The 134225-nt window shown below is 51.1% G+C and overlaps 2 protein-coding genes across 6 annotated transcripts; both read right to left on the minus strand.

Moving 5' to 3' along the window:
* Positions 1–1544: 1544 nt before the first annotated feature.
* On the minus strand, positions 1545–38689 carry CSGALNACT2 (chondroitin sulfate N-acetylgalactosaminyltransferase 2; the record flags this gene model as incomplete). Of its 5 annotated transcripts, none has more annotated exons than XM_079793448.1 (8): positions 38586–38689; positions 21154–22089; positions 18133–18349; positions 16718–16819; positions 13117–13295; positions 11417–11511; positions 7847–7928; positions 1545–2725 (listed from the first exon to the last, which is right to left on the minus strand). In XM_079793448.1, exons 2-8 carry the CDS (start codon positions 21812–21814, stop codon positions 2433–2435), a joined length of 1629 nt encoding a protein of 542 aa, XP_079649574.1. In that variant the 5' UTR covers positions 21815–22089; positions 38586–38689. The 5 variants fall into 5 exon arrangements, 4 of the variants coding, with proteins under 4 accessions (XP_079649574.1, XP_079649575.1, XP_079649576.1 ...); XM_079793449.1 differs by lacking the exon at positions 38586–38689 and adding an exon at positions 34121–34258; XM_079793450.1 differs by lacking the exon at positions 38586–38689 and having other exon boundaries at positions 21154–28518.
* Positions 38690–59320: 20631 nt separating this feature from the next.
* On the minus strand, positions 59321–112458 carry RET (ret proto-oncogene). The gene is given in 21 exon segments (XM_079794319.1): positions 59321–61211; positions 61214–61327; positions 62616–62763; positions 64471–64570; positions 65694–65831; positions 67033–67103; positions 70870–70992; positions 71072–71286; positions 72266–72373; positions 74476–74623; positions 77097–77353; positions 78148–78267; positions 78821–78931; positions 79808–79933; positions 80632–80890; positions 82308–82507; positions 83933–84128; positions 85261–85502; positions 87462–87749; positions 89316–89579; positions 112200–112458. Coding segments are annotated over 21 exon segments (3333 nt in total). The 5' UTR covers positions 112270–112458; the 3' UTR covers positions 59321–61176.
* Between the last annotated feature and the right edge of the window lie 21767 nt (positions 112459–134225).

Consider the following 134225-nt stretch of genomic DNA (forward strand, 5'->3'; position numbering starts at 1 on the left):
CTAAGAAGAAAAACAAGTGGCCCTGGCCGGTGTGCTCAGTGGTTAGAGCATTAGCCCACACACCCAAGGGGTCACGTGTTCAATTCCTTATCAAAGGCACGTACCTGGGTTGTAGGTTCAATCCCTGGCCCTCTGGCCCAGGTTGGGGAGGCAACCAACTTATGTGTCTCTCTCACATCGATGTTTCTCTCTTGTCTCTCCCCTCCCTTCCACTCTCTAAAAATCAATTGAAAAAATATCGTTTGGTGAAGATTAACAAAAAAAAAAAAAAAGAAGAAGAAGAAAAATTACCACAAAAATCAGGAAGTGATTAGAAGGGGCACACAGAAGACCTTTCACTGGTAATGTTCTATATCCTTTAAGTACATAATTACATGCTTTACACATTTCTATACTTACGATATTTCACAACAAAAAAAAAATTTATCACATTTTCATTTAATTTTTGATAAAAAATACTTTATTGGTACCGTTTAATGTCAAAAACATAGTACTGTTTTCATTGTTTAGCTTCCATCTTTAAATTAAAAGCTAGTTTAAAAAAAACAGAAGATAAAATCATTTGCTTATGTCAAAAAACAAGCTGAAACTTACCTTTGCAAACAATTAGGTTCCCTCACTTTTCACTGGTCTTCATAATAAATACTTGTATAAAAAGGAGACAACAGCCTGAATAATTTTGCACAGGACATTTCACATATCTTCAAAAATAAAACAGCCTAAGTGCTACCCCAACTTAAAACTTATAAGAATAATTAGTAAGTTATTGTAAAATTGAATTCATGTAGCACCAAGAAATTTAGAATTTATAATATTTCAGATGGTATGATTTACTGAGCCAAAAGAGAAATGATTTTTCTTCTGTGATTTTCAGAGGTTTATATACAAATGGAAAGAATACAGCATAGGTCCCTTTTTAAAAACCAAAAATTCAAAAATCTATGCACGCCTTTCACCATATCTCCAATTTCTGGATCTAGCAATTGACCCTATGGTAAAAGATCCATGTGTGATAAATAACATAGTATAGTCCTATCTGAATATAATTTCTTATTCATCTTGTCTCATTAATATAATTTATACCTCAAAACATCATTCTATCTGCAAGTAATACATATCTCTTAAAAAATTCTGTAATTCAGATTTCATACTGTTTCCGCTTTTCTCAAATCAGTGTGATCTTATGGTATACCTCATTGTTTTTTTCTCTCTTCAGTGAAACTCTCAAAGTATTATAATAATGCAAATGCATATGCAGCATATATTAACTTGTTAGGACAAAAGGACAGTAAATACATATGAACCCATGCTAAATGAGACAAGACAAAAACACACAGCACCATGCTATGCTCATCTATTTTGAACCACCCACCACTAACGGCCCTGATAGTGCCCAGGCTCATGTATACGATGCTCCCAGACACCACTAGTGTCCTGTACTCCAACACAGTAAGTGTCTGTCAAGACGTTTCCATGTTGATTTCAGTTTGTTCAAAACAGTCTACAGCAACTTGATTTCTAATCCCAAAAATGATGACAAAGTATTAACACTTTATATTTTAATCAAGTCATGGATTCTCATCTAAGTATTTCCCACTATTACCCATTTGTTTAAAAACAGACATTGAGGGGACTGAGCAAGATGAAGTTAAGGGGTTTTTATTTCTGTCTCCTCCTGATTGGGGATTTCAGATGTGTCATGTAATTGTCTTCTGCTTCACTGAAAAAGGATTCTTCCAGCAACTGACCAAAGATCTTCTTTTAAAAACCACAGCCCTGGCTGGGTGGCCCAGTTGGTTGGAACAATGTCCCCTATACCAACCAAAGGTTGTGGGTTTGATTCCTGGTTGGGGCACATACCTAGGTTGCAGGTTCAATCCCCAGTCAGGGCGCATATGGGAGACAACCGATTGATGTATGTTTCTCTCTCTCTCTCTCTCTCTCTCTCTCTCTCTCTCTCTCTCTCTCTCTCTCGTCAATAAAAAAGTAAAAATAAAAACCAAGCAAGTTGCCTCAGTGGTCAGTGAAGAGCCCTTGTCCAGACACTCCATCTATAACTCTCCACCTCTGCGGGAACAGGATCTCCTTACTGACCATCATCAACAACACATTCCATCACTTAGCCCAGATGCAACCAGGAAACATCAGAACATGGATGCAGAGTACAAACTAACTCAAAACTACCTTGGGACCAAACAGCAAATTTTGATTTATCAATGATTCCATAGTGCAATATTCTCACAAAACAGGCTTTGCATTGAAACAGTTGCTTTTTCTTCTCATATGAAGTTATACTGCTAAGGTAAAGTAATGTCAGAAAGAGCACAGAAGATAAGCATTATTCTTTGAAAGAGGCACTGCATCTGGCACTGGAATTAAGGCTAAATAAATAGTGCTGGTTTGTGGTTCGGACTAATGTGTCGATGGTTACGTTAACCAACAGCTTCGCTATTTGTCCTGTATGCCTGCTTGCGAAGATGTGTCTCTATCTCTTCCCTGAAGACCAGCATTCCCATGTGCGAGTGAGAGGCTTCATTCATGGCTTTGGACTGAATGCACATACGGTACTGCTCGGGGGTCAACTCATCAGCACAGCGTTTCTCATGCCACAGGTGGAAGAGACCCGGAACCGGGGTCCGAATCACAATCAGGTCACCATGTAAGTATTTTCGATAAAGATGAACATCTTCTCCACCCCAACCTTTAACTTCCATGTCAAATCCACCTGTAGGATCAAAATTAACACTCTAAGTAACTGCCTGGCAGCCAGAACAGTTCAACTGAGGAAGTCTAGTTACCAGATGACATCTAGGCGCTCAAGGACTGTTGTTGAGAGTGTCGAAATTAAATTAAATACATATTTGAGATTGCTTTGTAAACTTCAAAGATCTATAGAAAATCTTTAGAAAGTCAAGTAAAGGAGAAGGAAATATAAATCACCCATAACGTCACCAACATTAATATTTTATCACATTTTCTGTCTATCCTTTGAAATGCAAGTTTTTCTGGGTCACATAAAACTTACCAGAGGGGAAAATAAAAGAAATGGCTAAGCTGGAGATAGAAGTCTGAGAATGAGTACACAAATGATTTAAAGCCACAAGGAATGGATGAAATGACTGATTGGTTTACAAGGAAAGCAGAGCCCAGGTCTAAATAGAATTGCCAACATCTAGAGGAGGCGTCCTCAAACTACGGCCCGCGGGCCACATGCGGATATTTTTGCCGTTTTGTTTTTTTACTTCAAAATAAGATATGTGCACTGTGCATAGGAATTTGTTCATAGTTTTTTTTAAAACTATAGTCTGGCCCTCCAACAGTCTGAGGGACAGTGAACTGGCCCCCCATTTAAAAAGTTTGAGGACCCCTGATCTAGAGGTTAAACAGGCAGAGAAAGATAAGAGACTAAGAAATGGCCCCAGAGGAGGGAGAAAATATCACAGTGGAGAGTGAAGAGTGTCTTGAGGAAGAAATGGTCAAGTATATGCAGCTGCTCAGTTAAGAACATAAAATGAACCATAAATATCACTTATAACCTCACGCAGAACAATTCTGATGGAGTAATGGGGCAGAGGGCTAACTAGAGGGGGCACAGGAAATGGGAGTTAAAGGTGAGACTAGTTTGAGTTAAACAAAAAACTTTTTAAAGAAGCACGAAGAATATTTCTTCAAATAGATTCTCAATGCCTCTGGCTCCTCTCCTTCTGGTACCTCTATGATGTTACACTTCATGTTGTTCCAAAGGTCCCTTAAACTATCCTAATTTAAAAATTTTTTTTCTTTTTGCTACTATGATTGGGTGTTTTCTGTTACCTTGTCTTCCATATCATTAATTCAATTCTCTGCTTCATTTAACCTATTGTTTATTCCTTCTAGTGTATTCTTTTTAAAAAAATACTTTTTTATTTATTTTTATTGATTTCAGAGAGGAAGGGAGAGGGAGAGAAAGAAAGAAACATCAACGATGAGAGAGGATCATTGAATGGCTGCCTCCTGCATGCCCCTCATTGGGGATTGAGCCCACAACCCGGGCATGTGCCCCTGACCGGAATCACACCCGGGACCTTTCAGTCCACAGGCTGACGCTCTATCCACTGGACCAAACCAGCTAGGGCTCTAGTGTATTCTTCATTTCAGATATTGTATTCTACTTTCTGACTGGTTCTTTTTATGGTTCTTTCATTTGGGGCATGCTATTTGTCTCCTCATCTTGCTGCCTCTTTGCATTTGTTTCTGTGCGGTGCCGACCACACACAGCAGCATTTGATTCAGTAGGTTCTGGAGCCTGTTGAGTTCTCCCTTTGGATGTGCCACTTCTGAAGCTAGCTGGATCCTGCTCTGATGTTGGGTGAAGCTCTCAACTGGGTGTGCTGGTTCTGGGGACTCCTGGGAGGGAGTCCGGTGCAGATCAATATCAGACGCTGATTGTGACTGGCCCTGGGCAACCTGTTTGAAGTTACAAAGTGATCTACTTTGTGGCTGCCTCTGCATGAGAACCAAACTATACACCAAGGCTAGCTTCCACCAGCACGAAGCCTGAGGGCAGGTCAGCACAAGGCCCAGTGCATCTGCCTCTGCCTGCTTCCCCTATTGGCTGCCTGTTAGGCTAGTTTCTGAAAGAGCCTCTGGTGGTACTTGATTGTGTGGGCTAGGTTTTCAGTGAGTCACCAGGCAGGGGCGAGTGGTGTCCACCAGCTCAATACAGGTTCAACCTCCATGTCAGTGCTGAGTCTGTGGCCACTCAGCAAAAGTCCCAGAGTACAACGAGGCTACCTGCCACTTGCCAGGCCGGCAGAGCTTTGTGGTAGGGTGGGGTGTAGGGAGTCATAGGATGAGGCCAGCAGAGTTTATCATGCCCAAACAGACCAAGATTTGGCTGTGTGAAGGGAGGGCTCTGCAATGGTCAGATGTGTGAGGGAAAAATGGCCCTGGCCTAGAGTCACACAACTCAGCCTGTTCCACATTCTGCCTGGACTTCCCAGAGAGTTCAAGATCGGCAGTGCAGGATCACCAAAAATCCGAAGGGTGGTGCTGGTGGATCTCCCCTTAGTGGGAGGTGCTAGTCAGGCTACCAGGATGGTGGGAAAATGGCCTTTGCCCACACAACTCAGTCACTGACAGGCCCCGAGTCTGCCCAGACCTATACACCTAGGACCAGGCAGCCGATTCCTCTGCAGGGTGTGAGCTGGTGGGACTACTGCATTCCCGCAGGCTGATGCCATATAGAAAGGTGAGCTCCACGTAAGAAAGATGGCATCTGCAGTGTGTAAAAGTAACTAAGCACAGGGACCCTGGCAGCTGTCCCTGCAGCTCTCCCCCTGGAGCCACAAAACCCAGTCTATCCTCACAGGATTCTCATCAGCTCTGCCTTCCTTCTGCCAGAGCCCAGGGTGAGTGGCTGCGAATGAGATCTTGTGTGCTGACCTTTTAAGAGGGTGCCTGGGTCTCCAGCAGACTTCCGTCTTGCCCCGGTGGTCAGAATCCCTGCTGATTTTCACAGCCAGAGGTTATGTGGGTGCTTCTTCCACATAACACGTGGTGGTCTGGACTGGGGAACCAGTGTGGGGTTGAGACCCAAACTCCTAAGGGGGAACCTTTGCAGCTGAGCTATCCCTCAGGAATCTCGGCCACCACCAGTGGAAGTGGCGCCAGCCCTTTTTGTGCCCCTGCCCCTCCTGCCAGTCTCTACGTGGCTTCTTCTGTAAACCTGTGAGCATAAGCATTCTGTTCAGCCAGCCTTCAGTTGGTTATTCAGGTTAACTGTTCCATATTTTTATTGTAATTCCAGTTTGGTACTGGGAGGAGATAAGTGTAACTTCCACTTAGGCCGCTGACTTGTTCTTTTTTTATGATTTCTGTCCCTTTGTGTAAGGTCTTACTTGTTCATCTATTCTTCCCCTAAGTTCATTGAGCATCCTTATAGTGTTTTCACCTCCATATCTGGTAGGTTACATTTTAGGTAGATCTGCTACATCTCCAAGTCTTGGCAGGTTGGCCCTATGTAGTAGGTTTCTTGTGGGGCCCAGTGGCACTGTCTCCCTAGTCACCTGAGCCAGGTGCTCCAGGGCTGTCCTTTGTGTGGGCTGTGTGTTCTCATCCATTGCAGTTGAGTCTTGACTGCTGTTGGCACTTCAGTAGGTAGAACTGACTCTCTAGCTGACTGGCTGTGACTACAGAGTATGAGCTGTTGAGTGGCAGTTGACCCCTCAAAATGGGATTTGCTATAGTGGGACTCTGGTTTCTTTGGAGCCCACCCTTTTGGTGTGTCTTTTTGGAGCTAATTGGTTGGTGCTTTAGTGTGGTCTCCACACAAGAAAGATGGCATTTGGCTCTGTTGGTCCTGGGGCCTCTTGGGAGGGGCTCCAGTGCAGGCCCAGGTCAGCCTCTGCCTATACCCTACCTGAGGCCACTTGGTAGGAGGTACAAAGTGGTCAGTTCTTGGTAGCTGCCTGTTCTGGGCTTGGAGGCACCTGGGTGTGGTTATGCCGTGAATCAAGGCAGGCTGCTGTTAGTGCCAGGCTGAGGGTCACTTAGCAAGAAGTACAGGGCATGCTGCAGCCAACTGATGCTTGTTTGGGGTATGTGGACTTTTCAGAGATTTAAGGGAATTCACAGCATGGGTTGCAGCCCATTGCTTGTGAGGAACAGCTGCTGAAAGATGTTCAGGCCGGTGCCCAGGTTGGGTGGGGCAGGGTCTCAGGGCATCAGCAGGGTGGTGGGAATTGTGTTATCTAATTTCACGTAGACTCAGATTTGTCACCTGCCTGCACCCGCAGGCTGGGTGGGGGAAGGGCTCAACAAAGGAAAATGGTGCCTGCCAGCACTTGTCTTGGACAGACCTGCCCCTTCAGTGCTCACCCCAAAGCCTGACAATTCAGTTCCTCCCTGTTTGTTGTTGGTGTTTCTTAAGCTGCTGCCCCTAGCATTGGTGGTCTGGGCTGCAGAGCCTGGTATGGGGCTGGGATCAGGGGAGACCTCTATGGACAAAATATCCCTCCTAATTCACATGTGAGTGTGAACTAGCCTGTTATACAACTCTGTCCAGTTAACAGTCCCGACATAGCTTCTCTTTATATCCTTATATATAGGAGTTCTGTTTACCTAGTCTTCAGGTGGTTCTCAAGGGTGGTTGTTCTGTAATTTAGTTGTAGTTTTGATGTAATTGTGGGAGCAGGCAAACAGTGTTCACCTACTTTGCCATCATGACGGGAAGGCTCACCCTGCTTTCTGAAACTATCGCTGACACTGTTTTCTGCTGGGTAAGAATGGAGTCGGGGTGGGGCAGGAAGCTTCAATCAAATTCGTCATGGTCATTTCTGGCTTAGGGAACTAAGCTAGTAACTCCTGGTCCCCCATTCCAACTTCAACCAGAGTCAGAGAGAGCAGCTGTTTTTTCATTTGTTTTAGGTACTAGAATTTTGCATAACAGTTCAATAGACAATTAAAGGGGGTTTCATTTCTCAATAAAAAATATAAAAGCCCTTGGACTAGATAACTCAACATTACTTTCTGCTGTAACATTCCATGATTACAACAGATCTTTTGTTAAGAGAACTCAAATCAACTGCAAATATGGTAACAAGTCACACAGATATCAAAACTAGTGTTTTAAAGAAACAATAATATATTACACTTTTATTTTATCTTTATAACCTCATTTTTGCTATTTAAAGACAATAATTATAAACTCATGTTGCCTTTCATATATCCAGACTCCTCTTTTCAGCTATTCTCAGACATTTATAATTTAATAAAAAAATACTCAAATCTGAAACTTTTTAGAAATTGCCATAAGGTAGTACTGTAAATTCATAAAGTCCTATCCTTAAATGTCAGGTATACTTACCAATGGTCAGGAAATCTGATCGATACTGACAAGTCATTCCAAAGCCAAAATCTCGCCAAAAGCCAGAATCCTTTTTGTGAACCTTATGTTAGAGAAAGATAAATAGATAAAATTAGTCCCTTAAGGACTAGGAAAAGTTTTAATCAACAATTAAAAATTAATGCTTTCCAAATAATTTTCCAGTCATTTATATGACTGATAATGAAAACATGTATTTATATTATTAAATCCTTATAAAACCAAAAAATATACAGTGGGGGAAAAGTAGTTTTACAGTTGTTTATATGGAAAATAATATAATTAATAACTAATAATACAATAAACTCTGTGTTTTGCATACTCACAACTATAAACCTACTCTTTCCCCACACCTTGTATAAGTAATCCCCATAAGCAAGGATCTGGCCACTTTCAACATTTGAATTCAAGCCCTGTACAAGGTGTAAGCTGAGGTTACTAATCAAACTGTGGTGCCTGACCTCAAGGGCCTTCATTCAATCCAGGAGCACAACAGATGCACATACTGTAATACATTGTGATCAGTTCTACAGAGTGGGCCTTATTTGGTGCCTACCCAGCATCCATTCCCCTATTCCCTTCCTGATTATGTAGAGTTTTGGCCCCATGCAACCATAAGTTTCAACTAAACTCCTTCCACCTGTACCTTCAGACTGGGCAATGAGGGCTCTATACCAATATGACAGTCTCACCCCGCTTACTGTAGGAATTGGTTCATAAATAGACATTAGAAAAAAAGGGGAGGGTTGTTGAGAACGTTAGAAAACAAAGCCTCCTTGTCCTTTTGAGAAAGCTACTAGAAAAGACACTTGCTCTTTTTTGGATGGTGTAGGGAAGTCAGCAAATTTCAGCCTCCGGGCTACATCTGGCCTGCCACCGGGTTTTGTAAATGCTTTATTGGAATACAGTCATACTCATTTGTTTACAAATTTCCTATGGCTGCTTTCATGGTACAATGATAGAGTTGAATAATTGCATGGCCTGTAAAGCCCCAAATATTTTCTATGTGGATCTATACAGAGTAAGTTTGCCAATCCCAGGTGTAGGGTATAGCAACATTTGGAACTGCTACAGTCCTTTTCCAGCATGAGGGAAACCAGCTTTGAAATAAAGCTGTCACTTCTGAAGCCCAAGCAAAGAAAGAAACTCAGGGCTTTGATGATACTGAGTCCCCAGAATCAAATAAAAGTTGAAGCCTGATAAACCTCTTTTATTTTACTCATCCTCCACTGCACATGCAATGTGTTTAATCTGTGGACACAGTTCTGGGAGCTGGGACACAGCAGTGAATAAAAGGTGACAAAGTCCCTGCCTCTTTCATGTTACTGGTTTTCCCCAAGTATCTGGCTGGTCTTAGTTAAGTGCTACTCACTTTTGTTACAAAAATCATTGTTCAAAACCCAGGGCTGTTAGCTATGATTACAGGGACCACTCTCCAATAACAGTGGAGGAGGGGGGACTGAACATGGTCTAGGGTACAACGTATCAACAGCAGCTCATCTTTGCATTCTGAGGCTCCCTACAACTCAATATTCTCAGTACCCTGCCCCAACTTTCTGGCTTCAAGGACTATACATACTGCCTCAGACTGCAGGCCAATCTCTGAGATGACTGACTGCTGCTTAGCAACCCCCTGGAGAAGCAAGCATGCATATTCCAGCATGTCCTCCTGAACATGTCCTAGACTGTTCTCTCCTCCATGAATCCTGTATCTACTGCCATTTTACAGAAATGTCTCAAACTTTAGACTATTAATGGTAATTCTCTAATTTTCCAATGCGAATATGCTTTTTTCTTCTTAATTCATTTTTACAAAGGACTTAGGATGCTAGCTAAGGCAGATATGGGTGCGTGATTTTCCATTTTGACCCCATTTGTATCAATATTCCTAAGTAATAAGATATAGGTGTGTGTGTGTGTGTGTGTGTGTGTGTGTGTGTGTGTGTACATGCTTTGCCAGGTATTGGTATGAAGATATACTGGTCTCATAAAATATGTTAAGTTGATCATTTGGCATTAATATTACCTGTTCTTTGAAAATTTAAAAAAACTCACTAATAAAACATTAGTGAGCTTTTCCAAATACTAACATCAGCTTTTATAAAATACTAACAAACTTAGCTCATATTAATGGTTTATAAATTCTCAAATATTTCCTTTTATTTAGAATTTTTAAAATGTATCATATAAAATTTATTTTTCTCAATGTTTTCTTATAAATTTCAAGGTTGCATTTTCCTTTTTATCTTGAATTTACCTACTTTATGATTAAAATTTTTTTTGCACATAATAAATAACCTCCTGTATTTGTCAAACTATTATTTTTGATTCATGAATTTCTGCCTTTATCTTTTTTCCCTCTGAGTTATTCTATTTTTTAACATCTTAAATTGATTTCTTAGTTCATTTGTTTCCAGTTTTTCTTAATGTTAACAATAAAAAATTAGGCTAAATGCAATATAGTATCCTGGACTGGATCCTGGAACAGGAAAGGGATTAGTAGAAAAACTGGTGAAATCCTAATAAATTCTATAGTGTAGTTACCAGTAACTTAGCAGTATTAATTTCTCAATTTTGACAAATGCACCATGGTTACATAAAATGTTAAAATTAGGGGAAACTGGGTGAAATCTAGGAACACTTTATACTATCTTCCTACTTTTTCTGTAAATCTAAATTATTCTAACATAGTAAGTTACTTAAAATTAAAAATAACTTATCCTATATAATAAAAGCCCAGCGACCAAAAGGCGGAACGACCAGAATGACCAGTCGACCAGTTGCTATGATGTGCACTGACCACCAGGGGTCAGATGCTCAATGCAGGAGCTGCCCCCTGGTGATCAGTGCGCTCCCACAGTGGGAGTGCCACTCGGCTGACCAGGATGAGTGGCGCTCCCACAGTGGGCCTATCCCCGCAGGCCACTCCCCCCAGCAGTGCACAAATCCCATGCACCGGGCCTCTAGTGTAACTATAACTGTTACGCTGATGTAAGTACCACAATAAGTTTTGACATGTGACATTCCCATGCCATGACTTTCTAAGTAATTTCCTATAGTTTGTTATTCCTTCTTAGTTATCCAAATTTCTAGTTAAAAAGGTTTTTAAAATTAAAATTTATTTTTAGTATTACTATAAATACGTTGGCAAAAATAACTGTACAATTTTCACATTCTGAAATATGAAGTTTTCTCTGTGGCCCAAACTTTTCTTTTTTCCTCTGGAATGACACAATTCTAAAACAATAAATATGAAAGCATTTTATGGGGGTTAGGGGGAAGTAAAGAGAGACTATGAAAATGTGTTTATAATAACTACAGCTTTTTAAAAATATATATATTTTATTGATTTGTATGTGCCCGCAACCAAGGTACATGCCCTCGACCGGAATCGAACCTGGGACCCTTCAGTCTGCAGGCCAACGCTCTATCTACTGAGCCAAACCGGTTAGGGCGGGGTTTTATTGAAATTTTGTTTTCTAGTTGTGAAACAAATATAAAGGAACCTAGAAAGGATCTTTGGGGCCTTTCATAATACAGCTATAGTCTTACCAGCTGCTGCTCCACAGGAGGGGGCACATTCTGATTGGCATAAACAATGGCAGGGTTGTAAAGACTGAACACCACAGGGTAAAACACCTTCTTACCTATAAATTAAAATGTACATTTATATCACACAAAGAAGTCATAAAATGAAGGACTGAACTATATTATAATACCTACTAACATTTTGTTAAAGTCTTTCTTTGATCCCATATGACAATTTTATTATATCAATATTGTATTTTATTAATATTCAGGCTACTGAACATCCTACTGATTTGATAAACATGATGATGACTTTATAACATATCAGTAGTTCCAAGGCTATGGAACTATAACCTTGAAAAACAACAGAGGAAAAAACACACACTAAAGGGTGCTCCACACATTTATTCCCTTGACTTTGGAGAGAGAGACAAAGGTATTCTCTCAGCTATTCATTAGGTGAGCCATTTATTACTCATTATTTCATCTAATTAGCAGGAATATACAGGTTCACTTTGGCAGTCACCAAGAAACTTACGTTAAATTCACCCTTCAAAATTAACCATAGAAACAGTTAGTAAATCCAAAGAATACTGTACAGAGAATAGATATATAGAGAATAATGAAAACATAGAACTACAGATATATTTGAACAAGATTTGGAAAAGTTGGAAAGGTTAATAATAAAAAATACCTGATGTAATAGCCCCTGCAGAAACTCTTGTCATTATCATTCAGCTTGAGAGCACTGAAGGAACCTTAAAAGCTAACTATCCTATCTCCCCTTAACAGGGACCCCCTTGCTAAGACTGGCCTCAATCAGATAATATAAAGTGCTCAGTAGTTGTCAAGGACCCTGTATGTAAGGTAGTAGCCTTCTTATTACAAGAATCCTAGCAGATACTAATCTCACTTTCCTTAAAACCCACTTAGGGATGAGGAGCTCAGTCTCTCAGAGGCAAATCTATTTCTGGATATAAAAACATTTCTTTCACATTGAGCAAGTATCTCCTTCAATTTACACATTTTGAACTTCATGCTGTCTGGTGTTAACAAAAGTAAACCTAACCCTTGCTTACTCAATAGGCTCTAAGAGAGTTCCTGACATCCCACCAAACTAATTAATAAGGTGGAAATAATCTGCACGATATAAATAGTTCTACATTGAAAAAACCCACTATGAGATTCTTAAAATACAGAAAACCTTTTCATTTCAAGATTTAAATTACATTCAAAAGATTTAAAAAGCATTTATAGATTTGACTTATAAAAATGCCATTTGCTCATACATTTAAAAAATATCTATAACATAAAGCAAAATATAGTAAATCATGCCAAATGCATAGTCTGGAGACCAAGCATGTGTGAATGCCCGTGTGTGTACTGGTGCCATCACCTGACATGGAGTGCTTTTGACTCTCCCAGATCTCCACACAGTTGGCTTGGCTCTTTTTCTGATGGGTGCTGCTTCCTCCTTGCCAATTTCAAGACTTTTTATTTCTTTGCATTTGTTTATTTGCATTCAAATGTAGACATTAGAATTTGGCCATAAGAGAACAAGGGGTATGAACTTCAGAGGGACAAATTTTCACTTTTTGACTTAATATTGTTAAATTATACCTAATATAACTTTAATAAAACATAATTAACTTAATTCAAAATATGCGACATGCTGACCTTGTTCTAAATTCTACACTCAGCTCATCTACTATCATTTTACGCACCTGGCTCAGCATTTAACCGGCAGCTGTTAAGGAATTCGGCTGAGAAATATATATCAACATCACAGAAAAACATCAAGACCTCTCCCTTGTCCCAAGCTCGGGCACCCACATTTAGTCCTCGTCCACGATTAAATTCTTCATTCAATGAGACCAAGGTGTAATTGTGAAAATTAGACTCACTATGAGGAAAGCACATATAACAAATTATAAGTCCCACTTAAAGTTTAACAACTCTCTTCCTTCATTACAACTTACAATTTCATTTCAGATAATATTATTATGTTGGTTCTACATTCATATAGGGAAAGGAAATCACCTTCATGTGTATAATCATCATCAGGGATATATATTCACTAAATGCCCACATGTGAGGCAACATGATGGTGGTGTGAGGCTTATAAATGTTGAGGGGCCACTGCCCTTCAGAATCTTAAAAGCCTATTGGAGAAGATAAGAAATGTACACATGGGAAAACAGCCATAATGTTTGGTAATAAATAATACATTCCACATGAATGATACACACAAAGAATGCTCTTCTATTGAGTTCTTCAGATCTTTGCTCAAATGTCTTCTTAGAGAGCTACCCCTCATACCATATGTGAAGTAGCTCCAACCTCCTTCTCTTTCATCTCTATCCCCTTGCCCAGCTTTGCTTTTCTTAGTCCCACCAGACATATCTGAGTGTCTCCCCAATGGAATGTAAACTCCATGAGAGCAGGGATTCTGTTTTGCTTATTACTATGGACACAGTGTCCCTCATAGAGCAGGAGTTCAGTAAATGTTTGCTGAATAAATGAATAAACAGCAGTTCTGAGAAACAAAGTTTGCTTCTACCTGGAGTAGAGATGATGTTAGAATTGGAATTTAAGTTATGCCTTGGTTAAAATCCTGAATTCAGTGGGGAGTGTAAAGGTTGTTCCAATTAATTATTCTCAAAGGCAATGAGGTAAGAAAGTATAAAACATTTTAAAGAACAGGGATCAGACAAATCAAATTGGCAAAGAGGGGCCCTAGAATGGGAACAATGAGAGAAAATCAGAAAAGGGTCAGACTGAGGAGTACCTTCCATGAGAAGGTAAAGATCTTGGTCAGTGTCCTAAAGGCAAGGAAGAGTCAGGGTTTTGCCATCAGGGCAGTGGTTCTCACTGTGAAGTCCCTGCACGCGGAGCATCAGCTTCCCTGCACACGTGTTAGAAATGCAAATTCTCGGGTCCCACCCCAGACTCCTGGATCAGATGCTGGTGGGGGAGCTGAGCATCTGTGTCTTAACCTTTTGCACTCGGATGTCGAGTGTGACTCGACATGGTTAGCATTAGAATAAAGGAATCGAGAAAAAAGCAAGCGAGTGCAAAGGGTTAATAAGCCTTCCAGGTGACTCTGATGTTAAAACTGGAGAACTGCTGCACTAGTGTATGGTCGGATCAAAAAGGAACCTTTCAGAAAGAACATTCTTACAATAATATAGACTGGGAAATGGAGAGATGGAAGTAAAGGCTCAAATAGTGTATGGAGTGGACTCCAATCGCTCTGAGTGGCCATGCTCCCCTTCTTAGCGGATATAAATCTCTCCCTACTTTTGGGAAACTGCTGATCAACACCTCACACTCCCAGCAGCAAGTAGAGAAAGTAATCATAGAGCACCCCCACCTGGCCATAATGATTGGCTCAAGAGTGGGCAAGGTTCCTCACTGGGATTTTCTCAACTGGATGTGGGAGAAAGCTCTTTCCTCTCTGATGGCAAAGCTGAGAAGAAGTGAGCCCTGAGCTGCCAACAGCCATACACCTCACGTGTGGAAGAAGACAACCTCCAAGAGGAGAATGAAGTCAATATGCAAAGAAAAACAGACAAGAGAATTTTGGTAATTTTCAAGTCTCTGGTTCCAGTACCTAAAGATATCAAAGCCGATTTGGTTTTCTTCTCCAAATTTGGTTGTGATGACCTCTTTAGTTCTGCGAATTATTCAAGAGTCTTCAATAACACTCATTTTCCTTAAGCAAGCTCAAGACAGGTTTCCATCATTTACCACAGAGGAGTTTTGATTAATGCAGCTGAAGGAATACCAGTGTGAGTGCTTGGCACTTAGTAGGTGATCTGAAAATGGTGAGGAGGGAAGAGAAGAAGGGAAGAAATGAAGGGGGGGAGGGAAGCTGGGTGGTGACAGCAGCAAGGAAAGGACCTAGAAGAGGAACTGACTAATCAGAGGCAGAGAATGAGTGAAAGATGTGGGCTCTCAGACATCAACATCTCAGGGGATCATGAGAACGGTCTTAGTCTGAACTGAAAGAGAGCCATCAGGAGGAGAAGGCAATGTTTGTTTTCACACATCAATGCTATGAGAGAGCCCTTAGAAATAGGGACTACAATTTCCTCTTCCATGCCCAGTCCTATTTCTACTACCCCAGTTAGGCTCCTAAGCAAGGTACCTTGAACATAGCTGGTGGGACTCAGTGAAAGTTAGTTGAATAGCCAACTAAATCTGGATTCCTAGGGAAAGTCCACAACTAGCAGAAAGGCAAAGAAGCAAGTAAAGGATACAGAATTGGTGCGGTCAGAAAAGAAAATCAACTTAATATCTTACATTATAAAATATTTACATTTACAAAATATTTACATTTTACAAAGAGCAGAGGAACTTTTCAAGAAGAAAGTACTCATCGGGTGTCAAATGTAAAAAAGTGATAAAAGAGGATGACAGAGCCCTGACCGATTTGGCTCAGTGGATAGAGCGTCGGCCTGCGGACTGAAAGGTCTCAGGTTCGATTCCGGTCAAGGGCATGTACCTTGGTTGCAGGCACATCCCCGGTAGGAGGTGTGCAAAAGGCAGCTGATCGATGTTTCTCTCTCATCGATGTTTCTAACTCTCTTTCCCTCTCCCTTCCTCTCTGTAAAAAAAATCAATAAAATATATTAAAAAAAAAAAAAAAGAGGATGACAGAGAAAAAGCTTAATTTGGCAAGTAGGTCCTTAGAGATGAAAAGGCTGAGGAGCTACGGAATTAATAATAGAGTATTAAGGAATTACTAATTCATTCATTCTAACCTCTGAGCACCTACTATGTGCCAGGTACTATATGAGTTGTTTGGTTAGAGAACTACTGTCCTGTGAGGTTTAGCTGTGAAAGGACAGGAACCTAACAATAGCTACTGGATACTGTAGAGTCCAGTGGAAGTGTCGTTAAGGATAAGGGAGAGCTTACAGGGTGAGAAGAAGGAACTTGGGGAAATGGAAAGACAGGTAACAAGAGACAAGCTCAAGAGAAGATATCAAAGCGAAGGGATTAGATTTAGAAAAAGGGAAAGAGTTCAACAGGAGGAAATAAAGAAGTAATAAATGGAGGCAAACATACAGAAAGTGAGTGGGCTGCAGAGTGAGAGCTCCCTGATCACGCCAGGCTGTCTGCTAGGAAGTTAAGTGAAGATGGGTCATTTAGAGTTGCATGAGTGAACCTAGAGGTGAAATGAGGAACTTATCAGCACCATTCACATGCTCAGCCAACTTTTAAACAGCAACTATTTCAAATTAACTCATTAAATATCTGACATTCTCACTCTTCTAATGTTATATATCAAGGACTTCTAAGTGGACATAGCTCACCCACCTTGTGACAGACTCTAGGATGGATTTGACTTTAGACAGTCCTTCTTTACCAAAATACACCACTGTGAGATGAATCCTCTTGTCCTGATGAATACATACATCCCTAACAGAATTGAAAAATAAAGTTCATTCAAGAAAATATATGAGGCTCTGCTCATTCAGAAAGCAATCACATGAAGCTTTAACAAGAAAATGAATGAGGCATTACTAATTTAAAAGAAAATCACATGAAGTTGTAAGTAAATATAAAAGTGGCAATATTGTTGAATTATTAAAGGCATCATAGCAAATGAATAGCAATGTATATGTCTTAAATGAGTGCAATCCTGGAAAAGCCAGGGAAGCAGTCCAACAACATTGCCAATTTTCAAAATAGTTTGGGAACTTCTGCTTTGGTATTGCCTTCAGAAGCAAAATACAAGCTACTCAAAGAAGTAAGTCCAATCAGTTCAGAGACAAATAAATAAATATTCATGTTTTAATTTGAGAATTATTTTGTCTTCAGACTGGCTAGTACCAGAAGTTACATCTATCATCAAGGAATATTTGCCATGAATGAGATTTACTGTAAAGAATAATGTAGCTTCTGAAGTCAATTCCAAGAAAGGCGATAAAAAAAGATTTAGGAAATCAGATCTCAAGTGAGCTATTTCAAACATGCAAGACTCATTTGGAAGCATGACTTCTAGATATTCTGCTACACAAGAGAGTTAACTTTTAAATCCATCAATTTCAATGAGTATAAAGACTGGGTAGACAAAGCATCAAAACTAGCATATTACAGTATTTAAAACATGACAATTGTTAGAATAAAAAAGCAAAACTCTCCAGATAGTTATTCTAATATGTAGTTATCTTTGAACACTTTAGCATTTTAAAATATCCAAATTAAGTGGCAAAAAATTCTTTTAAAAATTGTTAGCCTCTGCTTCCCAACATAGAATAACTTTCTCCCATTTTTAGTTAAATGTTTGTATTTTTAAATTTTATTTTAATTTTAAAATTCAAATTGTCCTTAAGGGAATTTTCTGAGGAGATAGCATGTTCTATATTTTGATTGGGAAGGTAGTATACATTTGTCAAAAGTCATGAAACCCATATACCTAAAATATGTGAATTTTATTGTATGGAAATTATGCCTCGATAGTTATTTTAAAAAATTCAACTTGTCCTAACATGAATTCACACACATTTATAAGGGTCATCAAATTTAGTTTCTCATAGTTGTCACCCTCAATTTACTTCACAGTTCAAATTGTCAAAAACACAATAAGCTATACATGCTTTTAAAAAAAAGAGAATATAAAAAAGTAAAGTTGCCTAAAGCCTATAAAATTATCCTGTAATTCCAAGTAATCATACTCAGTGAAGATAAATAAGTGAAGTGTAGCCAAATCATTAAGCCCTGAGAGTTACCTGAAGTTCTGCATAAACTGCACAAATGCTTCAGTTCTTTCAGCAAGTGGCACAATTATGTTAATAACTGATCTAGTAATGTCAATCATTTCGCTCTTCACTTTCATGAGAGGTCCAAAAGGGCGGAAGAGGGTCACATGTCTATATTCCATAAGGTCTGCTTTCTTAAAAAAGAGTTCATACTGTGTGCCCTTATCTCTCTCGGTGCGGTAATAACCTAAAGGAAAGAGTGAGGGACAAAGATGTCTCCATGTCAAAGTTTATACATTCAATGTGAATACTGATTTTACTCAAAGATCAAAAGTATGAAACCAGATCTGTAGGGTTTTTATCTGTTTGTGAAAATATTTATCCCACTATTTATCCCCACAACTATCTATCCTATATAATAAAAGGGTAATATGTAAATTACCATCACTCCGCTACACCCACGATTGGGCCAGCGGGAGGCACAGGGGGCGGGACTTGGGGTGGCCGGGGTGGCTGATTGGGTCGGCGGGACGCTGAGCTCGCATCGCCAGCGGCAGCACAAGCTCAGCGTCTGTGCCATGGCTGCGCGCCGGAGGCTTTTGAAAGGCCTGGTGCACCAGCGAACAGACAGCCAGCTCCCCCGCAATCGAAAGCGGGGAGCTGTGTGTTCACTCCAGCACCAGCGGACCCCCTGCCATCAAAAGCGGGGAGCAGGCTGCTAGCAGTGTCCGCAGAGCGTGCTAGGCTTTGTGGGGCAGTGGATATGGCCTGGATGGCAGGTTAGGCCTAGGGGACCCTACACGTGCATGATTTAATCATGCACTGGGCCTCTAGTATATATATAAGCCTAATATGCAAAGTGTCCCCTCGGGAGTTCGACTGAACGGGAGTTCAATTGCTCGCTATGATGTGCGCTGACCACCAACCAGGGGGTGGTGCGGAACCCCTGGCTGCCAGCAGCTGGCAGCCACTAGGGACCCTACCCGTGCACAAATTTTGTGCACTGGGCCTCTAGTTTATTTATAAAAGGAGAGGTTAGATCTATAACATATGCTTAACCTGACAATTATTCCTTTTTACATATGAATTTTTAAATAGTTAAGCCTATTGACCATCTGATGAAAAGAAAGAAATTACTTCTAGCAATATTAAATTCTAGACCTGAGAGTTCAAATTTCTATTGCTTGGTTCAACTCAACAAAAATAAATTGAATGCCTTTGTGTCAATCACTGGTGGTATAAAGAGGGCTACATGGTCCCAGTTTTGAGTAAGGGTCAGTTTAGTGACGGAGACAGAAAAATAAAGAAATAATAATATAGTGATACACTCATGTGCGCGCGCGCGCGCACACACACACACACACACACACACACACACACACCGAATACAGTAAAGTCAGACAAAGAAAACATTAGTATAGATTTAAACATGGTGACTTGGATGCCTTTGGGAGAAAAACATGGAAGTCTACTGGGCTGATTTTTAACCTTTTGTACTCGGATGTCGAGTGTGACTTGACATGGTTAGCATTAGAATAAAGGAATCGAGAAAAAAGCAAGCGAGTGCAAAGGGTTAAGTGTGACACTGAGGAGAAAGGTTAGACCTACAGATGTGTGAGTCACTGTCAGTGTCTGGGAACAAAACGGAGATAGACCGTTCCCACTCTTCCTGAGGCTTACAGTCAAGCAGGAACCACAAATCAGGAAATGAGCAATACCCTAAGACAAGAACTATGAGAGGGGACACAAGCAGAGGTTACAAGCGCACACAGGAAGCACTGCTATCTTAGACTTGCAGGTTGGAGATGACTTCCCAGAAGTGTCTTCTAAGCTGAAGTCTGGAAAGAGGACTAGGAATTGCTCAGTTGTCAGTAATTATTTTTTGGTGAGGGGAGTATCACAGTGGAGGAAAAATGAGGGACAAAATATACTCCACACACAGAAAAATCTTGTAAGTGACAGAATCCAAGGAAAGTTATAAGCAGAATATAAAACTGGCACTGGTTCCTTTCTTTTCAGGCAAATGTGAAGACATTTTACACGTTACGTAGTTATCTTTCTCAGCAGCTTTCAATTCTGCTATAAACTACAAACATAGAGTGAAAAGACAAATAGCTAAGCTTGTAGAAAAACTGGAAGAATTTTGAGAGAAGCAACTCACTGAAAATGGCAGGAAGTGACAGCAGAAAAAAGAGGTGGCAACAGGGAGAAGACAGTTGAAATGCCAGAAAAGTATAATGCTCTCTCTGATGGCCTCCAAAGGTCTCAAGGTATTACATTACAGTATAGCAAGTGACATCCATGCTGATTCAGGGTCAAAATCACTACACTGTTTTAGAGTCAAGCAAAGAGTAAGATTTATATCTAAAATGGTTTTAAGCCTGTAATTAAATATCCAGCACAGAATATTAAGATGGAGATAAGCGGGGATCTGTAATTATTCCTGTTTATATCAATCAACAAATATCTCAAATTCACAGCAGTGTTCCTCAACTTTTGAGTCATGTCCCATCTTGATATATAAAAACCCCATGCCCTTTCTGCAGTTTGTATTAGGAAAATACTTTTCCAAATGCCAAACATGCATATTAAATCCATGTATGCCTCCTTTATGTTCTCACATATCTTCTCTCCTCCCTCCAAAATAGAGAATAACCCACTAATCTACAAAATTAGTTTTTTTCATTACTTTATCAAATGGTTTTTAAATCTTGAGCCTTAGTTCATACATTGTTAAAAAAATATAAGGAAGGAACAAAACCAGATAAGAGAGGAGTGCAAATACATACACACATTAATACAGAAACAGTCCTAAGAGTTTTCAGCTTGGGTACTAGTCTTCTGTATAAGCTTAGATTTATTCTATTTCCCTAGTTCTTATTCTCTACTTTATTACAATCATATGATAACTTTTTTCAAAAAGCCACTTCAAACTCTTGGTGGAATGCTGTGGGTAAACACTTAAATGTTTTAATACTGTGGAAAATGACTGATTGACCAGCATACAATAATAGCATTTTGTCATACTAACATAACTATTTTTCACATTACCTTCTATGAAGTCATTCTCATTAAATATCAGTTTCTCTCCAAGGGGACCATCCTCATCTTCCTGTTCATCATCTTCATCAGGATTATTAATGACCTCCAAGCCAGCTTCAATAACTTCCACCAATTCATCTCTCTTGTCTTTTCTAACTGGCTTTTCCTCAGGATGGCGAGTGAGACCCATTTCCAACTGGAATACTTTCATTAAGGTAAAACTTTCAAAGGGAATGACCCCATACTCACTAGGTAGTTTGGCTCCTATGCTAACTTCAGCTTTGTCAATCTGGGAATGAAGAAACTCTAAAAGATCACTAGGTGCTTGTTCTTTGTGGCCTTGATAGCCTATGCCATTAGCCCCTACATTCTTTCTTTCTTGTAATGATCTCATCTTCTCACTCATTTCTTGTAATTCTTGTTTTAGTTGGGCAATTTGGCGTTTCAGACTGGTTGCCCTGGTTTGATAATGTTCTTCTTGCTCCTGTAGTAGGGCTTGATAATACTCTTTACCATAATTTTCTCCAATGACCCCGGGAAGAGATGCATTTCCATCAGTCTGTGGGGCACATTCCAGAAGATACAAAAATAGTACCAAACTGCAGAGTAAAGCAAGACCCAACAGCAACCAGTGGGTCCGGGTCTGAAGAATCAATCCTCTTCTAGGCATTCTTATTAATGTGGACTTGCCCAATGAGATAAGTTCTTTGAGTGTTCATACCTTTAGTAAAAGGTTATCAAAAAATTCAAAACAAAATCAGGATTCCATAAAAGGTACCAAAATGAATTCTTCTGTAGCTTAAAAAATTTCTTCCTTCAGCACTCAAGCCTACTTGTAGAAATGAGAAGTTATGCATACTTCCTATATTGTTACCGCGATATCCAGAATGAAGAAATCTGATCTACAGAATCAGATAAAATTCCATTATATGGGTGGTGACCTTTCTGAAAGAAACAGATCAGAATCAATCAGAATTTTGTTTCCTTAAGTATATCAATTGTTGGCAGCCTCAGTAAATTTATGTGACAACTATATGTTGAACACCATGAGAGGTATTAATACAATTTAGAATATTAGTAAATTGTGGAAGAAATTATTAGGAAAAGTATTTTATAAAACACAAAAATATGACATGTAATACTCCTAACCAGAGTAATGAATTAAAGAAACATTAAAATTATGTTTAGCATAGTTTGTGTTAATAGATTCTACTGTTCTCTATTTGGACACTAGAGGCCTGGTGCACGAAATTCGTGCGTGGGTGGTGGTGGTGGGGGGGGGTCCCTTAGCCTGGCCTGCACCCTCTCGCAATCTGGGACCCCTCAGAGGATGTCCAACTGTTGGTTTAGGTGCAATCCGGGATCACTGGCTCCTAACCTCTCCCCTGCCTGCCTGCCTGATCATCCCTAACCACTCTGCCTGCCTGCCTGATGCTTCTAACTGCTCGTCTGCCTGCCTGATCGCCCCTAACCACTCATCTGCCTGCCTGATCACCCCTAACCTCTCTGCCTGTCTGCCTGATCGCCCCTAACCGCTTGCCTGCCTGCCTTATCGCCCCTAACCACCTCTGCCTGCCTGCCTGATCACCCCTAACTGACTCTGCCTCAGCCCCAGCCACTGCAGCTTCTTCCGGGAGGACGTCGGAAGGTCGTTTAGCTGTCCAGTCTAATTAGCATATAACACTTTTATTATTATAGGTTAAATTGCATGTAGCTCTATATTAACATAGTATTTTAATCAACACACCATTCCCCACCTATTACATATCACAATTTGGGTACTGAGTTTCCAGAAATGGTTTTTTTGTTATATTAATAATGGCTTGCTAGGAAGACTTAGGTTCTTTTGGTTTATTGAATTCAAGAATTTTACTTCATTAATTTCTATGATTCAAATCAATGTAAGAGCCTTAAAATTAAGTGGAAGGAAAAACAATTTCAAAAGGTCACAGACATCTGAAAAACATATTAAAAAACATTTTTACATCCAAAATCCTCCAGTAGATTATTTGAGCATTAGATCACATAATTCTTTCAGAGCAACAGATTTCCTACACTTCTAGAAAGGCTTAGAGTCTATATAAAGAAAAAACATGAACATTTTAATGTGTTGCTTTTTTTTTTTTTTTGCGGAAAAAAAACACACCTTTTATAAATTTACAAAATTACATGGTACCATCCATACCACAACCAGTTGTGTGAACTCTCCCGTGTTTCTCTCTGAACAAAGAATTCTTAACTCTAGAAGTAGATATGGTTAAACTTAGCAGTCAGGAGACAGGGGAGGCCTCTGCCCCAGAGAGAACTTCCATTCTAATGAAGCGTTTGTCAAGAAGGATATGTAACAGTATACAGTAGGCTTTTAACAGATGTTCTCTACCAGTGCAGCAGGACTTATGGAAGATCACCAGGAACATGAGTCCTAGTCACTTTCTTACTGATTAGGAAAGCCTGGATGCTTTCTGTGAAAGATGCTGCATTGTGTGCTTTTTGTGGAACATCCTATCTAATAAAAAGGGAATATGCTAATTGACTGTCACACCCTTACAAAGATGGCAGCGCCCACGGCCAATAAGGAGGGAATATGCTAATTGAATGCCACGCCCTCAAAGATGGCAGTGCCCACAGCCACAAGATGGCAGTGCCCAGTCCCCTCAGCAGGCCCGGCCGTGCCGCGTGCCTGCCTCCGGAGTCCCCCAGTCCCCTCAGTCCCCCAGCTGCCCAAGGCCGGCCCGAGGCACAGGCAAGCCTTGGATGGTGGCTGCCCAGCCGACGCCTGAGGCTCAGGCAAGTCTCGGATGGCGACTGCCCAGCTGCCCAGGGCTGGCCTGAGGCACAGGCAAGTCTCGGATGGTGGCTGCACAGCTGCTCAGGGCTGGCCCAAGACGCAGGCAAGCCTTGGATGGCAGCTGCCCAGCCGCCCAGGGCCGCCCGAGGCTTGCGCTGCCGGCAGTGGCAGCAGCAGAGGTGTGATGGGGGCATCGCCTTCCCCTGATCGCCGGGTCACCTCCTGCCCCTGAGGGCTCCCAGACTGTGAGAGGGGGCAGGCCGGGCTGAGAAACCCCCCTCCAGTGCATGAATTTTTATGCACCGGGCCTCTAGTCCTATATAATAAAAGGCTAATATGCAAATTGACTGAACGGCAGAAAGACCGGTCGCTATGATGTGCACTGACCCCCAGGGGGCAGACGCTCAAAGCTGAAGCTGACCCCTGGTGGTCAGTGTGCTCCCACAGGGGGAGCACCGCTCAGCCAGAAGCTGGGCTCATGGCTGGCGAGCACAGCAGCAGTGGCAGGAGCCGCTCCCGCCTCTGCAGCAGTGCTAAGGATGTCCGACTGACCGAGGGCTCCCGGACTGCAAGAGGGTGCAGGCTGGGCTGAGGGACACCCCCCCAAGTGCACGAATTTCGTGCACCGGGCCTCTAGTATATGTATAAAATGTAGGATAGATTCAAACTTCTTATGGTTAATAGACCACAAACAATGGGTACCCTTAGCCATTTATTGTTTTAGTTAACCAAATGATAATGAAGTAGCTTGAAAAATTTAATTCACCACTGAAATAGCAGTATATGTCACATATAGTTTTGTGTTACAATTATATATACATATATTTAGATTTCCACATAAAATGTATTTATAAGTGGGCTGAGCTTTACTATGACAGCATCTACTTTATAGATTATAAATTTTGTTTAATTGTAAATGATGTAGAAAACAGATAGAAAAAAATTTTGGTATTAAGAAATTATCTAGGGAGCGTATGAGATCTTACTCCCTGGCATATGCCGTCAGTTTGGCTCAAATAAACTCTTATAAAAATTCTCTACAGGTTTGGACATTTCTTACATTGGCATTTACTTGGCATAGTGTGACAGGATTCTGAAGAAGCCCACCCAGGACCATCCTGTGGCCCTGGACCGGTACTAGGTAAAGCAAGGGCTCATTGTACCCCACAGACTCTACACTTTGTATCAAGTGAACTTGGGTGAATCCTGGGCCTCCTTGCTTTAAGTAGCAGGCTATGGCTTTATTTGAACTGTTTTTAGAAAATCCTTGAGGTGGATAATGGTTGAGATAACTTGGGGAGAGGGGAAAAAATTGGGTTGCTGCTTTTACTAGTAATTTCAGCTTTTTGATTGGATTGCTTACTGGCAGTCTGAACAAAATCTCTGCTAATTAAATGAGAGACTGAGCTCTCTTTAGCTCTGAGAGAGAAAGGACACTTGCTCCCCAACCCAATAACAGCTGCTTCAGACCACCAAATCCAGAGAGGCAGAGAAGGTGCCAGTGAGGCAGTGCAGCCAATCCCAGAGAAGCATGCGGGAGCCCTGGGAGGACAGAGAGCCTTGAAATGGGTTCACCCTGAAAGAGTGGGACCTGAGAGAGGGGCCCTGTCTTGGAAAGCATCGCTATTCTTGCTGCATTTGATAAGCTCTTTCTGGCCCTTGTTTGAGTATTCTTAGGTGACAAAGAATCTTTGTGGGGTTTCCAGAGAAAAAAATTTCTCTAGGGTATAAAGCAGTCCTATAAAGATATCCACTGCAATTAGCTCTTCTGGAGACGTGCATGTAAGGGTTGGTTTTCCCTAGAACTTTGTTCACACTCTACAGATCTCAAAATTAACTTGGGAAATCATGCCACCCAGGTCAACAAGGTCCACCATGTCAGCCTTGTTTAGTTTATAACTAAGATGGCCAAAATGAGGATCCTCTGATACTTCTAAATGATTTTTTGCATGCACAGTTAGGAATAGCTGGCTATAAAATTAGGCAGAATGAATAAAAATCATATTTAATTGGTCTCTTGAATCTTCAAAAAGAGGATATAAATAAATAGATCACCTATGATGTCGTTTAGGTGTCAACACAATTTTTTGTGGTATTAAAAAAATGGCTTACAGCCGATCAATGATCCTCTCTCGTCATTGCTGTTTCAATCTCTCTTTCCCTCTCCCCTTCTTCTCTGAAATCAATAAAAATGTATTTTACTAAATCAATCAATCAATGGCTGTCCTTATTTTAAAAGGGAGAAGGTCATTTGGAACTTGACTTGCCAAGGACAGAGATGAATTGTAAATGCCTCCTAAACAGAATTTAGATCCAACTGTTCTCTCTTTGTGTCTATCTGTATGTGTCTACATATATGTATGTTATAAATGTGAGATAATTTTCTACCTCTGGATGGTATTGTTAAAATTAATTTAAAGCCAACCACTTCCGAGAATTGGGTATTCTAAAATTCTCAGAAATATAGAAACTAACTCAAATGCTTTTCAAGTATACATGATCTAAGGTTAATCCTTAGTAAAGAAAAACTTGCTTAAGTTTACTGCTTCAAATAAAACATAATGTCTTTATTTTGCCTGGGTTTTACAAAAATAAGTCATTGTTAATAACTGACTTTTATGTCTATGAAAAATGTTTTCAGAGGTTATAAAATGTCCAGTTAAAGAATGCTTTCCATTAGAAATTGATGTTTTAATTAGAAATTGAGGTTTTAAGGGTTAAAAGTCTCAATATAGACAGAAATAACTTGCAGTGTTCCAGAAGGGCCTATGAAATATGTCAAAAGACTTGTCTTTTATGTTAAATTGCAAGGGAAAATCAGAGGGAAAACTATGAAGAGTTAGGGCTATGGAAAACTCAACACAGCTGCTTGGCTTTTCCCTGCTCTCTGGCTTCCCATTTTCCAGTTTTTGCATTCCTTCACGCATCACCATACATTTAAGCTGAACTTAGATGAGGAAACTTATGGGCTGACATTACTGAAAGGAGATATCTTATACTATCGCCAAGGTTTGATAGAGTCACTTCAAGACAATGCCAAATTGGTAACTGCGTCCTTTCACAGTGAACTCCCAGGAGACAAAGACTTTAAAATTTTGATTATTGAAAAGGACATCAAATAAAAGATACTCTTCAACCCCATTAGAAGGGGCCTTATCAGGCACCTAACCACAAATGGACATCCACCCCATCTCTGATACTCATTTCCACTTATCACGGTCATCAAAGCCCTCTAGGGTGAGAAACTGCTGATATCAGAAGTAGACAGCTATCCCAAGACATCGACAAACCTGATACTGAACTCAGAATCCATTTTGTTTGACTGTCATAATAAGTTATTTGTTCTTTGGTTTTTCTACATAGTCCAACTGTTTATGATTACTGAACATGTATAAGATAACTGTTAACATTCTTTTCATGATTTATGTAATTGTTATATTAGATGTCAAATACAGAAAAATGAGACAGAAGGCAAAACTTGGATCATGATAGTCATAAGACAGAAATGATCCAGAGTGTTTTTTTCCTAATGAAGACCATAAGACCTGTCTTCCATTTATCTGCCCTTTTCTTTTTTGGGGAAAATTTGGCCTCAGCTCAGATCATATGGTTCCAGTATTGCCCCATCCCCAGTGGTTCACAAGATGAAGTCAATACTGAGACTTCCTAGGAGTGAGCCTTCCTAGCACTGTGAGAACACATTATCTGACCAAAAAGTCAGTCATCAATGCATGTTGATTTATTACCAAAAGGGGAAACTGTGAATGAAAAAAAGGGTGGGTTCTATAGAAAGTAACCTTACACAGTGACCTGATCATAAATTTTTACCTGGGCAGGTTATAGTGGGTTTAGTCATGCCCCAGGCTTGGAACTTCTTTAGTGAAAAGTTTTAAACTAGCCCTGTCCATTGCTCTTGTGCATCTAGGTTAACACATCTTTGAAATACCAGAAGAAGTAATACCCTTTGAAAGGTGTATTAATCCTCAAGAGAGCACAGAATCTTATTAACTAACCTATAATCCAATCCCCACCTTGCTCTCTCCAATCTTTGGTTAAGTCCTCTCTTTAATTTCTCAAGTGCATAAAAGAAACTGCAGCCCTAGCTGGTTTGGCTGAGTGGATAGAGCATCGGCCCATGGACTGAAGGGTCCCAGGTTTGATTCCTTGGTTGCAGGCTCCATCCCAGGCCCTGATCCGGAGCATACAGGAGGCAACTAATGGATCTGTCTCTCTCACTTCAATATTTCTCTCTTGCTGTCTCTCCCCATCCCTTCCACTACTTATAAACAAACAAATAAATAAACAAACAAAAAATAAAGATGCAAAGCTATTATTAGTTCTACTAGAGGCCCGGTGGGGGGGCGGGGGTGTGGAGGAGTGTGTCCCTCAGCCCAGCCTACACCCTCTCCAATCTGGGATCCCTCTCACAATCCAGGACTGCTGGCTCCCAAATGCTCACCTGCCTGCCTTCCTGATTGCCGCTAACCACTTCTGCCTGCCAGCCTGATCACCCCCTAACCACTCCCCTGCCAGCCTGACTGATGTCTAACTGCTCCCCTGCCAGCCTGTTTGCCCCCAACTTCCCTCCTCTGCCGGCCTGGTCATCCCTAACTGCCCTCCCCTGCAGGCTTGATTGCCCCCAACTGCCCTCCCCTGCAGGCCTGGTCCCTCCCAACTGCCCTCCCCTGCTGGCCTTCTTGTGGTGGCCATCTTGTGTCCACATGGGGGCAGGATCTTTGACCACACGGGGGCAGCTATCTTGTGTGTTGGAGTGATGGTCAATCTGCATATTACTCTTTTATTAGATAGGGTAGAGGCCTGGTGCATGGGTGGGGGCTAGCTGGTTTGCCCTGAAGGGTGTCCCGGATCAGGGTGGGGGTTCCCTTGGGGTGTGGGGCGGCCTGGGCGAGGGACCTGTGGTGGTTTGCAGGCCGGCCATGCCCCCCGGCGACCCAAGCGGAGGCCCTGGTATCTAGGATATATTTATCTTCTACAATTGAAACTTTGTAGCCTGGAGCGGAGCCAAGCCTTCTGCTTGCTCCGTGGCTGGCAGCCATTTCTGTTGGGGTTAATTCACCTTCTACAATTGAAACTTTGTAGCCTGGAGTGGAGGCCTAGGCCGGCCAGGGTGTGCGGAAAGCTTAGCTTCCTCCGTCACCGGGGGCAACCCTAGCCTGCTCTCTCCAGCTCCGTGGCTGCTGCCATTTTTGTTAGGATTTATCTTCTATAATTGAAACTTTGTAGCCTTAAGCGGAGGCCTGGGCCGGCCAGGGTGTGCGGAAAGCTTGGCTTCCTCTATCACCGGGGAAACCCAAGCCTCCCTCCTGCTTGCTCAGTGGCTGCAGCCATCTTGGTTGGGTCAATTTGCATAATCGTGCCTGATTGGCTGGTGGGCGTGGCTGGTGGGTATAGCGGAGTGATGGTTAATTTGCATATTACTCTTTTATTAGACAGGATGACTTGACCATGCCTTAAAACTCTAATTCCTAGCATAAGACACCACTCAAATTTCATTAATTAAAAAATAAAATTCTGTGGTATCTTTTTAATATTTATAAGTTATTACTAGCCCATTTATTATGGAAAAGACTAAAACTAAAAATATGGAAACAATCTTATATAAATTAATAAAGTTATACATATTTAAGTATATTATACTCAAACTGTTTTGAAGTGAAACTTGATAACAGAACTAATGTAAACTAAGTACATCTACCTTTTTTCAATATGATACCTCCTAGTTATTTTTCTTTATATAGACAATGTATTTTAAACTGTGAGATATAACCCATTAATGGGTCATACCAAAGGTTTATTTTTCATTGAAACAGAATAGGAAATATCAGTATATATTACAGCAAGTTTTGTGTTGCAATTATACATATATATGATCTCTACAGAACTGTATTTATACATTTTGCTGTTATATCTTGATTGCCATCATTCTATGCAATGTGTTGCTATCATAAATAAGGTTCACTCATAGCACAGATTTAATCCCAAGCAAACTTCTAAGCATAAACTGCAGATAGTTAAGTGTTCTGAGAAGAGAATGGGATATACTGTGGAGATAAAAAAAAATAAGCTGTTCAAGATATGGAATACAAAATCTAAGATCTCAGAGTTGCAAAAAACCTAAGAAGCCATCAATTCTTACTCTCTAAAACAGACTAAAGAGACTTTCTCTTATAGCCCAGATGGAGTAACAGGGACCAGATTTACTCTCACACTTGAAATAACCTAAAACAAACAAACAAACAAACAAACAAACCTCCAAATATGAAACAGTGGTTTCAAGATACTGAATACTGGTAATAAAAGAGAGTGATCCCTTGGAGAAACAAGAAACAGTTGCCCAACTTACTGCCTTAGTCTCCAGGCCATAGCACAGGTAGCAAAACCTAAACAGAGCCCAACAGACTCCTTAAGTTGATGAGATGGAGCTGACAGTCTGGGCAGACCAAGGCAATTAGGTTCAAAGGATATAATTTGAGAGGTGAGATCTGCAGAGAGAGAGAACTCCAGAGATCTGAAGAGGACAGTATTTGGGAATTCAGCAGAGCACTGATAAGTGCAGTCATGTGAAGAAACTGATGCTAAGGAAAGAACCACACAAAAAATTAGAGGACATAGAACTCAGCACTCATATAGGGCCAGGAATAGTGCACGGACCCACCAGACAGACTGGAAAACCTCCCAAATTCATAGGGAAATGGGTAGAGTATTCAAAAAGGTCTTAGCTCTAGACTAAACATGGCTCTGGTCCTGCCTAACAAATCTTTTAAAAAAATCATTTTTAATTTTCAATTACAATTGATTCATATTATTGTATTAGTTTTAGGTGTACACCCCAGTGATTAAAAATAACTTACTAAATGGTCATCCTGATAAATCTCACACGATACAGTTATTAGAATATTACCGACTGTATTCCCTAAGCTGTACTTTACATCCCCATGACTATTCCATAACAACCAATTTGTACTTCTTAATCCCTTCACCTTTTTTAGCCATCTCCCAACCCCCCTCCTATCTGGCATCCATCAAAAAATTCTCTGTATCTATGAGTTTGTTTCTGTTCTGCTTGCTATTTATTTTGGTTTTTAGATTCAATTGTTGATAGATATGTATTTATTGCTGTTTTATTGTTCATATTTTTTCTTTTTCTCTTTTTCTTTGTAAAGAAGAACCTTTAACATTTCATATAATACTGGTTTGATGGTGATGAACTCATTTAGCTTTTTCTTGTCTGGGAAGCTCTTTATCTGTTCTTTCATTTTAATTGATGGCTTTGCATTATAGGTCTTTGCTTTTCATCACTTTGAATATTTGTCACTCCCTTTTTTTTTTTAAATTAAAAAAATATATATATTTTATTCACTTTTTACAGAGAGGAAGGGAGAGGGATAGAGAGTTAGAAACATCCATGAGAGAGAAACATCGATCAGCTGCCTCCTGCACACCTCCTACTGGGGATGTGCCCGAAAGCAAGGTACAAGAAACATCGATCAGCTGCCTCCTGCACACCTCCTACTGGGGATGTGCCCGAAAGCAAGGTACAAGTCCTTGACCGGAATCGAACCTGGGACCCTTCAGTCCGCAGGCCGACGCTCTATCCACTGGGCCAAACCGGCCAGGGCTTGTCACTCCCTTTTGGCTTGCAAAGTTTCTGTTGATAAATCAGCTGACTGTCTTATGGGAGCTAGCTTGTAGGTAATTTACTGCTTTTCTCTTGCTGCTTTTAAGGTTCTCTTCTTTGTGTTTAACCTTTGCCATTTTAATTATGATGTGTCTTAATGTGGGCTTCTTTGGGTTCATCTTGTTTGGGACTCTGAGCTTCCTGAACTTGTATGTCTATTTCCTTCACCAAGTTAGGGAAGTTTTCTGTCATTTTTTCAAATATATTTTAATTTCTTGCTCTCTCTTCCCCTTCTGGCACCTCCACGATGCAAATATTGGTTGAAGTCATCCCAGAGACTCCTTACACTATCTTTATTTATTTGGATTCTTTTTTCTTTTTGCTGTTCTGATTGGGTGTATTTTGCTTCCTTATATTCCCAATCGCTGATTTGATTCTCAGCTTTATCTACTCTACTGTTTTGTTTTTTGGATTCCACAAATAAGTGAAATCATATGGTATTTGTCTTTCTCTGTTTGACATATTTCACTTAGCATAATACCCTTTAGGTCTATCCATATTGTCACAAATGGTAAGGTTTCATTCATTTTATGGCCGAGTAATATTCCGTTCTATATATGTACCGCTTTTTCTTTATCTGATCATCTACTGATGAACACTTAAGTTTGGGGGCTGGGTGAAAAAGGTGAAAGGATTAAGAAGTACAAAATGGCAGTTGTAAAATAATCATGAGGATATAAAGTATAGCATAAAGAATATAGTCAATAATATTGTAATAGCTATGTAGGGTGCCAGGTGGGAACTTATCAGGGGGAACACTTCATAAGTTATATAAATGTCTAATCACTATGCTATACCCCTGAAACTAATATAATCCTGAATGTCAAGTGTAATTTTTTTTATAAAGTATGAAAAGACAAGTCACAGACCTGTAGAAAATATGTGCAAAGCATTTATTTCATAAAGGACTTTTATTCCAAATATATTGTAAAACCTATTAAAATACAATGATAACAAAACAAACACAACTCAATTTAAAATTGACAAAAGATGTGAACAAAAACTTCAAATAAGTACAGACAAAAAATGCTCAACATTATTAGTCATTAGGAAAATGCAAATTTAAACCACAATGAGATACCACTACTCAAAATGGCTAATTTTAGAATGGTTAAAATTAAAGACTGATGTGTTGGTGACAATGTGGAGGAACTAGAAGTTTTTCATAAACTGCTGGCAGGAATGTAAGATGTTTTCACAGTTTCTTAACAAGTTAAACATAAACCTCCCATATAACCAAGCCACTCCATTCCTAGATATTTATGCAAGATAAATGAAAGCATATGTCCACATAAAGAGTCGTACACAAATGTTCAGAGCAAGTTTATCAACTGTTCAGCAATAAAAAGGAATAAACTACTGATACATGCTTCGACATAGGTAAAACTCAATAATTACTCTGAGTGATAGAAGCTAGACAACAAACAAGTACATACTGTATAAACCTAATTATATAAAATTCTAAAAAATGTAAGGTAACTTCTAGTGAGAGAAAGGAGATTGAGTCAATGGTTGCCCGGAATGGGGGGAGAGTCAGGGAGTAGGGATGTGGTAAGGCTTAAGAGGTGGTACCAAGAAGGAATTACAAAAGGGCACAAAGAAACTTTTGGTATTGATTGATAATGTCCATCATTTTTGATTTGGTGATGATTTCACAGATGCACACATATATTCAAATTATCCAATTGCATGCTTTAAATATGTGTAGTGCCCTGGCCGGTTTGACTGGGTGGTCAGAGGACTGAAGGGTCTTGGGCTTGATTTTCTGGTCAAGGGCTTGATCCCGGCCTGGCCCCAGGTTGGGGCATGTGTGGGAGGCAACCAATTGATGTGTCTCTCTCTGATTCCATAATTTTATGGTCCTACTAATACTTATTTCACACATAATTTCCAGGATAACATATACTGCAGTGTACCAAACTAACTTCTGATATAAGAGTAACCAACGGCCTTCTGCAAAATATAAATAATCCATTTGAATATACTTTATTTTTAAAATTCTATTCTGTATAATCTTCCTAAACTTTCTGTATAGAATAATTATTATTAAAGTTTTAAAAAACTAAATTTATAGTTTTGAGTTTACTTTTTACACAACAAAAACAAAGTCACAAAATTATTTGGAAAAGATGAACACTGTCAGAAAACAAAAACAAAACAAACTAAAACATTATGAGGCATAAATATTTGTGAAGGAGGGAATTACATTTTATTTCTTGAGTAATTTATGAATATTAAAAATGACACATAGGTTATTTAACATGTCCATGAATCAATTGTAAGTATTTAGAAATAAAAGTATGATTATCATAAGACAGCACCTCATTCAACAAATATTTTGAATATCTATTGTGTGTCAAGCACTAAATGGACATGTTACTTATCATAAGCAAAATTCCTGTATATACAGAGGTCCAGTTCCTGTCCTCTAACCAGGGGTTAGCAAACATTTTAGGTAGAGTCAGACAGTAAACATCATATTCACTTACCTCCATCTTGTAGCACAAAAGCAGCCATAGATGATGTGTAAATGAATGAGCATAGTTATGGTCCAATGGACACTGAAACTTGTACTTCATATAATTTTCATGTCACAAAGTATTCTTCCTCTTTTTTTTTTTCAAGCACTTAAAATGTAAAAACCACTCTTAGGTCACAAGTCATAATAAAATAAGTGGCCAGCTAGGTTTGGCAACCCGTGCTCTAAAGTCTTACATTTTTTTACACTTCCCCCAATTTTTTATAGTTCCCCATGTGATTAAAAGGTTACACATGATATAAGGCATACAATGAAACCTCTCCCTTCTATCCCAGAGGCACAGTTCTCCTCTTTCCAGTTTTTGTGTATCCTTCCAAATCTATTGCCATGATTACGCATTTCAGTATAAATAGCCTTATATATACATGACTCTCCACACATATTATTCCATCTATAGGATGAATCCCTGGAGATGGAAATGCTGAGTTATATTTCCTTAAAGAGTTTATTCTAACATGTAATTAGTCAGTATCTATAGCTTCTCCCTTGCTCAGGATAAGCCTTCCAAAATGCCTTTACCTATTTCCCACCTTCCCAACCAACTTTAAAAAAATCAGGCTCAAAGGACTTATATGCATGCATATAAGCACAACAAATGGACACAAGACAACTGGGGGGTGGGATGAGGGCATGCGACAGGGGGTAGAGGAGGTTGGGGGAGGGTCAATGGGGGAAAAAATGAGATATATGTACTATTACATGTAATACTTTAAACAATAAAAAAATATTTTAAAAAATCAGGTTGAATGTTTGTTCCGAATTATAGACTTATTATACCTACTCTGTTTTATGAATCCTTCCTTATGGTTGTCAATATCTTAGAGTTGAGAAATACGTTTTAATGTTTTCTTTGATCACTATTTCTTGAACTCCACCTCTGTTTTTCTTAGATTATTTTTTATTTGATGTAAACATCCTGGGGCATTCCTGAGGCCTGGATGAAAATGACTTATTTTGCTTCCACTCTGAATGATAGTTTAGTTAGGGATAAGATTCAGAGTTCAAAATATGTCCCATGAGCACATTTTACTTAGATAACTGCACCACTGTCATCTAACATTCCATGTCCAGATTAAAAGTCTAACTGCAAGTCTGACTTTCATCCCTTTATAGGAAACCATATGCTTCTCTTTGGAAGCTTATGAGATTGTATATTTATCCATGAAGTTCATAAATTTCATCAGAATGTATCAGTCTTTTCTATTCATAAATACTTCTACTCAGAGAAATTTTCTTGTTTTCTTCCTTTGTTCCTTTTGACAATATTTTGGTTCCATCTATATATATAAAAGCCTAAGCGACCATCGCAACTGAACGGACAACCACACAGGCTGCGTGGGGCGACCAGGCCGGCAGGGGGGGGGGGGGGTCAGTGAGGGGCGACCAAACGACCGAGCAGCAGGCTGCGTGGGGCGACCAGGCCAGCAGGAGGGTCAGTGAGGGGCGACCAAATGACCGAGCAGCAGGCTGCATGGGGCGACCAGGCCGGCAGAGGGGGGGTCAGTGAGGGGTGACCAAACGACCGAGCAGCAGGCTGTGTGGGGCGACAAGGCTGGCAGAGGGGGCAGTTGGGGGCGACCAGCCTGGCGGGGGGGGGGGGGGGCAGGGAGGGGCGACCAGGCCGGTAGAGGGGGGCAGTGAGTGGTGACCAGGCTTGCGGGGGGGGGGGGGCAGAGTTGGGGGCAACCAGGCCAGCATGGGGGGCAGTAAGGGGCAAGCAGGGTGGCGGGTGGGGGGAAGTTAGGGGCGACCAGGCTGGCAGGGTGGGGCAGTTGGGGGTGACCAGGCTGGCAGGGGGCGCAGTAAGGGGCGACCAGGCAGGTGAGCAGTTAGGAGCCAGTGGTCCTGGATTGTGAGAGGGATGTCCGACTGCTGGTATAGGCCCGATCCTGGGGGCCTAAACTGGCAGTCAGACATCCCCTGAGGGATCCCGGATTGGAGAGGGTGCAGGCTGGGCTGAGACCCCCCCTCCCCCGCCCCGTGCACCGGCCTCTAGTTCTATTATAAAGTAGGAATGGGAAATCTGGCATTTATTGTGAGTTGCAAGGGGATGAAGTTGGGGGAAAGAAGCTGTCAGAAACCCTCAATTTGTGCCACATCTTTCCAAAAGCTTTCTGAAAAGGTATACTTCCCCCACTGCACAGATGAAGAAATGGAGACTAGAGAGGGAAGGGTTGATTTATATTTGCCAGTACTTTGTCTCCTAAGTGATAGTGTCTTTCTGTTTGGCTTCGGCTGTCCAAGACTCTGCCTGGATACTCCTACTCTCATGATCTCTATTTTCTTTGTGGTTATTTCTCCTCTTCACATTTCTTTTACCTCCTGGAACTCTTATGAGATGTAAAATGGCTCTTCTAGATCTCTTTTCGATGTTATGGCTATTTTTTCCTATTTTCTGTTTTAATATTCAAGAACTGATTGCTTACTTTCAGGGCAGCTTGTATGTGTTCAAATGGCAAGATATCCTTCTAAATCTAGCACATGAATATTTCTTTTAAAGTTTCTTCTGTTTCTTACATTGACTCCATTGTTTCAGGACTAGTTCTTGTATTTGTTCAGTCTGGGGCATCTCTTCCATGTTACCGATTTCCCACAAATGCTTAATGATTTTTGTTGTTGGTTCCCATGATAAACGTATCAATGTATCTTAGGACCCTAGAAATCACTGTACTCTTGTAGTAAATTCACATTTGTAACTAATCCTATAATTCAATTCTATATATTCTACCCCTACTTGTGTAGGATGACAATAACAGTGTAATAAGTTCTTTGATGTGCAATCCCATGATTCTTCAATCCATTTTTAGTCATATCTTTCTGGTGTTTCATTTCCCCTAACAACCACCGACTTGAGTAACATAGTTCTTACCTAAGTGTTATACAACAAGCTTCAGGGACAGATCATCACCAGCTCTAACAGACTTCTCCAACAGACAGTTAAAGAAGTAGTAACAGTCTGGGAGAAGATCATCATAGATATGCAACCCAAGGATTAAATAAAATAATAATATGATGAGTCACTTAAGTTTTGAAATCATAATAGTTATGCCTTTTACCAATCTTTATTATGGAAGTTAAAATAAGAAATTCTACCTTTTTAAGAAGGCTTCATGTTAAAGGTAATTTTCTGCCTATCTTATGATTCAGACATTTCACAGCTGACAGAAACACATACAGATGTTCACCAAGACATTTACAAGAATGTCCACAGTAGTCTTCAAAACACATAATATACAAATATTGGAAACACAAATTTAACATCAACAGAAGAGTAATCATATAATCACACAAACAAGTACTGCACAGCAAAAAAGAAAAAAAAATGGACCAATGTTACACGAAACATCAGGAGTGAATCTCACAGTAATATACTGTACAATTCCATTAATATGAAGCCCAAAGTAGACAAAACTAATACATGAAGACAGAAATCCAAATGCTGATTAGGGGGCAAGGGCATTATTGACTTGGAAGAAGCAGAGGGAAATTCCTGGGGTGATAGAAATGTTCTATATAAATGTAGGTATCACTTCATCAAGCTGGTCGTTATACAAGTTCATAAACATACAAAAATTCATCGAGCTGTACTATTAAGATTTATGCGCTTGATGACTTCATTTGTGTTTTACACCTCAATAAAAAAAAAAAAAGGTAAGAAAAAATGTAATTTCCAAACTGGTTGGAACTAAAACTGTGCTTACGGGTGTCCAAATTCTCTGAGCCATAAATGCTGGAAATGCAACATCAAAGGGATGACACAAAATGAGCATTACCTCCTCAGTCACAAAATCCTGGGTTTCCCACTCCGTGTTCGAAAGCACTGTCACTACAACACGCAAAGGCAACACGAACTGCCCAGAAGTTAAGACCCAACCCGGACCCCCGCGGCGGTGACTGTCAGACGTCGCACCCAAGCCTCCGGACCAGGCTGAAGGACAAAAGCTTGCTTTATAGTCAAATTTTCATTCTGCCAAGAACATCACCACCAATAGCAGCAACACGGTGGCGTTTACAAACGATTCCTCAGTAAGTTGCTCCAGAATAGTGCGATTTTCAAGATGAACTGACGCCGGAGGTCCCCTCCCGAGCAGCCTCGGCCCCGCGTTCCCACCCGAGCGTGTGCACCCACCCCCAGAGGCGCCGCTGCCGGCAGGCGGCCGGCCGGGAGGGCGCCCGGGCGAAAGGAGGGATAAAAATAAACCCGCAAGTCAGCGCTGGCAGCAGCGTTCTCAAAAGAAAACCAACTGCTCGAGAATCCGCGGCTCTTCCCGACGCCAGGGAAGACTTCGGAGGGCTCGTCCGCGGGGCGGCCCCGGGTGACCCGACCCGGACAGACTCGCAGCCCCGAACCGCGCCCGGCGGAGCCGCAGGCGGGCCAGGCCGGGGGGCGGGGGGTAGGGGGACCGGGTACTCACCGCGCTCACCAGCCCCGCACCGAGCCGCCGCTTCCTCCTCCTCCTCTTCCTCCTCCTCCTCGCAGCAGCCTGGCGGTGTTCTGCCCGCCGGGGGCCGCGCCGCGGCGCCCGCACCGCCACTTCCGGCAGCGCGAGGAAACCCGCCCCCGCGCGGCGCGCGCCCTCCCGCCCGCCACGCCCACGCCCGGAAGCCACGCCCACGCCCGCGGTGACTCCGCCCCCCGTCGTTGCCCAGTGCCTGCAAACAAAGCTCGATAACTGGCGTACAGTATAGATTAATCGATTATCTGTTAAAAATGTGTGTGTTGTGTGTGTGCCTGTGTAAACCCAACAGTGATTTGTGGAGGCGAAGAGAGTGCCCGAAGCAGGAAACTGCTCTCGCCCCAGCAACCGTCGGCAGGGAAAGGAGTGCCAGTTCAGTGCCAACTGCTGGCTTTGCAGGAGGGAGGGACTCGCCCGGAGCGGAGCGCCGTCCTGCCGGGAGTCCTGCTGGGGAGCCCGAGTGGGCGGTGAGTGCCTGCCTGGTGGGCACTGAGCTAAGGACTGACAAGTCGCCAAAGGTGTCTGAATGTTCTGGGGAGCTGCCAGTGACCTTTAGGCTCCGCCCTCCACTTCTTTGAACCCGGGTTTCCTTACAGGTAAAAGGAGGGAAACCTTCTGGGAAATGGCTTCTTGGTCTTACATTGTATGAGTTTAGTGAAGGAAAAAGAAAGGCCCTCCATTCCACTGCTTGTTCCAGGGACATTCCCATGGCACGTTTCCTGCCCAGAGCAGGCGGGGGGGGGGGGGGGGGGGGGATGCCGGGCATCAACACCCTGCCTGTGTCTGGGTGGACAGGCTGTGCTGAGAATGGCTCTGGGGTCTGCCTCCCACCACTCTGCTTTTCTTTTTTTCAATAATTTTTTTCTTTATTGATTAAGGTATTACATATGTGTCCTTATTGCCCCATTGGCCCCCCACCTCCCACTCCCCCACTCATGCCCTCACCCCTTGGTGTCTGTCCATTGGTTAGGCTTATATGCATGCATACAAGTCCTTTGGTTCATCTCTCCCCTTACCCCCACCATCCCCTACCTTCCCTCTGAGGTTTGATGGTCTGATCGATGCTTCTCTGTCTCAGCTTCTGTTTTTGTTCATCAGTTTATGTTGTTCATTATATTCCATAAATGAGTGAGATCATGTGATATTTATATTTCTCTGCCTGGCTTATTTCGCTTAGCATAATGCTCTCCAGGTCCATCCATGCTGTTGCAAATGGTAAGAATTCCTTCTTTTTTACTGCAGCGTAGTATTCCATTGTGTAGATGTACCACAGTTTTTTAATCCACTCATCTGCTGATGGGCACTTAGGCTGTTTCCAAATCTTAGCTATTGTAAATTGTGCTGCTATGAACATAGGGGTGCATATATCCTTTCTGATTGGTATTTACGCTCTGCTTTTCTCACCAGGTTATCTTGGTAGGCTCTCTGGGCTTAGGCTCTCTAAGCCTGTTTCCTCAGCAGTCTCGTGGGGACAAAACTATAGCATGTGCTTCCTAAGGTTGTTGTGAGGATGAAACACAGTTTTGTATTTGAAGTGTTCGGTGCTGTGCCTAGCAGGCTGCAGGCTGTGGGAGCTCACTGTCATCATTAAGTGCCTTAAGTTAGAGCAGGAGCTAAGGTGACTGTGGGGTGCATCCAGTAGGAGTGGCATTCCAGGAAAGGATTTGTTCCTAACAACCCTTCCCAACAGCCTGGCCCAAGAGTAAAGAATTCCTCTAGTCATGGATCCCCTGGGTCTGTGAGCTCCTGAAGAGAAGGGCCATGTCTTTTTCATCTCCTAGTACTTTCTTTGCACATAGTATGTGTCTGCTACATATGAATTGAATTGATTACAATAAGAACATGCAAGAATCCCTCCCTTGTCTAGAATCTTTGCCACTTGGCCAGCTACTCAAGCAGACAGCATGCCTGATTAAATTGACCACCTGTCATAATTAAGCTGTCTCTCTGGTTTCTGGTTATTTTTCAGTACCGAGATCAGCCTTGTGTGTGTCTCCGGGCATCTCAGCGGAGTAGGGTATGGTCCTCAGTTTACAGTGGAGAGAACAGGAACTCGGAGAGGGAGCTTCAGAGGCCCTCCCAGCACAGAGCCTGGCATGAAATTGAAACAGCAGGGTTCGTGCTGGTTGTCATTCCTTTCAAACTGTTATTTGAATCCTCCATTAAAGTTGTTTTCAAAATAATTGAGGTTCCATCAATGGATTTAAATTGTTAGCTTATTGTTATTTTGACTGCCAAATCAAATACAATGTATGTAATTTGAATTTGGAGAGAAGATAATGCATAATTCAAATTTCATGGCAGATAATGAATGATATACTGGGGCTTATAAATTAGTAGTTCCCTTGGGGAAAATACTAAAGTACTATTATGGTATTAATATCAGAAGAATGTAGTTTTTCTAAACACACACACACACACAAACACACTAACATTTCCTCTAATCTGAGGCTTAACAAAATAACTAGAAAGCTTTCCCACTCCCCTGGCCTGCCTTTGTGTCTCTGCCAAAGCAAGTGATGGGGGCTGACTCCATTGCTACAGCAAACCCGCTTTCATTTCAGTGATCTTCCTTCCTTTTCATAGTTTTCCTGGTGACTCCACCAAGACAGGGTCTGCACTACTTGTTGCCTCCAACCGAACCTCCCGTCAGGTGCAGTATACACACAGACCTCAAGGCCATGGTAAGTCGGCATTGAGTCTGACCTCACTCTCTTTGCATTGAATTCCTTGGCTATTTATTCTCAGCTTGGTTCTCACGTTTTGTTACCGATTCCCATTTGCTTGGCATCTTTGATGGAACCAGGCCATTCATTTCATTTTGCCGTCTTTTTTGTTACTGTTTCGTGTGCTGTCTAAAAGTGTTGTTTGTTATAAGGAGAATCATAGGGTACACCACAGGCATGGGCGTCAGAACACTGTTACAGAAGCTGGCCTCACAGACCTGTGAGTTTGGGATTCTCACCAGACCAGCATCCACTAGGACAAACTTTGCTGTGGAGTCACTGGTGAAACCGGATGAGGTTCTTTCATCTGGATTTTGTGTCCAGAGGTGAATAAGCACTCTATTCCTACTCAGTTGCCAGTTCTCATGGTATTGTCTAAATCTATATCCTCACCTCCTCCAGAAAAAACTCCTGCTTCTTATATGTACTCTCTTTACAATTCCAATTTTTGCGCCTATTTCTCTAAATGGCATAACTTCACCAAGCATTTTTGGGCCTTCAGTAGCCACTCTAAGGAACATTTAATTTGAACAGGTTGTTCATTTGAGAGATACATTATAAAAGAAAGGAAATAAGATTTCCCAGACCCAATGGCATTTTTTATTGATATTTGAAGGACTCCAAACAATATTCTGATTCAAAAATTGTATCACTAAAAGATTCTTTGGCCAGCTAATGAGCAATCTGACATACTTAAGCAACAAGAAACTCATGCTCCTAGGAAAACGCCCTTGGCTCATCCTCCTGCCTTTCTATATATCCAGCTCTCCCTCTCCCCCTCATCCTTCTGATCTCTTTCCTACCACACCTCTATCCACTCCTCCCTCCTCTTTCCTTGTCTACACCCCTTACCTTTCCCCAACAACTGTCTAAGATTGCAAATTCCATTTGTCTCTGAATGTCCATTCCTCTTATGAACTAGGTAAGTAGGCAACTGTAGAATTTAAACCTTGGATCCAAACGGAATTAAGAGCTATAATTAAGGATTTCCTCAAACCCAGACAAGAACAGCAATTATTCATAGAATTATATAGAACATTGTGGAATGTTATGTGACCCAGTGTTATCTGACCTATATCCACTTGTACATAAATTGATTAAAACCTCAGGTGCTAAATGGAAAAGTTGGCTGGACTCACCTGGAAAGGGATCTACAGAATCCTTTCCTCAATAAAGCAGTTACACAAAAAGGTTCTCCTAAAAGCCATCCCTAAAACATCTCCAATAAAAGCAGATGAACCACAATGCAAACAGAGAAAAGAGGAATCTACAGGAGACTTTGGGATAGACTAGAAACTGCATTGTGTTCTCGCAGCCAATTCAATACCAACAATAATCCCCAATTTGGGGTGCAGTGAGGAAGGAAACTTTATTCAGTGCAAAACATCTCAATTGTTATATAGCAAGCACTGCTGTGAAAACAGCACAGCTGTGAGGCAGCCCTGGGGCCAAGGCAGTCTTGGGATCAGGCTCTGATAAGACATCTTTGGTGTTTCAGCTCAACCAGGGAAATACAGTTGTCAGTCTTCCCTGGAGAGGGAAAGTGTATCCCCAGAGCCAGATCTGGCTTATATAGACAGAAGTCCCCAGGCCTTGCTCCCTGATTGGTCTGTCCTCATGCAGATTGGTCTGTCCTCAGTTTGATTAGTCCAAAAGACACTTCCCTAATTGGTCAGAATAGAGCTTCTCTGATTGGTCTGTAAAGATGTTGATGGGGTGGGGGTGGGGCGGGAGAGATATAGCTGTGCAGCTCTGATTGGATGGGGAAAACCTCAGTCCTATTGGTTGAAATAGGATTCCAGGAACTCCTTTATAAGGGTTGGCTCAGCTGGCAGAAGCGCAGTGCAGGCAGGCTGTTCAGTGCAGGCCTCTCTGTGAAGTGCAACTTGCGTGAAAGGCCTCTATATAGAAGTGGCTTCTAAGCTCTCTTGGTTAAAATTTGAGACCAGTTAGCCACCAGGAGCCCTTCTTAGTAGGTATCTTCTTTTTCAGGGTCCACAATTGCAACAATATTTGGGAGTTTAAAAAGTTGCCCTTTCACCACATTTTGTTAATGAAGTTACACCTGAAACTGCAGACCACATTCAAAAACAGAACTTAGAATGGGAAATAGTGCCTTGACTAGAACTACAATACCTGGCAGACATTTTTAAAAAGGGTTTTAACAAACACAAGACAGGACACAAAATAAACTGTGGCCCTGCAGGTCAGCAGTGAGGTGGCTTACTCCCCAACAACCCACCTACTGACAAGGACACTTGAAAAAAGAACACTGAAAAAAAGATGGTATCATCTTATGAGACAAAGAAAAACTCCTTAATTCAGATTTATGAGGGTGCTCCAAGGAAGAAAAAGTACCTGCTATCCGGCCATACCCTTAAATACTCAAGGTGAATTAACTAGAAATGTAGATAGTGTGTTAGCTTCCTAGGGCTGCTGGAACAAATTACCACCAACTGGGTGGCATAAGACTACAGAAATGTGTTTTCTCACAGTTCTTGAGGCTTGAAGTCCAACATCAAGGAGTCAGCAGGGCCACCCTCTCTCCAAAGGCCCTGGGGGATCCTTCCTCACCTCTTCTAGCTTCTGGTGGTTACCAGCAATCCTTGGTGTTCTCGGCTTGTAGATGCATCACTCCCATCTCGACCCCCATCTTCACATGGTATTCTCCCCTGTGTTTTCTGTGTGTCCAGATTTCCCTCTTCTGCTGAGGATACCACTCTAATCCCATATGACCTTATCTTAACTTGATTGCATCTACAAAGGCCCTATTTCCAAATAAGGTCAAACTCACAGGTTTTGAGGGCGAGGACTGGAACATCTTTTGTGGGGACACAGTTCTACCCACTATATATGGCAACCTCATGCATTTCTGGTAGATACAAGTACTCCTCTTTCTGCATTAAACCCTGCCATCTTTGCTCAGCCTCCTTTTTGGAGTAAACACAAAACAGACACAGGTGGCAAGCATTTCAGCTAACCCACAGATATTCTCTGTTTTCCTGCCCTTAACTATAAGCCTGGAGCCCTTGATTGCAAAACATTCCTTTTTGCTCTGTGACAGCCTCCTGCAAATTTAATAAGGAGAAACTTACTTTGCAATTTTAAATGAACACCAGAGTATTTGGGACTATTTGTGAGATTCCAAAGGATTCTTCTATTCACAAGCAAGTTGATTCTGCTCTGAATCTATCTTTGTTTACTCCATTATATTCTATGCATATCCTGGTCAACTATTTGACACTGTACCCGACACTGATATGGGAGAAATAATTGGAGCAGAACCTGTTGAAATTCAGAAGGAGCCTACCTACCATTACCCAAACTCCCCAATATCCCTTGAAGCCAGAAGTAAAGGAAGGGGTCACACCCATTGTATAAGCCTCAGATCCAAAAGTCTTGTCACATACAGCCCTAACCTTGTAATACACCCATCCTGGCAGTAAAGAAACCAAGTGGGCAGGGACATCCATTTGTTTAACACTGAAGGACCACCAACAAAACTGTTATTCCTCATTTCCTCAAACTCAGATACCATCCTGAAAGCCACTACTGAAGGCACTTGCTGTAGTGAATCTTTGTTCAACTTTTTCAAGTGTGCTTATAGAACAAGGCAGTGTGTGTGTGTGTGTGTGTGTGTGTGTGTGTGTGTGTGGCGAAATATACATAACATAACATTGATCACTTTAACCATTTTTAAGTTTCCAGTTCAGTGGCATTAAATACATTCACACTGTTGTGAAACAAAAACCAATATCCATCTTCAGAAAACTGCCATCATCCCAACAGCAACTTGGTACCCGTTAAAAACTAACTTCCCACTTTCCCTTCCCCCAGGCCCTGGCAACCACCACTCAACTTTTGTCTCTATGAATTTACTCTTTTATGTACTTACATAAGTGAACTCATATAGTATTTGACCTTGTGTGTCTGGCTTATTTCAGTCAGTATGTTTTCAAGGTTCTTCCATGTTGTAGCATATGTCAGAATGTCACTCTTTTTTAAGGCTGAATGACTGTCAATAGCTTTTGGTTTTCATCATGGAGGACAGAAGTCCTCCTGGACAGTCAGGCCCTTGGGGTTGATTGAAAGTCCCTGATAGTTTCCCCAGGTCTTTAGTCAAGACTTAAATAATCACAATTTTCCTTATGATCCAGTTCTGACACAATTTGTAGATCTGCTTTGCTGAGAGAAAAAGGATTCCATTTATTCTCACCCTTAGCAGAATCTGGGCATAAAGTTTCAAAAGATCAATTACAATTTTGCCATAACACAGTCCTTTTTTTTTTTTTTAGGGCATGACTCTTGTAAAGGGGAAAAACACTCTCTTCTGATAGACTAAAAACTATCCAAATCTATTGTAGGCCCCTCACAAAGCTACATTGGAGAGGAATTTGAGGTTTAACTAGATATTGCAGAAAATGGGTGCCAATTTTTTTCTGTGATTGTGCCACCTCTTTATTAATTGTATAATTTTTTTCAATTTTTTTAATACAGTTGACATTCAATATTATTTCATATTAGTTTTAAGTGTACAGCTTAGTGGTTAGACATTATAATTTACTAAGTGAACCCTCTGTTAATTCTAGTACCCATCTGGCACTATATATAGTTATTACAATATTATTGACTGTACTCCCTATGCTGTACTTCACACTCCCTTGACTATCTTGTAACTACAAATTGGTACTTCTTAATCCCTTTACCTTTTTGACCCAGTCCCCCAATCCTCCTCCCATCTGGTAACCATCAGTCTGTTCTCTGTATATATGTCTGTTTCTGTTCTGCTTGTTCCTTTATTTTGTTCTTTAGGTTCCACTTAAGTGAAATTACATGGCATTTGTCTTTCTCTGTCTGACATTTCATTTAGCATAATACCCTTTAGGGTCTATCCATGTTGTCACAAATGGTAAAATTTCATTCTTTTTTCTTTTGTTTTGTTAATCCTTACCCGGGATATTTTTTCCACTGATTTTTTTAGAGTGGAAGGGAGGGAGGGGGAAAGACACACACACACACACACACACACACACACACACAGAGAGAGAGAGAGAGAGAGAGAGAGAGAGAGAGAGAGACTTCTAGAGAGAGAGAGAGACCTTTAGAGAGAGAAACATAGACGTGAGAGAGACACAATGATTTGTTGCCTTCCGAAAGCACCCAATGGGGGCTGGGAATCAAACCTGCAACCCAGGTCAGAGGAATTGAAACTCTGACTCTTCAGTGCAAGGGCCCATGCTCTAATCACTGAATAATACCAGCCAAAGCTCATTCCTTTTTTATGGCCAAGTTTATCCAGTCATCTATTGTTGGGCACATAGGTGGCTTCCATATTTTGGCTACTGTAAATAATGCTTCAATGAACATAGGGGTGCATATATCTTTTCACAGCAGATTAGGGAAAGCTGAGGATCAGATTAGTAAATTAGAAGACAGGGTAGAAAAAAATCACTCAGAGAACCAAAAAGAAAAAACAATTAAAAAACAGGAGGACAGCATAAGGGAGTTATGGGACAACATGAAACGTAACAATATTTGTATAGTAGGTGTGTCAGAAGAGGCAGAAAGGGAGAAAGGGATAGAGAACATGTTTGAAGAAATAATGGCAGAAAACTTCCCTAACCTGATGAAGGAAAAAGTCACACAAGTTCAGGAGGCACAGAGGAACCCAAGCAAGAAGAACCCAAACAGGCCCACATCCAGACACATCATAATTAAAAGGCCAAAAATTAAAGACAAAGAGAAAATCTTAAAGGCAGCAAGAGAAAAGCAAATGTGTCCTTATCCCCCTATTGTTACCTACAAAGGAGCTCCCATAAGGCTATCATCTGACTTCTCACCAGAAACTCTACAGGCAAGAAGGTAATGGCATGAAGTACTCAAGATAATGGAAAGCAAGAATCTGAAATCAAAATTACCATATCCAGCAAGGCTATCATTCAAAATAGATGGTGAAATAAAGAGCTTCCCAAACAAAAAAAGGCTAAATAAGTTCATTACCACCAAGCCAGCATTACAAGAAATGCTAAAGGGACTGCTATAATGAGAAGAAGAAGTAGAGAGAGAAACCTAGGCATACAGAATTTAAATGGCAATAAGTAAGTACTGATCAATAACAACCTTAAATGTAAATGGATTAAATGCTCCAATCAAAAGATGAAGGGTAGCCGAATGGATACAAAAATATGACCCAACTATATGCTGTCTAAAAGAGACCCACCTAAGAGCAAGACTCACACTGGATGAAAGTAAATGGATGGAAAAATTGTTTCCATGCAAATAGAAAAGAAAAGAAAAAAAAGCTGGAGTAGCAATACTCGTATCTGACAAAATAGACTTCAAAATAAAGGATATCACAAGAGACAACAAAGATCAGTGGATTGATCCAACAAGAGGCTATAACCCTGGTAAACATATATGCACCTAATATGGGAGTACCTAAATATATAAAGAACCTTCTACAGCAACAGGGGGTGAGGGTGAGGGCAGGATTGGGGGGATTGGTGGGGCAATAGGGGGATAAGGACACATGTGTAACACCTTATAATCAATAAAGGGGAAAAAAACACACACCTTCTACAAGACTTTAATGCAGTGATTGACAGCATTACAGCCAGAATAGGGGATTTTAACACCCAACTGATTTCACTGGCTAGAACTTCCAGACAAAAAATTAACAAAGAAACAGTGACTCTAAAGGAAACACTGGATCAGATGGATTTAATTGACATTTATAGAACATTTCACCCCAAAGCTGCAGAATACACATTCTTTTCAAGTTCACAAAGATAGACCTCATATTAGGACACAACACAAGTTTCTACAAGTTCAAGAATATTAAAATTATATCAAGCATCTTCTCAGATCACAGTGGAATGAAATTAGAAATCAACTACAGTAAAAACACCCCAAAACATTCAAACATATGGAGGCTAAATAGCATGTTATTAAACAATGAATGGGTTACCAATGAGATCAAGAAAGAAATAAAAAACTTACTGGAAACTAATGAAAATGAACACACAGCAACCAAAAATCTCTGGGACACAGCAAATGCAGTCCTGAGAGGAAGTTCATAGCACTACAGGTGTACCATAAAAAAATAAAAATAAAAATAATAAACTATTTACCCTACAACTTAAAGAATTAGAAATAAACCACCACCAACAAAAACCCAGAGTAAGTAGAAGGAAGGAAACAATAAAGATTAGAGCAGAAATAAGTGACATAGAGACAAAAAAACGGGCAGTGAAACCAAGAGCTGGTTCTTTGAAAGGATAAACAAGGTTGATGAACCGGACTCATGAAGAAACAAAGAGAGAGAACCCAAATAAATAAAATCAGAAATGAAAGCAGAGAAATAACCACTGACATCACAGAAACACCAAGGATTGTAAACTGGACAATATGGATGAAATGGAAAAATTCCTAGAAAAATAAAATCTCCTAAATCTGAATTAGGAAAAATCAGAAAATCTGAATAGGCCAATAACAACTGATGAAATAGAAGCAGTAATCAAAAAACTCCCAGCCAACAAAGGCCCGGATCTGGTTGGCTTCACAGGGGAGTTTGATTAAACATTCAAAGAACTAACACCTATATGCCTCAAACTGTTCCAAAAAATCCAAGAGGAAGTAGCACTTCCAAGCTCTTTTTCTGAGACCAGCTTATCCTAATTCCAAAACCAGATAAAGATGCTACAAAAAAAGAGAATTACAGGCCAATATCTCTGATGAACATAGATGCTAAAATCATCAACAAAATACCAGCAAATTGGATCCAACAAAATATTGAAAAGATCATACACTATGATAAAGTGGGATTTATTCCAGGGATGCAAGGCTGGTACAATATTCACAAATCAATAAATGTGATACATCACATAAATTGAAAGACAAAAATCACATGATCATATCAATAGATGCAAAAAGAACATTTGACAAAATCCAACACCCATTTTTTATAAAAACTCTCAGCAAATTGTGAATAGAGGGAGCATATCTCAACATGATAATGGCCATATATGACAAACCTACAGCCAACATCATACTCAGTGGACAAAAACTAAAACTATTTCCCCTAAGAAGAGGAACAACACAGGGATGTCTGCTTTTACCACTCTTATTCAACACTAGTGGCCTGGTGCATGAAATTTGTGCACTGTGGGGGGGGGGCCCTCAGTCTGGCCTGTGGCCTCGCAGTCTGGGACCCCTTGGTGGATGTCCACCTTGGGGGATGTCCCCTTGGGGATCGGGCCTAAGCTGGTACTCAGACATCCCTCTCGCAGTCCGGGGCTCTCGCAGTCCAGGACCCCTCACTCCTTACCGCCCACCTGCCACAGAGGCGGGAGAGGCTCCCGCCACTGTCGATGCACTCACCAGCCGTGAGCCTGGCTTCTGACTGAGCGGGGGTGGGGTGGGGTGGGGGGGTGCAGGGGGGTGCGCCACTCAACTAGAAGCCGGCTCGCTGCTCCTTAGCACTGGCCCCGCCCACTGGTGGGGGGGTGCAGATTGGGGAGCGGGCCGGCCGGGGGAGGGGCTGTGGGAGGTTGAGGTGCCACAGTCGCACCCCATCTGCCTCTGTGGAGGTGCTGGAACTGCACCCACCCCCTCTCCCACTGCCTCTGCGGAAGGGGGGGTGCCGGGACACCATGGCTAGCCTGGCGGCTCAGGCTCACTGGCCCCGCCCCCTGCCCACTGGTTGTTTCAGAAGGTCGTTCCGCCGTCAGGTCTAATGAGCATATTAGCTCTTTATTATATAGGATAGTACTGGAAGTCCTAGCCACATTGATCAGATAAGAAGAAATAAAAGGCATCCAAATTGGAAAGGATAAAGTAAAAGTCTCATTATTCGCAGATGACATGATATTATACATAGAAAACCCTAAAGACTCCATAAAAAAAACTAGTAGATTTAAAACATGAATTTGGCAATGTAGCAGAATACAAAATCAACACCCCAAAATCGATGGCGTTTTTATACACCAAAATGAATTCTCAGAAAGAGAAATTAAATAAACAATCCCATTTACTATTGCAACCAAAAATTTAAGATACTTAGGAATAAACTTAACCAAGGAGGTAAAAGACTTGTACTCTGAAAACTACAGGACATTGAAAAGAGAGATAGAGGAAGATATAAACAAGTGGAAGAATATACCGTGTTCTTGGATTGGTAGAATTAAAGCCATTAAAATGTCCATACTATCCAATGCAAACTACAGATCAATGCAATCCCTATTAAAATACCAACAGCATATTTAACAGATCTAGAACAAATACTCTAAAATTTATATGTAACCAAAAAAGATCCCAAATAACTGTAGCAGTCTTGAGAAAGAACAAAGTTGGAGGAATCACAATACCAGATATCAAGTTATACTATAAAGCCACCATAATCAAAACAGCCTGGTATTGGCATAAGAAAAAAAAATATATCTCAATGGAACAGAACAGAGACCCCAGTAATGGACCCAAGCCATTGCACTCAATATTTAACAAGAGGCAAGAACATACAGTGGAGTCATGACAATCTCTTTAATAAATGGTGTTGGAAAGATTGGACAGATACATGAAAAAAAAAAAAAAGAAAAAAAAAAACAAAAAAAAAAACAAAAAAAAACTTGACCACCAACTTACACCATAAACAAGAATAAACTCAAAATGGATAAAAGACTTAAATGTAAGTCGTGAAACCATAAAAATCCTAGAAGAAACCATAGGCAGCAAAATCTCAGACATTTCTCGTAGCAATATGTTTACAGATACATCTCCTAGGGCAGTGGTCAGCAAACCTCGGCTCGCAAGCCACATGCCTCAATCAGATTGAGGACATTTTTAGCAAAGGCCAGCTTAGGAGTACCCTAATTAAGTTAATAACAATTACCTACCTATATAAGTTTAAAAAATTTGGCTCTCAAAAGAAATTTCAATCGTTGTGCTGTTGATATTTAGCTCTGTTGACCAATGAGTTTGCCGACCACTGTCCTAGAGCAAAGGAAACAAAGGAGAAAATAAAAAAAATGGGACTACATAAAAATAAAAAGCTTCTGCACAGCAAAAGAAACCATCAACAAAACGGAAAGGGAGCCCACTGTATGGGAGAACATATTTGGCAATGATACATCTGGTAAAGGGTTACCGTAATTTCCAAAATATATAAGGAACTCATATGGCTTAACAAAAGGAAGACAAACAATGCAATCTAAAAATGGGCAAAGGACCTATACAGACATTTCTGCAAAGTTGACATACAGATGGCCAAAAGTCATATGAAAAAATGCTCAAAGACACTGATCATCAGAGAGATGCAAATTAAAACGACAATGAGGTATTACCTCACACCTGTCGAGTGGGTACCATCAACAAATGACCAGTGCTGGCGAGGATGTGGAGAAAAGGGAACCCTAGCACGCTGCTGGTGGGAATGAAGACTGGTGGAGTCTAAAAAACAGTATGGAGTTTCCTCAAAAAAATTAAATATGGAACTCCCATTTGACCCAGTGATTCCACTTCTAGGAATATAGCCTAGAAGAAACCCAAAACAGCAATCAGAAGGAATGTATGCACCCCATGTTCATAGCACAATTTACAATAGCTGAGATCTGGAAATAGCCCAAGTGCCCATCAGTTAGAGAAGTGGATAAAAAAGCTGTGATACATTTATACCATGGAATACTATGCAACAGTAAAAATTAAGCATATCTTTCCCCTTGAGATAGCATGGAGGGTCCTGGAGAGTATCATGCTAAGTGAAATAAGTCAGTCAGAGAAAGACAGGTATCACATGATCTCACTCATATGTGGAATCTAATAATCAACAAAATAAACTGATGAACGGAGTGAATCCAGAGGCATGGAAGCATGGAATAGAGAGTGGAATCTCGGAGGGAAGACGGGGGGAGGGTGGTGGGTGGGAGGTAATCAACCAAAGAATTTGTATTCATATCTGCATAACCCAAGGACACAGACAATAGGGTGGTGAAGGCCTGGGGTGGGAGGGTGGGCGGGCTGGAGAGGGTCCATAGGGGACAAAAGGGGACATATTAATACTTTTAACAATAAAGATTGAAAAATAACTAACAAAATATTTTTATTATTTTGTATAAATAAAATTTCACTGACTTTGACTTCTCATACTTTACTTTTAAACCTGAGATTTTTTTCACTTATTAAAAAAAAAAAGAAAATAATGTACATTCTGCAGCTTTGGGGTGAAATGCTCTAAAAATATCAATTAAATTCATTTGGTATAATTTGTCACTTAAGGCCACCATTTCCTTGTTGATTTTATGACTGAAAGATCTATCCATTGATATCAATGGGGGTGTTAAAGGCCCTTACTATGACTCTATTACTGTTGATCTCTCCCTTATGTCCTTCAGTATTTGCTTTATATGTTTAGGTGCTCTGATACCTTGTTATGAATGGACTAGGTTCTCAGAAATTGGTTCTCTCCTCTGAGAGCCCAACCTGATCAGGACTTCTGGAACCTGAAGACAGCTCCTCAATAGGCCCTTTCCCTACTCATTCATAACAACTAAAGCCATTTTGTCTATTTGTGTATGACCAATCTCAAGCTGCCCTTGGAGTTAAGGGGGAACCATCCAAAAACCTATGGCTTACTATAGCCTTCCTTTGACCATGTGCAAAGACTTATCCTCTTTGTGATCTGCTGCAAAATTGCTTAATGCTTCTGCTGAGCTATTTTTAGGCTCACTACTTGACCTCATGGTTCTGCCTGCAGGACAGACATTACTACCGACTGAGAACTCAACACTTATTAGCCAGTTGATTAACCTCTTACAAAATTCTATTACTCTCCTTCTCCTATTATTATTCACTTCCACAATACCCTGCATCCTGCTAGTGGAAGGAGGGGAGCCTTGTGATGATCTAACCTCAGATAATTAGGGAACTCTCTGTACCTCACTCAGATTTATTAGTCTCCCATTGAGAACCCTTACCTAATATTGTTTGTTGATGCCTCAAAACTGAAGCTGGAAGTTATCCAACAGCATACTCTTTCACTAACTTAAGGTCTCTTTTAGAATCTAGTCCTCTTATCTGAAGTAAAATCAGCCCAGATGGCAGGACCTATTTAATTTTTTAGCACTTGTCAACTAAACAAAGAATAGACAGTAAACATATATACAGATAGCCAAAGATGCTTTTGTAGTAGTACATGATTTGGGGATTTTAGAACCCTGACCAAAATGGATAGGAAGTTAAGCAACTTTTAGATGCACTCTATTTCCTAGAGAGTTGGCTGCAAAAAGAGATAATGTTGAAGCTAAAAGGAAATATTCTAGCAGATGATCCTGACAAACAAGGTCTTAACCAAGGTCATGACCAAATCCAAACCCTCCAAGGATAACTCTCTGCAGGGACTGAAAGAGGCCATTATAAAACACCACTGTTTAGTCCCTGATTCTGAAAAGGAAGAGTGGGAGGAATCTGACTGTGCTCTTCATTTACATAATCTGTGGTGCTCCCAAGATAGTTGCTTGGTAGCATCAGAGGAGTTCAAATAGATATTTAGCTAAATTTCTCCCCCAAACTATTCATAGAGCATAAATTGATTACTAACTTAAATCAACACTGGAAGAGAAGCTTTAAAGAGACCAGAGGTTATTTTTGGGTCATGTGTAACCAGTCAACAACATAATCCAGGAAGAACTATAAAAGTGGCACACGGTCAGAAACCAGAGTCTCAAGGGCCTTTGAACACCTTCAGGTGGATATTATCTAGTTTCCACCCTCCATGGGATTTGAATATGTTTTAGATTTGAATGTGTCACAAAAACGAAACTATGGCATCTATCCCTGGATTCGTGTTTACAACTAAAGAAGAAATCTGGAATTCCGCACAATTGGAAGGCTACTCCAATAGGCAACTTCAAACTGAGGATTCTCAGAGATCTTCTAAAAGCAACCAATCTTCAGAGGCAGACAGCTAACTCAAGACTTGTAGAATGAACACATGACCTAGGTTTGTGGACAACTTCTACCCAAGATCCCTGTCTAATTTCTGTTCTGTTTTTTTTACGTTTGCATGTAACCATTCTTCTTATTTCCTATAGACCCCAGGTTGTCATTTACCAATAATTGGCCTTTTCCTCTCATTTCTCCTCTTTATGTAATTGTTAGGTCAGAATATATTAACTCTAATCCTAATGGCATTGTTAGATTATCCCAAACAGTATGCACTGCCTTAATCTTACCAGTCACCAAACCTCCACAATGAAAACCTCTGGGAAATTCCAATCTCATTGAAGATCCATTTGCAGTATCATGAACAAATTACTTTAAATAAGTTCATCTGTGACTTTGTTAGTATCCTGCTTTCCCAGAAAAAGAACCAATTGTTAGAGTCTACCAATCACACACTAAATTTAAATTCAACCTTCAGAGGTTGATAAGCCAAATACTTGCTTCCTATAAGATACCACTATAGGGTCCAAACATGTAACCAGCTGATGTAAGGCCTGGCTCTGGCCTTCTGTCATGAACAGATTTCCCCCCTAGATCTCCATGTGTTCCTGCCAGATATATCTTTTGTGGTTAGGATGCCTGGTTCTGTTTGCTTCAGACTAACATCTCATGCATGTAGGAATAGTATTTCACAACTTGTCTGTACATAGAAGTCCTAATTCTATAAATCATCAAGGCTGAAAATTCTGATTCAGACATGAGCTCCAAAAGGAAGTCACCCTTAATTATTCAGTGCTCTTCCTGGGGGAATTACTTGCTCATTGTTTAGCAGATTTCCATTGGTGGGAGTTATACATATCCTATATAATAAAAGACTAATATGCAAATTGACCTAATAGTGGAATGACCAGTCTCTATGACGCACACAGACCACCAGGGGGCAGACGCTCAATGCAGGAGCTGCCCCCTGGTGGTCAGTGCACTCTCACAGGGGGAGCGCCACTCAGCCAGAAGCCGGGCTCACAGCTGGTGAGCGCAGTGGCAGTGGTGGGAGCCTCTCCCACTTCTGAGGCAGCACTAAGGAGCAACGAGCCAGAAGCCAGGCTCATGGCTGGCGAGTGCAGCGGTGATGGCGGGAGCCTTTCCCGCCTCCGCTGCAGCACTAAGGACCGCTTGGGGGATGTCTGCCTGCTGGTTTAGGCCCGCTCCCCAGGCCTAAGCCGGCAGGCAGACATCACCCGGGGGGTCCTGGACTGTGAGAAGGCGCAGGCCAGGCTGAGGGGACCCCTTTCCCTAAGTGCATGAATGTCGTGCACCGGGCCTCTAGTAGAATTATAAGAAACTTATCACTAACTCTGACAAAGGTCATTAGCGGTACCATCTCTTCCCTAGATGGAACACAGATCAATCCCAACTGTTTGGCATGACAATGATGGACATTGCTCTAGATTTCTTGTGGGTTAGTCATTGTCTGTGCCATTCCTAATACAATACTTGGATCCTCGAAACCAGGAAGATGGACCAGGAGATATAACGCCTTAAGGCAAAAGCTCTCTAAAGTGGCTCTCTAAAGTGGATCTTCTTGGCCTATATAGGACTTGTTCTTGGCTTGGAGTTCTTGGTTCAAAGCACCTTACAGGGATTATTAATTGTTCTTGTTGTTGTCATAGTGATCATGATGGTTTATGGCATTCTATCCAGGGTCTGAAATGCTTCTGCACAGTTACTTTCTTGTCAGATGATCACCATGATGATATAACAGAAAGATCAAGAAGACTTCATGATGTTGTTGACCATGGAGATGACTGAATGATCAATCTTAAAGAGGTAAAGATCTGGATTTTTCACTTCCTTTAATTTTTCTTTTTTAAGTTTATTGTTGAAAGTATTCCAGATGTCATTGTTTTCTCCCCATTGGACTTCCTTGAAATTTTCAACCTCCAAGCAAAAATACCCCAAAAAACCAAATTTGGGAACTGAGAGACAGAATACGCAAACAGACAATGGCTAGACCACATATAACCAAAGAACTCTAACCCACAACCTTTGCAGTAATCAGCCCAGAATAATCAAGACTTGGTCAATGACTGCTAGCTTCTCTACTTTGTGCTCCCATTTCCAACTCAAAACCAGCCTAAGAAAGCCAAGTATGTTCCGGGTGAGGCACACAACATGCCCTACTTCTAGCGAAAGCCTCCCCCTTTGCCATGCCAACCACCTCTGATGACACCTGAGGCCTCCCCGCCTCCTTTTGTTCCCACTATGGAGTCTCGGACTCCTCTGCCTGCCTTGAGTGTCTGCCAAAATCAGAGTGGAGTCCCCTGCTATAGCAAGTTCAGAATAAGTAGCTTCTGCTTGTTCTCCTTGGGTGGTCTTTATTTCTACAAATGATTATAGATCATTTGGCCTCTCTTTAAAAATACAATTTTCTCCCACAATACTTCTTTTAATGACTGTGTTGAGAGAGACCCGAATCTTCCCCTCCACTGTATTATTCCTGGTCTTAAAAATCATTTCCTATAATCGTCCCCCCACCCCCGACATTCATGAAGTCTCCCAAACCCTTTGGGTGTTCCTGGCCTCTCAGGCCCTGTGGCCAGAGCCTTCAGGAAAAATTTCAAAGCCTTTAAAACTCTCAGAAGAAAGGCACAATGTGGAGCCAGTCATATGACCTTGGTGAGAAGAGCCCCCAGGCCAGGGGCTGCGAGCCAGGCAGGCACCGTATGGGCTCCCTGCAGCTTCTGGACAAAGTCCCTTGCCTCAGGTAGCTCTTCCTTCTCCTGGGCTAGACCCCTCTCAACCCACAGGACTGACTTTCCTCAGTGGGGATATGACAAGTGCAGAAAGGGACTGTGGGGGGGGGGGGGGGTGAGGGCAGGTGAGAAACAAGAGCAGCCAGAAAAATATGGTTTACTTTGGTGCTATGTACAAATTAACAAAGATCAACAAAAACATGGACATTTAAAATGGACTATGCACTTTTATTCAAGAACTTGACAGTGTGGTGCCTGGTAAATACTGTCTGTATTAAAGCATCAAAATGACCTCCTTCTCAAAAAAAAACTTTTCTTTTTATATGTTCAGTTTTAGAATGCACTTTCCTTACCTTGCCTGCCCACATTTTGAACTTGAATTGTTCAGTGTCATCAGAAGGGATGCAGGATTATGGTCTTCCCTGGTGTGGGACAGAAGTCTTGAAGTCACAGTGGTGGGGGTAGTCTCAGGTCATTGCTCCCTCCACGCTGCCTGGCCCAGCTCCCCGTGATTGACGTCCCTGCAGCCTGCAGCCAGATGGCTCCCTGTCGTGCTGTCTTCTCTGGGCTCCCGCTGAGAGATCCTGGTTGGCCAGGTCCTGTGTTAACATGTCAGAAACATCTGCAAAGGTACCTTGTCACTTGACATGGCAATCGAAACCTGAGTCGCAGAGACTAACGGTGCTTTCTTGTGGGTGTTCAGTGTGTGCCCCATGAACTTGAGGAGTGAAGCTTCTTCTCCCAGCTGTTAAGACAACCACCCACCCAGCCTCAGCCGCAGGACAGGGTGGCGTGCCTCAAATCGCAAACTTCTCTACCTACGCGTTCTGGTTTCGTATCATCTTAGGTAAGATAATCCTTCGTGGGAGTCCTAGCTTCCTAAAGAGGTGGGGCACTCCACACAGTTCTAACAGGCCATCAAGGCTGCTGCATTGGAGAAGGGATGAGGACAGGGCAGGCCGGATCAGTGGAGGGGCATTTTTCTGTGCGTAATGCCCCATGAGCAGAGGGTAAACACATGCCTTTATGCTGAGATGCACCCCATGCTGCACCTTCAGATCCACTCTCACTACATCTCCCAGGGCCATAGAATTTCACAGGATTTCTTAGGCATTTCCCAGAACCACCCTAAACACCACCAACTAAATATCCTTTGTGTGAATGTGTTGGAGGAAGGAGAGAAAGCCATTTACTGTGTGTGTATGTGTGTGTGTGGGGGGGTGGGTGGGGGGGGGAGGTTGTACTGCAAGAAATTGTGCTTTTCCTTCAAATTTTCTTTTATATGTAAACTATTTGTCCAAGTCCTTTTCTTAGACATTGCACCCAAAAAGCTGGCCTTGTGGTGGGAAGGGATTGTTGTGGAGGCTGGCGGAGAATGTGCTTTTTAAGAAAAATAAACCAGAGACAAATGGAGAAACCAGACACAAACTCCTATGGTCATGTAAAGGGGCGTGTAGTATGTTAGTATTCACTTTCCTCGTCATGGGTTTCTAAACATTCAGAGGTAAAGGCTGTAGCAAATAACTTGAGCCTAGAAACTAGGTTTATTTCCAGTCCCTGTAGTCGATTGAAGGAGGAAACAGCAGGCTCAGGCACTGGGGCCAGCAGCTGCAGTGCACGTGTGCGTACGCCTGACCGAGGAAATGACACAGGCCCTCGGCAACCCCACTCAGATTTATGGTGGCAACAACTCGTGTTTGCCGACGGACCCACCTGCTCCTTGCCAGGAACTTTGAGGAGGAGCTCATAGGATTTCTGCCCAGTCCAACGGGGGGATGGAAACCGAAGCACTCGGTATCTTACACTTCATAGTGCTTCATCGTTTTCCCTCCAACGCCCAGTGGACTCTCAGTCATGACTCTGCATTTTACATCCTCTCCCCACAACTGTCCGACTCCAGCTGCAAGAAACAAGCGGCAAGCACACTGCCAGGGAACCATAAACACCTGAACTTGGCCTTGGCTGCTGCTCTATTCTTGGGAAGGAAACCTGAAGGCAGGGATTCTTTGAATAGCGGGACTGGCTGAATTTTCAAGTCACTGTCAATGTGCCTGTTCACCTACAGATTGTGCAAGACAAGTCCGTACGACCACCGAGAGCCTCCTGACCTCCCACCACGGTTAGTTCCCCAGGGGCTTCCCCAACACATCCCCTTGTGACATTTTAATCCTTGCACCGAAACTTCAAAACAAAAAACCTGATGTTCCCAGTTAGGAAGTTAAATAGAGGAAAGAAGTTTACACGTTTTATGATATATGATTTTATTTACATAACTAAAATTATTTTCTTAGTCACCTTGATTTACAAAAACAAATGAACATGGTATGGTTTTAATAACCTTTCATAAATAGATTTTACAAATTTTCATAACTGACAGATTGCTACTTAATACTCAGCAACACTTAAATACTTAGTCACTTCTGCATATATGCATGAAAATTGAGAGGACTAGTAGGCATGAGTACTTTTATAACTCAGGACTAGACAGTTAGGTTAACAGTCAAGGGTTAATTCCCCATCACTGGGCCAGCCACTCGGAGTCCTCACCCTGCTAACAAACCTGCTAAAGCAACTCACTGAGTAGGCATTTTTAATAATTTGAAAGTTTACCCTTATTTAATAAAACTAGCGTTAAGCACGTCTGAAACCAAAAGCTTCCAACGAGATATTGGTAAAAGAACTAATAGGGTATCTGAAAAACGGCTCCAGCTCCAGCCGCCTTGCGTCTCCAGTAAGTGTTTTTCCAGCTCTTTCTCCGGGGTGTACCGAGTGCGCACACACCACGAGGCTCCAGCCCATCCTCAGCCGAGCCTTCTTGGCCACAAAAACGCCGTTAACGTTACTGCTTTTATGTAATGCCTCTAAAACACAGTCTTGTAATAAACCTACAGGTAAGTCCTTCCCCGGTGCGTTCCCTCCGAAGGCCAGGCGGTGTTTGGTAACCGATCCTCCCCTGGGAAGTTACGGTGCTGAGACAAACAGAAGAGCCACCAGGACTTTCCAAAAGCTCCCCCTCCCCCCAAGCTGGGAGGAGCGCAGTGTCTGTGACCACAAACAGGCAGAGAAGAATGACAAGCTTATGAGTCACGGTCAGAATCTAAGAAACAAAAATGTCTTGCTATAGCAGCGTCAAGTCCACACACGGGAAGCGTGGATACACGTACTTTACCACACAAGCTCTATGAGAGCCAGAACACTGTCTTTTCCACATCAGAGCTGAAATCAGAGGGGAGGAGGGCCTTGGTCATTGTCAATGCTACTTCTAACATAACTAGCTGAACAGTCCCTTGTGCGCTGAGCACCAGCTCCGCCCTCTCCTGAGGTGTGAGATGAGCCACCGCTTTCTGGTGCTGGGCATGCAGTGGACGGAAGGCTGGGGTGGGCTCCCAGCTGCCACCTCTCTGCCTGGACTGGAGGCCACGCCACAAGCACCCCCTTCCTTCGTCCTGTTCTAGACCAGGAAGTGACCACTCCGTGATGGGGGAAATGTGTCTGTGAGCTCTCTCCCGACACCGCCTGTCTACACAGCAAGTATGGCATCAAATCTCTCCATTGTGCTAATCTAAGAATCATTTTAATCATGATAAAAAAAATCAAATGTCTTCCTAAGAAAAGGTTTTCTTTTAATTAAAAAAAAAAAAATCTCAGGATCCCAAATCCTGAGCCCAGGGCTGTGCCAAGACCCCTTCTCCCACGCCAGCCCCGGCAGGTTTTGACACCAACACTCGGCCTTGCCAGGCTCCCGTTCTCCACACCGTCAGGTCCTTTGGGCCAGTTTTGTCCTTGCTGCCTTTGTGGGGGGCTCGGGGGGGGGGGGGCGTGTGCTTCATGTTTACATCTCGTTGCCTTGTTGGGTGGCAACCAGGAGAATCAAAGAGATCAGGTAGTGAGTGAGGGGCCCGAACATGTGAGCACAGAGCACGGTGATCCCTGATGAACACGGACCGGCACCGGCGCTGCCGAGGGCTGCGAGGAGGAGGGACCTACACCCGGGACCGGACTCCCATCCGGTGCACGGCGTCTGCTGGGAGGGAAAAACCGCCAGCCAGCGGAAAGGGCACGGCGAGGGCCGGTGGACACCTCGGCAGGTGTCCTCTCCTTGTGAGTCCATTACCTTTCACAAAGAAATGTTAGCTATCAAACGAGTCCGTTAATTGTGCCGCTGAGGGTGAAACCATCCAGTTAGCATATACACTATCATTGGCATAGCGTGGACACCCAGTGCTAGTGCCATCGGCTCTCGTGAGTGGTACAGGACTCTCCTCAGGCCAGTTCGGGTCTGACATGCCTAAAAATGAAAACAGATCATTTGCTCTGCACTGAAGAACCCACACTTCACGTGCAGACAGTAAGGGCTTGGCAAAACTCCCTTTGAGGTTCCAATCTAACTCTGGTTTCTGTGCCCATTGCACGAATGGGCTCCTGCTCCAGGTTTGCGAAGCATGTGCTCAGGGGAACTGTCACGAGCTCTCTTGGTAACTGACCAGAAAGGACCAGCTTTGACTTTTTAAGTTTCAGACACTCAGATCTGATATATATTTGTGAGCCTCTTTAACTCGTTTTCTAAGGCAGCACGGAGCATCAGCTCGTCGCTGTACCCAGTGGCTTACTGCAGCGGGCAGCTTCCATAAAAAGTTCTCGGGCGTAAAGAAGCCTGTCTTCCCCCCAAGTCTACCCTGGAGGAGAGGGTCTTCCAGATCAAGAGTGCGCACAGGGGAGCCCACAGCGGCGCCAGGACAGAGGCACGAGCACTAGACCCAAAGCCAGCGAGGAATCGAGTGACCCAGGAGGCATGCAGAGGGAACACGCTCAGCTGAAAAATGCTCGAAACACCAAGATTTCAAAAAAATAAAAATAAAAATCAATGATGAGGTTAGAAAACAGAAAAATTTCAAGTATTTAATTGAAGACAAAAGAAGGAGTTTTGGCAAGAACCATATTTACTGTCCATTGTGAGACCACAGCACCACAGACTACGTTCTTCAAGAAGCACCTGCTCTAGCTTTCAGCACTGACTTCATAAGTGACAACCGTCATGACAGTGTGTAACGCAAAGGATGTGAAAACAGCTGCCTGCGTGTGACCTCCCCGGTGCTGGCCTGTGGCTGGGCACCCGCCCACCCAGACAGGGTCTGGGGCCACTGGCTGCGCTCAGTGCAGGCGCGTGCTGCTGGCTCCTCCTTTTTAAATCCCCCCCCCCCCCCCCCCCCAGTTTGGGTAAGTGTGTTCCAGTAGTTAAATTACAAGTACTATGACTTGATACCCACCCCAGAAATGACTTATTCATCATAGTCTCAACGTCCCCTGAGTGTTCTGCCCTGCTCTCTTTCTTTATCGTCTTAAATTGCTGGGCAGTATAGTAATTACACTTATTTTCACATCCTTTAAAAAAACATAGTTGCAAAAATGCCTGAATGTAAACGGATGCAAAATCAGACATTACAAAGAAAAAGGTTCAGAGTGGACTTTGGTTTCATTTAGACCAGAAAGACTCTTAAAAAAGCATTCCAGAGAGTAAGGATAGTGCAGAGAGGAACAAAGTCGCTAGAATCTAGTAAATGCATGTGAAATTCTACCATAGAGTTTGTTTTCAATCCACGTGGAGGGGAGGGTTCGAGGGAGGGGAGCATTATTACAGTCCACCAGGGGCATCTCCTCTTCCGAGAGGCCGTCATCGTAAAGCAGGGAGTCGGATGGGGTGGACGCGGCCAGATCCAAGTAGTCCTGGAAGAGAGAGATGGCTGGTCACCACTCCCCCCAACATGGCCACGAAGGACATGCCCCTGGGCAGAAGCCCTGGCCTTGTCCCATCCGATGCCAGTCTACTGGCTTCTCCAAGAGACCCGAGCTCCGCACCAGATTGCCAGCTCTGAGGTCGCCCAGCACCTGCACCACCCGGCCCTGTTCCATAGTCCTCACTGCTCCCCCCCAGAAAGTCACCTCCTTGGGGGCAGAAATGTCCTCTGTTATTGTTCTGGTCCTATCTAGGCCGCATGCAGCACCGCCCTGGTGAAATGTGTGGAGAACAGCCCCAGCATTTTCCTGCCTGCCTCAGCACTGTCCCAGGAAGGCCATCCCCGGCATCAGCTGTCACTTGTTTAGGGGGATCCTGAGTCAACAGGATTGGAGGCTTTGCTCAAGTGATACGCTGATGTTAGGTTTCACTACAAATGGCCTTAGAGTCTAGGCCCTAGACACGTGGTCGGCAAACTGCGGCTCGTGAGCCACATGCAGTTCTTTGGCCCCTTGAGTGTGGCTCTTCCACAAAATACCACGGCCTAGGCGAGTCTATTTTGAAGAAGTGGCGTTAGAAGAAGTTTAAGTTTAAAAAATTTGGCTCTCAAAAGAAATTTCAATCGTCGTACTGTTGATATTTGGCTCTGTTGACTAATGAGTTTGCCGACCACGGGCCTAGACCATGCATCTTGCTTTTCCTGTTTGAAGAAATTACAACCGTTGGGAAATGTGTACATGTGAGGATGAAACGCCGACGTAAACACCACGAGGGCAGGGTCTGTGCGTGTTTACGTGCGTTTCCATGATCTAAGACAGAACAGAGTGCACAGCAACTGCTCCATAAATATTAGCTGAAACTTTGTTGACTCTCATTTTCCTACAGAGTTTAAACTGAAGGCACACGGCTGAATGTGGCCTCAGATCTGTTTTGTTTGGCCTACACTGAGCTTTTGAAAATGTAAATGAGCTGCTAACATTAAAAACAGGGAAACGGAGCATAAATATCCCTTAAAACTCAGAGGACCTGACACATGGAACTCGTTTTCCTACAGGTCACATGCGGCTGCACCAAGGGGTCCTTTAGAGGGGCTGGTGTGCCACTCCCTAGGACAGTGATGGGCAACCTTTTGAGCTTGGTGTGTCAAACTTCGCCAAAAAACTGAGCATAACTCGGGTAGTGTGTCACTTTGAGGAAAAAACATTATTTCGCAAATGTTTCATCCTCAGGAGCAGCAAATGTTTCATCCTCGGCATGCGGCCGCCTCAGCGGCCACGTGTCATCAGAAATGGCTACACGTGTCAGTGCTGACACGCGTGTCATAGGTTCGCCATCACTGCCCTAGTCTGTCCCTCAGCCGGGCCCCTCAGCACATCTGCACTGAGGACACTCATGCCGACTTTTTCCTGTGGTTTTGTTTGGCTTGGAATGATTCTCTCATACACCTGTCTTTTGAGAGCTCTTCCAGGTGTCATGCTAAGAGTCTTGGTGTCTTCATGATTTGAAAAGAAGCCCAAGGGGCCTGGTGCCCTCCGTGGTCAGCATGGCCATCTCCCCTGCATAGCCTCACTCTGCCCCTGCACAGGGACCTCCGGGGACCTGGGTTGGGCTGGAACCCCTCCCCCAATCCCTCCCCCTCCCACTGCCACGTCCAGCCCGTTGGTGGCCCACACTGGGGATCTGCTCTAGGTACTCACTCTTCTCTTAACCATCATCTTCTCCAGGTCTTTGCTGATGTCGGCAAACACTGGCCTCTTGTCTGGCTCCTGCTTCCAGCACTGCAGCATCAGGCTGTACCTGGTGGGAAGAGCAGACGGGTGGCTATGTCCCAGCAAGGACCCCCTTGTCACAGCCACCACACCGGCACAGTGCCAGGGGTCTGGGGGGGGGGGGCGGAGCTCTGTTCCTGAGCCCCAAAACAGTTTCTGCATTATTGACATCCTTCTCTGAGCTGGGCCAGGGTGAGGGGTCATCGGGGCTCAGGGTGCCCAGCACTGTAAGCTTCCTGTCCCTTGAGGGAGATTTGTTTTCAAGTCCCTTTCAAAGACACTGGTAGCTAGCCAACCGTGCCCACTATGGTGGCTGAGTGGGCAATGCCAGGCCTTCAAACTCTTCTGAAGGTTGAACTAGGTGTGGAGACACACAGAAAGTTCCGCCAATCAGCCACTCACACCTCTGTCTTCTTATACCTTTACCACCTCCTCCCTTCTGCGGCGCCCCGCAGGGCTGCAAGGCCTCCAGGGCTGCCGTGTGTGGAGTGCTGGGCCAGCTGGCTGCCAGCCCGGGCTGGAGGGAGGTGGCGCCACTCACTCTTTTAGCCCCGGGCTGGGCACGTGGCAAGTGCACGCGCACTTTGTGGAGTAAACATACCAGCCTGTGTCTGCATGCGGACAAATCCTTTCTCATGTGCTCTCCACCCGCGCTGTGAGAGGCACCTGAGGACCTCCGTGCATGAAGGCTGGCCCCTGGGCTGATGTCTGGGCGCTGCTGGCCTACCCCTTTCTTACCTTTGCACCTCCCCTGGGCTCTCCCCAATATGTGCCCCACGGGCCAGTCTGAGCTACCTGCCCCTCTCCAAGTGACCTGCAGGCACAGGTGTCTGGCCTTGGGCTCAGCTGCTCTTAGTCTGATCTCATCCTTCCCACACCCCTCTCTGGGCTCCGCTCCCCCTCATCCTTGTAGGTCCCCCCAGGAAGCCCACCCAGCCCCCAGTGGAGTTGGAGCCTCAGCATCTGCTGCCGTGCCTGAGGTGGGTTCTGTGACTTCTGCCCTGTCATGCTCTGCTCGTCACTACCCACCCCCAGCTCACCGCAGACTGGCGCCCAGGGCTGCTAGGAGAGGAGGGAAGAGTGCACGTGCCCTGCCCCTCCCACACCCCATGTCTGTATGAGGGAAGCGGGGCCGAAGCAAAGCTGCTCACATCTCCTCGCTGCAGTTGTCAGGCCGCTCCATCCGGTAGCCTGTCTTCAGAAGGTTGAAGAGCCGCTCAGGAGGAATCCCAGGGTACGGGTTGCCCCCCAGGGTCACAATCTCCCACAGCAGGACACCAAAGGACCACCTACGGGGGGCAAGACAACCAGTGAGTGGCTGCGCCACGCCTGCCCTGCCCTCTGGGGAGCTCAGACATCTGTCGCCCCAGCAGCTGCTGGCCCACCAGCCCAGAGCCTCCACTGCCACCTGCAGAGAGCAGGTCTCAGCCTGGGCCCCAGCGCCAACGCACCCAGGATGGAGTGGGGAGAGCCTGCCCTGCCCCCGCTGCTGCGAGGCTTCCAAGTTCAGCCCCCACACCTACGGGGGCACCGGGCAGGCCCAGACAATGGGTCACTGAGGCATCAGAGATGGCCCAGCGCCGCCCAGCAGGTGCAGCAAAATGCAGGCTCGACCCAGGCCACGGGCCCAGGCTCCCGGCACACTTCCTCCACCTTATCTGTGTGCTTGGAATTTTAATAAAGTCTTAGGAAGGAAAAAGCACTGCTGTAAGAAATACTGAACTGTGAGGGAGGGTTTACCGTAAAGTGGGGACAGAACCGGATCACCGAACAGCATTATCACACGAGCCCACTCAGGGATGGGAAGCAAACACGGGCACTCCTCAGAGACCGCGAGGCGGACACGCCTGTGAGCCAGTGGTCACTCGCCCGGCGGGGTCCTCGTGACTCAGTCTCTTCATCATGCTTTACTTTGAATTTCCCAACTGCCTTAGGGCCAGCTTCCCAAATCAGAAAGCAGTTGTTTGAAACCGTAAGAACAGCCCTTTCACAGCCCGCGCTGTTCAAGATGCGCACGTCTTAGTGGCAGAGCACTTAGACAAAATGTCTGCTGTGTCTTTGAAAAAACTCACATCTGCAATTTGACTGGAAGACTGAGTTTGGTTCCTGCCTTTGAGCAGTTTGGGGCGCACTGAACTCACTCGAGGCCATTCCCCCCTGTGGCGGGAACCAGTCCTGCTCGGGCCCACAGGAGGGGACTGCTGGGCTGGGCCTGTGTGTCACTGACTCCCACAGGAGGGAGGGGAGAGGGGGAGGCCAGGGGGATTTGCAGCCACTGCTCACTGCTCGCATGGACGTTACTGCGGCTTTCAAAACTACTGCCTGGGCCCTGGCTAACTGAAGACACGAAGCTCCCTCAGGCTGGGGGGTCACTGCTGATGCTCAGCACAAGCTGACAGGCATTCAGGGTCAGCACTGTTCCCAGCTAGCTGCCCAGACAGGCGGCATAGTCCCCTGACATGTGACCCAGGAAGGCACACCCACACTTACACATCACTCTGGGTGGTATAGATATGATCAAATAGGGACTCAATTGCCATCCACTTGACTGGAATCCGGCCCTAAAGAGGGAGTGAAAGAAGAGCATTAATGTTGCTAGGAATTGGAGGAGGGGCGTGTGCAGGAGGGCGTGGCCCTGTCTCAGGCACCTCCAGCTCTGGGGGATGCTGAGTGATGACACCAGAATGCTCCCAGGACAGAACTGGCACACAGCCTCAGAGGGCCTGGGATCCAGCCTGGCCCTCCTGGGCACAGCTGAGATGCCAGAGGGAGTCAGCTGGCTTGCCCACCGATACACAGGCTTGCTTGTCAAGCACCACATTCCTGCTGAGAAGAAACCCAAGGAATTGATACCAAGCCCAAGCTAGGTCCCCCACAGCCACATCTGGGGAGCTCTGGGGTGCCCCGGGTGGTGCTGCCCAACTGGTGGGCCAAGACCACCATCCAGCAAGATCTGCCCTGACTTCTGAGGATGAACGACTTTGGGAAACCAGCACTTCTATCTTGGGAGTTCTGATGCAAACCAACACACTAACTGCTCTTCTGGGCAGCTCCGAGGAAGAAATCTGTTTATGGGCCTCGAGGCTGGTTGTTGCCTGTTTTATGCCGGGCTCTTTCAGCATCCTCTGGAAGAGCACCCCTCACTGCAGAGGTGCTGGGGTCGGTCAGACCTAACAAATCCCTTGAACTATCCTCATTTTGGGGGATTCTTTCTTTCTTTCTTATTTTTTTGGTGCTCTGATTGGTTCTTTCTGATACCTTGTCTTCCAAATGACTGACTCGATCCTCTGCTTCAGCTAATCCGCTGTTGATTCAATCTAGTGCATTAATTTCAGTTATTGCATTCTCCATTTCTGACCAGTTCCTTTTATGATTTCTATCTCCTTTTTTATGTTTCCTATCTTTGTTGAAGTTCTGTGATCACCTATTCTTCCCCCAAGGTCACTGAGCACTCCTATGACCCGTGTTTTGGACTCTGCCTCTGGTACGGCGCGAGTTTTGGTTCTGGAGTTTTGTTCTTTCATTGGGGACGTGTTGCTTTGTCTCCCCATTTTGGCTGTCTCCTGTGCTTGTTTCCATGTATTAGGTGGGTCTGCTATGTCTCCCGGTCTTGGCAGAGTGGTCTTATGTAGCAGGTGTCCTGTGAGGCCCAGTGGCATAGTCCCCCGGTTTACCTGAGCCGGATGCTCTCAGGGAGTCCCTTCTGTGGGTTGTGTGCCCTCCTGTTATAGTTGAGTCTTGACTGCTTCCGGCATGTCAGTGCTGGGACTGACCCTCATGCTGGCTGGCTGTGAAGACTGGCCATGACTATAGTGGACAAGCGGTTGTGTGAGGGCGGACCCCAGGAGTGAGTTTGCTGCAGTGGGGTTCAGACACCAGCCAAGTCCACCTTTTGGGTGTGATGTTTGTAGTGCTAATTGGGGGGTGTTCTGGAGTGGTCTGAAGCCAGCCACCAGGTGTGTTGGTTTTGGAGTCTCTTGGGAGGGGCTCCAGTGCAGGCCAAGGTCAGCTGCTGTCTGTATCTGGCCTGGACCACCTGGGAGGAGCTACGAAGTGACTTTTGGTTGGTAGCTGCCTGTTCTGGGCTTGGAAGCACCTGGGTTATGCTGCGAACCTAGGCTGGTTACCACCACTGGCAGGCTTGGGGCTGCTTAACCAACAGCACACCAAGGCCAGACGCTTCTTGTTTGGGGTTTGTGGGCCTTCAAGAGATTTTAGAAAATTCCAGAGTGAGCCCAGGCTAACAGCTTGTGGATTAGCCTCTGAAAGAGGTTCGGCCTGGCAGGGCGTACGAGAATCATCAGGTGGAGTGGTTAATGGAGACTCAGACTTTGTGCCCGGCTGCACTTGCAGGCTGGATTGGAGGAGGGCTCAGCTAGGCAACAATGGCGCCTGCAGGCCCTTTGCTCCAGGGGAGAGCTGCCCCTCCAGCCTTTGCCCGAAGCCAGATAATCCAGTTCCTCCCTGATTGTCCCTGGCATTTTTCGAGCTGCTGTCCCTTTGCTGGAGCTCAGGGAGAGTGTTTGTGAGCAAGTGAGTCTGTGCTCAGGCCCTTTAAGAGGACACCTGGGTCTACAGCAGCCCTCCCTCTCACCTGGACAGAATCCCCGCTGATTTTCACAGCCAGCAGTTGTGGGGACTGCTCTTCCCGGCACTAATGATCCGGGCTGGGGAGCCTGGTGCAGGGCTGGGACCCTCACTCCTCGGAGGGCCCCTCTGCAGCCGAGATATCCCTCGCAATTCTTAACTGCCACACAGGGGTGTGGGACCAGCCCCTTTCGTGTCTCCACCCCTCCTACCACTCGCAACATGGCTACTTCTTTACACCCGTGGTTATAGTTCTGTTCATCAGCGAGTCTTCCGGTGGTTCTGAAGGGTGGCTGTTCTGTAACTTCGTTGTAGTGTAGATGTGGTAGTGGGAGGAGGCGAGCAGAATGTACCTGCTTTGCCATTTGACCAGAAGTGACCTCAATGCCACTTGATGAAGAGCTTTCCAGTAGGTAAGTCTTGAGGCAGAAATCCATTTTAAAATGTGCGCAGTGGGTTTTAATGCAGCATTTACGGTACCTCCTTTTTCTGTAAAGCATCCTTTAGGAAGCGGGACTGTTTCTGGGGCACATGCTTGTAACAACGCTGCCTGCCGCCTGTGCTCTCGGGGCCCGTGTTTGAACCCCCCGTGCTTCTCTGCTCGGTGGCACAGGGCCTCCTTGGAGGATCAGGGCAACAACAGGAAGGCTCTGTCCACATCCCTCCACAGGGCGGGGATGCCCCTCTCCACTTCCCCTTCGCAGCGCTGAGATGTGCTGTCACCACGGAAACCCCAGCAAAAACGAAACTCCGTCCTCACAGCCTGTGACCACAGGGCCCCCACCCTCATAGGGTGACGCCACGTGCGGCCGCTCTGAGTGTTACTGTTTTCTGAGCGGCGTCTGTTCTGCACGTCGGGTAAGCGGTGACTCCTGAATGGCCTGTGAGCTGAGCCCGGCTGGTCGGCTGGAGGGAGGCCGCAGGAGAGGGCTAAGCGGGCCACACAACGAAGAGGCCCAAGACCAATGCCACGGAAGCCACACCACGCCAGACACCAGATTCCCCCAGAGGGGCCCCCGACCACGGACTTCAGAAATTTGGAGGATGCGCAGTGGATTTCAACGCAGCGTTTACTGTGACCCCTTTTTCTCTAAAGCGTTCTTTAGGATTCGTGTCCCCGATGAAGTCTTGTTTCCAGGGCCCGTGTTTGTAACAACGCGGCCTGCAGCCCGTGCTCTCAGGGGCCTAAGTTTGACTTTTTGGCTGTTTCGAGGATGACCCTAAGTCTCTGGACCCTCTCTAGGGCCCTCCTTGCGCCTCCCAACTCACCCGGGCTCTCAGGCTCCCATCCCAGGACCTCCACCTGTGACATGCTTCATGCCTTTCTACAACGAATGGCCACACCACTCTCCTCTGCCAAAGAGCTGAGTTACACAGGACGGAACCAGGACCTTCATTCGCAGAAGGGAGGGGGACCCTGCAGAGGATGGCTATTTCCACAGCATCAGGAGGCCTTCGAAAGGGACAGGGATGGAGAGCAAGAGAAGCTTCGGCACCCGGCTCTCGGCAGCCAGCCCCGAAGGGCAGGTGCGGGTGTGGCCCTCCGCAAGAGAGGAACAGACTCCGGGATCAGTCCTGCACTGGGTCTCTGGAGACCCAAGATCAGGGAAGGATTTGGGGACGAGGACTTGAAGTTTATACTCTAAAAACCCGATTTATCCTCTCCACCCTGTGGGCACCCTGACTGCTGCCCCCACCACGCCCGGGGTCTCAGGCCAGCACACGCCCAAGACCTGGTACCTTGCTCCTCTTCACATAGGAATCCTCTTCATATACATCCCGGGACAGACCAAAATCCGAAATCTTCATCTTCCGCCCCTCGGCTACAAGGACGTTTCTGGCTGCTAAGTCCCGATGGACGAGCTGCAAGGAAGACATAGCAGGGACCCCTAAAACCCAGGCCCACCAAGGCAGTGGGGGTGCGGGCTGGGGCAGCACTCACCTTCATCTCGGCCAGGTATCGCATCCCCCGTGAGATCTGCCAGGCGAAGGAGACGAGGTCGCCCATGGTGAGGGCCCGCTCGTCCGGGTTGTCCAGGTAGCTGGAGCTGCGGCTGCCTCTGCTGCCAACGTAGCCGGGCCCCACCTTGCGGCTCTCTCGCAGGAAGCCCCGCAGGGAGCCGTACTTGGCATATTCCACGATGAGGAGCAGCGGGCCTGGGGGCAGAGGGGGCTGTGGGCTGGCTGCCTACCAGGCCCTGGGCAGACAACAGTCAAGCTAGCCCTGGGCGCCCCACACAGCACAGGAAGGAGGACACGCAGGCCCCCTCAGGGGAGCTCTGCCCCCTCCCAGCAAGTAGGCAGAGGGACACAGCCCTGCTCTGGGTGGGAAGTGCCTGGGTTCGAGGCGGCTCCAGGACTTAAGTCCCAGCTCATTCTCACATCACTCGCTCTCCCTGTGAGGCCCACGCTGAAGCCGCCGCCTGGGTGGTTGAGCATGATCTCATCCCAGGGTGCCCAAGTCGGCGGCTCCTGCACTCAGTGCTTCCTGGGGTGCACACCCTCGATGCTAGGGTGTCAGCCTTTCCGCATCCCTGGCCCTGGCACAGCATGGTCTGGGAGTGATGGACGGAGGCAGGGTCTGATCACACATGGCCCACCTGCTTTCTGCTCCTGCCTGCTCTCAGCAGCTCCCAGGCCTGAATTCTGCTGGCACCGACCAGCATCCCTGCTGCCCTCTCCCTGTTGGCTCCCTGTCTCCTCACACCCCCAACACACACATGCACACACGTGTGCGCACAAGCAGTGAGAGGCCCCTGGCGGCTGGTCTCCGGTGTCTTTAGGTGACAATGCCTTTGTCATGCAGGGCTGGGGTCACCTGAGATCACAGCATGCCCAGTCCCCAGTAGGTGCCTAGGAGGCACCATCCACTTCGGGAGTTCCTCGCCCGGGGGCTCTGCCTGGAGCAGGGTGCCAACAACCAGAATGCTACCAGGGACCTCTGGGCAGCCCAGCAGGCCTAGGGCTCTGGCCTCATGCGAGCGCTCCTGGGGCAGCCCCTCCCAGCCCTCTCACTGACACCGGGGGCTCTAGGACAGAGAGCAGGGGCCAGAGGAGAGGGGGAGGGGAGGAAGAAGAGCGCCCGGCCCAGGGCTGGGCCTGGGCCCTGCAGCTGCTGTCCTGTGGCTGGCCTCACCGTCCTGGCTGCAGGCCCCATACAGCTTGATGACGTTGGGGTGGTTGACCTGCTTCAGGAGGTTGAATTCTGACAGGAGGTCCCGCAGCTCATTTGGGGAGGCGTTCTCTGAAACACATGTAAACGGAGAGGGCTGCAAACCCATCCCTCTGGAAGCCCCGTCTGTGACCAGGCAGGGTCACATGGGCCCACAGCAGGCGTCTGCAGAGACCCGCCACCTCCTCAGATCCCCTCCCAATACTTCCACAGCTTGGAGCTACTCTCCGCCCGCCCGCCCACAGGATGGTCCACAGTGGCCTCCTCTGCCTCCAGGGAGTAAGAACCCCAGGAGGCAACGTTCCAACCCACAGTAGGATCTCTCCACGGACAGCCTCCCAGCCTCTAGGCTGGGTGTTAAGTGGAGTTAACTTCCTTGCAATCACCATCTTTCAAAGACAGCTGTGCACAGAGACCCCCTCATTAATCCCCTGGGAAGGAAAGGGGACCCCCTGATGTCCCCAAACACCTGATGACCAAGCACTTGACATGGGGCAAAGCCCTGGAGGAAGGTAAAGGTCACAGATTTTACAGAAGTCTCCTGCCAGGAGGAGGGCATGCATCCTGAGAGTGGGCAGGGCTGGGTTTGGGGTCCCATCGGGAGTGGGAGCCCCATGAGGAGGTATTTTGAGTCAGAAGCTGTGCTAAACTGTCCTCCTGGGTCAACGCCCCATGGCCCACTGCCCAACTGAGCCATGCCACTGCCGTGGCTGCAGACTTGTCTGGAAGCGAGAGGAGATGGGGCATCAAGAATCAGGAACCCCTGTACTACACATGGCAGGCCCTGGGCAGGCCTCACTGTGCCCACTTGGGGTGGGGGATCTCTCAGGTAAAGGGGACATAGCCTAAGGGCCTGGGGAAGCATCCAGAAGCACTGCATGTGCGCCCGACTGTGCACCAGCCAGGTCTCGCCCACCACACTGCCGCTGGGACTTGTCAGTCCACTTGGGCCAGAGGGTCCTCTGCCCAGTCTCTGGAGAAACATGAGTTTGTGTGGTTGGGTGTGTGCCCGCTCAGAGCCAAGTCTGTGGCACAACTGGTCACTCGTGGCCGGACTGGGGTGTCCAGTCCTCTCAGGTGGCCTTTCCACCAGGGCCCCAGCAGACACTTAGCTGAGAGCAATGAATGGGGCAGAGTGAGGCGGGAAGAGCTAGCAGTTCAACCAAGGGCTTTAAAATTGTTTTAAAACTCAGGTCTTTACCCAACGTTGGTATAGAATTGTGGTTCCAACCTTTCTTTGGCCACACTCCACCTAAGCATCTCTAAAATCCCGATGCCCCCCGGTGACATAGAATTCTTATTACTCAAAAAGTGAACTCCTATTCACGTGGAGGAAGCCTAAAAGGCCATTAACTTGGGCTAAACAAGCTTCCAAAGAACATGGCATCCATGACAGAGAAAAATAAAAGAACGAAAGGACAGTTGAAGTACTGAGGAAGAAGTCACTAAGAAATTGTTAAAAATAATAATAATATGAATTGATATGAAAAAATAGCAAATAAAGTTTCAAAACATAACAGAGAACTGAAATGCATAAATGTCACAATATATATTTATATACTATATATGAGGCCCCTAGAACCGTAAGAAATGCAAAAAATTCACTGTTAGTAACTCATTCTTGAATTTCCCCCCTTAAAAATCAAATTACCCCCCTGTGGGGTATGTGCCTCACGCTGGGAACTACTGGTATAGAAGCTACACCACTCTAGAACCTTCCAAGGAAGGAAAGTCCTCGCCTTGCTTCTCCAGGAACCACCGACCCAGGTCATCTATGATGGGTGGGGTCCCCAGACTGCAGCCACTCAAGAACAGCCCTGGCCCTAGCCGGTTTGGCTCAGGGGATAGAGTGTCGGTCTGTGGACTGAAGGGTTCCAGGTTCGATTTCGGTCAAGGGCACATGCCTGAGTTTTGGGCTCCATTCCCAATAGGAGGTGTGCAGGAGGCAGCCGATCAATGATTCTCTCTCATCACTGATGTTTCTATCTTTCTCTCCCTTCCTCTTCCTCTCTGAAATCAATAAAAATATATATATATTTTAAAAAGAACAACCCTGTAGGCTCCTGAGGAGGTGCCAGCACAGCGCCAGCTGGCTGTCGGGTGGTTTCATCTACCCCTGGGGCTCCCACAGGTGTGCATGGCAGAGCCACCTGTGCGTGCTGTAGGACAGGTACCTTTCAGCATCTTCACGGCCACAGTCGTGTACCCAGCTTTGCCTTTCAGCCGGAAGGCTGTTGCCTCAACCACTTTTCCAAATTCGCCTTCTCCCAGAGTTTTTCCAAGAACTAAATTCTTCCGCGGGAATTCCCACTTGGGGTCCTCCTGCATTGGGGTGGAAGGAGTGGGGAGAAGAGGTGAGGGGAGGAAGATGGTGAGGGTAAGAGAAGAAGAATAAGGCAAGAGCCATGAACAAGTACCGGTGGATGAGCTCCGGTGTGCAGGGAACTGACTGTGATCTGGACCAGCAGGGGACAGACACCCACGTCCCTAAGGGCAGGACCCCACAGCTGGGCCCAGAGGTGCCACTCCCTGACAGGCCTCCCCCAGGGCAAGGCAGGTGTTGCCACAGACTGGCCTGGACTCTCTGGATGCCTGTACCCTTACACGTCCCAGTTCACTGAACATGCCCGGGGCCACCCGTGTCCCCGTCTCTCTAATGAGGTGTTCAGGGCTCACTGAGCTCGACAGGTGCTCATGTGGGAACATGGCCGCTTCCCTGGGAGCTAGGCCCAATCCTCTCGGCTGCTTCCGCTCTGGACACCAGGCCCACAAGGCCCTGACTGGGCTGAGCCCAGGTCCTGGCATGCCCTCTCCAGCTGCCAGGAACCCCCCGTGGCCCAAGTCACTACAGGAGGAAGTGTCCAGGGCAACTTCCCTGCGTGGCAGCCGCTGGCTGGGTACCACCGTGCTCCTGGGGAACCTCCCGGCAGCCTGTGGAGGAGGCTGCTCCTCCCCCGGAGCTGGCCATCGCTCTGAACCTGCACACACCTGCCTGCCATGTTCCCCCTCACACACACCTTGCTCGCATACTCAAGTCCTCTCCAGGATGCCTTCTCAGACACCTCGCCTGGCCTGTGCACTGGGATTCTGACTGGGGATGCCCACGCCGGCCTGGAACCTCCCCTCCCAAGTCGCCCTGCAGCTGGGCGTGGACGTGGCTTCTGGGGGCTGCTCACCATGTGCCATACCGGGCTCACCCAGCCCACAGAGATGACACCCCTGGAAACTCGCTGCCCCTGCAACGACCAGACCCAGGCTTTTTGATTTTGGGTGCAGAGGCAGCCTCCTCTCAGCACCACGGCCAGGGCACCTTCCAGCCGGCTCCCGGGCGTCCTGGTGCTGTCTCAGGTTCCCTAGGAACCCACAGTCAGGGTCAGAGTGGACAACACTGTCATCGCTGCTGCCAGGAGCCCTCACCTCACACTGCCTGGGAACGGCAGTTACTACAGAGAGCGCACTGAGCACGCACGGCTATCACCAGTTTCATCTTCTTAAAAATATTAAATGTCATCCTCCCTCGTTTATATATCAGCAAACGGAGGTGAGCGGTTGAGTGGCATGTTTGAGGCCTCAGAGCTGGGCAGTGTGGCCCTGAGGTCTCAGGCCGGGCTCTGGTCGCTCTGCATTCTGGGCAGCAGGTGACGTGGGCCGAGGTGGGTGGGTCCACCAGCACCAGCACCATCAGCCCCCTCCCAGAGGCCTCACTGCAAACTCCCAGGGTAGATAAAGGAATCGCATGGCTCACCCCAGAGGCCTCTGTGGAAGCTGAGACGCTGCTGGGCGGGGCTGCAGCCCCCCACCTGCTGTGTGGCTGGAAGTAGGAAGGCTGGGAGGGAGGCTGCAGAGGCCGCTGCTGCTGGGAACAGCCTCTCTGGCCCAGACCCTCACTAAGGGGCAAGCACCCTCGGTGGCTCCTCCTGAAAACTCAGCCACCTCCCCGTCCTGGCTGTGATGGCCAGGACCATGTGGCCCCTGGATGCTGAGCTTCCTGCCTGAAGGTCCATACACCGAGCTCTCCCTTCCCAGCCTCGAGGTGGGACTTCTGTTCCCAAGCGCCCTCCACTCAGCACTGACCTCAGTGCCCCCAGACCTGGCTCCCAGCTCCTCAGGCAGTTCCCAGTCAGAATGCGGAGGGGCCGGCAGGCGGAGGGGAGGCCTGGCCAGTAGGGGCCCTGAGGAGCCCACGGTGACCACAGATCCGGCTTCTCCCACCGAGAAGGGGACTTGGACGCCTACTGGCTCTGCCTGGCACTCTGTCAGCTGGCTGGTTGCAGAGCCGAGGGGCTGTCTCCAGCACAGGTGGCCCCCCAAGCCACAGAGGGGCTCCCTCTCTGCTGCTGCCACCATCTCTCACCTGCATGGGGACAGCGCCTCATCCCCGGTCTCCCACTTCTGCACCCACCCTACAGACTCCTCACCAGAGCATTCCGTGGAAATGAAGGCAGACCATAGGCCTCCTTTGTTCAACCCCACCCCCAGGGGTCCACACCACCCTGCGGGGCCCCAAACCCTTGGGCATCGGCAGGTCTAGCAGGCTGCCCTCACTGTATGCTCGGGGCCACACCTCAGCCAGTCTGAATCAGCACCCACCAGTCTCGCTCACTAACCTTTCTCCTTGCTCCTGCCCCGCCCTCCCTGGAAGTCATTTCGGTGGAGGCAGGGGCTGCTGGAAACTCACGCACGAGCTGCCTGTGGTTGCGGGACAGCACCCCACCCCAGGGCAGCCCTCCCCTCCGTAGCCCCCAGAGGCCAGTGCCACCTGCAGGGCCTCCGGGAGCCCCACATGGAACCTCACCGGGATCTTGAAGGCGTCCACGGAGACCTGGTTCTCCATGGAGTCCACCGAGGGCCGCCGGGCGCTGGACGAGGAGTAGCTGACCGGGAAGGCCTGGGCCGGCCGGTGGACAGTCATCTCGGCCGAGGCGATGGGCGCCTTGTGGGCGTTCTTGTGGTAGCGGTGGATGCAGAAGGTGGACAGCAGCACGGAGACGATGAAGGAGAAGAGCACGGCGGCCGCGATCACCGTGCGGCACAGCTCATCGCACAGCGGGTCTGCGGGCGGGGCGGCCGTGAGCGACACACTCGGAGGCCCCCCAATCCCAAGGGGAGCCGCACGGCACAGCCCTCCAGCCGGGAGAACTGTGGCTGCTGAGACACACTGTGAGCCCCCATTGCTGCTGGCGCGGGGACGAGAATACCCGCCAACACGCTGGGAGCAGGAGAGGCACAGAGTGTGTACGCAGCCTGCCCGAGGCCACACAGCAGAGGCAGTGCACACCGCGTGGGGATGGGGGTGGGGAGAGGGAGGGGGCGCTGCGCTGCAGTCAGCTGGCCTGGAGGGCTGAGGGAGGTAACACCCTGTGTTCCCAACGTCTTTGTGTTTGTTTTTTTTAAATAAAAAAGTGAGGGCAGGAGAGTGGCTCAGGACCTGGGGCCATTCAATAACGACTCAAATGCCAGAAACAGAAACGTGTCCCGGGCCCACGTGCTCAGTAAGCCGTGCGCCCACCACACCTCTGTCCCGGAGGAAGCACCGGAGGCTCCGGCTGGGACAGAGGCGCCAGCTGGCCAGCGCCGGGCCCAGCCAAGGCCCTGCACGGGGACACTCGGAGCAGCCACGGAGTTACTTGGTGGGAGAAGTAATTTTCCGGCCCAACCCTGTCGTGTAATTTTGGGCTATAAGGCATGATATGGAGGCCCTGACCTAGCTCCCTGCCTGCAAAGGTGGGGAGCAGAGGCCCAGGGGGAAGGAGGAGGGTCTCCGGGGTGACTGCCTCCCTGCACTTCCCTCCCTGGCTTGTGGGGAGGTACAGGGAGCCCTGCCCCCAGGTGTCCACCCCACTCACCCTGGCTGTCCTCCGGCTCACAGAAGCACTTCCTCTCCTCAGGGAAGCAGTTGCAGGTCCCAAAGCCGGCTTTAATCCCCCAGCGCTCCCCTGGCTCATGCCCGCCAATGATGCTGCCCCCTGGCGACAAAGGAAGCCACTCAGCCTCCTGGGGGCCTGACCAGCCAGGACCACCCTGAGGAGTGTGGGAGGGACCTGCCTGCCTGCCTGAAGTGGGGGAGACGGTCGGGGAGTGAGCTCAGAAGTCCAGGTCACCTGGACAGGAGCCTCAGCATGACCTGTCCCCACGCCAGTTCCCTGGTCACCGCAGGGGGGGGAGGAGCCCACAGGCTGGCTGCCCAGGGACCTTGCCAAGGCCCACACCGGGCTGTTTTCAGAAGCGGAGAAGGGGCAGCAGGGGTGACCAGCAGACTGGGGGGCGGGGGGCTGCATCCCTGTGAGTTGGCCAGGGTGACACTGGGCCAGGGCACCTAGCTCCAAGGTTTGTTTTGAGGGGAGCAGAGCCCTTCATTCAAATAAAACGTTAGGCAAAGGTGGGCACATAAAACCCAGGACGTGGCTGGTCAGGCTGAAGTGCAGGTGGGAGTCCGGGCCTCCCATGCGCGCCCCCACCTCCCCAGGGCCCTGTCCTGGCTGAGGCTGGCGGGGCAGGCCCAGCGGGTTGCTCACGTACGGAGGCAGTCCTGGGGGCAGATGTTGGGGTTGCTGCTCTCCACGGCATCGCAGTGGCTGTCGGGGCAGGTCTTGATGCTGGGGGAGCAGGTGGAGAAGTTCCTGGAGATCCCTGTAACACACAGAGGGCGGGTCACTGCCCTGCGGGAGCGCCGCCCTGGCCAGCCTTTCAGATTCAGAGCCAGGAGGGCGGGCGGCGCCCCAGGGCCTCTAGGGACAGCCCAGCCCCTCCCAGGCCTGAGCAGTGAGATCCACGCAGGCAGCCCTGGCCGGGTGGCTCAGTCGGTTGGAGCACCATCCCGTACATGTTGTGGGTTCTATCCCCAGTCGGGATGGGTATGGAAGGCAACTGATCAACGTTTCTCTCTCTCTCCCTTCCTCTCTAAAATCATCAAAAACATGTCCTTTGGGTGAGGATTAAAAACCCCACCCCTGCAGCCCCACCAGCAGGGGCATCCCTGAGAAGTGCCTGGGGGTCCTGAATGGGTAAGGACAGGTAGGTGGTGAGGGATGGAGGGGCTGGGCCACCCCAGGGCTGTGTCAGCCTCACGCCCAGGGGACCAGAAGCCAGACAAGGCGAGGCCCCCCTCAAGGCTGCACTGCCAGAGGGGTCCTTGTAGTGGTGGGTGCCGCTTGGAGTTGGCTGCTGTCCACAGCGTAGGCCCTCCCTGCCTGGGATCCACTGCCTGGCCTGGGACCTCCCAGGGAGGGCCTCTCTGTCCCCTCACATCCCAGCTTTGGCCCAGACCCTCCCAAGTCCAAAGAGAGTCCAGCCCCAAGCATCTTTGTTCCCTTGGCCATGACCAGCCTCATGCCACCCACACCCTGAACTCATGCCCACCTCCTGGCATAGGAGCCATGGATGGGGACCAGGCTCCGGGGAAGAGAGGAGGCATGAGAAGGATCCGCACAGACCCCACTTCCACTCAGCCATCACCACCCCCGTTGGCTGCCTGGCCGCAGGCCCCTGGCTCTGTGTGGGGCCTACCTTTGCCGTCTCCCTGTCTCCACTCGCACCTGCCTGTCAGAGAGCCCAGGCCACCGCACTCCTCACACTCGGACCGCCTCTTGCTGACGGCGCAGGACAGGGGGCAGCCTGGCTCCTCAGCCATGTCTGGGGGTGGAAGGAAGCAGGTCACAGGGGGCCAGCCAGCACCCAGGGACAGGGCAGCACTGGTTGAGCTGCCCCCAGGGGTTAAGTCCAGAGGGGAGGGAGTAACTCAGCACCAGGTGCAGGGGAGTGATGGGGCTGTTGGGAAATGGGGGGCACCACAGCCAAAGGGGGCACAGCTACTGAGCTGGGAGAGTATGGAGGGAGGATGTTGAGGTGGCCAGACATGGCCAAGGACACAAGGTTAAATCCTGAGTTTCAGATAAACACTGAATACCTGCTTTGTGTAAGTACGTCCCTAACATTGCGTTGACACACCTAAAAACTTGGCTTCTGAGAGACTCTGCAGAGGTTGCATGGGGCATACACCAAGAAGTTGGTTTTTTTAACCTAAAATTCAAGTTCTATCTGGCAGCCCCATAGTAGGTGCACGTGCGGATGCACTGACAGGGTGATGGGGAGCAGCGCTGATTGCTACGCAGTGTCTCTGGGCGGAGCGGTTTCACACGCCCGGTCATCCTTCATCCTTCCAGCTCTGCTGTGCGGCATGCACTGTTATTCTCATTTCATCGGGAAGGAGGCTCGGGCTCAGGGAAGCCACCCATCCGCGGGAGGGAGCAGGAGCAGGCCCCTTCTGTGGGGGAAGCCCGCGGCAGTACCGTGTCCCACCCAGCCGCACCTCCACAGGGCCCGGAACTCACACGTCCCCTCCATGGTGACGAGCAGTGGGCCCTGGGCCTGCCTGCCGGTTGGCTGGTCGGTGGCCACCACCGTGTACTGGAGCTGGGTACACTCGGGCCGCCGCAGGGCCTCCGTGTCGTTCACGAACAGGGTCCCCGAGGTGTCCTCGGCCAAGGTGACCACTCCCAGGGCGCTGCAGTTGGCGCTGGAGAGCTGCAGCTCATACCGCAGGTGGATGCCCGTGAACTCCTGGCCGTTCTCCACAGAGACTTTCCCAACCTAGGCGCGGGCAAAGGGAGCGCGGTGGCTGGGTGGCCGGACAGGCTCGTGGTGGAGGCTGGAGGGACCCCCTGGCAGTCCGAGTCTTGGAACAGTCCCCTGCTCATCCTGGAATGGCACAGCCCCCGAGCGCCCCGCCCTCCGCGCCCCCGTGCTCCTGCCTGGCCCTGCTCTCCCCAGGCCGTCACTCCACCACCCGCCCCGGCTTCCGGGAGCCGGGCACTGAAGTCGGGGTTAGCGCTGGCCCTCCAGGCAAGGGCTGAGGTGCTGGCTCTTCCCTCACTGCCCCTCATTCAGGCACAAAGGCCGACGGCTCCCTCCTATGCACCACCCTCGCTGCCCGGCCAGGCGTTTTGCCCTGGGGATCACCAGTTCCTGTCCTCACTGCATGGGGCCAGGATGGCCCACCGGCCTGGTCAGAGCACTGCACCCGGCCACATGGTCATGCGGTGTGGTTGCTGGTCTCACACAGGACCAGGGCCTTCCTGGGCTTGGCTGAAACCCTGGGAGAGAGGGGCTGCCTCGTCAACTCCTACCATCCTCGACGCCCCTCTATGAAAGGCCCAGGTGGTGGCAAGTCAGGGAGCTTGGACGTGTCGAAGGGAGGGGGGATGCCTTCTCCTCCCTGTGCGGAGCCCAGGTGGCTGCTGGAAGTGAAGGGGGCCTGGGAGCCAACCCCAGGAACGACCACCAGGACAGCGACAGATGGCCCTAACCATGACATCCCAGCTGCTCCCCAGGAGGGGGCAGTATGTGAAACCAATCCTGCCGCAATTTCAAGTCAACGTAAGAAGTGCTCACACGAAACATTCTAGAAAGAACTGCACCAACACGCTAAGCACTGTTTGATTGTCTTCTTTCAGGAATACTGACGACCTAATTGTTTCCACTTCTCATCGTCCGGTGCCTACGGCAAGTGCAAACGTGCTTACAGGAGGGAAGTGGCTGCGCCCCCTCCCCGACGCCGCACCCCGGGCCCGGTGGAAGGCCCCGGTAATAAAGCCCATCCATGAAAACGGGCTTGTGGACGTGTGGAGCTACGTGACCAACACTTCTGCAAACCCCCTTTTCACTTAACAACCCGCCAGGAACGTCTCTCCAAGTCAGCATACACATACCTGCTTGGCATTGCTCTTACCCTCGTACAAAGCTGTCTTACAGTTACCAACAAGGGAGAGAACGAAACTTAAAGAAAACGGAGAAGAGAGAGGCTCTGGCCCCTCCCCCCAACCCCCCCAACCCCCGCCCCGTGGCTCCTCCTGGGCCACTCCATGTACTTATTAGCCCAGGGAGGGGTGTCACCCACCCGGCCTGGCTTGCAATCTGCTAGACAGAGCGCCCACCCCGAGGAGCGCCCACCTGAGGGAGTCCCCACCCCTCCAAATCCCGCAAGGCTGGCAGTGGGCTGAAGGCTCACCTGGGCAAAGCGGCGGGCCCGCCTGCTCACGGTGAAGGAGTAGGCGCTGGGCAGGCGCAGGCTGACCGGCAGCACCGACACGTTGAAGTGGAGGAGGAGGGTGCCCTCCCCAGGGCCCTGGAAGCTGGAGTCGTTGACCAGCACAGCCAGCTGCAGGGTGCGGCTCTCCGAGATGGGGAGGCTGCGGTTGAGGACCAGCCCTGCGGGAGGGGGCACGGTGATGACGGCCCAGGCACTGCACGCCTCCTCCCAGGTGCATACGCTGCTCACACATGCACAAGGTTGAAAACATGTACCTACACACACACACACACACACACACACACACACACACGGTGGACAGGTAACAGACCTGGCAGCTGGCAATAGGTTAGAAGCCCTATTTAAATGTTAGCTGTTATAATGAGCTGGAAAGTATTGTATGTAAGTACCGTGTGTGTGTGTGTGCACACGCACGTGCGTGTGCAGGGTATGTATGGAGTATGTATGTGTGTGAGGATATGTATGTGGGTGTGTGTATATGAAGTATGTGTGTGTACTGTGTGGGGTGTGTGTAGAGTGTGTAAGTATGGAGTATGTGTGTGGTGTATGTGTATGAGGTATGTGAATGTGTGTGTGTTGGGACTGTGTGTGTGATGTGTGGGCACACAAGAGGTCAAGACTGGCATCACTGAGGCCCTGGGCAGGCTGCCTGGCCCTCCTGTCCCCTCCCCCCGAGAACTCTCGGCAGCAGCAGCCTCCAGGGGGGCTGGACTCCCACGGCCCCAGGCCCAGGAGCCAGTCCACCTCTGCACCTGCCATGGCCAAGGCTGTGGCGGCAGCTTCGTGGAGACCGGAGGATGGAGGTGGGGCTCTGGCACACAGAGTCCAGAGCGAGTGGGTGAGGTTTCCCCGCACAAGGCGGGGAGCCTTCGAGGGCTCGGCAGGGGAGGGGAGGATGTGAAAGAAACGTGATCAGGCCAGGCAGAAAGGGGCAAAGGCACCAGTGTCCCCAGGCCCCCAGAAGCAGATCCCCAAACAAGGACCCAGGTACCGGGGGTGTTTGGAAGGTGAGCCCAAACGGGCAGGAGGGCTGGGAAGGTGGCAGGGAGGCCAGGCAGCTCATGAGAACGCCCCGTGTGTAGGTGAGCGCCGCCAGCAGCCGGGCCCAGCCCTGCAGGTCCCTTCCAGGAGCCAGACAGCACAGCGCCTCAGGGTCTCCCGGCTCAGGGTGCGGAGCGGCTACTGTGCACCAACCGAGCTCGGCCAGTAGAGAGCTGCTGGCCGAGAAGGGTGGAGGGGCAGTATCCCCGGGCACTCGGCCGCCTGAAGGGCAGCAAAGTAGGTGCCAGGGTCGGAGGAAGGACTCGGGCGAGGACGTGTGCTTGCAGTGGGCAGCGCGCCCGGGCAAGGGCAGCATGGAGAGGTGTGCCGGGGCAGCCGTGGGGCAGCTCAGGAAGAGAGCGCAGCTTGTAAAAGCCCACCACGGTGGATGCGGCGAGCCCGGCAGAGGCGGGGGCTGGGCGGAGGGGTGTCTGGGGCTCAGAGGGCCAGGCTCAGCATCGGTGTGTGCAGGGGGCTTCCCTGACCAGCAACAGGGGCTGCCGGTTTCCTGGGGCCCGCCAGGCCGCACCCAGCCCTCTTACTGTAGTCATGCACCGTTGCCCGAATGAAGCCGCCGTCGGCCTGGACCAAGGTCTCGTTGGGGGAGTGCTCCACGCGGAAGGTCTGGAGGGCCCAGGCATCTCCCGGGAGCAGGGTGCCCGTGTACCGCCTCAGGAGCTCCCCGGAAGCTGGCACCACATCCGGATCGAAGACATGCAGTGTGGCCACCACAGTGCCCTGCAGAGAACAGGGGATGCCAGTCAGATCTCCTGCAGCCGGAGGCGCAGGGAGGGCACGCACCCTGCAGGTGGACTAGGTATGCACAGAGCTGGCTCTAGGACAGACTGACCTGGGTTCCCGTTCCCACAGGGCCACTTGCCCACCTGGCCCAGTCACCTCACCTATGAAACAGGGGTGGTAGGAATCTACAGACTTCCTGTACAGATGGGTGCGAACGGATGCCCGGGGGCTCTGCTGACACGCCCCAGCCAGGTCCCCGCAGAGCACGGCGAATCCTCCTCTCTCCCGAGCCAGCCGTGCCCCGCAGGGAGGAGGGGTCAGCTCAGTGTCACACAGGGATACACAGCAGGGCCGGATCCACGCCCAGGTGTCCACCAGAATGCTCTCCTCCAAGCACCTGAACACCAGGCTGGAGAGGGCTGTAAGGACGGCTTCTAAGCAAAGTCACAGGACATCTTTGCTAACGGAATTCCCTACTGTCACCCCAAGGCAGCCCTGCCAGCGTCAGGGGACATTTCCTCACAAGATGTGCTTTCCTCACCGGCACACTCACCAAGCCCAGCCCTGCGGCGCCCAGAGAGGCAGGCAGACCACACACCACCTGCCCACCCTCCCACTGCCTTTGCCGGCTGGTTGGCTGCAGGACAGCCTGAAGCCCAGCAGGTGGCAGTTGCGCTCCACCTGTGCACCCGAGAGGGTTGGGGCTAGGATGGGCGGGGCAGCCCCCAGAGGCCCCCCCCCCCCCCGCCCCAGTCCTGCCTTTCTCCACCCCTGGCTACCCTCCCGGAGCCTCCAAGCTGGTCCCACCCCACCCGGTGAAGACTGAGTGCTGGTGGAAGGGAGTGCCCTCCAGCCAGCTGCTGTCCTCTCCCCTCCTGGGGGCACATGTGTGCCCTTAGATGCAGGCCCTTAGCCTCATCCCCCTGCTGGGACACAGGCTGGGTCCCCAGGGCCCTGGCCACCCCGTCAGGGGCCAGCTGGGAGCCGGCCGGGTTGCCCTGGAGGCAGGCAGAAGGCCCTGACAACCGACCAACGGAGAACTAGAAGGACGGTCAGGCTGATGGCTGGATGGAGAACAGACACTAAACAGACGGGCCGACGGACAACGCACAAGCACACGGGGGCACACCTTCTTCCGCTTGAACTCCACGACGGCGCTGGCGGTGTCAACGCCGTCCAGACAGGAGGGCGCCGAGTCGTCCTCGTCGTACACGGTCACGGGGAAGGGCACCATCACCTCCTCCTCTCGCGCGCCCACGCGCACTGTGCAGGCAGCCACCAGCTCATACTTCTCTTGGCGCTCGCGGTCCAGGGCCCGCCGTGTGCTCACCTCTAGGCTGTCGGAGGCGCAGCGGAAGGGCAGGTTCTCACCTGCGCAAAGCAGACCAGGAACCCCCAGTGTGACCCCGGGCTGGGACGGCTGCGCTGCCTTCTGAGGGCCCAGCAGGAGCCGTGCAGGGGAGCGGACCTGCGGCTCAGCAGGGACACCGTCTGCAGGACTGTGTGCTTGTGAGCTTTCCTGTGGCGGCAGCGGCAATGTGCTGATGAAGGATGAGGACTGGGAGCCCGGCCTCAGGTCCCATCCTCACCACCTAGGGAGGGCCCTGCTCCCCTTCGCCCACCTGGCCTGGGCTGTGGGTGGCATCAGCTCAGCCAGGCTGCAGGCCCGAGATCCAGCTGCCAGCATTTGCTGCTTTTTTGAAGAAAATGTTAGTTTTTTTAAATGATGGAAGTAATATGTGCTCATTTTAGAGAATGTGAGAAGTCCGGGCACAATCCCACCACTAGAAAACAAACACAGGGACAGCTAGTGAGTGATTTGCTGTTAACACACGCTATTCCCTCTGCCGGGTTCGCAGCCTGCTCTACAGCCCCTGGCGGTCTGGCTCGAGGCTGGTCGCTGTGTGCCTCGTTTCCCCACCGGAGGATGAGTGGATGAGACTAACACGCCTGCTTCTCGCCAGGCACTGCTGTGCATTTAGTGGCTCCCGCATCCTCCCGAAACCCAGCGAGGGGAGGGCCAGGAATGACAACACACTTTTCAACCCAAGTCCGTCCTGGAATTTTATCCTCCAGGAAAACCCAGAGGCGGGCAATGCTGAGGGCTGGGGGGTCAGCACGGAGGGTGACGTCACCGCCACTTGGTGGGAAATCACACGTCTCTCACATCAGAGCCACATAGTAACATGTGGATTACACATGTGGGGAATGAGTGTCATACTGTTTCCCTCTACTGATATGGTTACAAAAAACATGCTCAACAAAATTTAATTATGTAATTCTTAGCCAGAAGGAGCAGCGTGCTAAACCATATGCTTGGGGACAGTCTGGCAAAGACCTGTATCCCTGCCCCGGGACAGAGGAAAGGAGGGGCAGTGTGAGTGACGGCTTTTACTTTACCGAGATTCTCTAACATCGGCACCGTGTGTGATAAACCTGGTGTGAATCCAGGTTCCACATCCTAGCAGTCCAGCCTCCATGTCCTTTTTGAGTCCCTGTTCCTTGTCTTTAAATGGTTTCTCACGTGTCCACTCAGCCGCCTCGCTCACCGGCATGGGGATCATCACACCCCGCCTCCCCCACACCGCCCGCCCTCACAGCTGCTCAGGCAGAACCCTGCAACCTGTGTGGGCTCCTCTTCCCTCAACACCCACATGCACACATGCTGGACCTTCCTCCACAGCCCGCAGAGCCTGCTGCGGCCGGCTACACCCTCCTCCTGTCCTCATCTTCACGCTCAGGGCTTCCGGAGCCTCCTAACTGGCTCCATGCTTCCTTCCTAAACCGCCCCACCCCCATCATCCCCAACACAGCAGCCAAACGAACCCTTCAAAGGTAAGTTAGGTCCTCTCACTGCCCCCCTCAAAAGCCTTCCACGACTCCCCAGGCCCTCAGTGGGCAGCCCAGGCCACTCCCCGGAAACTTCTCTGCCCTCATGCAATCCTGACCTCCCATCACACATAGCACGCCCCTCCGTGGAGCCCCCCCGTGGCACTCCCGCCACGGCTCCAGTGCCTCCGTCCCTGGCCACCCAGCTGAAGACAGCAGCTCCACACTCCATTCTCCTGGCTTCGCTCCCACCTCGCCCCTTTCAGAGCTGCCTGACCTCCTCAGTGCACGTGGCTCTCCGTCCTCCACAGGAACGGCAGCCCCAGGCAGGCTGGGCTTCTGCCGGTGTGTCACCTCCTTAGCCCTGAGCACGGTGCCTGGCCCACTGCAGGCACACAACAGGCCTCCTGGAATACGAGATGAGTGGACGGTGTGGTGGCTCATGTCCCTGCGCCCGGCACACGGCAGGCACCGAGAACGGCCCGTGAGGCCCGCACTCACCTCCCAGGAGCCTGTAGGCCACGCTGATGTTGGGGCAGAGGAACTGCACTGGCAGCTGGCGAAACTGGTGAAAGGTGCCCGGAGGCCGGTTCTCCCGAATCCGAAAGGAGGGCTCCCGGTCGGGGAAGCAGAGCTCCCGGGGCTGGAGGGAGCCACAGGCCGGGAAGGAGGCGTTGATGAAGGAAAAGTAGATGCGGGCACAGCCTGGCCAGTGGCATTCGCCCTCCCGCAGGGGTGTGGGCAACAGGAAGACCTGGAGGTAGACGGTGAGCTGGGGGAAGCCGCCATCTGCAGAGAGAGGCCAGGCCCAGGGGCGTCAGCCACACCTGCCAGGTGGTGCGGAGCAGGAGGGGGGGGGGGGGCAGGAGCTCCAGTGGGGTGGGAAGTCCAGCCCTCACAGTGGTCAATGGGCCCTGCTGAGCTCTGACCTGGCCGTCGCCTCCTGCTGGCCCCCCACTGCCTGGAACTGGGGTCTGTCTCCTTCCTCTGCCTAGAGATTCATCACGGGCCAACCCTTCCTGTCATTCAGGTCTCGGCTCCAACACTGCCCTCAGAGGGGTGCCCTGGCTGGGTCCAGCCCCAGGTGGAGGGCTCCCCGGGGCTCCACACCCTCCCCAGGCAGCTTCATCAGGAGCCCCTGCAGAGACACACGCTGTGGGCGGAGTACCTTGCACCTAGAGGTGGGATCTCCAGCAAATTCCATGAAGGAGGCACCACACTGACTCCCCTTCCGATGAGGTCTGGACCTCAGCTGGGTGGGGGACTCCTCCTGAACCCCTTCTCTCGGCTGCGGGCAGTGGCTGCCCCTCATGTCTCCATACTCATGACTCCTCTTTGCCTCTCACTAGCCTGTGTGTTTTTTGGCCAATCCCCATCATGGTTACTAATTCTCTGTCCACGTGTTCCCTGTTGAAATGAGCGTGTGCGTTCGCCCCTGCTGGCCCCAGCAGTGCACGGGGCTGCTCTCCTGAAGAGGCCGCCGATGAGTCGGCGCCCGTAGCAACTTCCACGCTGGCCTCCACCCAAGCCCTGCTCCGCAAGTGCCCCCAGGGACCTTGGGATGAAGGTGACGGCAACTGTGTGCATAAACAAGACCCGTCTCAGATACCACCTCCTCCAGCAACCATCTGGGGTGCCCTCTTTACTCGGGGACCCTGATTTTACTTGGCAAATCAGTGCAGTCATTCTGCCCTGCTGGGCAGTGACACCCACGGGTATTCACAGGCTGCCTGCCTCTCACCCGCGCACGGCAGCTCAGGGCTGGTGCGAGGGTCCAGCGGGGACCTACTGGGTGCGCAATCACCATTTTGTGCCACAAGGCACAACCCTGCTTCACACCCCTTTCCTTGCCTGTACCAGGGTCACGCATGGCCTCCACCGGGCTCTGACCCCTGCTCTGAGGGCCTGGCCAGATCTTCCGTCTGCTCCACCCGACCCAAGTCCCCAGCAGGTGCCACGAGCAGCTTGCTGCTGATGGTGAGACAGGCTTTCTGTGCAAAGTGCTGCTTCTCCAGCAAGTGCCAGATCATTCGCTAAATAGAAACCTTGGGGTTCTCCAGCCCCTCATAACCCCTCTCTCATAGCCCCAAATCCTTGTTAACCGGTAGAGGCATCTGGGTTCAGTGTGGAGGGAACACCCCATCCTTCACACGGTCCTTCCGAGTCCTGGAAGCAGCGGAAGGCCCAGGGCCATTAGCTGCCCCCAAAGTTGTCCTGGCTCCCTCCCCAGGCTGGACAGAGAGTCAGGTCAGTCTCCTTCCCTCTCACACAGCAGAGTCCCCCTCTGAGCCTCAGTGTGGGCGTGCCGTGGGCGTGCCGTGGGCGTGGGGGAGAGGGCGGGTGGGGCGGCCTTACTGCGTATGCTGAGCTTCTCCCAGGAGCTGTGGTTCAGGCTCCAGTGAAGGTAGAGGAGGCCCGTGTCCTCCTCGATGCGAATCCAGTCGTTCTCGTGCAGCCGTTTGCGGTAGGCGCCGTAGAGGTGCTGGCCGAGGCGGAAGCTGGGCACCTCATCGCGGGCGTCGCGCAGGGCGTGGACGTAGAGCAGGGGCGTTCCGGCCGGCTGGTCCACGTACAGCTTCTCCCAGTAAGCGTCCCTGGAGAAGTAGAGTCCCAGCGGGGCTGCGGGGAGCAGGGAATCGAGTGAGGGGGGGGGAGGGTGGGGACGGAGCCAGGAGCAGGCCTCCGAGGCACACTGGCGTTCCCAGCGGCTTCATTTCACACTTGGATAAAAGATGCTCATGGACAAAAGAAACCCACTCATTGAAAACTCTGAACCGAGTAGGACTTTCTCATCTGCAGTTCAAGAACACCAACACACAATTATTTGTCTAGTTAAACACCAGCTGAAAATGTCCTGCTTTCAAACAGAAAAAGGAGGAAAAGGCAGTCTACAGCAGCTGCAAAACCATTCTCCATCACCCTCGCTCAATAAGCACGTGACCCACGTGGATGGGGCTTCCCCCAGGCTTCTGAACAGGTCACCTGGAGCCGGAGTTTCCCGTGCAGAAGACGCCGCCACACCGGCTGGGCAGGCAAGCGTCGCTAGAAATGAAGAAAGTGCCTTATAAGAAAGAAACACATTTTTATCTAAAGTTAAACACTCTCCTACCACATGACCCAGAAATTCCACTCCATTTGTCCAAGAGGAGTGAAAACTTGCTCACAAATGGCAGGGTTATGCACAGCCCTAATACAGAAGCAGCCCCAGGCCCTTCAAGGGTGAACAGGTCAGCCAGTGTTTACACAGCGAGGCATCCCAGGCAGCAATACAAAGGTGTGGGCGAGCCACGCTCACGATGACTTGGGGCGGTCTCAGGCACAAACGAATACATATGGCATGACCTAGACTACTTTTAGGTGATGGAAATCGGACTGGCTACCTGTTGGGGGCGGCGGGAGGCGGGGGGTGCAGCAGACTGCGAGGGACAGGAGAGAAGGTTCTGGGGACATAGAGGTTCCATATCCTGATGGGGTGGAGTCACGTGGGCACATCCACTAGTCAACAATGTGCAGCCAAGGCGTGTGCATTTCCACCTACGTTAACGCTGCCGGAAACCCTGCTCCCTGAGGGCTGTGGGTAGAGCTGGGAATGCCACGGGGAAGGGAGATGCTGACCCCGGCTGGCTGGCAGAGGGGCATGCGCCTGAGATCCCAGCCCTCAGGGCTACAGGGAACCCGGCTCGGGTCGGGGGAGGGCAGGTGCGGGTCCACAAGACAGCACACAGGCCTGGGCGGCCTGGGTCTCCCAGAGGCCCGACACCCCCACCGAGGTGGCGTCCTTGGGAGCAATGTGGTGGCTGGCGACCAGGCATATGTGATGAGAGGCAACAGAGCTGCTGCCCGCTTGTTCTGCTGGGACACATGCCCTGGCCCTGGTCACTGGGTGAGAGCTGCTGCCTTTGGAGCCAGCTCGCGAGGAGGGCCATGAAGACGGGTCTTGTGGGGGGCAGGGGGCAGATGCTCTGCCCAGAGGTCCACCTGCCAGGTAGGTAGGAGCAGATTCAGGGGCTGGGGCGTGGGACGAGTGGTTCAGGGGCTGGGGCGTGGGACGAGCTGAGCTCCTGGGAGCCCCTCCCCCCAAGCTGATCCAGCCCCAACACAGACCACATCTGCAGGGGAGAGTGCAGAATCCGCGTGGGGCCCAGGCCGTTGCTGCCAAAAGGGGTTTGCGGGCCAGGCAATGACTGTGAGCAGAAACAGACCTAAATGCACTTAAAATGCCTTCCAGGTGGCGCCTGGAGCAGGGCATGCTGCCTTAATGCTCCTCCTCGTCACCAACACTTTTAGATGGAAACACATATGCTCCAGGGCGGGAGGGAGAGGACGTGGGTGCAGGGCCGGCCTCAAGGGGGTGCAGCCTGGGCGGTCCCAAAGGGCCCACACTTGGTTTAATGCTCTGCTGTCACTGTCTGGAAATTCTACTCCCAGAAGGGCTCTCTTCACAAGATGTGCACACGGGCTCCACATCTCCACTCTGTACTGGGCCCCACAAAGGACGCGCCCAGTCTCGGTGGGTGGAGGAGGGCCTGGGATGGGCCACTGGTGTCCACTTCCGTGGCCTGCAGAGTGCTGGCCTCTTCCGAGCCTCAGTTTCTCCAACGGAACCGGGGAGGACGTGCTGGAGAGAGGAGCAGCCAGTGTAGGTACAGACAGGCCTCACCTTGGCACAGGTACACACCGTGTAAACCTCCCACTTCAGATCCCAAACCCCGGTGCGCAGACCCCTTTACTACCCCATTTCACAGCTACGAACACTGATCCTGGGAGGGGAGGAGTGTCACCCAAGCCAAACTGCTGGAGGTTCTACATCTTGGGGTTCAGCACAGCAGCTAACGAAGTGGTGGTAGGAGTCGGGATAAAGGCAGATGCTGAGATTGCTGGAGGCCGAGGGCCGGTCTGGCTGACGCCCCACGGCGGGCACCTTTCTGCCGGAGAGGGCTGCCCGGCACCCGCCTGGGGAACTCTGGGCAGGCCAACAGCAGGACTTGCAAAGCCTCTCCCACCCATGCCTTCCACCTGAGGCCACGTGGTGACAGAATCCTCCCACACCTCGTCTAACGTTTTTGCCGACAGGCTTGGCAGCGTCCCCCTCCCGTGCACCTTGTGGCTCGGCTTCCTTAGCCGCCTCTGGGCCCGGGCACCATGCCGAGGGGTGAGGAGCTGGCTCTTCTCACTCGGGATAGGCAGGTCCTGCACACCTGCCAGAGCGACCCCGGAGACTTCAAGGCCTGTGTGTGTGCCCGCACACGTGTATTACACTGTTTGTGCACACGGGTGTGCAGGATGTGGGAACAGAGACAGAGGCCCTCAGACCCCAGGCCCCTTCTGTTCCGATCCTGTCTCAGCCCGGCGGAACAGACACAGAACTAACGTTCAATGGGGTGAAGTGCCGTCTGGTTACAGAAAACCGGAGAAGAACCAAGCAACACTTAGAGAGATGGAGATACATTTATTATGCGCGGGTCCAGAGGAAAATGTCTCTCAAATTCTGGACCCCAACATGGAGGAACTTTCCCTATTTATGTTTTTACCTTCTTTGTCTCCCAGATATGGGGTGTTTCCGGCCTCCTTTGCAGGTTCTTAAAGAGCCCCTATGTGCTGGGGCCTTGAGACCTCAACCAAAGGCCTGGCCTGGTGCCAGCACTGATAACTTCCTCTGGGGAAGGTTTAATGGCCTCTCCGAAGTGGGAGTAGTCTTATTTTCCTTATTATTTAAGCAAGCACGCATTTACAGAAGCCAAATAGCAGGGTTAGAATTTCAAACAGCAGTTTTTATGTAAGATGGATGCTTCAGTCCGACTCCCAGAAGGGTTTTCTTTACAAGCACCACCCCCCGACCGGACCCCGGAGTCTGCCACACAGGCATGGAGGGCTCTAGTCACCCAGCCAGGGTTCTGCTTCTGCCTTGACCTTTTTGCAGCCAGGCAAGGCAGGTTTCAATGCTCCGTACTTGGTTGGGATGTTTAATTTACTCATCTGTGATGCAGATGGAACAGGCCCAAGTCCTCTCCTCCCTCTGGTTTAGTCAACCCTTCACAAGAGCACACAAGTGCACACATGCACACCCACACCGCCCACATACATGCACATATATTCTCCTGCCTACCCGGGACTCTCCGAGTACCCCCTCTGCAGCGAGCAGGATGCTGAGCCTCATCAGGCCCTCAGACACTGTAGGCACACAGGTGTCTCCCTCCTGCCTCTGTGCTCTGCCCCGGCCGCATGCAGTCCCGAGGCACCGGCGCAGCCCCCGCCCGAGCCCAGGACTCGCTTCCTGAAGCTCCCGGACACAAGCCCTTCTGCGTGCCTGTCCACCGCCTCCACTCCCCTGGCCCTCCAGGGTCTCCACTGCTGGCCTCACGACTGCAGACCAGCCCTGGCCCTGGTCGCCCCACCAACTTCTCCACGGGCAGTGGGCTGACCCCAGCCTGGGGTGGGAGCTTCTTCCCTGGGTACCCTCCCTCTGTGAGCCTGAGGGTGCCCACAGAGCTCCCAGATGCCTCACTGTTCTTCTCTCATCACAGCTTAATAACCATGCTTATGTGAACTTCTCCAGTTTTAACTGCTATGTGGGTGCTATTTCCTGACTGGACCCAGAATGATACACCTCTCTCTCTCTCTCTCTCTCTCTCCACACACACCCCACACACAGACAGGTTGCACAGTCTCACACACACATTCTCTCACATTGGCGCACACTTTCCCCACCCCATTCTCAGTGCAGACACACGGAGCCCTGCCAGGCCTGACTGTGGGCTCACCTTCCTCGGCTCTCCATGGTCCTGGCCAGTCCTGGCCATTAGGGGCCACACAGCTCACCTGAGGTTCCTCCGACCTCCTCGCCACCTGTGGTGGGTGTCCTGCCCTCTGACCATGCAGGCACCTCCTGGCCAGATGCCCTTGGTCTCTCAGCCCCCTCTGGGCCTGCCCTTCAGGCTGTTCTGAGCATCGGTGAGTCACACTCACCATGGTCACCCTGCCACGGAGACCCATAGAGCCCAAACAACTGAAAATGGCAACACGAAAGCCAGATTTGTGAAACGGTGTGGCCCAAGAAGTGTGTGTGCTCGGCAGCAGCACCTACGTATGTGTGTGTGCAGGGCAGCCCCTCCCCGCAGGCCCCTGCACCAGGCAGCCGCCTCCTGCCCTCGCTGAGCGCTGGATGGTGCAGGTCACAGTCTTATTCAGGCCCAGCAGTCTCTTTAAAAGGCGGTTTCCTAATGCTACCATCTTTGTTGGATAGGTCTCAAGGTCCAGACGTTCTTGTAAATTCTTTTCCTGGTAAATGTTACAATGTAGCATAGTATTTTGCAGATACAGCTGTAAACAGGATGAGCTTGCCAGGAAGGAACCCAACCAGGTAAATGTAGCCTATTTCAAAGAAGAAATTAACATGCAATTAACCAAATGGTATCTATAAGCAATGGCTAAGCCTCCCTTGAGGGAGACAGAGCTTGGATGTGAATTCCCTGTCTGCTTTATGTGCTTGCTGCAAGTAAATAAGACAACCCAGCAACACCAGGTGTCAACATCCCAAGCAGGGTTGTTGGGTGACATCTTCACCGGGAATGCAGGCAGCTAGCATGGGCTCCTCCCCAGGTGGCCCCGCCCCTGCAGGCCAGCTGTCCCTGTGCAGGGGTCCCTCCAGCCTCAGGCCAGGACCCAGGGCACAAGTACCTGGCACCATCAGCCTCTCAGGATTTGGCTTGTCCGCCCACAGTCCCTCCTCCTATATCCCATTCACTACTCTCTTTATTCTAGTTGAATATTGGATACCTAGAAGGAATACATTTTACATAACATTTACCCTGAAAGTACACCCTACAGCAAACACCATAAACCCATGGCCAGCCTTACTGGACACTAAGCTAAACTGCTGCCCCCACCACCCTCCCGTCCACTCCATCCCACTCACAGCAAACATGGACCTGGGTCTTGCCTGTCTCTTGCCTTTTACCGACTCTAGACTTACAGGGGTGATCGCTAAAACTTACCCAGGCCTGGCAGGGCTCAGTGCGTCTGCACTAAGTGAGCAAGAGAACGGGGTGGGGAGTGTCTACCTGAAACTCGGATAATACTGTATGTCAACTGTACTTGGAAAATTAAAAATACTTTTACCGCATTCTTGGAAGGCACTTTAGCTGGGCAGAGTTGCCGGTCCTGTAAAGGCAAACTCCAATGTCTTGTTTCTGTTGCTGCTGCGAACTCCACACTCATCCTAATGGCCACTCCCTGCATCTCTCCTCTCCTCCTGCCTGGAGTTCTCGTTTCACCACCACCAGCCAGCGAGCTCACCTCCCATGCACGTCTCCTCCTCTAGGTGATGGAAGCGCCTGTTCTTTCTCCAAATTCTCCTCTAGCAAAGGGCAGCCAGTCCCCAGTTCTAACTGCCACCACTGCAGACACTGCAGCGCCTAGCAGTTCACCAGCCCGGACATCTCGACCCCAGGTGCCAGATGCGCCTCTCCGTCAACCGTTCCACTGCCATGTCCCGTCTGGCTTAGAGGATGCCCTCCCCTGCTCCTCCCACTCTTCCCACCCCAGTCAAGGCCCCTCTCCTTCCGCCCATTTAGGCCAAACAACTCAGAGTCACCCTGAGCCCTTTCTTCTTCCACCCCTTAGTCCAGCCCACAGATTGCCCTCTGCCACACCCCAGGCAAGCTGCCACGCTCCCTCACCTGGACGACACCACAAGGCTCACCCAGGCTCCGCCAGCCACTCCTGACCCCACAGGCCACTTGCCAACGAGCAGCCAGGCTCCGGTGAATCATGCTGCCCCGTCTGCAGCGCAGCATGCACTGTCCATGGTTGCAGAGTAAGACACAGCTTCTCATCGGGGCTGGGGGTCCACTACTTCACCCCCAATTCACCCCTGCCCACTCTCTCGGGTGCCCGCACCTTCCAGCCACATTGGCTAAGTCACTGATGAATGAATCAGTGAATGAATCAATGAAGAACAAACTAACCAATAAATGGTTTCATGAACAGGGTGGGAAATGGCTGCACACTTTTGAGAAACGGTCAGAATTTGGGATGGAAGGGGGCGGCACCAGGGAGGTGGGGGAGATCATACGCAGCTAAGAGGCCTGGGTTGGCCTGATGGGTGGACGGTCAGTAGCAGGATGAGGCACACAGAGCCACGTGGATGGATGCCCCTTCTGCTCATGAGACTCTTTTGGGCATAATGCCCTCTCGTGCACTGACTGCCCTGGGGAGGCCAGCAGCTGGTGCTAAGCAAACTGCCATCAGGCTGAGAACAAAACCGCTGACCCCAGCTCAGGAAGCACCTAAGTGGTGATGGAGGGAGATGTCAGCCAGAACATGTGTGCTCACACATGTACACGTGTTTGTGCACAGCAGGCTCACTTGCTTCACACACCCCACAATCACTGTGCTTTGTCCCAGCTGGAGGCTGCTTTTGTAAGGGATTGTAACGCATTATGCTTTTAGGAGAAAAGGGGAGGCTCTGTGGCAAATAACAAATTTGGGGGGTATTTAAAAGGAATCTTGGTTTTTAAAATTAATCAGGGTATCCTACGAAACACAAAACACCAATCAGAAAGAATATATGCACCCCTATGTTTATAGCAGTACAATTTACAATCGCTGAGATCTGGAAACAGCCCAACTGCCCATCAGCAGATGAGTGGACAAAAAAGCTGTGGTACATTTATACCATGAAATGCTATGCAGCAGTAAAAAGAAGAATATCTTACCCCTTGAGACAGCGTGGAGGGACCTGGAGAGTATTATGCTAAGTGAAATATGTCAGAGAAAGACAAGTATCACATGATCTCACTCACATGTGGAATCTAATAATTAACAAAATAAACTGATGAATGGAGTGGATCCAGAGACATGGAAGCCTGGAACAGAGTGCGGAATCTCGGAGGGAAGGTGGGGGAGGGTGGGTGGGTTGGAGGTAATCAACCAAAGACCTTGTATGCATAAGTGCCTAACACTTGGACGCAGACAGTGCGGTGGTGAGGGCCTGGGGCCGTGGGCTGGAGGGGGCTGATTAAAAAAAATTAATTGTGGTAAAATACACATAACATCAAATTTACCATATTTTTTTATTCTTTTTAAAAAAATCCTTTCCCCCCACTGATTTTTAGAGAGTGGAAGGGACAGGGGTGGGGGGAGAGGGAGAGGAAGAGAGAAAGAGAGAGGAAGAGAGAGACAGACAAATAGAGAGAGAGAAAGAAATATCGATGTGTTAGAGACACATCAATTGGTTGCCTACGGCTTGCACCCCGACCTGGGCTGGTGATTGAACCTGCAACCGAGGTACATGCCCTTGACCAGGAATCGAACCTGAGACCCTTTGGTCTGCGGGGCCAACGTTCTAACCACCGAGAAACCCAGCAAGGACAAATTTATCATCTTAATAATTAAGTGCACAGTTCAGTTACATTAAGTGCACAGTTCATGCCTGTGCACGAACATGTGTGTACACGTGTGAGCACACATGCTCTGCAACCATCACCACCATTCATCTCCAGAACTCTTTTCATCTTGTAAAACTGAAACGCTGTACCCACTAAACAATAACTCCACATTCCCCATTCCCTCCAGCCCCTGATAATCACCATGTGATTTTCTGTCTCTGAATCTGATGACTCTAGGTGCCTCATATGAATGGAATCATATAATATTTGCCTTTTTGTCACTCGCTTAATTTCACTTACCATAAGGTTCTCAAGATTCACCCATGTTGTAGCATGTATCATAATTTCCTTCCTTGTTAAGGTTGAATAGTACTCTATTGTTGATGTAGTATAATTTATCTACTTTTGCTGCCTGTGCTTTTGTTGTCAGATATGGGCATCTCAGTTTTAAAGTGTGCCCACAGCTCTATCTTCAGCCAGAACCCGGGCCAATCAGAACCAGCAAGTTCCTGGCCCCATCTGGCATCCCCCAGGGCCGCCCTGGCTGCCTGCCACAGCCCAGGCAAGTACCTGGCACGTCTGCTTTCTGCTGAGGTTCCTGCCTCACTGCCGGTCACTCACAGGAACACAGCGCCCAGTATAGGAGAAGCTCACCACCCCATGGTGAGGACACACACAGGCCTGGCCACGTGGGCCAACCCTCGGTGCCAGGGTGCCAGGGCCCTCCATTCCAGATAGGCAGCGACACTGCAGCTGCTGCTGCCCAGCGGGCAATGCCTGGGGCCCACAAATATTGTAGTTTTAATTTACTTTAAGATCAGGAGAAAGATATAATAAGAAGATATAAGAAAGTGGCATGGATTATATTTGTCTTTAAACCAACACAGTCATAAAACGTAACTTTCCTTTTTTATGGGAAAACGGGCCCACGGAGGTCACAGGGCCTGAAGCCATAGCAGTCCTAGTGTGGGCGTCGTTCCCAAGTCGCTTGATCCCCGGAGAAGGCAGAGCGCAGACCCAGCCAGTCCGGGTGATGCAGACTACTTCCCTCTGCCTGTGTGGCCAGGCCTCCTCCCTGTGTGCGCCAAGGTGCCAAGCCCAGGAGTCTTGGCTGACCACTCCTTGCACCCTGCCAGGCTTCCCATTGAACTCTCCAGCTTCTTCCTGCCTTCCCTGTCCCCAGGGGTTCAGTGGCCTCCCGGCCTCCCGCCTGCCCTGGGCAGCCAGCACACACACCTTTTCCCAGGTGTCATTCTGACCCCTTCGATGGGCCTCCCGTGTCCGGCCCAATGCCCGAAGCCACGGCCTGCTGCTCCTGCTGTTAGACCCTGGCTCCGGGCCCGCAGTTAGACCCTGGCTCTGGGCCTTGCACTCGGTCTGTCCAGCCCTGCTCACAGCTCCCGGGTGCCTGGTCCTCCCCATCCTCTCTCCTGGATGAGCCCGTGTCCAGCTCGGCCCCTCCCCCACACCCCTGGCCATGCTGGCCTTTGCTCCCTCACCTCTCAGAGCAGTTCCCCCATCTGGCGGGAGCAGAGGCTGCCGCTCCCCGTACCAGGCCCCAGTCCCAGTGCTGTGCCTGCTCCACTTCACTGCACCATCACCACCCCCAGGGGCTGCGCTTACCAGCCCAATTTCGGGTGAGGAAGCTGAGATCAGAGAGCTCAGGGACCTGGCCAGACCCCGTGGTGGGGGTGGGAGCAGCAAGGTAGGCCTCTGCTCAGGGCGAACGGGGGATGAAAGGCTGCTCCCTCAGCAGCTGTGCCTGTGAGCAGAGCAGGGCCCCGCAGGCCAGCCCTGCCGTGGCACCGAGTAGGCAGTGCTGATGTCCGCTCAGGCCTCCCCATGTGCGGCTCCACCGTCTCCACCATCATCACCACCGTTCCCCAACTCCCATCACCACCACCCACACCATCACCACTACCATAATGCCCCTCACCATAACAATCATCATCACCTTCACTTCACACCCATCATCACTTTCACACTCCATCATCACTTCATCGCCTCCACCATCATCACCACCATTCCCCAACTCCCATCACCACCACCCACACCATCACCACTACCATAACCCCACCCTCACCATAACAATCATCACCTTCACTTCTCACCCATCATCAACTTCACCCCCATGATCACTTTCACACTCCATCATCCTTCACAGCCTCCACCATCGTCACCACCATTCCCCAACTCCCATCACCACCACCCAAACCATCACTACTACCATAACCCCACCCGCACCATAACCACCATCACCATCACTTCACACCCATCATCACTTTCATACCCAATCACCACTTTACTACCACTACCACCATCACCTTCAACCCTCCCCATGACTATTCATCACCACCACCATCATCACCAACCCTCCCCATGACTACTTCATCACCACCAGCACCACCATCACCTTCAACCCTCCCCATGACTACTTCATCACCACCAGCACCATCACCTTCAACCCTCCCCATGACTACTTCATCACCACCAGCACTACCAGCACCTTCAACCCTCCCATGACTACTTCATCACCACCATCACCTTCAACCCTCCCCATGACTACTTCATCACCACCATCACCATCACCTTCAACCCTCCCCATGAGTACTTCATCACCACCAGCACCTTCAACCCTCCCCGTGGCTACTTCATCACCCCCACTCTCACTTTGCCAGCCATCCTGAGGCTTCCAAATGAAAGCAGCTTTTCCGGGTTTGGCCCATAGAAGTTGTGGGAGAAAAGCTGGGCTGTAACGACCTACAGGGTCAGCACTATGCCTGTCTGGCTCACTGTATACCCAGAACCGTGCCTGATGCCTGGCACAGAGCGGGTGTGAAGGGAAGGCTTGGGCAGGCTCCCAGTCACCTCACTCTGAGAGCCAGCGGCCTCTGCTCATGGTTCCCTGGCTTAGCTTCGCTGTACTCACTCACCAGCCAATGCCTCCCTGAGGAAATCTCATAGCTTGTCCCAATCCTGCTGCTCTGAATTTAAGCCTCTGTTTGCAAAACCATTGAGAAAAAAACAACACACCTCTGGCCTCTGTAGGAATATGCCCAACAGAGCGTAGTGCATACTCTGGGCACTAAATAAACGCCTGGAGCAGCTACTTCCCTTGTGCCCATCAGGCACCCTAGTCGCCGCTAATGTCATCTCAGTCCCAGGCTTACATTCCTTCTGCCCCAAATGCTGCCAGCAGCCTCCAGTGGGCACCGGTGCCACCGTGGCCACAAGGCTGAGTGGCCTTCCTGGGTTGCGCTGGGCACACAGCAAAGGCAAGCTTGATGGGCCCAGCACATGGGAAGGAGCAACAGCCATCCTGGCACACAGTAGGTGCCGGGCTCTCCCTGCCCCACGACCAGCACAGAGCCCGGGGCTCCCGCCCGCCTCCCTGGTTGGGGGCTTGCAGCACAGCGCTCAAGGCCCTTCCCACCATCATCCCTCCAGCCTGAACCCCACGGTGGGTCCACGGTGCGGGAGGGCAGGGGCCCATTGTGGGGTGCAGTGGCGTCCCAGACACCTGTCCTCCTGGGCCCTGGCTGGGCAGGGTGGCTGGCAATCCGGAAGAGCAGCTGGTGGAGGAGGAGAGACCTGAGGCCAGCCCTTGCCTCAAAGACCCCGCGGTCCCTGCGCGCACAGGGGCCCTTCCATACTTGTGCAAAGCTCTTCCTCGCACACCTTGCCGGAGCTTTCCATGCAGGTTAGGGACTTCACTCTCCCCATTCAACACCGGGCAACAAGCCTGGCCTTCATCGCTCACACTCATGGAACCCCCATGTCATCCATGTAGCCCTCTGCCCAAGGTGGGGGAGGGGCCGGGCATGACTAAGGTTTGGCGATGGAGACCTGCAGGCCAGCAGCACGGAAGCCAACTACCCAGACTCATCCTCTGCCCACAGGCCCTGGCCTTCCCCTTCCCGGGACTGGGACCCAGGCTGCACCCCGCATGCACCTGCAGCTGCCACCTCCACTCCCGCCCCCGCCCAGACCAGCTGCAGCGGCCTCCCTGAGATGACGGACGCTCCTGCCCAAATGCGATTTCCCAGCTGCCAAGTTAATCACCAGCCTACATGGCATTTCCTTCCGGCTTCTATGCAAAGGAAACCAACAATTAGGCTACAATTAATCTCTTGCTCAGGGCAAGGCCTGCCCGGAAAAACACTGGCCACTCAAGTGGCCTGCTGATGACCGTGTGCAGTCACCAGGCCCCTTCGGCTCCAGGGCGCTAGTGCCCCGCAGCCCCAGCAGACTGGGCATAGCAGCCCTGGCCTGACCATGTTTGCCCCCTGTTCCCGCACCCCTCTCACGGTTGTTCAATATTAACCAACGAGACTCCTACAGAGCATTCCTCCTGAGAGGGCCCATTCAAAGGGCCTCACATGCACTTAACCAACACAGCTGCCAGAGGGAGGGACCACATGACCCTCGTCTTCTAGAGGGAAACCAAAGCAGAGAGAGGCTAAGTGCCTTGTACAAGGCCACACAGACCGTGAGCCAGGCCTAAGCCCAGGGTCCCCACAGGCCAGCGTGCAAAGCCACAGGGCTCCCGGGCTCAGTGACAGACACGCACACATCTGTACAGAAGCCAGGGCACCATGACCTGGGAACCCAGGCCATCTGCTGCCAGGGTTCTTGTTCCGGCATTAAGAAGGGTTCAACAATCTGGAGAAAGGCTGTGTGTAACTTAACTAAGAGTCCAGAAACGAAAGATAATTTTGAAAGGCATTGGGGGTCAGAGGAGCCCGGCTAAAGAAACTAAGTTCTCTTTATCTCAGGACCCCTTGCTTTTTATTAACACAAATTGCCTAAGGCAAGGTGGAGACATACACTTCAAAGGGTAGGGTTTACAGAAGCATTGTCAGATTGGGGAATAGCCTATGGCTGTTCAGGTGTTTGGCCAGTAGGAGGCAATAACATGTAGATTAAGATGCCCTGAGCTGTCTGGCAGTAAACAATCATCCTTTCAAATCTTTTCCAGGTTTGGGGAACTGCCTTTAGCCACTCCCAACAGGTGATACCATATGTGCCTCAGCCCTTGTTGAGTCCCCAAGTTCCATCAACCTTTCGATGAAACTCCTGCAATTATGACATGCTGGAACTGGCTTCCGGCAACCTGCCTGCAGACCAGGCAGGAAATGGGATCATATACAGCCATCCGTGACCTCCCTCACCCCCTTCTAAAAAGCAGGCGCCCCTAAAAGTTTCCCGGCATAATTTGCTCTTTAACATTCCTGTGAAATAGGGCGAAGGCCCAGGAGGGGGGACAGGGCAGGAGTTTGCTCAGGCTGTGCCCACCCAACAGGGACAAACATAGTAATGGTTGCTGTGTGCGCAGGGGGCACCTGCCAGGGGCCCACTGATGCTAGAGACCTGCCACGCCCGTCCCTGTTGGGCACGGAAGTGAGCCATGAGGGGTTCTGTCCTCTGGCCCAATCGGGTCCTAGTACCACCCAACAATTGAGAAGGTGGATCCAGTAGAGTCTGCTTCTGCCTATGGATGGTGACTCATGTTCGTACCTTCTTGCGGGGGAGGTTGGTCAGGGCAGCCCCTGGGAGAGCAGCACCCGCACAGGGTCACCCACATGGGGTGACTGGGACCACGATGTCCCCATGAGCCCTCACCAGCCTGTTAGGCAGAGCTGGGCCTCGCTGGGACCACTGCAGTTCACGGGGGAGCTGGAAGGCCACTCGCAGTCTGAACGTGCCTCCTTGTCATGTCTGAGAGTCGCCCCCTCAAAGGAAGCCGCCTCCTGCCACCCTGCCCGCAGCACACACGGAGGGCAGGCTGGGGAGGTCACGGTGCTCCCGCGGGAGCCTCCCCGTCCCAGCCCCTCCGGGGGCTTTGGGCCTCTGTGCTCTCCTTTCTCCACTCGTGCTGCGAGAAGGAGCACTAGGCGTGCAGCCAGGTGGGCTGAGGCCGGACCCCAGGTGCAGCCACCACAGTCTCTGGAGCAGAAGCTGGGCTCTCCCTGGGGGTGTGGGGGCCCCAAAGAAGGCCTGAGGGTCTGCTCTGCTGGAGTGTGGCGGTGAGAGAGCTGGGGAGCCTCTGAGAGGCAGGTGCGGGCAGAGCGGGGACCTGGGACCAGGGAAGTCAGCGGTCCTCAGGCCCCAGTGCCCGCCCAGCAGTCCAGTGCTGGGCACAGGCCACCTCATCTGGACACGGTCATCAAGCCCCTGGGGCACCAGACCTCAACTTCAGGAGTGAAACAGGAACCTCTGCCCGGGCTGGTGTTCTCCGTGGTTAGAGCAGCGAAGTCTCGGGTTTGATTCCCAGTCAAGGGCACGTACCTGGGCTGCAGGTCTGATCCCCGGCCCTGGTTGAGGCATGTGCAGGAGGCAACCAATCAAGGTGTGTCTCACATCGATGTTTCTCTCTCTCTCCCCCACCCTCCCTTCCTTCCACGCTCTCTGGACAAAAAGAAAAATACCTCAGATGAGGGGGGGGGGGGCGGGGAGCAGGGAAAGAAAGGAAGCCAGCTCCAGGGCTGGAGGGACTGTGTGGTTTATGGCAACCAAGTCCTCAAACGATGCCTCCCCCACATGTGACAGCTCACACCTCCGTCTGGGCCTCAGTTTCTCCATCTGAGAAACGGGAGGCTTGCACCTGATGCTGAGCTTCCTGACCAGCAGGATGGGGGCAGGATGGAACTTGGGGGTGGGCTTCAGCCTAGGTGGCCCCTGTGGGGCGAGGGCTGTGGGGCTGGAATAGGATTAGAACCACACATGTCCTCCTAGGCCATCTTGACAAAGCAAGAGGCCATGAGCCTAAATCTGAAGGAGGTGACGGGAGGAAGCAGAAAGAACAGGGCGGAGCCGGCCCATGCTCCTTCCCCCTTGGGCTTGTGCCCTGATGGGCACTGGGCCTTTCCGGTCTGTTCCCGGCTGTGAACTCCTCCCTGGAAGCGCTACCGGGGCGCCCGGGCGCAGGGCACCTGCTGGCAGAAGCCAGTTTTCCCTTCTCCCTCCCGACTGGGGGATCGGACCTGCCCGGCCTGTGAAGGCTTCCTGCTATTCCTTGGTCCAGGCCTCCATGCTGGGCTCTTGCAGTTGTGCAAGGTGGGGGGCACTGCTTCCATAAAGCACCACTGTCCCCCAAATTCCTCCAATAGACTGGCAGCTGCTATCACACGGCGGCAACGCATCTGCCTGGTTATTTTAGAGCCTGGATTAAGGTTTAGCCAGACAAGGCGGCCCTGGACCTGGTTTAGCCAGGCCAGGTGGGTCACTGGTTCCCGGCGCCCTGCCCCCTCCCTGTCCTCCACAGGGCAGTCTCCAGGCATCAGGGTCCAGCACAAGCTGTACGCATTGCTCCTGGGACGTCTGATCTCAATGTGGCTTTAGGGTGCAGGTCTTCTGAGAATGTCCTCAGGGTCCCAATGGGGTCATGGTGGCTCAGCCCCCACAGGAGGACATCAGATAAACTCGTACCCTCCCCAAAAGGGACCTGGGCCTCAGACACCGACAGGAACGCCACTGGACGGAACTGCTTCTCAGAAACACCTGGAGATTTGATAAAGCAAAGTAAACCCCAAAACGAAAAGACAAATCACCCAATTAAATTCGTGGCAAAGGCCCTGAATAGATATTTCTCCAAAGAAGATATAAATGGCCAAGAAGCGAGTGAAAAGATGCTCAACACGACTAATCATTAGGAAAATGCAAATCAAAACCATGAGATGCCACTTTGTACGCACTAGGATGATTCTCATTGAAACAATCAAACGAAGAGAGAATGAGTGTTGGCGAGGACGTGGTGGAACTGGAATCCTCACAGTTGGTGGGAATGTGAAATGGGTCGACTGTTGTGGGAAAGAGTTTGGCAGATCCTCAAAAAATAAACCCAGAATCACGCTGTGAACTAGTTCCGCTCCCAGGTTTACACTTAAGAGACTGAAAGCAGGGATTCAGACAGATGAAGGTTCACGCATCATTATCCACAATGGCCAAAGGGGGACACAACCCCATGTCCACCGACAGGTGAAAGGATGAATAAATGTGGCTATACGTGCAACGGAGCATGACCCTTAGGAAGTAATGAGATTCTAACGTGAGCGGCAACGTGGATGCACCTCAGAAACATCAAGGTCAGTGAAGGTCCGTTTATGAGAAACGTCCAGAAAGGACATCCCAGTAGAGTTAGAACGCGCAGAGCGGCGGCTTCCGGGGCGGGGCTGGGGGAAGAGGCAGCGCTGCCTATGGGCGCGGGTTTCCTTCGGAAGCACTAGAGGCGATGCCTATGCAACACTGTACCGAACGCCACTGCACGGCTCCTTTCAAAACGGTTACTTTTATGCTACGTGACTCTCGCCTCCAAAGAATTGTAAGTTATTTTCCACCCGCCCCCTGCCCTCCCCTATACAGACAGGTGCCTGCTGTGTGGCCCAGGAGGGGGCGCCTGGAAGAGCAGGTGTGCAGGGGCACAAGTCCCAAGTGTCCCGGAGGGAGTGGCGGGATTCCAGCCCGTGGAACGCGGGCAGCTTGCCGTGGGCCCCACGAGGCCTGGCTGCTTAGAGCTCTGTGCCCCTCCCCGTGTGCCCCCAGGTGTGGAGGGGCTGATGAGTGTCAGGAGCAGGAGACACACAGACTGTTGAGTCAGTGAGACAGCGGGGGGGGGGGGGGGGGGGAGGGGCAGGGGGTGCCTCTGTTACCAAGTACAGTTCTGCCTGCCCTGGCAGATACAGGTGGGGGGAGGCTAGGGAAGCGAAGGAAGTCCCAGTGGATCCTAGTCAAGGCTTTCCAAGGCTCTGTGGAGCCATGTCTGTGGTCCAGCAAGGACCACCTGAGGCCGCCCCCCGACAAGGCTCAGCCCCTCCCAGCGGCACTGGTGCATGCTCGCCCTGCTCCCAGGCAGGCCCTGCACCCCCTCCACCCCAGAGCCCTGCTCCGGACCCCACCCTTTCCCCTCTTCAGAAAGGAGGCAGGATGGGGAGCCGGCAGAGAAGCCGGCACCTAGGACCAGCCCGGCTCACGTCTTTGCCTGTGTCACTGGCCACAAAAGTTGAGGAAGAAACTCATAAACTCTCTCCTTCTGCTCAGAGGCCCACCGTCACTGTGTGTACCCCAGCTCAGCCCCCACCCCCACCCCCAGCCCCAGATCCTGGCACATAGAGCACATATCTTCCCCAGCATTTCCCAGCTATTAGTTAAGTGTTAGGAAATTAACTTTTTTCTTTTCCCTTTCTGGAAGAGAGAGAGTCATGAGCATTTCCTGGCAGTCACACAGGTACGTGTGGGGAGGGTGGACTGGGACCCGTTTGGATGACCAATGCCACGCCAGGCAGCCCTTTCTCCAGGCCGAGCCCGGGTCAGACTGGTGCTCTGGGCAGGGCTGGGAGCTGCACCCCACTGCCTCTCCTCCGGGGCCACACGGTCCCTCTGGAGCCCTGGGCCCTGCAGAACCCAGGCGTCTGCACCCGTGCCACAGAGGGCCAAAGGCCCACGATTGCGATGGGGTGCAGCTGCTGGCACCCGAATCGGGGAGGGGAGGCTGGGACCCCCAGGACAGGGGCCTGTAGGGACACAGGTGCCTCCCTGAGCAGCTGTGAGCGAACGCTGCTGATGTCAGGGAGGGCAGGCATCGGCCGGCCCGTCAGGGCACCTGGCTATGGCGGGGCCCTGTCTGCTGTACTTGGTGGAGCCGCCCACAAGGCAAAAGCAAACAGAGGTGTTTGCTCGAGCCTGGCCACCTGCTTTCCTTGAGGGCCCAGGTGAGCCTGGACTGCCCCCCTCAGCGTCCCACTGGCATCATCTGCTCCTCAGCCACATTTTCCAGGGGCATCGGCCCCCGCGGGGCAGGGGCTAAGGGAGCAGTGGCACCTTGCTGCTGCCTCTGGCCCCCTCTGCCTTGCCCAGGGTTCTCACGGTGGATGCTCAGAGGTCCACTGGCTTCACAGCCTCCAGCAGGAGGGGGGGGGGGCAGAGAGGGGTCCTAGAGGCTCCCGCTAATGCACAGCTGCGAGGCCAGAGCTCTATGGGAGCCAAGGTCTTCTCTGGCCCCAGAGCTCAGGGACGGCGGGTGGTGGGAGAACCAGGTGGGGAGGGAGGGCAGGAGGGGGGCTCAGTCCACAGGGGTTCCCAAGTGTCCTGGAGCTGCAGGTCCTCTAGTCACAGCCTCCCCTAACCCCCCAGCACTGGCCCTGGGCTGCCTCTCTCTGACTTGGGCAGGGAAGGGAGAGGCAGGTGGGCTGGGGAGGCCTAATCCTTCTCACCCCTGCAAGTCCCCCAGGAGCACCCTCCCCGGGCCCACAGAGGGACACCCTGGCCTGACCTCTCTGAGCGTCACTGACCTCTCCTCCCCCTCAGCCAGCCTCCTGCCTCACCTCTATCTGAACACACACACACACACACACACACACACACACACACACACACTTTACTGCCCGTCTCTCCCTGCAGGTAACAGCTCTGAGGTGAAGGGGCCCTGTTGTCCCCCCCGTGTATCCCCAGCCTTGGGAAGTGTCCCCCGAGGAGTGTGTGTGACCTGTTACTGTAATTGTCACAACCGAGTCACTCAGGAAGATGATGATGACAGCATGGGGTGGGGGCGGAGATGAGTGGCAGCCAAGGTCGGGAACCTGCACAGACCCCACCCCAGGAGGTGTCCTCCAAGCCCAGGGGGAGGGCGAAGGTGCTCCCCAGTGAAAATGGAGCCACTTCCACAGGACAGAAGTGCTCCTTTGGGGGGCACTTCTCCAACTCTGCCATTTTTTCTGGGTGCAGGTCGGGCACTTTCTTCTCCCAGCCTGACCTGGCGCCCCGGGGAGGAGGGCCCTGGGGAAGAGTGCCCGGCTGCACCCAGGCCCCCCGAAGCCCAGCTCGGCCCCCACCCTCTCTCCTCAGCACAGCAGCTTCTGCCAGGAGCGGGGTCCCTAGGCAGAGGGTGTGTGCATGGGACACACTCCAGGCTGGTGCCAGCAGCACAGAGACCTCCTCCTGCCGCACCAGAGCCCACTCGTCCCCTCCCCTGGGGCCGCGGATACAGAGCCGTAGCTGGCGGCAGTAGCTGGTGGCAGTCCCCGGGCCCGCAGGACTCCCAGGCATCCACTACGGCAGCAGCCCCTCCTGAGAAACCAGCCAAGACCCAGAGGGGCTGGTTTCAGGCAACTTCGCCCAGGGCTACCCTCACTCCCACCCCTGGGCCCGATGTCCCCGGAGCCCCGAGGCCCGACAGGTGAGTCACTGGTGGGGGAGCAGGCGCAGGGCCACCTTCCCTGCCAGAACACCTCCTCGGCCCTACCCCTGGTCCCCACCACCGCTGGCCCAGAGCGGGGGCTTGCTGAAAGCCAGAGGCCCGGGGCTGGGGAGTCAGTAAGTCCTCTCCTTGGGCTCAAGTTCACAGGCTCTGGGTGCCTCAGTTTCCTCACCTGCGCAATGGGAAAACAAGGCACCTCCCTCAGGGTCTGGGGAGAATACAGTGAGCTAGCAGACAAGCAGTACCTGGCACAGACCAACAGGCTGTGAGCCCCTGCGGGGTGCGGCTGCTGCTGGCACCGGCCTCACTCAGGTAAGGCCAGAGAGCAGGGCGTCCTCTCAGCTGGCAGAGGGGAGGCCTCAGGGGAGGGCAGCGTCAGGGCCCTCCCTTCACCTTGGCACCTCAGGCTGTTGTAACAGATACCACAATTTTTAATTAGTCCTCTCCTTCCCCGGCTAAAAGGCCATTAGCTCCCCATTAGGTGATGCATCCCATTTTCTCCACATCACCAGGAAAACAGTGATTTCCTCAGCCACCGCTGGAGCAATCCTGCAGAATAAAGGCAATTTAGCAACAGGCTCAATACACATCCGTTTGTGCTCTGTGCTCAGGCCCCACCCTTAGGAGCCCCCCAGCGGGCTCCACCCCTTGTCCTTGGGTAGGCCGGGCCGGCTGGGGCCTAGGGCAGCCAGTGTGGGGCACAGGCGGCTCCAAGAGCCCAGAGGGCCTTAGCAGGGTGGAGGAGGAAGAGGACAGGTGAGCAGGGCAGAGCAGGAGCCGGTTTCCTCTAGTCCCTGGCCACAGAGGGGGCGGGGCCGATGGAGAAATGAAGACGGGATGGAGCAGCCTTTCTGGCCAAGGGGCTGCTCTGGAACCTGCTGGTCCAGGCAGGAGCGCTGCCCAGGCCCCACTGCACAGGGGTGGCCCCGCAGCCTGGAGAGGGGCCGGCCGAGTCATGGAAAGTCTTCCCTTCTTTGGTGCCTGGGAGTCAAAGGTCTAGGGGTCCCCAGGCAGAGAGGGGAGGTCCTTCCTTGTAGCAAGAGGTGACGGGACCCAAGAAGCCAGGCAGGAAGACGAGAGATGTAAGTCCCAGGAGGAGCTGCAGGTCAGGAAGATGGAGCTGGGTATGGGGTCAGCCTGAGACAGGTGGGGGAGCCCCAGAAGCCGGATTCTGATTCCTCGGCTACGTAACAGGGCGGCTGCACCTGCGCTGAGCAGCAAAAGGCCAGAAACTCTTCTGAGAACAGCTTTTGGACGGAGGTTCCTTAGCTCTGGTTCCAGGATACCGGGGGCAGGTGGGTGTCTGCTGTACTTAGGGGTGAAGGGTGCACCGTCCCTGTGTGCACATGCAGAATCCCCGTGTGTGCGAGTGGCAGGGAGAGGGTGGAGTGTGAAAGGCCAGGCCATGCTGTGGGGGTGTGTGTCCACAGGGGTCAAACACACATCCTTGAGAAGGGGCAGGCGTGTATCTTGTGATGACTGAGTGTGAGTGTGAGCATGGATGCAAGGGTGTGAGTGGGGAGTCTGCCTGCTGTGTGTGGGTCGGCACCTTTTTCTGAAGGTGTGTGTGGTTACAAATGATGAAAGTGTGCACATGTGGCGTGGAGGCAAGGGGCGGGGGTGGGGGGTGGGGTGTGGGGGGCGGGGCAGTGGCGAGCAGGGGGGCTGTCCTGTGTTCCGTGACCTTGCTCTGGGCCCTCCGGGTCCTCCAGCCCACCCCTGCCCTCCTGAGGTAGCGCTGCTCCTTTCCCTGTGCTCTGGTCTTAGCCACGGCCTCTGTATCTGATCGCCTCCGAACCCCCTCCTGCCAGTCCCCCAGCACAGAGGGCGCTTCCAGCCTGTCTCTGGGAGTGTCTGGCCAGCAGGGGGGTGGCCTTCATCTACTCAGCTCGTCCTCCAGGCAACAGGCCAGGCCACTGGAGCACCGCACCCACAAGAGGGCGCGCGAGGCTCAGCGGCTCCCCGCCTGGGTGGGTCTCTGCGGCGGCAGGCACAGGAGTGGCCGCTGGGAGCAGCTCGCTGCGAGTCAGGCTCTACCGCTCCCAAGGGCACCCACAGGCCTCTCCAGAGGCCCCAGATGTCTTCTCCAGGGCGCTGCGGGGCCACTTCTCCACCCATAGTGCCACCCATCGTGGTTTCTCCGTCATCCCAAGGGAAGGGTGGGCGGCTCACTGTCCCTGGATTGGAGAGCCTGTCTTGGGCCAACCAACTCCACGGCCCCGGGGTGTAGACAAGCCACCTGTTCCTGCCAAGTGCCACAGGCCAACCCTCGCGGCCCGGACCCCACAGTTCAGCCACCTGCAGCCTCCCGGGGCGCGCCGGTTAAGCAGGAGGCAGGGGAAGGGCACCAGGGAAGCCTCTGGCAGGTATCCCTTTGCTGGCCGCCGAGGCTGCCCTGCGCACTGCTTCAGCCCACAGCCCACAGTTACCAAGGTGCAGCCTAAGAGTTGGGGGAGGTCTTCCCTCCACTCTCCCCCTTCATTCTGCCCTGCCTGTGTTACAGCCCCCTGCCTGTCTTTCTCTGGGACCGGGGACCCCAGGGGCCCTATACTGGAAACGGACTTGCCCCACTCTTTCCCAGGGCAAGGAAAGGGAGTCTCACTCCGGGCATCATCCTGGCTTCATATCTGCTCCTTGAGACTGGGACCCAGTCACACACACCCAGCCTTGAGCAAGCCTGTGAACCCAGAGTTTGTGCGGACCCGGGACTAGCGTTGGGGTGCCACCCCTCTTCTGTTCCCTAACACCACAGAGGGAAAGCTCTTTGTAAGTAGCGGGGAAGGTGGCCAGAGCGCCTTCCCGCTCAGAGGGAAACGGGGTGCACACAGGGGTACATCCGTCAGGCACTGCTGAGGGAAAGTAAGATACATGGAGGGTAAGGTTCTCCAGCCTTGGGGTTTATCCCGTTGGGTGTGGGTGGGGCAGTGGCCAGCCTTTTCGCCCACTCTAAGATGGCCAAAAGCTCCTGGAAAAGGCTGGTCCAGAGCCGTCATGTGGACACACAGGCCGCACCTTCAGGCCCCCGTGGGGCTCGACACCATGGCAGGCCTCTGCCCCCTGCGCTGGGCCGGTCTGAGCCGGCCATGGAGGGCAGCCTGCCAAGAAACGCCAGGCTTTTAAGTTTTTAACGACTTGGGAGGCAAAAAACGCACGAGGGAAAAGCAACCTCTTGTGAAGAGCGGACGTTCTCCGCACCCCGGGGCGGGCCGGGGGAGCAGAGCGGGAGGCGGCATGGACCGATGTGGATGGAGCGCGGGATGCGCACCAGGACGCGATCTTCTGCAGAAACTGAACTCCGTGCGCAGGTGGCTGGCTTTCCGGGGCGGCTACCCCTCCCGCCCTCCCCACCTGCGCCGGAACCGCAACAAGATCCGTCCGCTTCGCTCCGAGCATCCCCAGGCTGGGACGCGCGGCTGCGGCTCGGACCCGGGCACCAACCCCGGCCGCCCGGCTTGGCCCGCGTCCCGCTCCCCCGAGACCCGCCCAGCTCCGGGCCGGAGGGGCCCTGCCCACTGCACCACCTCGCTCCCCGCCGGGCCCCTCCGGCCCGAAAACGCGCGCCGCACGCAGAAAGGCGTTTTCGAACGCGTCCACCCCGCCGCTCCGCGCGGCGCCAACTTCGCCCCGGCCGCCGCGGGCACCGGCCGCCGCGGGACTCACCTTCGCTGAGCAGCGGCAGCAGCAGCAGCAGCCATCGCAGCCCCGCGGTGCCGGCTGTTGCCTTCGCCATCGCCCGTGCGCGCTGGGGCCACGGCAAGAGGGTCGGTGGCTCGGCCAGGGGGTGTCGGGGCACGAAGGGCGGGGGGCGCTCAGCCGGGCCGTCCCATCCCTCCTGGAGCGCGGGGACCCTGCGGACGCGGAGCGCCGGGAGCGACTCGGGGCGATCTCCCGTGCGGTGCGCGGGGCTCTGGTCGCCGGACTCGGGCGAAGCTAGCGCGGGCTGCGAAGGAGGTGCCGGCAGGGGCGGGGCGGGGCGGGGCCAGGGGCCTGCGGGTGCGGGGAGGGGTGGGACTCGGGAGTACGGGCTGGACTACGCCTAGTGCGAACCAGGCGAGGAGCCACTAGGGGTCCAGCGCCGGACGCCGGGTGCCGGCGTGGGTGGGGCTGGGCAGGAGCAGGAGCGAGGTGCGGGGCGCGGAGTGCGGGTCTGCCACCCGCAGCCCAGCCCGCGCCCCTCTGCAAGCACAGCCTGTGCCCAGCTCAGGGTCCCAGCGCTTCGCCCTCCCCCACCGCCCACACAGGGCAGGGAAGCTGCGCCGGGATGTGGGGTCCGGGAGGCCTGCTGAGATGCGCCAGAGCGGACGCGGGGACGAGCGGGTGCCCCGCCTCCAGGCTCTTGGCGCGGAGCGCATCCTCCGCCATTTCTGTTGAGCCGGGGGCGTGTGTGTTGGGCGGGGTGGGGGGGCGCGGAAGGAGGAGCTGGGCCTCCTTGGGAGCACCACGCGAGCTGAGGGGCTGAGGGGAAGGGCCAGGGCGAGGGTAAGGGAGCTGGAGCGCTTTTTGCACCTTCTGAGCGCCCCAGGAGCCAGCCCGGAGTCTAGCTTATAATGCCCACGTTTTTGGTGAAGGAGAGGGTAGGGGTCTCCTAGGGACAGTTGGTGATACCCCTCTTCAGGACTGGTCCTACCAAAGGGAGCAGGAACTGGCCCTGGGCACACCTTTCAGACACCTGTGCCGGTGGCCTAGTGGGGTGCTTGGAGGCTAGACCCGCCCCTCAACAGAACTCTCTGTATGTGGGACTGACTGGGTAGGAGAGTGAGTAGGAGGGAGGAACTGGGGCCCCAAATAATTTAATCCGCCCAAAGAAATGATGCCCACAAAGACATATAATCCTAAAGGGAACATTTGGGGCCCTTAACATGGATGGGGCTCCTGGGTGAGGTCCGAGGTGAGTTCTGTGCCTCTGTGGGAGAAGCTCACTGGTTTCCTCCACCCCAGCTGCCTTTGCCGTCTGGCCTCCATCTGGGCCAGAGGAATGGGAGCCTTGGGGTGGGTGGGTCCAAGGTACCCAAGCTTGGGCGGCCCTATTCAGAGTCCTTTCTGCCCGCTGTGCTCAGAGCCCCACCCGCTCGCCTGGCTGAGCTCAGGGCTGCATAAGAGATCCGCACATCACTCTGCAGATATGAAGTCAAAGTGAAGTCACCCTCGCAGGCGGGAGGAGGAGCTGCCAAGACAGGCTGGCCGGGGGCTCTGCCAGCCAGGGTGTCCGAGCGGGCCTGCTGGCAGGAGGCCAGCGCACAGTGCTGCCAGCTCAGGAGAGCTACCCTGCAGCCATCAGAACTTGTGTTGCCTGCCACACGTGCCCAGGGCCCCGGACCCTCAGGTTTATGGGGCTGGAGTTGGCCACAGCGGCTCCCTTGGGTGTAGACAGGCCCTACCTCTGGTGCTGATGGCCACCAAGGCTGCGCACTCAGGGCTATGTCCCGGGAAGGGACCTGAGTGGGAAAGGAGGGACTGCGGGGGACTTCTCTGCTACAAACAGGCTCCTGTGGCAGGAGAATGCAGGCGGAAGCGGCGTGGCTTGGCCTATTCTTCCAGCCAGCCCCTCCCCCCAAGCCTCCTAGGGAGCACCTTGGCCAGGCCTTGGCTGACCCTGGGCAGGCTGGGTGTCTGGCTGGCTCTGCGTGTCCCACTGAGGCCATGCTCTTGCCTGGCCCCCTCCCCCCTTCCACCCTCTCTGTACCTCCACCCTTGGGAGTCTTGAGTAGACACCTGACGCTATGGTGAGGGCATTGCCTTCATAAATCAGTGTCTGGTGGGGCCTCACATGTGTGCCACTGTACATATGTGTGCCACACACATGAACATGGTTGCATACCTTCCCCCTCATGCATGCCCAGGGACCTGACCGGAGGGGCACCCGGTAGAGGGCAGGGGTGAATCCCTGGGCTTGCTGGCCTCGGACTGCCGTGCGGAGTGACTCAGTGCCGGGGACTGTGCCTTGGCTCAGGACCGGAACTTCAGAGCAGGAGGGAGGAGCTTCCTCCCCAGCAGAGGGACGGAGGGCTGCCTCCCTGAGGTCCCCCGGGGCGAGGCCAGAAGTCCAGCAGGGGCAGAATCCAAAGATGCTAGTCTGATTCCCCAAGAAATCTCTCCCTTTCCCCACCTCGTCCCAGGGCCCCGGAGAGTCGCCAGGAGGTTCCTGTTCCCTGTCCTGGCTTCCCCCAGTCATCTCCCCTGTGACTCAGTTTCCAACTGTAAACACCCCCCTCTTAGAAGGCGTGAGGATAAAAAGAGGGAGCATGTGTGAGCATGGAGCTCAGGGTTGGGCACACAGTAAGTGCCCAATAAATCACCCTCATCTTGCCCAGGCTTAGAACTTGGCTCTAGCCTCCTTGCCCCGGCCACACTGTTGAGGGGCATGGGCTCCCACAGGCATTGAAGAGCTCTCGGAGGTGGGGGAGAGGGGGGATCACAGTGTCATCAGTGCTCCCCACTTCTGCTCACAGCCCCCCAGGGCAGCTTTCATCTATGGATTCCTAGGCCCTACCTCCACAAAAATCCATGTCCCCCAAAAATAGTTCCACGAGAGGTTCTGATACAGGATTCTGCTGTGGAGTGAGTCAGACCTGAGTTTGAATTTTGCTACTTACAGTCACGTGTCATTGCTCAAGTCACTTCATTTCTCTGTGCCTCGGTTTTGCCATCTTTAAAATGGGGGCTGAAATAGTGTGGCCAGCTCACGGTGGCCGGGACGAGTGACTCAAATCGTGTTTATGAGGCCCTGCCCCCAACACAGGATAAGTCCCTCTGTGGGTGAGTGGCTCACACATGACTCCTGCAGATGAGGCCTACCTGGAGCCTCCTTGGGTCTGGCTCCAAAACACAGCACAGGGAAGGGAGGGTGGAGGTCAAGGGCAGCGGACAGGCATCCCATCTGGTGCAGGCTTTGGTGGGGGCAGGAGGCAGGGCAGGATGCTTTGGGACCGTGGATCCAGGTGGCTGTGGGGACTCAGGGGAAGGACTGCTCTTAGGAGTGGAGACTGAGTACAGGGACAGGAAGCCCTGGTCCTGGGGGCTTTACAAGGATGGGGAAACAAAGGCAGGAGCACAGCCCAGTCCCGGGAGCACTGGAGGCCAGACAGAATTCCAGGGACTGCTGACCGAGGTCTCTCAGGCCCCACTGGGGCCAGATGTGGTCAGAGTGGGTGTGGGAGGGGGGTCCCTGTCCCTCGGGCAGGCACTGTGATGTGGAGGCTGGCAGCATGGACTCTGAGGATGACTGTGAGTGCTGTAGCCAACTGCTGGGTACCTCAGTTTCCCCTCTGCAAGTAGAAGTAATGATAGGACTTACCACTGCATTGCTACCCAGTGGGTGTTGAGGTGCAGGCCGTTCTGAGTGCCTTCCTCCAGGTGCAGCTTGACGGACAGCCAGTGCCCACCAGCTGGCTCTGAGGGCCACGGCAAGGCTCACCGCCCGCCCAGTCAAATATGCGGTCCCCATAACACACTCACAGCGTGCCAGGCTGTGGCTCGCAGGGCGTGGCCCATTCTGCCCCTGACTCTGGAGGCCCTGCCTGCCTGTCTCATGCCCACAGATGGCCAGTGAGAGGACCCTCCGCAGGCCTGAGCCCAAGGCTCTGGAGCACACGTGACCAGGCCCTCACATCTGTCAGATCCCGTGAGGCTCAGACAAGGCCCGTCTCCCCCAGAAGGCCTGGCCTCAACGCTTCGCCCCAACTCACCCTTCCAAGGCCCCCACCACAGATTGTCTTTCTCCTCTGAATTTCCTTCCCCCCCCTCCTCCCTTCTCTCCTCTGCTGCTCTCCCCTTCTCCTCCCTTCCCCTTCTCTCAGAGAAAACGATCTCCATTTCTGCTTCCTAACCCAAGAGCCAGCTAGCGGCATCCCTGGGCCTCGGGTTCCTCCTCTGTGACATGGGAATGACATGGCAACTGCCCTGCTGTACTGTGAGGCTAAACCCAAATGAAGCATTGACAGGATCAGCACAGTCCCTGGCTCAGCAGGAAATCGGTGTTTTCCTCATTCCTCTTCCACGGTCCTCCGAAGTCCTGCCTGGGTAAGAGAGGGGCCAGGGCTTGGTGTGAAGGCTGCGGGAGGGCTCTGGGTGTGTTCTGGCTGTGTCTTCTCTGAGCGACCCAGCATGTTCCCAGGGCCTCTGGGCCTCCGTGGGAAAGCAGGGGCCCTTCCCCCAGGTGTCTGACAAGTGACCCCAGGCAGCCAGTATGAGCTGTTACCACTGATGCCCATCAGCAGCAGGAGTTGAGGCCCACAGGACACAGGGGTCAGTGGACATTGCTGAGTTAGCACAGAGAGCAGGTGACCCCTAAATCCAAATGACTGCTTTCCTTGTGTTGGCTCCCCACTGCACAGGTAACGATGCACACCCGAGTGGGGTGGCAGCCAACCTGAGACTGGCTGCCTGAGCCCACACCGCCCCGCCCCTCCCCACATGACCTGCAGCCTTCTCAGGAGAGGAGAGCGAGCCCTGGAGCCAGAGTCCTCGCTGCCACAGCAGCGCTTATCCGGCCCTGTCACTGCACATTGGGGAGCCCCACCTGGCTCCTGGGGGCTTTGTTCACACTGAGTAGAGTGCCAGCCCGAGGGCACGGCTGGCTCAAGGCAGCTGGAGCCGGACGGGGCTCAGGCCTGAAGGTGCCTCCCTCTGGCATCATCTGGGCCAAGGAGAAGGCCAGTCCTGGCTCCCAAGCAAGCTGTGCAGATACCAGGGAGCTCGAATTGGCAAGTCCAGCAAATATGGCCTGGATGCTCTTTGGAAAAAAAAAACTCATCTCCCCAGGCGGTTTCATAATCTGCCTTGTAATGCAGATTTAGACAAGTTTTTACGAATGCACTTTTTAAAATAGGTCTTAATGGATCCTTTGCAGTAGTTACAGTCCATCGCGTAAATGCAAACAGAAGGCTTTTTGAAAACATGTATTATTGATCAGAAGGGCAGCAGCAATTAGAAGCCAGTGTGTCATATCATTCAATACACACTTCCTATACAGCCTGCTCGCATCCACTCATAACTTCCTGACAAATGGTCCTGTCACTGGAAAGCCTTTCTTTCCCCTTTTGCTTCTGGAATCCGAGGAGGACCGCTGAGTAGCTGGAGGCGGATGAAAAATTAAACTCACCATTACCATGTCCAAACCTACTTAGGACCTCTCGGTTTCAGACTAAAATGGCAAAACCTTCAGGTAAGATGAGTGATGCTTCTCCATTTGGTCCACGGCCCACAATAAACACAAACATTCAAAAACCCGTGACAGGGCAGCCGGAGATCAGAGCCGGAGGCCCCGCAGGGAAGCTGCTTTGTGAGAAGGATGCTGAGGCGGAGGGGAGGAGGGACTCCAGGGTCCACCGGAGAGGTGCCACCTAGTCCCCCAATGTGCCCAATGTTTTTGCTTTTCCCTCCCCAGTCGTGGAACCTAAAATGATGAACTAGCATAAAGCTGAGCTTCTTTTTGCTCAAAAACTCATGTGTGAGTCTATATTTCACCCAATCTGCACATTCCCCACTTGCCCTCCTTCTTGAAGAATTCGTTTATTTAACGAACATTTGCTTGGCGCTGACCCTATTGCAGGTGCCCTTTTCAGCAATGGAGATACTACAGTCCACAAAACGAAGATGCTCCCCTTGTGGTGCCTCTCACAGACCATCACCAACACACCACACACATGTGCCGTGCCCCGGTAAGTGACCCGGTGGTGAGGGATGTAGGGCAGAGTATCCCTGTGGGCTGGGTGCCCTGGAGAGCTGACTTGGGGCAAAGAGGATGGAGCTGCAGGGACAGCACTGCCCTCCCTGGGCACCCTGGGGTGCAGGAAGGAGGCGGAGGCTCACCGTAGAGTTCCCCGCGCTGCCCCTGCAGGGACAGGAGCCGAGTGCTTCTCCTGAGAGCAGCTCCGCAGCAGCCTCCCCCGCACCCTGGAAGCTGCAGCTCTGATTGAGAGGGTCGCGGCCACAGGATCTGCGGGCGAACACGCTCTAGGAGGTCTTTGGAGCCCGAAGAACCCGCTGTGCAGGTGGAGTGCTGACAAATAGGAAGCCCATTGACTTAATGCCCGGTAATGGCTTCTGAAGGCGCCTTGCCCAAGATGGCATGGGCTGCAGCTCCAGGCACGATGTGCAACTTCCAGACCCATCTCGGGGCGGGGGTGCTGAGGCCGTGCACAGTGAACTGGGGGGGGGGGGGGGCGAGGAGGGGACCCACAGCTTGCTAGTGGGCAGGTGTAAAGTGTAGGGGCACAGCCTGGGTGGCTCCCCCAGGCCCCTGTGTTTGTAGACAGGGCCAGCAGCATGTTACTGACCTGCCCCCAACCCGGTCAGCCCCTGCACACGTAGTCCAGCTACTTCAGAATCCCCAGGGAGCCGGTCCCAGGTAAGTCCCAGGTGCCCGCACTGCTTCCTCTCCAGCACCTCCGGCGGTGGCTACCCGAGCCTGCCCGCCCCCCAGGGCTCCCACCCCTGCTGCAGGCCCCTCACAGAGGCCAGATGGGTCCCTCCCCTGCTTGCTGAGAAGCTGGCCAGTCTGGCCTTTCTCCCCTAGAACAGTGCTATCTGATAGAACGTTCCCGATGACGAAAACATCCTGCTCTGTGCTGTCCACTGTGATGGCCACTACCCAGGTGTGGCTAGTGAACACTTGAAATGTGGACACTCGAAGTGTGAGCGAGGAACTGAATTTGTAATTTTACTGAATTCATAATAATGTAAAATTAAGTAGCCACATGTGGCTAGTATACTTGTTGGGCAGTGAGGTTTAAGAGACAGCCCCCAGCTCTCCCTGGAGCCCCTGAAGAGGTGAGAGCAGAGAACCTGGAGGTGCCCAGCCCCAGGCATGGCCACTGCTGGCCCCAGTGGGCTCTGACCCAGCAGCTTTCACCATGTGCCTGACTTCCTGGTGGTCTGAGGGTCCACGGCCCCAGGGAGAAGGGTGGCGTCACTGGGGTATACCCTGGGCACCCCACTTGCCCTCGGGACCCTTCTGTTCCTCTGCTGGCCCAGCCCCAGGCCTGGCCCTGCCTCCTGAAATCCCTGCCCCCTGCAGGCGGAGTGAGTGCAACTCAGCAGGCCAGGGCCCTCCTCTCAGGGGCCTCTTTGGAAAGGGGCTGATGAGTTCTGCATATTAAGATGCAGTGATGAAAGGCTGTCAGGGGACTCTGTGCAGCGGCCCGAGACCCAAGGGCCTAATTGCTAATGCTGGGAGCTCAGCACTGGGCCCCAGCCCCTCTCCACAACCCTCATCCCTCTGCTCTTGAGGCTCCCCCCTCCCCCCTCCCCCATCACCCCCTGTCCTCCAATGGCCCCAGACTTCCCACCTGCTCCCTGGCCACTGGCTTCCAGCAGCTGTTCCTTCTGCCCAGAAAGCTCTTCCCGCCTCCTCCTTCCCCTTTCTGTTGTTCAGCTCCTATTCATCACTCAGAAATGTCCGTTCCAAGGCATCCTCTGCCCAATCCATGTCCAGAGCTCCGTGAGACACTCCACGAGGCTCGTGTGCCTCCTGGCCTGGCTGCTGGATTTCCGTCCGAGTCTTTGAATGGGGACCCGGAGAGGATGCTGAGTGCGGTCCAACGTCTCACAGCGAGAAATGGCCCTCCAGGGAGAGAGGATCGCCCGGGCCAAGGCAAAGCGGGGTGCCCAGGGCCACAGCCAGGGCAGTTCAAGGCCATCGGGGGAGACCCGCGTGCATACCCTCATGCCCCTCTGTGCCCCTACTTTGGGCTGCCTCTCTCAGAGAACAAGATGCCCAAATACATCACGTGAGGCCTGACATTTGGAGCCTTTGCGTTTGAGAGCAAACACAGATGCCCTTCAGATAAATTCCTTTCTGAGAAGTGTTGCGCAGAAGTTTATGACTTTAATAGGTTTTTAGTGTAAGACAAGCATCAGGAAGTGTTTTGTTGAGAGACTTTCTCTTAAAAGCTCAGACTTCTTTTCCCTCTGGCCTTTTAAACATGAGGATGCAAGGATCTCAGTGCCGGAACATCCTCCTGCGGGTTCCCTGGGGATCTGCCCTGGGCTGGGGTTGCTCCAATGCAGGATGTTCCAGAAGGTTCTGGAGACCTCAGTCCTGAAGGCCAGCAGAGGTCGGGGGGGTAGGGTGGGGGTGGGGGGTCTCTCAGAAAGCTGATGTGGAAGCTTAGAAGGACCCTCCGCACTCGGAGTAGCTCCCCTGCCCTCCCGGTCCCCCCGAGCGGAGCCTGGAGGCGCCTCGGGCTGAGAAGGGCTCTGTGGAGGATGCGGCGCTTCCAGAGGCGGGACCTTTGCAAAGTCCCCGCGCTGAAGGCCAGGAGCACGCTGAGCTGAGCTCACTGCGGGCCCCGCGCCAGAGCGAGGAGACACGAGGAGAAGGTCAGATGCAATCATGTCTGGAAGCTTCCCCCTTCCGGCTTCCAGACGGGCTCCCACCTGCTTATCTTGGGCTCTGTCTGCCCCGGTCCTCCCGCAGCCCTGGGTCCTGCCGCCGGCCTCTGCCCAGCTCTGGCCTGGACACCAAGCGGCCACGTGTTCCACTAGCCCCGTGCGCTGCTCTGCTCTTAGCTCCCACTTGCCCCCTCCCCAGACCGGGGCTTCGTTGTGAGGGAGAGATGCCCCCTTCGAATGGCAGCTTATCTTCTAATGAGGCCAGCACCGAAGAACTTCAGCCCACACGAGTGGTCGGCAAACTCATTAGTCAACAGAGCCAAATATCAACAGTACAACGATTGAAATTTCTTTTGAGAGCTGAAAACCGACTTCTGCGCATGGGCCACGAAGTTTCAATCGTGCACGCCCGCACGTGGTATTTTGTGGAAGAGCCACACTCAAGGGGCCAAAGAGCCGCCTGTGGCTCGCGAGCCGCAGTTTGCCGACCACTGGCCCCCACGGTCTGTGCTGTGGCTCCGGGCCCCGTGGGAGTGGAGGGGTCCCTGGCCAAGCTTGTCTTCCCAGCACAGTGGGTGTGGGAGGGGGGGTGCGCGGAGAGCCCAGGGAGGAGCAGGAGGGCCATCGCGGAGACCCAGGATCGGGTCCACAGAGAACGTACCGGAGGGATGAGAGGAAGCGCTGGGGGCTCATGGCGGTGTGGTCCAAGGGCTCAGGCTGGCCTCCTCCTCGCACAGCTTGTGATGAGCACTGAGTGGGGGGATCCGGAGAGAAGGGGCCCAGACAGGATAGGACATTAGACAGGAATGTCTCATCAACCAGGGCACCAAGACTCAATGACAGAGACCTCCCTGAGTTCCTGACTGCAAGAGAGAGAGAAAGCCCTCAAGACGTAGGACCCAGGCCGAGCACGCTCCCTCCCGGAGCATTCCCATGCCTCCCCCCCGGCCCCCCCCCCCTCCCGCCTTTCTTCTCTCACAGGCACAGGCTCCTAACCTCTCGGGGACCCCACAAGACTTGCAGCCAGGGGAGCAATGGGCAGTGGCAGCTCCTCCGGGCTCACCCCCTTTGCCTGACTTCCCTGAGCTCAAGCAGCCCCGCCCAGCCGCCCCTGCTGCTCCCACTACGGGAAGCCCCTCCTTGTTTCGCTGTCCCCAGCTTTAATAAACGTCCTCGCCTGACTGCTGTGGCTCAGGGGTTGAGTGTTGGCCCACGAATCAGAAGATTATGGTTCGATTCCCGGTCAGGGCACATGCCCAGGTTGCTGTCTCATCCCCAGTAGGGGGCAGGCAGGAGGCAGCCAATCAACGATTCTCTCTCATCATTGATGTTTCTCTCTCTCTCCTTCTCCCTTCCTCTCTGAAATCAATAAAAATATATTAAAAAAATAAATGTCCCTCAAAGTTAAAAAAAAAAAGACTCAATGTTGATTGCAGGAGGGGCCTCACCTTTCGCCAGGTGACTTCTGTGGGTGCCTGGAGCCGTTTTCAACAGCTACAGCCTCTGTGATGGAGGAACTCGGCCTCGGCTTTTCCGTTCCTGTGGATATTCTGCCCTCCCACCCTGCCCCTCCGTCTCAGCCTTAGCCGTGGTCCTCGGGGCGGCTCAGACCTTCCCCAGCCCGTCTCCTGAGGAGGCCGGCGTCTTCCTGAGCAGGAGCTGTGTGTGAGCAGGATCCAGTGTGGTCAGCGGTCCCGGTCATTTTACCCCGCTGTCTCAGGCAGTGGATGCTGGGAGGCCTGGACCTGGGTGCCCCTGCCCCCACCCCAGGGGCCTGCCCCTCCCCCTCCCCCACTGCCCCTCCCACCATCCCTGTTCAGCCCTGGGACTTGCCCAGACCCTCACCAGGAGTCCGCGATCTTCCAAAGCGCCCTCCTGCTTTGTGATTCGTTTCCTTGCGGGACGCAGACACGTGGATGCACTGCTTCCTTGTTCCATTCGCAACCATCTTCTCTTGTTTGCTCAGTGTGTCGGAGGAGCAGCTGCTCACAAGCTGAACGCAGCCCATCAGCTATGAACCGTCTTTGGGGCTCTCGTGACCTTGCCTGTGTGGGGGCAGGGGGAACAACACCTTTTATTTCCCAGGCTGACACCCAGGCTGGGGGGAGGTGTTGATTGGTTACCTATGTGCACCCGTAATTTATCAGCATTCTCCAAATCCTAACGGTTCGGGGTTTAATCACACACGTCTGACTCCTGGGAGAAAGTACATGAGGCCCCTGCGGAAGGCAAACCTTTGCAGGCCCAGATCTTCTCTCCTGGAAGGAGCGGGGGCCCGGCACGGGTGGGCTCGGCTGTGGAGAACCACCTATGGGCAGCCCTGGACCGAAGCCTCTCACTCATTCAGGGTCACGGCCCCGGCCCCGTGCGAGCAGTGGCCTGTTTCCAGTGAGGTCACTGAGGCGCCAGCCCCATCCCACTCTCGCAGAGGGCTGGTCACACACGGTGGGAGCCTGCCCCAGGCCTTTCTCTGGGTGCGGGCTGGGGTGAGAGACGCCACTTGGAACAGGGGCTGCTGCTGCTGCTTCCACTGTGGGATCCATGCCCAGAGCAGGTGGGAGGGAGAAAGGCGGGGCAGGGGCTCAGCGTGGAAGGTGCCCACCGGCTTCACCGTCCAGCCAGCGCCTCACCCGCAGCTCACCTCCCTTCCTCGTCTGTATGTGCCCCTGTCCCCAGCCGTCATCGCCCGGACTCATGCCCAGGGCCCTGGCTTTGCTGGGAGCCCACCCGGAGCTCCCTGCTGCTCTCCTCTGCAGGGACCCGCCCGGTTCGCAGGCAGTTCTCAGTATCCTTCTCAGACCCATTTCTTCAGCGGGGCCCCTCGCGTGAGGCTCAGACCCCGCAGAGTCCACGGCAGCGCCCAGGCCCTCACGGCACAGGCCCACAGGATGGCCATTCCCGTGATCCGTCCGAATTGAACCCAAGAGCTGTGACTGGGCCTGTGCACGGCACTGAGCGCCAGGGACTCCACAGCAGCGCGTTTCTCCTGTATGCAGAGCAGGGCAGCTGTCGCCATCGTCCCGACGACTGCCTGCTCAGCTCTAGGGGCCTGGCCTCCGCGAGCCGTGGTCAGGAAAAGGCCGACTCAGGACCTGTGTGTGGCCAGCAGGGGCCGGAGGAAGCTGAAGGCAGAGGGGACGCCACGGGGGGACCAGGGGACCGGTGTCCTTAGTTGGGGCCCCAGCCCCTCACAGCACGCACAGGTGCCAGGGCAGCGGCGGCCGTGACTCTGGCTGGCCTGGGCATTGCTATTTGCCCAGTCTGAGCCTTGGAGCAAAAGGATTGTCCATCTTCAAGGACAACCTTGCAGCCGGGGAAGCACCACTCGGAACGACCGGTGCTCAGTGAGGCAGGCACTGCTCGGACATGTTTCCTGCTCCCTGGAGAGGAGATAGCAGTCAGTCACACGGAAATCACTCCGGCCTGCCCTGGCCGGTGGCTCGGTTGGTTGGAGTGTGTCCCGTAGACCAGAAAGGACGTCTAAGGGATGCCACCTCCATCCACCCGCCCTGGTTACTTACCTCGGACAATGATTACGCTCTGTGCTGCAGGGCTCGGTCGGCATAATCGACAGGGATGAAAAATGACTCCACAGGGCCGTGCCTGCCCCTGGGGCTGCCTGGAAGCTACTGGGAGCAGGGGGTCCATCGGAGCCCACCCAGTTTCCTTTTCCCCTTCTCCTGTCTCTGTGGTGAGCTCCAGGCCATTGCCAACAAGATTCCGAAGGCCTGGGCCGGGCACTGTCTCAGCCGGCCTCACCCCTGTGCCCGCCTCTGCGCGGCTGCAGAAGGTGGCCAGGAAAGAGGCCAGGCCAGGCCGGGCCAGGCACTGCCCGAGGCCAGAGCCTCCTGGCGGTAATCACCCACGCACACCCCTGTCTTCGCTCTGGACAGCGGCTGCTGCACACTCCTGGTCTAGATGAAACCCGCCTAAGCCAGCAGGGATTCCCTCCGTTCCTGATTTGGGATCCGCTGTTTCCTTCAAGGAGATGTAAGTCCAAGGCCTTGCTGGCCAGGGCCCGGGGATTCTCTGCAGGGAGCTTCCAGCTGGGGCTCGTGCGCAGAAGCGGTGGGTCCCGTGCGGCGGCAGCTCTGGCCTTCCTGCTGGGCCAGGTGAGCCAGGTGAGAGGCCAGCACTGGCTCTCCTCTGCGCTGAGGGCTGTGCTTGCTCATTCTGTCTCTCATCCTCCAAACCCCCACCTCACCCACCCTGGTGCCCACGCTGCACCTGGGCAGGATGGACAGGGGGCGGGCAGGCGGAGTCAGGGCCAGCGGGCCTGGCTGCCTGGGCGGTGTCTGCCCTGGACCTGTTCCCGGGGGAGGGAACACATTGTCATCTGTCCCTCGATATGGAGACCCTGGAGGAGACCAAGGCAAGACAGACAGAGCTTTTATTCCCAGCCTCTCCCTGCCAAGTCCTCACCTTCCCTGGGTCCCTCTTCGTCAGCCATGCTCTCTGCCAGGTCTGGAGTTCCGGCAGCTGCAGAGGCAGGGACCAGCCCGCCTGTGCCAGCCTCTCCCCATGTCCTGTCCACCCCGTAGGTGTGCCTCTGCTTCTCTTGGGCTCTGACCACACAGCCCCCGAGGAGACTCCTGAGAGACTGGCAGTGGAGGAACTCAGCAGGGTCGGCTCCCTGTTCTTGCTGACCTGAGAACATAGCCCTCGATGCTGTGCCCTGCCCTGAGCACCAAGAGAGCAGCCGTGTGATCTCAGCAGCTGTCCCGCCCACCCTGGGCTGCCCTGGGCCCTGAAGCCAGGCAACGGCCCCGAGCAATCCCAGGACAGAGAGGCCGAGGGACCACCCATTCTCAGCCTCATCACCCAGACAGAGAAAAGGAGGCCCTAGAGAGACCGGTCAAGGCCACAGAGCAAAGCAGGGCCCTGTGCCCTCTGCCCACCGGGCCTGGCTGCAGGCTGCCCAGGACGCTGGCCTGGACACCGCAGAGTCAGGCTGAGCTTACTGTGGAGATCAACGCAGGCCGGATGCTACTCTTTACTCCGTGCCGCAGGCCGAGCCATGTCTCCCCACACCCACCTTGCAGTCCTGACTCCCAGGACCTCCGCAGGTGACCCTCGTTGGAGACGGGTCTTTGCAGGTACAATCGAGTGAAAATAAGGCCTGTGGGCGGCCCCTCATCTAATATGACTGGTGTTTTAGACAAAGGGGAAATTTGGACTCCGAGGAAGAGGATGTAAAGACAGGAGCGAGGAGGGACCCTCCCCTCAGGGCCCTCAGAGGAACCAGCCGCATTTCAGGCTTCCAGCCCCCAGGCCTGTGAGGCAGGACAGTCTCTTGTTTAAGCCACCCAGGTGGTATGGCAGCCGCAGGAAACTGATGTAGACTGCAAAGAAGTTCATGATAATGAACTTCGAGCACTGTTAGCTTTGTTTGCTTTAAAAAAATATATATTCTTTTTTTTTTAAATATATTTTATTGATTTTTCACAGAGAGGAAGAGAGAGGGATAGAGAGTCAGAAACATCGATCAGCTGCCTCCTGCACACCCCCCACCGGGGATGCGCCCGCAACCAAGGCACATGCCCCCGACCGGAATCGAACCTGGGACCCTCCAGTCCACAGGCCGACGCTCTATCCACTGAGCCAAACCGGTTTCGGCAAAAAATATATATTCTTATTGATTTCAGAGAAGAAGGGAGAGGGAGAGAGAGATAGAAACATCAATGATGAGAGAGAATCATTGATCGGCTGCCTCCTGCACGCCTCCTACTGGGGATTGAGCCCACAACCCAGGCATGTGCCCTGACTGGGAATCGAACCCTGACCTCCTGGTTCATAAGTCAGTGCTCAACCACTGAGCCATGCCAGCCAGGCTTGTTTGCTTTTTTATTTTGAGTGTGTGTGTTGGGGGGTGGGGGGCGGGGGGGGGGGAGGGAATGGTGTTTCGGATAGTTTTTGTACTTTTAATTTTTTAATTTGTTTTCAGAATGTATTGATTGACGATAAGAGGTTTAGCAGGAGGAGCTGATGGGGAAGGCAGCCTGGTGCATTCTAGGGGCAGTGGCCCTTACGGGAGGTGGTCCCGAGGTTGCTGGGACGGAGGTCAGATTCGCAGGAGGCCAGAGTGAAGGAAGGAGCCACAGCCCACATCTCCTGCGGTCGGGGTGAAGTTTCCTGTCTCCACTGATGACAGTGACCTTGAGGAGGACCCCCTTGGCACCCCAACGAAGACACCTCCCTCCGGTCAGAGCTGGGGATGGAGGGCTTGCTGGCCCTTTCCATGACAGGTAGTATTATTGGAGTAGAAAGGGTTTCCTGGGCATTGCTGTGCGGGCATGATCACATGATACGCATTTTAAATAAAATCATCGGCTCTCACTTGGTGAAACTTATTCCAGGGCCTCGAAGCGTGTTGATGCTGTTTTGGCCCGCCCTGCTCAGTGCCAGAGCTCGTGCTCACAGCAGCCCTGTTCTGCTGCTTTCCAGCGGAGACTTAAAGGAAGCAATTTCTCCGCAGGCCCGACCTCAGCTTGCTGCAAGTTCAACAGAGGGATTCAGACACCTCCCAACCTTTGGGGAAAGAACCAAAAATTCAACTCTGAAGGCCAGTGCCTAGCATTTTGCTACCAGGAATACGTTTCCCATTAAATAGTAAACCAAAGACCGGGCTTTTTTTCAGAACCCACCTGCCCCAGAGAGGACAGGGATGGTCAGCCCTCCCAGCCACAATGATTGGCTGGGGCGGGGCCCACATACTCATCATGCTTGTACTTCTATACTTGTGACACTTATTTGAGTGACAGAACCCTGAGCCGGGCCTCCCGGCCCCAACAAGAGGGAGGAGCTGGTGTGGGGAGTGGGGGGCAGCTAGCTGCTCACCAACAGGGACCCAGACCCACGCCCTTTCTCCCATTGGCAGATGTGGGACATTGTTCACAGGCCCGCCTGAGGCCTCCTCCCTTACCTGTCGCCGTGGCGATGCCCACCTTGCAGCCATGTGCATCAAAGGGCGCAGGCATCCAAGGGCCAGGGCACCCTCCTTCCTGCTCTCCCCATGAGGCCTCGCACAGAGCTGGGCACACCTGGGGTTCTAGGGCAACACCTCAGTCACGGGACCTGAGGCCTCTGCTGCCTCCTGGTTATTCTCAGAATGGGGAGCAGGCTGTGGCCACAAATGAGGGCTGCCAGGGCTCGGGGAGGGCCTGGCCCCTCAGGGTTTCTGAGCTGGGGTGAGGCGGGCGGTGGCACGGTGCTGGCAGAGGGTCAGAGGGGAGCAGGCTGCTCTCCTGCATCTGCTTGGAGTTCCCTTCCAGTTCCCATTCCGGGTCAGAGCCACTGGATTCGAGCCTCAGAAGGGACTCCGGCAGTCTCCAAGGTCTACAGCGGAAGTGAGAGGACCCATCATCCATTCGCACGATAAACGCTTCTCTGAGCCCCGTTGTGTGGACAGCTCAGGATGTGTGGGTCCCGACTCCTCGGAGCACCTCCCACCCCACGTCCCTCTCCAGGTCAGCCAGTCACTAACCCCCGTGTCCCCTCACCTGCCCATTTACTGAACCTTGGCCGCACCTGCTGAGCACCGGCTTCCATAACTCGGCTGCAAACCTCGTGTCCTCAGCGGCAGATCACGTTCAACCCGGTCCATGCCCTCAGCGCAGGGTGAGGCCCCGGGGGGTGACCCGGGACAAGGACATTCCACCCCACACATGATATTTGCTGCTACTCACCTGGCAAAACCAGACCCTGGGTGGGCTCAGCCGTCTGCCTCCCCTGCCCGGCACCGGGCTGTCTGTGTTAGGACACCTCCCGGCTCAGCCCACCCTGGTCACTCCCTCCGGGGTGGCTGTGCCGCCCAGCCCCTATGCCCCCAACCCACACCTCTTTCTCTCTTTAAAGGAACCACCGGCCTTTCTCACTCATTACCGGTCCGCTGGCCCCGGCACCATCTGCACCTCGTACTCAGCAGGGCCGCCGAGCCCGCCCGTCCACTTGGTGCATCCCCTCCTGTGGCTCCAGACCTCCTAGGACACAACAAGCACATGAGAGCTCCTCACCTGAAACCCGCACTCCTGGGCCCTGACATTTCTCGGCCCTTGAAACGGTATCTGTTACCTCAGCCAGCGGCCTCCTCCCCCGAATCTGGCCTCGTCTGAGCCTGAGGGCTGAGGCCTCCACCCTGCCAGGCCGGTGACCCTGCTCATCCACCTCTCAGCCCCTGGCAGTGCTGGACCTGCGCCCCCGCTCCCCCCTACCCCCACCCTCGCTCTCTTCACTGGGCTTCCCGGGATCCCCCATCTCCTCTCTTCCTCATCTATAGGCCTTCCTCGTCTTCTTTTATAAACGTGGTTGTGACAGCGAAGGGTCCCCATCCTGGGCCCTCAGCTGACCCCACCCTCACTCCTCAGCGACCTCATCCAGATGCAGGGCTTAAACCCGCCAGCCCCTCCCAACAACCCCACATCCCAGGCCCCTGGCCTGCCCCCCCCCCCCCCCCCCCCCGCCTCTCCACAGGCACTCAGCAGGCATCTCGGGTTATGTGTCCAAACAAGCTCTTGCTTCCACTCTTCCACCCCCACATCTGGCTTCTCTCTCGGTTTCCCATCTTACTCAGTTTCTCCGGACAAGAACCAAAGAGCCCTCACGACTCCTTTTTCTCGCACAGTGTCTGGTCCAATGGCGCATTCTGCTGAGTCTCTCCAGAACTTACTCAAAATCCCACCCACCCCGGCACTCAGGGTCACCTCGGTCCAAGCTGCAGCCTCTCCAGGCGGTTTAAATGGCCTCCGCTGGGGCTCCTGCCCTGTCCCGCTCCCCCTTCTCATCTGCCCCCCAACCCCCACAGCCCCGGGTGGTGCTGGGAAGTTAGAAGGCCGGTCCCAAGGAGGAGGCAGCCGAGCCCCCCGCCTGCACCTGTGTCTGCCCTGGAGGTGCTCCTGCAGGTTGGAGGGCAGGAGCTGCTCTGATGTTCCTGCCTGTGCAGGGATCTCCCTCCTGGCTCCCCTCCGCCCTGGCCTCCCCTCCCCCACTGACGGGGTGAGACGCCAGGCTCAGGGGTAGTGAGTGTCCCAAGCTTTGCAGAGGGCTCAAGAGTGCTTGGGCAAAGGGGACGAGGTGACAAGGGGACGCAGTTTGACCCAGTTTATTGTCAAGAGGAGCAAAGAAATAGGGCAGCAGCTGAAGGGCAAAGCGAGTCCAACACAGGGTGTCTTGGGTGGGAGTAACTGTATTTGGACCCAAAGGGACTGTCCGGCTAGACGGGGGTGGGGGTGGGGGGCTGGGGGGTGGGGGGAGGGCAGCGAGGTGCGGTGGGTAGGAGAGCAAGCAGCCGCTGCCACCGTCAGGGAGGGGAGGGAGACTGGCCTGGGGCCCCCGGGAAACCAGCGTCGGGTCCTCAGGAAGCCGGGAGGTGCGGGGCCTGGCAGCACGTGCTGCTCCCTGACATTCCCACGCTGGCGAGCAGGTGACCCTGGGGTGACCGAGGGCGCGGAGCCGAGCTGGAACACTGCACTCGGAACTTCCTGGCCTGGACGAGGTCCAGCCTTTAATCTTACGGTGCAGTTAGAGCCTTGTTTCATGTGGTTTGTGAGAAGGGGGGTGGGGGGGGACTGATAAGCCTTACAGAGAAGAGGAGAGGAGTGGCAACCCGGGGCACCCTGACTGACCAGGATAGGGGCTCCGGGGTCGGCTGTCAGTCCTGCCGAGGGGGCGGCGGGTGGCGGAGCATCCTGAGCTGCAAGGCCAGGCTCAGGCCCAGGCTCCGCTGCGGTCTCAGGCAAGGCCTGGCCTTCCCAAGCCTGCGTTCTTCATCTGGCGAATGGAGCAGACAAGAGCACCGTCTCATGGGCTGTGTGAGGGAGAGAAGGGAGGCCCGCAGCGGGGCAAGGACTCCCTATAGGTGCGTCCTTGCATCAGGTGAGGGACCCAGGTGGCGCTCACAGGACCAGAGAGTCTCCTCAACAGTCAGTATTGCTGTGTGGGGGCCAAATCACTAGGAAAGTGGCCACTTGCCCCTGAACTGGAAAACTCCTCGCTTGACGCACCGTCTGCTTCCTTCCTCCTCATCTGGGCCCCGGAGGACTTGCCGCCTCTCAGTGGCCAAGAACGCGGGTTGTAAGAGCAGGACCTACGAGCTGGGTGTCTCACGTATTTGAATTTTTCTTCTTTTCTGGCCTCTTGGGACTCATACTATTTCCTTCACTGATGCAACTGTGTTCAAAGTGACTTCCCCAAACTCAGAAGTAATGAGCTGCCTCTCCTCCGAGGTCTGGAACTGGGCCAAGGCCCTCCTGGCAAAGGTGGCCGTGGCTGCCACGGAGCCGGCCCTGGCTCGGGGGTAGACCCCGGGCACTGATGAGTGAGCCAGAGGAGCCCGCCCATTGAACACGCACAGAGGAGAGCAGCCTGGGAAGCATCCGATCCGCCCTTCGCTCCACTGGTGGGGAGCTGGGGCTCAGAGGAGGCACCCCGTTCCCTGGGCATGCGGGGAGTCCTGTCCCCATCCCGCCTCCTCCTCCACTGGGTCTCAGACCAGGCTCACTCCTGGGAAGCAGCCAGGAGTGTGGGTTTCAGCCAGGAGTTGGTATTTGTTCAAAGACAGGAAAAAGGTGAAACTGTTATCAAGAGAGTGGATCTGGGGTCTGAGTTCACCGAGGGGTCTCAGGAACTAGATACCATCAGCCGGCCTGCCCAGCGGCCATGAAGCGGGGCCGTGGGTCACACAGGGGAGCTGCCTGCCCCAGCGCTCCGGAATCCAGAAGATGGGAAAGCAGTTAAGAGTCCAGGAGGAAATGAGCAGAGGAGCCCTGCCCACCTGAAGCTGGCAGCCACGCCTTCCTGCCGGAGAGCTGGCGGAGTCTGGAAGGTGGAGTCGGGGCCCTGGAGGCCCTGGGTCAGTCTGCACAGCTGTCAGTCTCGCCAAGTGCCCGAGAGAACGTGAGATTTCTGCTGAGAGAACGCTGTTTGGTGAACTCCGTCACCCACACCCAGTTCACTAAAACAGGGTCCCACGGATTTTCCTTTAATTGGCTAAAGAAAATAGTGGTGGGCTCTGCGAGGTTATTCCCAAACTTCTTTTGCTTGTGATCTGCACTTGTATAAAAAAATAGATTTTTTTATTGATTTCAGAGAGGAAAGGAGAGCGAGAGAGTGATAGAAACATGAATGATGAGAGAGAATTATTGATTGGCTGCCTCCTGCACGCCCCAGACTGGGGATTGAGCCCGAAACCTGGACATGTGCCCTTGACTGGAATTGAACCAGGGACCCTTCTGTCCACAGGCTGATGCTCTATCCTCTGAGCTAACTGGCGAGGGCGTGATCTGCACTTTTGATGTCAAAAAGGGAACTATATTCCCAGCCTGCCTTGAAGTAAATGTGGCCAGATGGCACAGTTCTGGTGAATGAGACACAGTTGACAGTGATGTAGGGGGTTCTGGCAAGGCTTCTTTTTCTCAATAGAGCAGAGCTCAAGTGTGGCTGGTGCTTCCAGTTTCCTTTCCATTTTCCTCTTCCCACCTTGAAGGTGCATGTGATTGCCCGGAGTTGGGGCAGCCATGTTGCAGCACCGAGGCAGCACGCATGAAAGGGAGGCTAAGCATGTGCTGAGATGCTGGGGTTCTTGTCCCAGCATTAGAAGGGTTCAGCAACCTGGGGAAAGGCTGTGCGTAGATCGTAGGAGTCCAAAGACGAAAGATAGTTTTGAAAGGCATTGGGGGTCAGAGGAACTTCAGCTAAAGGAGCTAAAGACTCTTGTTCTTCTGTTCTCTCAGGACCCCATGCTTTTTATTAACACAATTTGTCCTAAGGCAAGGTGGAGATAACACACTTCAAAGGGTAGGATACAGAAGCATTGTCAGATTGGGGAATAGCCTACAGCTGTTCAGGTGTTTGTCCAACAGGAGGCAATAACATGTAGATTAAGATGCCCTGAGCTGTCTGGCAGCAAAAGATTATCCTATTCAGGTTTGGGGGAGATGCTTATTTAGCCATTCCAACATGGTTACATATGTGGCTCAGCCCTTGTTGAGCCCCAAGCTTCATCAACCCTTTTGTTGAAACTCTTGTAATTATGACATGCTGGAATTGGCTTCCAGCACTGAGACAAGGCCCCTTTGTGGCTGAGCTGCTGAACCTGTGCCAGCTGCTGTCCACTGTGGGCCTCTTGTGAACTGAGGCAAAACAAAGCCTACCTGCTTAGCTGCTGTGTTTAGGATGTTTGCAGCCGAAAGCATTCCTAGCGAGTGCACACCATATGGCAGACCACCAGCCCGCGGCACCCCTAGCAGTGAGGCCCCAGCTGCATCCCCGTCACACTGGAGATAGGACAGGGGCCACTGTCACTGCTGGGAAGGAGAATAATGCAATGTTTTTTGAGTGTTCACTACATGCCAGCTCCTATCCTAAGCATTTGACATGTTTACTCATTTGATCTTCCAACAACCCTATGGAGGGCATTTTACAGGTGTCGGGGAGGTGGGAGGAACCTGCTCAAGTTGGTAGGCAGTGAGCCACCTGGATTTAGAAAACTGGCCCCCAGGAATCGGTCCTCCTGATCTATGCAGTACTCTCCATCTGCCCCAAAGGCCAGGAGGTGGGAAGAACAGCCGTGTCTGAGCCCTCTTGTCCCAAGTCGAGTAGCCACCTCATTTCCTTCTCCATGCACCACTCCGGGGGAGCAGATGACCTTCGGAAGGGCGGTGGGGAGCCAGGGTCTGAGCTGGGGAGCTGACACCTGGAATCTCTGAGAGCCCGAGGCTGGGATAGCCGGTGGGGCCCTCTTCACAGGAGCCAGGTCTTTGGGCAAGGCCGTCCTCAGCTCCAGGGCACGTGCGAGTGAATACTGCTGAGATTTTCTCCTCCTCTTCCTGTTTCCAACGCTGATGAACCCCACTTGTGATAAGATCATTTTGTTATTATTTTCAAAGCTGCTTTAGTATTCAACAATATGGTGAGTCTGTTGGCTGGGGAGCTGGCTGTCTCATCTTTACCTACTATCTCTGCATGCTCTTTTATTTTTATTACAAAAGAAATACATGGGTGCTGTAAAATCTCAAATAGTTCAGAAATGTATGAAATCAAAACTATAATTTTCTGCTCTCATCATTTTCAGCACCCTCCCCCCCCCCACACACACACACACACTCCCTCTATAATTCTAAGGGAGAGCATTGCCTAGGAGGCTGGGGTGTGTGTCCCACACAAACACACTCACCTATGTAAGAGGTACACATCTTATTTGAAATAAAACAAATCAGCCTATACATAGCATTCTGTGAGTTGCTTCTTCTCCAATAATAATTTATAGACTTAACAAAATCTGGCTTATTGTTTTCAACATATGCCGTGCCCATGTGCCCACATAACAGTGCCTGACAGGTGTGGCCAAATGTCATTTCT

Source organism: Cnephaeus nilssonii (assembly GCF_951640355.1).
Source record: "Cnephaeus nilssonii genome assembly, chromosome: 16".
In the NCBI taxonomy this organism is placed as follows: Eukaryota; Metazoa; Chordata; class Mammalia; order Chiroptera; family Vespertilionidae; genus Cnephaeus; species Cnephaeus nilssonii.